The sequence below is a fragment of the Girardinichthys multiradiatus genome, chromosome 14 (assembly GCF_021462225.1).
Source record: "Girardinichthys multiradiatus isolate DD_20200921_A chromosome 14, DD_fGirMul_XY1, whole genome shotgun sequence".
In the NCBI taxonomy this organism is placed as follows: Eukaryota; Metazoa; Chordata; class Actinopteri; order Cyprinodontiformes; family Goodeidae; genus Girardinichthys; species Girardinichthys multiradiatus.
The window spans coordinates 9506671-9646606 of NC_061807.1; the positions used below are offsets into that span (position 1 = coordinate 9506671).

Below are 139936 nucleotides of genomic sequence, written 5' to 3' on the forward strand. Positions count from 1 at the left end.
TTCTAATAAAAACAGAAGAATTCATGGTTCTATTAATTACTGCAGGTTGTCAAAGTCCTGAAGCAGCAGAAGAACCCCAGACCATCTCACTACCACCACCGTGTTTATATTTTTGTCTAAAATGTTGTGTTAGGTTAACACCAGATGTAACGGGACGCAGATCTTCCAAAACGTTCCAGTGTTGTCTCATCAATCCACAGAATATTTTCCAAAAGTGTTGGACATCATCAAGATGTTGTTGGTTAAAGTGAGACTCTGTGTCAGCAGTGGTTCTTATTGTTGATTCATGACCTCTGACCTTAAGTAAGCAAAGTGAGGCCTCCAGGCCTTTAAATGTTGTTCTGGGTTCTTCTGTGACCTCCTGGATGAGTCTTTGATGGAGTATTTTTGGCTGATTGAGTTCTTTGGGTCAGTCTCTTTTATTCAAGGGTCGGCACATTAAATCAGTACTTCTAGCACACAGACAGTTTTACATCAGATACCCATCTTGACTCAACTGGGATTTGAACCCAGGTCCCTCCGGTACCAAACAGACTGACCCCTGACCACCATGAAGGGACTCTTGGTCAGTCACTCTATTTGTGGATATTAGTTCTCAGTGTTGTTCTCTGGACTCCCAACACCATAGAAACGGATCAGTAATGCTTCTTCAGACTTTTAGACGTTAAGGACTTTGTTTCTTTGCCATTCATGAATTTCTTTAGATCGAGGCATGGTGCGGCTTTTTGAGATCTTTTAACCTACTTCATGTTGAACGTCTTGAACTTATGGCGTTGAACAATCTCACTAAGCTTAAGGTTGAAGTGATCTTTAAACAGCATCATATACTCATCAAAGTCTTGTGACCTGGTTTAACTGGACAAGGTTCCTCATTAGGTTGTTGGTTTGAATTCCCCAGAGCTGAGTAAAAGAGCTTCTTGATGAGCTGCATCTGTTATCACATTAGCTTCCAAAACTGGTGAAGAACATCTCACTATTCTTCCCATGTCTGAGTCTGACTACCAAAAGGATCAGTTTACTTTGCACTTGGCAGGCTTGGAGCAGTTTGACCAGTCACAGCTGATGAGGCAGACTGATATGGCTGATTGAGTTTAGCAAAATGACTTTAACTTTGGTTGTAAACAACAAACTTCACTCTTGTGACGTTGTTTATAGTTAATATCTTCTAATATTTCATTGAAGCCTATGAATATAAAATGTTCTTTTAAACTGCTAAAATCAGCTAAAAGCTCTGAGGATTCTTCACTGTTCTACAAAGTCATGGTGATGTGAGATCTAACTTCACTGATCCCAACGTTAAAATATCCAGACTGTCCCTTTAAACACCAAGTTATTCAGTTTGAGCTCATAAATATAAATAAGGAAGTTTAGTACAGTTTTTCTAACTATAAATGTCTTCAATGTGATTTTCTATAGATAACAAGAAAATACATCATTACCATGAAACAAGATTCAGTTTCTCACGATGAGGAGATACCTGCTGGTAGAAACATGGTATCTGAGTTCATAAAGTGCTTCTTGTCTCCATTTATGTTTAATGATTCATAGTTAATCCTTCTCTGTATTTCTACAGAGCTTTCAGTGGTTACACTAGTTATCTTCTCACGCTGCACCAAAGAGCACTATAGATGGTTTTTCATGTGGTCCCAAACTGTGAGAAGGTAACTGAAGCCTCTTTTAGCTGCTACCAGCAGGCTGAAACTGGTCAGGCTGTGGTTTGGTCTTCATAGATGTTGATTCTGTTCAAACCTGAGAAACTGTTTGCTTCTTACTTTGATGTGAATGTGTCTCACTAAGCAACAAAGGTGAGAAGCTTTGTGGTTTCCACTGCTGAGCTTCAGATAAACTCTCCCTGACACTCCTGGTGAAGATGAGGAGAAGCTTGCTGCTGAAGCCCATCTGCTTCAAGGTTTCATGTGTCGTGCTCTCAGTGATGGTGTTCTGCAGACCTTGGTGGTAATGAGTGGTTATTTATGCTACTGTTGCATTTCTAGCATCTGGAACCAGTCTGTCTGTTCTCTTCTGACCACTGAAATCAACCAGACATTCTTCATCCAAACATCTATGGCTCACTTGAATTTTTCTCTTGTTTGGACCATTTTCAGGACTAGTCGGTGGAGCAGCAGGTAGCACTGTTGCCTTGCAGCTAGAAGGTCTTTGGTTTGAATCCTGCCCTGGGCTCTTTCTGTATGGAGTTTGCATGTTCTCCTTGTGTATGCATGGGTTCTCTCTGGGTACTCCAGCTTCCTCCAACAGTCTAAAAACATGACTGTTAGTCTGATTGGTGTCTCTAGTTCTCTTTAGGTTTGTTTGTCCAGTGTGTCTCTGTGTTGCCCTGTGATGGACTGACTATCTGTCCAGGTTGTCCCACTTCCTGCCCAATGACCACTGGAGATCAGATCAGGATGCATAATTATTTTAATGATAATATATTAATCATGTTTCTAGTGACAGGGTGCTTTTAAACTGAGTACTTTATGTTTTACACCTTCCACTGGCAGCAACAGTTAGCTTCAGTCAGTTAGCATTAGCAATGCTAACTCTGCTAATGCTGCAAAGAGGCTCTTGTTGAAGCGCTGGAGCTTCAGTTTTATGAAGCTGCAGTAAAATGATTATGCCTTCAGTAATTTGATCCTTTCTTCTTTGTTGGTCCACAGATCTCAAGCAGCTGTGCTTCACTACTGTTCTGTTCACTGAGATGAAAGAAGAAGAAGAAGAAAATCCTTTAATGATGTGACTCCTGGAGCCAGACAGTAAAATGTTGTTGTGAGTAAAACTAGATTCACTGACAAACATTTATTATTATGTTCAGATTTATGAAGCTGCTTCATTTTACACATTATAAACATTATGAAGGTTTGTATTCACAAGAGTCTGATTTCTGCTCCTATTTCTATTAATAAATTCATGTATTTGCTGTAAAAACATCAAAACTAAGTGTTCAGGTTGATAAAAGCAACCAACAAACAAAAGACTGAAAATAAAAATTTGTGTTAAAAAGAAACAGAAACAAATATGAAGCCAAGAGGATCAATAGTTTAGTTTATTAGTTTAAATATCATAAAAATTTAAATAAAACATTCAACTCCGGTCCGGAGGGTGTGTTCCAACTACAGGGGGATCACACTCCTCAGCCTCCCTGGTAAGGCCTACGCCAGGGTATTGGAGAGGAGAGTCCGACCGATAGTCGAACCCCGGCTTCAGGAGGAGCAGTGTGGTTTTCGTCCCGGCCGTAGAAAACTGGACCAGCTCTATACCCTCTACAGGGTGCTCGAGGGTTCATGGGAGTTTGCCCAACCGGTTCACATGTGTTTTGTGGACCTGGAGAAGGCATTCGACTGTGTCCCTCGTGATGCCCTGTGGGGGGTGCTCCAGGAGTATGGAATCGGGGGCCCTTTATTAGGGGCCATCCGATCTCTGTACGAGCGGAGCAGGAGTTTGGTCCGCATTGCCGGCACTAAGTCGGACCTGTTCCCAGTGCATGTTGGACTCCGGCAGGGCTGCCCTTTGTCGCCGGTCCTGTTCATAACTTTTATGGACAGGATTTCTAGACGCAGCCAAGGGCCGGAGGGGGTCGGGTTTGGGGACCAGTGGATTTCGTCTCTTCTTTTTGCAGATGACATGGTCCTGCTGGCCCCCTCTAGCCAAGACCTACACCATGCGCTGTGGCGGTTCGCAGCCTAGTGTGAAGCGGCTGGGATGAGGATCAGCTCCCCCAAGTCCGAGGCTATGGTACTCGACCGGAAAAGGGTGGCTTGTCCTCTTCAGGTTGGAGGGGAGTTCCTGCCTCAAGTGGAGGAGTTTAAGTATCTCGGGTCTTGTTCACGAGTGAGGGAAGAATGGAGCGGGAGATCGACAGACGGATCGGTGCGGCTGCCACAGTAATGGGGGCGCTGTGCCGGTCCGTTGTGGTGAAGAGAGAGCTGAGCCGAAAAGCAAAGCTCTCAATTTACCGGTCGGTCTACGTTCCTACCCTCACTTATGGCCATGAACTTTGGGTCATGACCGAAAGAATGAGATCCCGGATACAAGCGGCTGAAATGAGCTTCCTCCATAGGGTGGACGGGCACTCCCTTAGAGATAGGGTGAGGAGCTCGGCCATCCGGGAGGGGCTCGGAGTAGAGCCGCTGCTCCTCCACATCGAGAGGAGCCAGTTGAGATGGCTCGGGCATCTATACCGGATGCCTCCTGGACGCCTTCCTTGGGAGGTGTTCCAGGCACGTCCCACCGGGAGGAGGCCCAGGGGACGGCCCAGGACACGCTGGAGGGACTATGTCTCTCGGCTGGCCTGGGAACGCCTTGGGCTCCCCCTGGAGGAACTGGAGGAGGTGTCTGGAGAGAGGGACGTCTGGGCGTCTCTGTTGAGTCTGCTGCCCCCGCGACCCGGTCCCGGATAAGCGGAAGACGACGAGTACGAGTACATTAAAATGTTAAAATCATGTAATTAAGAAGATATACAGTATATTACAATATATAAATATGAAGTATAAATTAATTATTCACATAAAGAGCTTTGGTGAAAGAACTGAAAGAATATCAATCAGAGCAATCATAAATAATGGAAAAAAAGACCAGTGCAGCAAAAAATACTTAAAAAATATTTGTATTTTTCAGAACTTCCAGCAGAACCAGAAGTGGTCCATTCTTCACTGAGGTCCTCCAGTTCCAGCAGAAATGTCCAGCTGTCAGCTCATCTTCAGCCTGCAGATAAAGATCTACTTCTGCTGAAGATCTGCTTCTTTCTCTGGAAATGAGTTCAGCAAGATGGACACAAAGGTCTCCTGAATGTATTTCAATGTTTCATTATCAGTGTGGTGTTCAATGTTCTCAGTAACTTCAGTTATTTTCTGTTTTCAATGTTTGGTCTGAACTGTTCTAACCACAGCAGCATGATGGTTCCTCTGCAGCTTCAACATGTTTAACCTGCGGTTCTGTAGTTTGTTTCTAACATTTCAGACATGATGTTCCTGTTTGTTTGTGGCTGACCAATGGAAACGATTCTTCAGAGCAGCTTGGAAAGAAATGAAACCAAAACCACAGAATAAAACCTGCAGAAAACCCCTCAGTGTTAAACCAAAGCAGTTAGCTTTAGCTTGTTTTAATGTTTTATCTAGAAATGCTTTGAATGAACAAACCAACAAAATGTCAGAAACTGCAGGTTATGTTGATTAATTAAAATAAATTCAGTGTTTGTATATTTATAACAAATAGATCTACCTGATGGGTCCCAGCTCAGCCATCAGTGGGTTTTATCTCTGATCAATCGACCAACCTGGAGAAGATCTAAAGTTGATTTAAGGTCCTAAAGAGTTCCCAGTTTTACTCTGATTTAAATATTTAGGTTTTTACTCATAGATCCAAACAATAAAATTCTAGTTTAATCAGAACATCAGACATGAAGCTCTGACCCGGGCCTGTTTGACCCACTTTGGTACCACTGGAACATAATACTGGCCTCAGTCTGTAGTGTTGATAAGTTCTGTTAAATTATAATAAAACATTAATAATTAATCAGAATCAATAAATATTAATCAGTCTGAAGGAGGATTTTTATTTCCTGATCAGGAAGTTTTATTTTATCAAGAAGGATGTTTTCTATTTATAGCAAAGTTGCAAATTTATTCTAGTCAATTTAATTAAAGCATAAAAATAAAAGAAAATCATATAAAAACCAACGTTAGACTAACTACTTCTGACTGGGTCTGAATGTTCAGAATATCATCTCAGCTGAACCAGAAGAAGACTTTAGACAAACATACATGTTCTTCATGTTAATTAATGAGAAAATAATCAAATCTGTTCATTTTCCATCATCGTGTTTAAAGAGAACAAGAAAAACAAAAGAAAAGCTTAACTTCTGGAGCTTCTACTGACTGTTGCTCTGAACATCGTCACCATCAAGTGCACTAAGGCAGGAACAAACCATTTCATGCAGATACAGGGGGGTGATTACTTTTTGGTCTGGGAGACATTTAACTGTTACTGCCAAAGACAAGTAAAAACAAAGCCATCATTAACTTTATTTTTTATAAGCTTGATGATGGTTATTAATTATGTCCAATCCTAATGTTTCCCTCCTTTACGGCGCCACTGATGCAATCTGCTGGGTTTCCTTAGATGGAAAACTTTTTAACCAACTAGAATAATAAACTGAGTTTGACTGCATTGTTTGATAATTAGGATCAATTAAAATATATTTATTTAACTTGGAACATGTATGATTGATTGAATTGACTTTGTGCTTTAAAATAACATGTTGTGAAGTGGTGCTATATAATTAAACTGAATTATATATTAGTGTCAAAGGTCAGATCTGATGTGTTTGTATGCGCTACAGCTCTGATGTTCTCCTCTGGTGATCTGCTAATTTGTCCAAATGACATCAAGAAAATCTAATCAAATGAATCATAACTAAAGATGATTATAAACTATAAATATTTGTAAAAACGCCTCTCTGATCATCGCTGAATCTGACCCAACCCACACAGCAGGCAGCTGGTTCTTTCTGATCAGATCAAGACTAAATGAAACATGAAAGATGTTTCTTCTTCTTTCTTGTTTCTTTATGTTTTTACTCACTGTTCCATTTAAAAAGAGTCCAAAATGAAAGTTATTAAAGCAAAGCCACGATCAGTTCACCAGATGGGACAGCAGCGGGTCTGGACAGGAAGTGAGGTCATCAATCACGTGATCTCTGGTTGGAGCGAAGAAGCTTCATCTGAAGCTGGCTCTCCTGCTAACAGGAAGTCTCATGTGTCACGTTAGCAGCGATGCTAAGTTGGTGTAAAACGTGTCAGAAACAACAAGACTGAAGAAGACAAACTGAGCTATAAACATGTGATGAGCAGAAGAAGACTGAAGCAGAGCTGCTGAACGTTTCTTCTTCTGATGTTTGTTCCGACCACAGAAGAACCTGTGGTGAAGGCTGCTAGACGTGTGAAGCTGCAGAGGAAGAGACGTCTCGGTTTCTCTCGGTGTTTAGTTGGTGGAAGGTCACCCAGTCACATTAATGTTTCAAGCTAAACACATAAAAATCTGCATAATTATTCATATTTATTAATGATGCATAATTAATGTCACCCTATCATCTCCACAGCTGGTCTGACTGAGTCCCAGCAGGTCTGATGTTTCTAGGAGACTCCGCTGAAAGCTGGATGTAGAAAGGTCAAAGGTCAGTCAGATCCCAGGTATGACCTGCCGCTCCCAAATAGACAGGAAAACAAATATCCGAGCAGAACCACCAGAACCAAACCTGCTCCAAGCTTCCAACTGAACTGTTGAGATGTTTCTACAGGTTGATTTTAGATGTTAATTCTAACCAGGCCTTTTATTCCTGAGGGTTTCTGGACTCTTAGCACCTGGGAGGTTTTAGTCATCAGTAGACGAGAGATTTCATGGAACCGTTTGGACCGTATTAGCTCAAAGCTGAACACATGTTCACAGGTCATCTTTCAAAGTCTGTATCCAGTTGGTCCTCTTTGTGTTCTGGTCTTTGAAGGGTTAAACTCTGGGTTAACTTGGTCAGGTCACTCTTAATCCTACAAGTCCACTTACTGCTGGAGGTGTCCGACTACTGACTCCGGGTTTTTCAGAGACGACGCAGGCCGAACTTGATCAGTCCGTCGTAGAGTTGGACCTCGACAGCATGGCAGAGGAGGTGTCATGCTGTGTCCTAGTGAGGCAGGATGTGAAGGGAGCTGTGTTCTTCTCTCAGTGGGGCAGATGAGGAAAAGATGGAGGTGTGACTGCTTGAAAACGTCAAAATAAAAGACCATAAATCAAGTTTTTTTCTGTTTGTTTTTGCCCTCTGGGTCGGCAGACCCGGCTCCAGAGGAATCTAGCTGGGGGGGGGACAGTAAACAGTGATTTATGTAGCATTTTAAGTGAAATAACCGTGTTGTTTATTGATACACAATGAAGAATAATGACTTAAACAGCGACATGTAATTGTGTATCAGTCACAACAAAATGCTGAGTAATTATGCTCAGGTTATCATAAACTTTAACTCATGTGTTTCAGAGATCTTAGAAACTCATCATCACTGCATTATAATCATTGTGTTTAAAACACATTAACTCCAGAACCCTGAAGGCAACTGAAGAACTTCTCCTGCATCCTTTGAAGGATCCATCTACGTTGGCCTGGTGGCCGCAAAAACCTCGAAGGGAGGAAGTGATTGGCTGCGAGTTTGGACGGTCTAGCCTTCAGCAGGTGTTCCCACCCTTACCTCAGCATCACTTCTGTTACCTAGCAACCGTGAGAGCATGAAGCACAGAGCTGTGAAGCTGTAAAGATGGAGCCTGAAGGTTAACTCCGCTGTCTCCACTGTAACTAACTGGTTTTTATTTACCTCTTTATACATTCCTGATGGCGTATAAGCTAGTTTTCTTCAGAATATTCTTGTTTTATTATCTTTTAATTTTATTCTGGCTCAATATTCAGCCATTTAAAATGTTTAAAATAACTTTAATGTTCATGGATATGAAACAATAATAGTAAATAAAGTATACTGGTGACAAATACCACTTAATTATTTGGTAAAACTTTTACCAACTTAAACACAAACATAATAACTCTCTGAACCAAGTTTAAATCAATTTATTTATAGAATACAATAACAAATCAAACAAACATTGAATTATATCTGTCAGCTGACAGCTGGTGAGGGGAGCTCTGAACACATCCAGTACTTTTTGAAATTAGACTCTTGGTAAACCAAACATATATTTCAGCTTTACACATCTACATGCTCTGAAAACATAATATTTATAACTTTATTCACTGCTTCTCTCTCTCCTCTGCCATTACTAGTTCCCTTTGAACAATCCACTTTGACCTGCAATGAATCATGGGATAGGGTGGGCAACGAAGGATAGAACTGACCCATCCTGCAAATCTGGGGAAAAGAAGGACGTGTTAAGAGGAGCCTTCAAATTCAGACAGCCTTCGTCGCTTCGCTATGACGTAATCGATCTAAAATACAGCCTTTGAAGGATGCAGCCTCCTAACCCTCAGCCCATTTTGTCATACTACTTTGTCAAAGTGTCTTCTTTACCGGCTCCACAGTCCCATTTAATAGCCTACAGCTCCCTCTGCTGGTTGTCTTGGGTGAATACATTGCATGTTGGCAACTTAACTTACATGGGGGTTGTAATCCGTCTTGGGTGGACCCAGATACCTGAATAGATGGGCCCGGCCCCCCTACTCCTGCCCCTTGGCGCCGGCTCTGTGTATCGGTGTGGACAGGATTCAATGCAGCATGGAGACACGTGTAAATGTGGGCGTCCCTTTAAATGTCTGCAGCAGGTTTACAGTTTTCCTTTAATTCTCCTCAAACTGCAGCGTGTCTCCAGATGTTCTGACTTTATGGACCTCACCCCAGAACCTCCAGCCAGCTGGGTTTCTCAGGAAGAGAATCACCAGCAGAAATAAACACCCTGAGAGATTTAAAATGGTTCAATAAGGAGGAAAACTGGCTGAAAGCAAACCTGTGATCAGTCTTTACCAAACAGACGATGAGAAAACACACAACCAGAGATGTTGGAACCTGAGTCGATAGTTTTACTAATATTAATATGAATATTTCCAGATCTATTATTTTGATCAAGGCATTTCATAATGAAGTGTTATAACTGTTGTTGTGCTGCATTGTTCCTAACCAGGAAGAAGGATTACTAAACTGGCTAAAAACTCCTGGATGTTAAACTGAGCTGTTCTGACTGCAGCGTCTTCGTCTGAAAAATAAAACCAAGAAATAAAATGAAAATAAGCACAGATCAGTCAGATTACTGCCTGCAACAATGAGCCAATGTTACATTTATATTTCAGAAACCTAACTGTTTGTTAGTGAAAATGAAAATGTACGGCAGAGTTAAATATTGATACAAGAACTGGGTTTTCAACCAGTTTATTTGTTTGCTTGGAGAATGAGTTTGTGTGTGTGTGTGTGTGTGTGTGTGTGTGTGTGTGTGTGTGTGAAATGTCACTAGTATTAGTTTGTAAATAATGAATTGTTTGTTTGCTCCTAATTTAATGTAAATATTGTTGTAGTTTTTTCCATCTTCATTTGCAGCAGCCCTGCTGATGGTTTCTTCTCATTTAGATCCACTTGTATTTAAACAGTCTGTCATCCATTGCTCATGTTGGTGGTTCTGTTTGGTTTGTTGTCAAACTTTTGGCCCGAATATAAAAGAAGTTTTCCACTGACGTCCTTCTGGCCTTGTGTGTTTTGTTGCCGTTTGGGTCCCACCTCCATGGCCACTTGACCATTTTGACCAGCGTGTTACACGACCACAGAATGAGATTTAATAAAGAAACTTTTCTCTTCTATCTTGTAAACACAATGCAGCGCAGATCAAACCAGTTAAAGAAGAACTCAGCAGTTTCCTCTTTTCTTTCAGACATTTCCACTTTATTCTAAAGGTTTTGATTCTAATTTTGTCATGTGTTGTCTTTGCTTGCTGCTTACACTCACTCACCACTAGATGCCGCCAGGATTCCCCGATGTGGAGGTTAGCAGGTGTTCCTCATCTGCAGTCATCTGGAGGAGTATAAGAAGGTGGAGCCTTTGTGGTGACTTCATCTGGCCAAGCCTTTAGTATTGTGTTCTTGCTGAAGCTCACAGTTATTTATCCTTTTGTGTTTTCCTTTCTAGGTGACTTCAAGTCCTTGCCTCAGAGCGCTGGTAGCTTTCAGCCCTGGCTCAAAGTCTCTGCTTTGCATCTTGTCAAAGTTCCCAAGCTTCCAAGTAATTTACCTGGATCAAGTACTGGCTGACAGCTCTAAGCCTTCGTCCTCCTTCAAGCGAACCCTGCTCACCTATTCACAATCCACATCCAGCTTCTTGAAACCTCAACAGGTAACCAAGTTTTATAAATCAAACTGTCAAGAACTGACCTGAACCTTCTCCTGAGAAACTCACCACCTCCTCAGACTGACTCAGCAGCAGATTCATAAAACCAAACTCAGATTTTTCTCAACATTTTGAATTTATTCTTGAAATCTAATGGAAAAGACACAGATACTTTTTCATAGATTACCTCCCTAAAATAGTTGAAGGATTCGATCCACGAATCAACGGTAGAGAAGCTTTGATGCGACTCACATGTTGGTTAATTAGAGTCTGATTTACACCACAAAACATGGGAACCCCCCCACCCCACCCACTAACTAAGAGCTCGCTGCGACTAAAGATACGGAGGAGGGCGGAGCTGAAAGGTGGAGCCTCCAACCATAGAGTCACAACATTCGTAAAAAAACGTTTGAAATCATTTTGTACGAGATCCATTAAAAGCTTTTATTAGCCATCAGTGACCAACTTTCTGAAAGCCACCATCCTGTAACCATTTTTAAGATCTGTTAATTGTTTATAACCTTCATCAGTTTTAATAGTAAAAGCTGAAATATGTTTTAGTGTGTTTGATTTAATTTAGAGTTAATTATGACAGTCTGGTGTTTTCTACAGAATGCAGGATGAAGAGGAAACACAGGTCGTCTGTTCTCAGTGAGGAAGAATCATCAGAACGATGCAGGACCAAAACATGCAAAGATACCATCATGAAAACACTGCAGAGGAGAGGGTATGCTCCTGTCCTTTTAGCTCTCCATGAAAATCTGCTCAGCTTGTCTGAGGAAAGTGGAACCAGCAGAACCTCCCTACACCTGCTGCAGCATATTCTATGGAGGTGCCTGGTGTCTGTCTGGGGCCTCCTGGAGCCGAGGCTACCTGTGCCTTGCTGCCCCTGGGTGCCCCTTGAGTGCTGCAAGGTTGCTACCCTTCTTAATATTCTAACTACTTTGCCAATCCAGGTGACAAAATAAATGGTAAATGGACTGAAAGAACACGCATTGACAAAACTGTTGGTACCCCTCTGTTAATAAACAAAAAACCCACAATGGTCCCTGAAATAACTTGAAGCTGACAAAAGTAATAAGGAATAAAAGTGTACTGAAAATCACCCGATTAAAATCAGACATTGATTTTAAATTAAGGTTGAACAGAATCATTTTAAAAAAACAAACAAATGAAACAGACCTGGACAAAATCAATGTTACCCCTAGAAAAGATTGAAAATAATTTGACTATAGGGACGTGTTAAACTAAGGTATGTCCTCTAGTTAGCATTACAGGTGTCTTCAAGCTTTTAATCAGTCCGTCTGCTCATTTAAAGGGTGACTAGTAGACACTGTGCTGTTTGGTGACAAGGTGTGAACCACACTGAGCTTGGACCAGAGGAAGCTAAGGAGAGAGTTGTCCCAAGAGATTAGAAAGATTATTATAGATAATCATATTAAAGGTAAACGCTATAAGACTGGATGTTCCTGTGACCACAGCTGCACATATTATTCAGAGGTTTAAGGTCCACAGTCTGTAGCTGACCTCCCTGGACGTGGCCTCTGCAGGAAAATTGATAACAAATTGAAAAGAAGGATAATGCGACTGGTAACCAAAGAGCCCAGAACAACCTCCAAAGAAATGGAAGGAGAAGTCAAAGTTCAAGGTACATCAGTGTCAGATCACAGCATCCGTCGTTGTATGAGCCAAAATGGACGTCATGGGAGACGACCAAGAAGGAAACCACTGTTTGAATTAATCAAGAAATCAAGAAAATAATACTGTCGATCACTGTTGAAATGATCGCCTCAAAAAGTTAAGCAACAAAATATTAAGTTCCAGGTACCATCATTTATGTCCAGGTCTGTTTAATTAGTTTGTTTTTTAGAATGATTCTGTTGAACAACAATTCAAAACCAATGTCTGATTTTCATTGGTTGATTTTCAGTGAATTGTTATTTATTATCACCTTGGTCAGTTTCAAGTTATTTCAGTGACCATTGTGGGTTTTTTGTGCAACAGGGGTACCAACAAATGTGTCCACAGGTGTGTATGAATCACTTTTCCAGTCACACCAAAATATTAAAGCGCTTCACACTAGAGCCTCATTCACTCAGTTGCACTTACAAACAGGCACACATTAAGTGCCTTGCTCAGTGGCACATCGACATGTGGCAGGAGGAGGCTGGTTTCCACTAAGCCACAGTCGCCTAATTGACACACACACACACACACACACACACACACACACACATCCTTGTTTAACTATCTTATTAATATAGATAGATAGATAGATAGATAGATAGATAGATAGATAGATAGATAGATAGATAGATAGATAGATAGATAGATAGATAGATAGATATTTATATCAGAATCAACTTTATTGCCAAGTTCGTTCATACAAACAAGGAATTTGACTCCGGTACACTTTGTTATTTTGTTCTGTTTTTGTATTACAGAATAAACATATTTACAATGTACAATATACACATATATAATAAAAAGGTGCATTTGCAACATCTGTATGCTGTTGTTTTGTACTCTATTAAATGTTCATCAGAGAAACATCCTGGGGGAAGAAACTGTCTCTGTATTCGGTTTTAGTGAACAGGGCTCTGTAGCGCCACCTGAAGGTAAAACTCTAAACAGTTTATGTGCAGGGTGTGTGGGGTCTGCAGAGATTTTAGAAGCTCTTTTCTTGACCCTAGACCTGTATAAGTCCTGGATGGAGGGAAGGTCAGCTCTGATTATTCTCTCTGTAGTCCTGATTATTCGTTGCAGTCTGGACCTGTCCTGTTTTGTGGATGATCCAAACCACACTGAGATGGATGAAGACAGGACAGACTGAATGATGGCAGTGGAGAAGATGACCAGCAGCTCCTGTGGAAGGTTGAACTTCTTGAGTTGCCTCAGGAACTACAGTCTCTGCTGGGCCTTCTTTTGAACAGTGTCTATGTGTGAAGACCATCTCAGGTCCTTGGAGATGGTGGTTCCTAAGAACCTGAAGTGATACAGTGTTGTTGAGGATGGTGAGGGGGGTGTATGGGGGTGGTGTTCTCCAAAAGTCCACCACCATTTCCACAGTTTTATATCTATCATCTATCATCTAATATGTGAGACCTGCTCACCATGCAATGTAAAATTGTGTAATATAATATAAAACATAAATCAATTAAAATATAATCCCCTTTATTTAGTGAAGCAGCAGGGAATGTAACCTTCATGTGGAAACCCAGAAATAAATGAATAGATAAAGCTTAGTTATAAAAATGTGACAGAGACTAAATTATTGCTTTCACTGATACCTGTGGTTCTGTGGATTCTTCTTCTATTACTTGCCCAGTTTGTCAGACTGTAAAGCTTCTTATAAATGTCCAAGTCACAAAGATCTGGAGGCTCCAGTCTAAAAGCTCTGTTTTAAAATAAGATGTAACTAAACCTAAGATATTTCTGCCTGATAATGATAACATGAAACAGAACTAAACTACAATCTGATTCTGGGATCAAACCTCGGTGTTCTGGTATCCTGACAGGCAGCGACATGAACCTCTCTGCTGAGGAAGACAATCTGACTTCACTGAATGTTTGAGATCAACATCATGGGAACCTCTGCCATACGGTAACAGTGTGAGAGCAACATTAACGTTCCTGACAGCACAACAAACTTGGAATGATTTTCTGCATCACCTGTTATACAGACAAAACCAGAACGTAGAAGATTAACGGTAACGCTCAAAAATATAATCCAGGAAATGATAAGACATCTAATCGTGGTCTGATCACCCTCTCCTGAGATTTCTGAGGAGTATTTGGGCTCCAACATCTCCAGACTCCTCCAGAAAAGATCTCACAATTTCTGACACTTTCCTTGTTCCAGATCTGAGCTAGAAAGTAGACCAAACCCTGAGTTAGTTCAACAAACCCTGTTACTGAGCAGGGTTGGTTCATGGAGGACCTTGCAGGGGTAACCAGGGTAACGGCTACCAAAATCCCAGAGTTTTCACATACTTACTCCAGAACTTACTCACCAACCCTTTTCTACAGTGGGGCCCTGGACGGGTTGTTTATGAGGTCTTTTGGTGGGTCGGCCCTAGATGGGTCGTTTATGAGATCTTTTGGTGGGTCGGCCCTAGATGGGTCGTTTATGAGGTCTTTTGGTGGGTCGGCCCTAGATGGGTCGTTTATGAGATCTTTTGGTGGGTCGGCCCTAGACGGGTCGTTTATGAGGTCTTTTGGTGGGTCGGCCCTAGACGGGTCGTTTATGAGATCTTTTGGTGGGTCGGCCCTAGACGGGTCGTTTATGAGGTCTTTTGGTGGGTCGGCCCTAGACGGGTCGTTTATGAGGTCTTTTGGTGGGTCGGCCCTAGACGGGTCGTTTATGAGGTCTTTTGGTGGGTCGGCCCTAGACGGGTCGTTTATGAGGTCTTTTGGTGGGTCGGCCCTAGACGGGTCGTTTATGAGGTCTTTTGGTGGGTCGGCCCTAGATGGGTCGTTTATGAGATATTTTGGTGGGTCGGCCCTAGACGGGTCGTTTATGAGGTCTTTTGGTGGGTCGGCCCTAGAAGGGTCGTTTATGAGGTCTTTTGGTGGGTCGGCCCTAGATGGGTCGTTTATGAGATCTTTTGGTGGGTCGGCCCTAGACGGGTCGTTTATGAGGTCTTTTGGTGGGTCGGCCCTAGATGGGTCGTTTATGAGATCTTTTGGTGGGTCGGCCCTAGACGGGTAGTTTATGAGGTCTTTTGGTGGGTCGGCCCTAGATGGGTCGTTTATGAGATCTTTTGGTGGGTCGGCCCTAGATGGGTCGTTTATGAGGTCTTTTGGTGGGTCGGCCCTAGATGGGTCGTTTATGAGATCTTTTGGTGGGTCGGCCCTAGATGGGTCGTTTATGAGGTCTTTTGGTGGGTCGGCCCTAGACGGGTAGTTTATGAGGTCTTTTGGTGGGTCGGCCCTAGACGGGTCGTTTATGAGGTCTTTTGGTGGGTCGGCCCTAGATGGGTCGTTTATGAGATCTTTTGGTGGGTCGGCCCTAGACGGGTCATTTATGAGGTCTTTTGGTGGGTCGGCCATTGCTGGGAAGGTTCTCCTCTGTTTCATGTTCTTTTTCTGTAGATAAAGGTTCTCATTTTGGTAGAAATAACTTTGCAACCTTTTCAAGACTGATAGATGTCAGCGACTTTGTTTCTCATCTTCTCTAGAATTTCTTTAGATTGAAGCATTTTGTGGCTCCAGATCTTTAGCCTACTTCCTGTTGTCAGAGAGGTTCTACCTGAGTGATTCATGGATTGTACGAGTCTGGCAGTAATGAAGACCAGGTGAAGCTCCTGGAAATGTATAAAAATGTGTTCAATCACAGTTCATTCATGATTCAGCAATATTTACACATAAAATCAGGTTGGAGAGTTTATTTCCCTTAATAAATAAAATCCTGATTTAAAAACAGTTTTATTCTTGTATTTGTTCAGGTTATCTTTGTCTGATGTTCATATAAATCTGATGATCAGTGAGACCATAAAGCAAAGAGCTCCTTCACCAGTATACTGTCACAGATCCTAACGATGGAGAAGGTGATTATTTTGAATAATTAGAGCTGGACAGAACAGGACAACATGTCCACATCTGGTAAATATTACAAACTTAGAAGTCTTCTAGAGACAGAAATGTCTCCTAGATCCTTAATGGATCATCTGGAACTGTGTGAAGATGGGAATCATTTATTAAACATTTGATGAGTTTTATAAGAAGCTGAGAATCATTTAGAAATGATTTAAAATGGAAAATCAGATGTTTTTGGTGACTGAATCTGTCACAGATTAAATAGTTGAGACTGGATAAAGGTCTGGGTCTGAATCTGTCAGTTTGTTCCTCTTTGGTGGTCATTTGGTTATGTAAAACTAGTTTCTGTTTCATTTGTTTACTGGCTTTGGGTAAAAAACTCCCCAATAAAGTCATGGAGTTAGAGAGAGTTTAGCTTCTTGTTGGCTGGTTTCATTCAGACCAGATCTGAGATGATTCTGATGAGTTTGACTCTGTGAAGGAGAAGTTTTACAGGAAAGAAAGTGTTACAGTAAATGTTTGAAGGTAAACTCCAGAGCTGTGGGTTGATCTTGATGAGATCAGGTGATCTACCTGGAAATGAAGGACACACTGCACTGAACTGACTGGTTGTTTTCCTTCTTCAAACTGACTGCGGACAGTCTGACTGGTTCAGTCTCCGTCTTACACTAAATAATGATCTGTTGGCAGAACGCAGCAGTTTGAAAACTGGTGGACTGTTGAGTTTAGCAGCTCTCTGATACCAAAGCTTTGGTTTGATCAAGTTGAACTATTTTCCACTGAACAAAGTGTCAGATGTTACATGGTTTGATGGTTATGTAGTTTGATGATGTCATAGGTCAGAAGGTCGTTGGTGACTGATGGATCGGTCACCTGGTTGTTTGTTACGTTGGTTAATCTCAGTGTGGAGTTCTGGGATCATTTTAACGCTGCTGTCCTCTGAGGCCTCGGCTGGTTTCCATTTTACAGTCAGAGAAACTTTTCATTTCCTGCTTTTATTTAAATCTAAGCTCTCATTTGGTTTTCAGTTCAACCTTGATCTACCTGTTTCATTTAGTAAACTCTGAGTATTAAACAAGCTGAGAACAGCTCCTCATAATCTGTATTATTGACTTATTTTGTCGTATTTGAGTTACTTTATGGAAGCTTAGGGCAGCATCTAGCAAACTTCACTCCGACCGTAACAAACAGACCCGTCAGGAAGGTCTTAAGGCAGGTTTTCACAACCAAACTAATTTGTTTATAGAGTCCCACCTCCTCAGACTTCCAGATGTGGTAGACCTTCAAACAGCCCAGCTGATGTTCACAGCTGGAGACAATAAAGCAAAGAATCTACAAGCAGCAGCACTGTAAAACTCTTAGAGTATGAAGAGCTCCTGGGTAGAACCTGCTGTATGATGAACCAACCAGACTGGGTCCAACAAACTGGTTTTACACGATGCAAACAGAGGCAGCTGATCTGTCAGACTGTTTTAATGGGTCCAAACCAGTTTTCCCAGCTTCACTGCATGAATGCTGTCATAAAACAATGCAACAAAGTTGTGTCATCAGATAACCTGTGGGCAGGTCTACTGTAGGCTGGATCTTTATAAATTCAGATTACTGGTTTCACTCTTTAACTGTCAGCTGGGAGCTTCCTCTAACAAAGGTTAGTTTTATTTCTCTATTTTCTGACGACACGGAACAAAAAACTAGATTTATTTCATATTTAGTCTTTGATTATAGTGATTAAATCAGTATATTTAACATTTCATATTTGCATTTTAGCAACTAGTCACTAAACTTTCTTTTCTTTTTCATTTAACCCTGAGGTAGTTACAGTATAGGCCCATAATTATTCATACCCCTGGTAGATTTAGGTTGAAAGTAATATTTTATTTCTACCAACATGTTTCTTCTGACTGGAAGTCAGGTTAACATTTTAGACCCAAACTGAATCCTGACTTGAGTCTGATAGAAAATCTGTGGAGGAAGCTAAAGATTAGGGTGATGGCAAAGAAAGGGTGTGAATAATTTAAGGTCTATCTGTATTTACTTTAACAATAACTCAGACCATAAATCCTGAAGTGTTTACCAGGTTTAATGTTGGTTTGCTGCTCCAGACTTCCTCTTTCTGATGGAAATCAGTTTCATTGTGATGTTGCATGAACAGATTACAGAGTTAGGAGCAGATTTATTATTAGTTTTCAGGATAAAATGTTTCAGATTAAACCTGTTTAAACTGATCTAATGGAGATAAATTCAGCTTCATTTCTGTAGAAGAGCAGACCGACACCGATATTTGCAGATATTTGGACGTTGGTCGTCTTCTTGTTCTTATTGAAGGCTTTTAAAGGAGGTAGATGTTGGACCCGGTACCAGTTTGTTGGTTGGTGCAGATGTTGGACCAAGTGGACGCTGCCCCAACAGTCTGTTTTAAAGGAAAAGGTCTAAAGGATCCGCAAATTAAGCAACTTGAATTTATAGCGCCACCTTCCTACAGCAGAAGCAAATGAAAAGTAGTTAAAAAGTAACTAGATGTAATTTAGTAACTTTGAACTGTAATCAGTTACATTTTTAAAGTAACTCACCCAGACCTGAATAAGGTGAACAATGAGAATATCAGAGAGCAGTTTCAATACATTTCACAGCTGAATTAACTGTAATGTTTTCAGTGAAAATAAGCAGGAAGCAGGAAGTGTTATTAACCAGCAGGTATGTATCTCTATATGTAGGTGAAGAATAAAGTTATTCTAACTTTATGTTCAGTCAGCTGAAGGCTTTAAAACTGGAATAACTTAAAAAACAAACACAGAGAATATAGTGGTGTTAAGTAAATAGAGACGTTTCTATCTGCTGATGCAGGAGTCTGAGGATCCATCTGGGTTTGATCATGTGATCCAACAGCTGATTGAGGTAAACAAACAACAGCAGGGATTGTCTGTTCGTCTGGAAGCTGCAGTATCGTCCTGATCGTCACGGATCACAGTCAGCTGGGAGCTGCTCACAGCAAAGGTCAGTTTTATCTTAGTTTTAGTTTTTTCTTTATGTTTTTATGTTAATAGTTTCTGCTGAGACAAAACAGAGGAGACACATGAATACATCTGTGATTCTTTTTAAAACCATAATAAATTAAACTCCTTCACCAGTATACTGTCACAGATCCTAACGATGGAGAAGGTGATTATTTTGAATAATTAGAGCTGGACAGAACAGGACAACATGTCCACATCTGGTAAATATTACAAACTTAGAAGTCTTCTAGAGACAGAAATGTCTCCTAGATCCTTAATGGATCATCTGGAACTGTGTGAAGATGGGAATCATTTATTAAACATTTGATGAGTTTTATAAGAAGCTGAGAATCATTTAGAAATGATTTAAAATGGAAAATCAGATGTTTTTGGTGACTGAATCTGTCACAGATTAAATAGTTGAGACTGGATAAAGGTCTGGGTCTGAATCTGTCAGTTTGTTCCTGTTTGGTGGTCATTTGGTTATGTAAAACTAGTTTCTGTTTCATTTGTTTACTGGCTTTGGGTAAAAAACTCCCCAATAAAGTCATGGAGTTAGAGAGAGTTTAGCTTCTTGTTGGCTGGTTTCATTCTAAGTTTTCTACGTTAGTAAAATACTGGTTTAAAGATAATCTGATCATCTTTATGTTGGTCTGCAGGATGACAACAAGCAGCTCTGCTGTTCTACTGAACATTTAAACTCAACGTCATCAGCAGGTTGAACAGATTTCAAAGAACATAAACATGTTTTGTTGTCATGGTTTCAGATGTTTTGCTTGTAGTACCCCACTTCCTCCACAAGGTGTGGTTTTACCTTTTAGTAAATGTCTGCATCAAGACGTGATGAGGTAGAAGGTGACGTGGTCAGAAGGTCTGCAGGGCTTCAGTCTCTGTGGAAAGGTTTAATGTCTGGACCAGAATGATCCTGTTGATACCAACCGATCCAGTTTTCAGTCAATTTCAGCCCATCAGCAGCTTTAGAAGCAGCTCAGCCTCTCTGCCTTCCAGGCCCATTGTTTCTATGAGAAAGACTATAACTAGAATTATATAAAGCTAAATTATTATGTGTCTTTTAATAGTTTCTGCCTGGATTTAACAATTGTTCTGATCATTTTAGATTTTAAAAATATATTTAATTAACGTTACAGAACGACATGAATCAACATGTTTTTCTTACATCCATCTATAATCTTTCATTTCTAATTGGTAAATTTCCAGAAAAGAGGAAAATGCTTCTTTACAACTTATAGGCCTGATTCTTTACTCCATTAATTTTCCAAAATTGTAAAGAGACTATTTGTTAGAAGATTAAATAGATTTACAATTAAATGTTGTTCAGATGGTGTCCAGACAAATAATTTATTTATCTCAGATGTGGTAAACTTTTAAACAGCTCAGCTGATGTTCACAGCTGGAGACAAACAGCTGCCAGAAATATACAGAAACTTTTCTTTGACAGAGACAACCTTGTTGAGGAAATTATGAATTAAAGACGAGTCTTCATCAATTCATTGATCAAACTCCATCAGCTTTATTTAATCCTTGTAAGGAGGGAAACAGTTCAGTTACAGATGATCCAAACGGCTCTGAAACACAATCAGATCCTTATAGGCAGGACTGCTGCTGGACGTGGTTCCAACACAGCAGAAAACTCTGAGACGTGCTGCAGCTTCACTAAAACACTCCAACCTCCGTCATGGTGAAGCAGCCTGGAATCCAGCCTGGAATCCAGCCTGATTTTCCAGCCCTGTGTCTTTGTCTCTGGAATAAACTCAACAAAGAGCTGAAAGTTCAAGCAGGAGTCTGTTAAGAAAAACCTCCAACTAGTTATTATCCAAAGGTTGAAGGATGAAGAGAACGGTGCTGGTACCAGACTCTGCTGATGGGTGTGTGTGTGTGTGTGTGGGTATTTGGACCCTCTTCACTTCTTCTGGTCCTCCACACATAAACTGGTCTGATATGTATTTAGATTTATAAATGTATAAAGATAAACTGACAAGACAGGAGGATTATTCATGATTAGGATTAAATGACTTAAATAATAATGATTAAATAACCCTGATGGTTGTTGTCGGGCAGAAAACTTGATTCTCTATTTAAAGTCATTTTAGTTTCCTTGTATAAATCTGATCTATTTAGACCCTTTCATCTCGTTCTGGAGTTACATCGATATATTTCTACTGAAAAGTATCAAAAAGTACATTTAATGTTGACCAAATAGTAAGAATTTACATTTAGGAGCTAAATGAAGATCTGAGGTTTTAGTCAAACATGCATGTGAGGAACATCTGAAACATGTTTGGTCTCCCTGATCCGGTCCAGAGGCCAGAGGTACATTAGACCTGTTTAACTTCTCTGCTCTGTGTTGGTTCTTCTCCTGCAGATCAAACATCACAGCTGAACCTGGAGACAACATCACTCTGCCATGTGGACCTCCTGACACAAAGCTGCCTCAGCTGTAGAGTGGAGCAGAACCGACCTGGAGTCAGCATGTTCTGCTCTACAGAGATGAGCAGATTGATCCAGAAAACCAGCATCCATCGTTCAAGAACCAGGTGGAGCTGCAGGACAGACAGATGCAGGATGGAGAGGTGAATCTGGTTCTGAAGGACTGCTAATGGAGGAACATCTGAGTGTCGAGTCGTTCAGGGAGGAACAAGTCTGAGAAGAGAGTCCTTCTGAAGACTGGTCCCATCAGAACCATCCACCTGGATGCTCCTCCTCCTCCAGGTAGGTCTTTCAGTCCCTCAGTGGTTCTGTTTGCTATCAGCAGCTTGTTGGTGTTTCCCAGCCTCTTTTACTCACATTGTTCCAGTTTGAACTTGTTTATTACGTGTTTAATGATAAAATGTGTTACTGAGCCCCTGAAACCTCTACAGCTGACAGCTTCAAGGCTGGTTCAACCAATCAGCTCTCTGCAGAGACAGATCCCCCAACCTGCTGTTCAATAGAGTTTGTTAAAGCAGTCTTGTTGTTCTACTTTAAGACAGCAAGAACCCCAATGTCAACAAAAAGAAGATGTAATTTTAATATTAATAAATGATCTTAATACACAGATTTCTTATCTTGGTCAGAAACTACTTCATTAAATTCTATATACATAAACCAATGTATTTAAGTCAGTTTCACTCACTCTGATAATAATTTTAGTTTGTAACAGGCTTCATCTTCTGGTTTTTTATTGGACAAAGAAAACAAACAGCTGATAGGAATCAACATGCAGTTCCTCTTTCTAACAGCAGAGGGCAGTCAAGGTTCCAGAACCTCCAAAGCTGTTCGGTTCTGTTCATCATTCTAACAGTTTACTGAACATCAAGTTTAAGACTGAGAGACTGTTACTGGGTCCATGTAGGAAGTGTTTTAATCTATCTATCTATCTATCTATCTATCTATCTATCTATCTATCTATCTATCTATCTATCTATCTATCTATCTATCTATCTATCTATCTATCTATCTATCTATCTATCTATCTATCTATCTATCTATCTATCTATCTATCTATCTATCTATCTATCTATCTATCTATCTATCTATCTATCTATCATGTATTTAATTAGCTCAGTTTTATAGATCCAGGGGGATAATTTCTCCTCTGACAGCCAAGCCGGGTCAGAACCTTTTATTCGGTGGTGACTGGACTTTATCTGCGTGTCCGGGTCATGAAACACTTGGACTATGTTGTGTACTTGTACCTTCTCCATATCTACCAGGAATAGGAGAGTTTGTCCTGCTTCTACTCGCAGGACAGGAAGTGTTGCCGTTAAAATCTGCCTTTTAAAACCCACAGATAATGAACTAAATGGCTTTCCATACCAGCGAGGCTACGTAACTCAGCGTCAGCGTCGGTGACGCAGAGAATGAGGAGAGAGTTTTCGTACAGTTTTTGTCAAATTTAGCCATAAAAAGTAGAGAAGCGACGCAGCAAAGACAGAAATCAGTCACGACGATCCAATAAAATGAATAAATGAAGAACATTAACTGTGAAAAAGTATTAATACTACCTTGTTGGAGGGGCGGGGCGGTAATGGTAGATGACCATGTAAGGACTTCCTTTGGATCAGCGCGGAGCTCTGGCAAACATTTGTTGTTTTTTTTTTGGTTTTTTTAATTTATTTATTTATTTCAGACAATGATTTCAGACAATGACAAACAACAGTAAATAAATAAATCAATTTCAGAAATGCTTATAACAAACAAACAAATATCCAAATACCATACAAAGAAGTGTTTGGTAAACATTAAATTAAATTTCCAGTTCCAAATAAATTAAATTAACTTAAACACAAATAGAAACCAGTAAAATAAACATTTTCCAACAAGCAAACTTGTCAGTATATTTAACCTGAGATCTGACATGGATTATTAATTAATATAAATTGTCTGAAAAGGGGTATGAAGAAGTAAAACTTATTTTTCATACCCCTTCTCCCCCTAATTGCACTTAAATTAACTTTGAGTAACCTTCCTAATTAACATCTATGTTTTTGATCCAGAATTCACAAACCAAAAACTAATAAATAAAAATATATACACAATTATTTATATATATACATATATATACATATACACATATATATATCCACACATACAGACAAACATGTACCTCCACATATGTACATGTAACTGCACACATGCATACCTACACACACAGAAACACACACACATTAGGCCTAAATCCACATTCACATTCTTGTATATCGGCACTTAGAGACCCCCCCCCCCCCCCAAATCATCAGAGCAACAATCCAACACCACAGCTCCACCACCACCAGCTCCCCCCACCAATCCCAACCCCCCACCCCACAGCGCAAAGAGGCGGACAAGATCCCCAGGACCCCCCTGAACTACCAAGCCGTCCACAAGAGTCCCCTGAACCCCGACCTGCCCCCCACCACCACGAGGCACAGAGCGAGGAGCAGCGAGAGAAGCCAGGCTGCAACAACTGCAGCGTCAGGCTGCAGCTACAGAGGACCAGAAGCAGAGAAGAGGGCCCAGCACCCCCCATGCACCCCATGCAAACACACAGCAGAAACACAGACACACACACACACACACACACACACACACACATACACACACATACATACCGTGCTCAGATGAGATACCATTCACCTCCCCTCTTCATCCCAGTACATGTTGAAAAACATCAGTTTTAGTCTTTTTTTAAACAGACTCATGCTTGGACATTGCTTCAGCTCTTTTTGGAGTTTATTCCAGACCTTCACACCACAACATTGATCCACAGAAGAGGCTTTCTCCAACAGAAATGATCCATTTGAAGCCGGTAAGTTTGTGTTTTATTATTATTATATTTTTATACACAGGAATGAGTGTAAATGTATTTAATGCTTGCAGTGTCGAGCATCATCTGCGCTAATTTCTGCTCCCACATAGAACATGTAGAGTTGATTATCTGATATGTTGCCATAAAACTGTAATTATTAAGCAACTTATTACAACAGAGCTTAAAGCAATGACACTGAAAACAGACGACTCATCATGTAGCTACAGTCTAGTCTGGTCAAAGTTGTTGTTGTGAGATTAAGAAAATGATTTTCAGTTATTAAATTATAAATAATAATAATAATAAATGTCATTTATTTTTCTAGATGATTCAGAGCTGCTCCTAGAAAGCAGAAACCTGCCTGCAGCAAGAATAACAAGAGATGCTGATAATAAGTCAATAATTCAGATATCAAATGTAAACACTTTGTGTTTTTGTTTTTTAATAAATGTTTAGTTTGGAATAAATCCTGTTATTGAGTTTTTATTTTAGTTTATGTAAAACTGGGTGAAAACAGAAAGAGACACAATGTACAATATTACTATATCTATAGTATTTTCATTACTTTACTGAAGTTGAGACTTAGTCAAACCAGTTTAAGCCTCAAAATAATTCATTCAAATGATTAAAGATGGTATAAAGAAATAAGACGTCTTTGATAAACAGAAATCAGTTTATTCAGGCTTTGGTCCACATCAGTTTTTCCTCTTTGCTTGAATCCAAAAATAACCTCTGATTACAAGAAGTTCAGAGTCTGCTGAAACACACACACACCTAAGGGTTATTTTAGAGAGACCAGTTAACCCAACAGTCACAGCATGTGTTGTATTTCCATGTCTGCTGTCGGCATCTCAGGCGGACCAGATGGAGGATCTGGTTGGTCGGTTTTGTTCTACAAAAAGAAATCTGACATAACTTTATAAATCAAGACTGGATCCAGCATCAAAGTAGGCAGGTCACATTCATGTAGTAGTAACCTGTGTTTGTATGAACAACCATTTGGATTATCTGTGTGTGTGTGTGTGTGTGTGTGTGTGTGTGTGAAAGAGTCACCTGGAGGTGCACAGCTGTTAGAAAGGTGAGAACGGTAGAAAGCAGCAAAGGGCAGGTAGACATGGTTCCTGAAGGCAGCAGCAGCTCCAGGCACAGACACTAGGTGGCACCACAGAGCAGTCAGACGCTCCACTCAGAAGTAAGGCAGGTTTATTCTTACAGCACATTTCAGCAACAGCACAGTTCAAAGTTTACATGATAAAACATAAAAAAGTCCACAGCTTGGCATGATAAAGAAAAACAAAGAAAAACTGGACTACAGACTTAATTTAATGATGTTTTTAGTTAATAGTTTAAATAGAAGAATTAAAAGCAGCTCTAAACTAATTGGTTTTAACCTTGATTTAAAAGCCATCAGCATCAGAGAGGCTAATGTCTAGCATGTCTAGGCTGGTCAACCACTATAATACATGCATACTTTTTTTAAATAGAAAACTTTATCATGAAATATGACGTTTTTATTCTCTTTTTTAACGGTAGATGGCGCAGTTTCATAATAACAATATCTGACTCAGGGATCCAACATCTCTGCAGTTTTCTGGAAGTTTGTTCCAGTTTAGTGGAGCAGAAGAACGGAATTCTGGTTCTGCATGTTTGGTTCTGGTTCTGGGGATGCAGAGTAGACTGGAACCAGAAGACCTGAGAAGGTTGGTCTGGAAGGTTGATCCAACAGCAATAGATCTTTAATGTATTTTGGTGCTAAGCCATTCAGTGATTTATAAACTAACAGAAGGATTTTAAAGTCTGTTCTCTGAGGTCCAGGGAACCAGTAGAAGGACGTTAGAACTGGGCTGATGTTCTTTTGCTTCTAGGTTCTAGTGAGAACCAGGCAGCAGCGTTCTGGATCAGCTGCAGCTGTCTGATGGACTTTTTAGGCAGACCCGTGAAGAACCTGTTGCAGTAAATCCTAACACAGGAGCAGCAGCCCCCCAGGGCAGGGGGCGACGTAGGGTAGCGAACCCCCCGACCCTGCACAACCGACACCTCCAGCCACACAGGGCACACCTGGAACCCACACAAACCCCAGGTAGCAAGAAAGCCCAGTATCAAGCAGGAGAACAGGCAGGCACTAGACTGCCAAGGCTCCTGGAACTCAGAGGGACCAAGGGAGGTAGGGCACATTACATCCCACCAGGTGAGCTACCCTCAGGGAGGTTAAGAGGGGGGGATTCCTACCAGAGACCAGCCTGGTCGCTGAGGCCCACAGCTGGCCTGACACATCCCAAGACCCTGGTCTGAACTCCCACAAAAACACCACACCAAGGGGGAGAGGCCCCACCATTGGGCCCTCCCTGTGACCCCGTCAGAGACCCCCACACCTCCAGGTCCCACTGAAACACCACCCACCCGGGCGCAGGAACCCAAGAAGACCAAGCCAGGCGCCCTGCAGCAAACCCACCTCCATCTTATTTAGACCAATGATATTTAAACTCTTTTCATTCTTCCAGTTCCTAAATATTGTTTTTGTTTTGATGTTAAAATTTAGCATCAAAAACTGAAATAAGTTGGAGTATAAACACTCAAGATCAGGGTCACCCCGTTGTAACCAAGGAAGAATCTCATCAAAGCGCCCCCCAGAGGATGAAGTCCTTACAGCAGCAGGTTGGACTCCAACCAGCAGCTACTGCCTTGCTTTCAGGGAAGCGCAGCTTTTATGCAGAAGAGATGCTAGACCCAAACCTTCAGGGGTCCTCAGGGGGAGAAGGTCTGAACAGAGTCAGATTTATCATAAGGGAATAAAAGGAAGCTCATATGACAGCTGAAGAAGGTTCTGAGAACGGAAATAAATGGTTTTAGATGTTTGTTCCAACATCTGGGAATTAAAGACATGATTACAGTTAAAACATGAATCAAAAACCTTCAAAGTAAAAAGGTACGAACGTTACAGAAAAAGAAGAGGAAAACATTTTCTGATGTGAATAAAGATGAAGTTTAGCGTTCAGACTCAACTCTGTCTCCACGCTGTAAAAACATCATCATCAGCTCAGCCATCTTCTAATTAAAGGACATATTTTACATTCTGAGGCTGCTTCTGTAAGCTATTTATTTTAGCTTGAAATTAAAGCTGTAGAATCAAACATTTAACCAATTAAAATATTTAAACAAGTGAAATGTGATAAATCTGAGTGACTGTAAGGTCAGCTGGCTGAAAGTTAGAGACGTTGTTGAGGTTCGTTCTGCAGAAATATCAGCTAATAAATGAAATGATTTAGATGATTTCAGGCTGCTGGAACATTTAACAAACTGAATGAAATGTTTCTGCTAGAAAGGAACATTAAACAGTAAATAATGCAGTCATGATGAAGAGGAACCGAGCAGATCAGCACCAGGAGACACTGAAACCTGATGTTTGACTCAACATGAGGTCGGATCATAACGTGTGACCTGCTGCTGAGAAACACTGATGGTTTATGGTGCTGCACATTGTTCTGGACGGATTCTGCAGAGGGAAGAAGCATCTATCAGGCTGCTCTGGTCAGTGGTGATGAAGATGAAATGAAGACACGTTTGAAGGTTTAAACACAAAGAAAACATCTAAAAGTCTGAAGCTGTCAGAAGCTCCTGACCTTCATTAAGTTGAACCTGAAACTCTGCAGCTCAGCTTGATTCAGGTTTAGTGAAGAATGTAGTAACGGGTCTCCACTGTTCAGGTCCAGCTTGGAACGGGTTCTAGAACAAATCTGTAACAGGTTGGTTTGGTTCTGCTGGAAGACAGAAACTGTTGGTACCAGTGTTTGGGTTCCTCTCAGCTGGTTGGTGATGGAGATGATGAGGTTGGTCCTCATGAGGAGGAAATAGACGACTAACCACTGAGATGTTTCTCATCAGCAGCAAGTTCTTTAGGAAGGTTTGTCTCCTCTGGTTCTACAGATCTTCCATCATCCAGCAGGTCAACATGGACTCACAGGTCAGCTGCTCCGTTGTGAGACATTAAAGTCCTGTGAGGTCCAGCTGGTTCTTCAGGAGGCTGGTTTGGTTTAAAACATGAAGTTTTTTTATAGATCAACCAACCAGCAGCAACAGCAATAATTATACCAACTGACAGACCGACCCCCAGTCCAACACATCCATCTTTGTTGCCTCCATCCGGGTCACCTGCAGAACAGAACCAGGTGTTAGTATAATCTGTCAGGTAGGAGATGTCTGAAGAACATCATCTCCTGCTCTCAGACCAGCTGCTTTCTACAGAGTCTCATCATCAACATCTTGAGGAAACATCTGACCAGTGGGGCGCTCTAGAAAACTGGTGATGTGAAAACTCTGAGTTTGGGAAAATTCTGGATTTCATGTTTAAAAAAGGAAAGTTGAACTCTGAGTTTATCACCATGGTAACAACATCTGAGTAGAGTTTCTACTGGCCCACATGAAGTTCTGTCCCACATGGATTTATATTCCTAAAGTCGGGTTCAGGTCAGAGCAGAATTATTCTGTAATATCTGGAGGAACATTTCCTGACCTAAACTGGACGTAACGTCATTCCCACATATTTTTATTTGTTGCCAAAGCTTTCAAATTGTTCTCTGTTGTGCAGCAGTGATGTTGTTCTACCATCAATAATTATTAATAAGTGCCAAGGGCATTTATTAATAATTATTGATCTTCAATGATAGATGGAGTGAATTCATGCTCTGGTGTTCTCTAACAACAAGCACTGCTCACATATAGAGAATAAACACAAACAACGTCTTTTTAAAACACACCAGAATTTATTAACGCAATACTTCAGCTTTACAGTTAAAATACATGAGCTGATTATAACAAAGCTAGCAACAGTCAACTAAACTAGCAGGAAGGAGAAAAACAAGGAAAGATCAAATTAATTAATTCTAAATGCAGTAATGTTACAGTCCAGCATAGGTGTGTGTGTGTGTGTGTGTGTGTGCGTGTGTGTGTGTGTGTGTGTGTCAGAACAAGGGTGTGTTACCTGGGATTAACAGACGGGATGAGGACAAATTAGCACTAAGCTAAATAAATTTGTGTCCCAACAGGTACAGGAATAAAGGTGTGGATGTATGAGTGTGGCGCTATGGCGGCTAACTGGCTAACAGCTAAGCTAGCAGAGAGAGATGTGAAATAAACAAGCTGGCAGTTAGCTGTAGCATCCAGGAAAAGAAGACATAATTCAGCATGTCCCTGGAAGCTATACCTCTGTTTGTGAAAAGACAAGAGGAAAGGGAACCCGGACCAAGCCTGGATAAGCTCACGGTACCGGGCCCAGTGGCGATGGTTCTCAACTCTAATAATCTAATGCAGAGGAAAAACTGAAACAGCTTGGAGCATCAGGCTCAGCGGTCTGCTGACAAGCTGGAAGAGTTTAAACACAAGCAAAGGAAACAGGATGAAATAACAGCTATTCTGTTCTATCCTGAACTAATTATCTCTGACCAGGGTCAAAATAAGGACAGATCCATCCATATTCCCATGCTGGTAGAACGAGCTCAGGCTGGAAAGGATGGATAGATAGTGCAGGTGGTTGCTTATAAAGCAGGAAGTGCTTATAAAGCTGTTTTATGATCATGCATTAATCCTTTCTAACAGTTTTAATTATGCCAGGTGACCGATGATCATTCCAGTAATCTATTGTCTCTGAAATGAGTGAAAAGGAGCTGAAGGTTAAAGGACTGGAGTATAATGATTGACAGCTGGAACCAGTAATGTGTTTATCAGATGATTGAGAAAGTAATAATCAATGTTATTATAATCAACAAGGAGCAATGAAGAGAAATACAAAGTAATGAGCTGATTTTCAATCATTTTTGAACTGATTTTAGAAACAATTCATAAACTAAATGTTTTATTGAATTGGTCGTGTACTTATTAAACTAAGTGTAAGTAACAAATGCATGGACTAGTTTTTCAGTGTCACTCCTGGACAGGATATTTCTAATTTTGGCAATGTTCTGGAGATGAAAGAAGGAAATCCTAGAAACCTGTATAAGTAAGTATGTGTTTTACCGTGCTTCTGTATTAGAACAAATAAGAGATATCACAGTAGAGAGAAATCAGATCAACCGAGAGAGCCTTCACACACCAAACAATTCGCCGAGTGCAACAGCGAAAACAGAAAGTGACAAAGACGCCTTACCACGCCTGTCCAGCAGAGGCAATCTCACAACCACACGGAGGAGGCCAGATGTCAGTCAAAGGGCGTAGCGGTGACAACTTTCAATGTAGCGGCCCGCTATGCACTACCGAGAACCCTGTAGCTTGAATGCTAACAGACCTTTACATGTAGCGTCAATTTGTAGTTTAAACATCAATCTAACTGAGGAAGAGGAGGGAGGAAGAGGATTCTTCTTTCATTGGATGTAATGTAGGTTTGGCGATTAGAACAGCGTTCAACCTTACGCTTCATCGGTCGATTGCTTTTATGTGCAGTTATTCTCTGTATTCACACCGCTAGCCCTGCGCCTACATGCGTATATAGGAGGCGTGGCTTCCAGCTCCTTCAGGAGAGGAGGGGGAGCATGGGCGGAGCTAAAGCAGTTAGATTTCAAAATGTCCTCTCTCTACCATCATTTAAGAGACGTTATGGACTACAGCCTTAATGTTTTCACTGTAATCCCAGGAGGACTCCACAGGACCCCACTGGAGGACAGAAGATGTTCTGTTAGTCCCTTCCTGTTGACCCTTTATCCTGACCCTATAGTTGGGTGTTTTAATGTGGCCCACAGCATTACTACATCCCTGGTTCTGATGACTCTCCCTGTTCCAGTCCTGGTGGAAACTCAGGATCATCACAGAGAGGTCATAGGACATCATTGTTTGATGTGTTGTCCTCCATATTATTCCTCATATTAGAGGAGAACAGCAGCCTGAGAACAGACTGGTGACCATCATGTTCTCCCAGCAGGGATCTTGTTCAGAGATAATTTCCTTTCCATCTTGGACATGTGTAGAGAGGTTACCATGGTCACAAAGTGCCGATGAACGCATGGCGATGAACTAATGGTGTTTCAGTTCAGAGGCTTTCCTCACAGCTCCAACACTGTTGCTTTGAAAACTATCCAGCATCACAGATATTATAAAGAAACAATGATCTGCATTAAAACTCTGAACAATCCACAAAATAGTTCCTGAGGCTCCAGTCTGTCCTGTGTGATAATCTGCTGCCTGAGAAGGTTAGAGAGAAGGTTAGAGATAAATGAGAGGATCTGATGAAACCAATGAAGCTCCAACAAATAAGTAAATATCTGGTAGTAACAACACATCCAGTCCAGGTCAGAAGATGCTCCCTTAGAGTCAGACGTCTCAGTAAAACTCCTGATTTCACGTCATTTAGAGTTTATAAGAGAAACTAATGACTAATGCAGCTGATTCAGTGGGCAGCGACTGCTAGGTTTATTTTCTTTCACAGAATCTGTTACCATGGTGATATACTTAAACTTAGCCTTATTTCTTTCTGGAAACCCAGAGTTTTTCCAAACTCAGGGTTAACATTCTCAGAGTTTCTCAGATGTTTCCATCTGACTTGAACAACCAGGGATAAGCTGAAAACTGTGACCAACTCACCTGGAGGAGGAAGTACATCCAGGTTTATGATGAGAATGGTCTCCTTGCTGGTGCTAGTTGCTTTCTGGAAGAATCGACATTCATATGTTCCTCTCTCATCAGTCGTCACGTTCTTCAGAACCAAGGACACATCTCCATCCTTCATCTGTGTCTCCTTCAGATCCACCCGGTTCTTATAAGATAGAAGCTGGTTTTCCAAATTAATCTGGTCATTTCTGTACAGAAAAACATATTCTGACCCCAGATCAGTTCTGGTCCATTTTACAGCTATAACAGGTTTACTGTCAGGAGCTCTACATGGCAGAATGATGTCCTGTCCAGCTTTAACTGTGATGTTACACTGATCTGCAGGAGAGGAAGAGGAGCAGGGAGGTTAAAGGTCATTTATTAAACTGCTGTTTACTAACTAAAGAAAGCTAACATGAACAAGATGCTGGCTTTTACATATAGTTAGTGATGCTTTAAATACCTCACATCAGTCTGAAGGTTACTGGACCACAACATGCTGGTATCAACAAACAGTATAGAAAGGACTACAAATCCCATGATGCACTCTTTAAGCCAGTGAGGACATGACAGTTTTACAAGGGGAGGTTTCCTAAGGGGACTCGAGGGCCTTTCCTGTGACCTGGCTGAAGACTGAAAGATTGAGACATCATACGAGTAAATTTTTTAATTTTGAAGGTGGATTTTTAGCATAATCTGGACTGAGAGTGGACCAGGACGGCTAGTAGTAGTGGTGGGCTTTCAGAGGATGAAGGTATGGATGTAGTGTGGACTATAGTGGAGAATAAGAAAGGAGGAAGGAAGCAAAAGTTCAATAAAGGAACAACTAGCGTCTGGGAAATGGGTTCTTGAGAATGAGGAGGAAAAAACTGAAATAAGAAAGAAAATAATGATGGAAGATTTTAAAGTCAGTCTGAAATTTAAAGCAGGACAGGAAATGGTTGGAAAAAATCCTATTAGTCTGACAAATGAATTAAAGAAAGCGCCAAAGTTTTACGTGACAGAAGTTTGCTCATTATTTGTAAAAACACAGAACAAAAGAACAAGGCTCTAAAGATACAAGTTTGTGGAAAGGGTGTGAGGCTCCACAGATAATGTTGGGGTCACTGTTATAAAAACCAAACAGTCTGATACTTAAACAGACATTTCTCAATGGTTCATAGTCCTTCTCTTTGGTTTTATCTGTTCATCCATCTTAAAGTCTTGTTAAACTGCGACTGACGTATTTACCAGCATTGCTGCCGTCATCAAACAGCGACTAAGATCACTGATTTAAACATAGATGTTTTCATGAACAATCAGTGTAACAAGCTAGCTCCGGATCTCAGATCAAAATCACTTTAAAACTGTAATGTTTGCTGCAGAACCTCACCTGTAGAGACAGGTGAGATGAAGATGATCAGAACCGACACCAGGGAGAACGTCGCTAAAGAATCCATTTCCTGGTTCTGATCCACCGCCCGACAGTTCCACGTATTTAGCTTAGATCGATATTCTGATTTTAAGAAACAACCAGGGACCAAGAGTTTTAACTTAAAACACTAAAACTTCTTAGATTAGCTGTTTGTTAAACCATTTATTAATAAAATATCCACCGTTCAGAAACACTGATAACTTACAGCTCGCTGCGACTATAGATACGGAAGAAGGCGGAGCTGAAAGTGTGTATGGCAAGCCCGCCTAGCACATTATATCTGTTTGGGGATCAGTACAATAAATAAAAGCTGCAAGCAGCAATAGGCGACCCTCGCAGTTTAGCGCCTCTCCGGCTCTTGTTGCGACTCCGGGCATCCTGCACCTCCTCCTCCATGATGAAGCACATATTGATGCGGATCCGATGATGTAACAGGGACATATATCCATTTGAAATATTCTAGAGGGCACAGTAGATTAAAATTCAAATTTAATCCAATAGAGCTGTTTGGTGGTTGACTAGGATATTCATCTCTGGTTTAGAGCAGCATGCTTGTGATTTAGAGCTAATTGTATGTAAACGGCCAGATATGGAAGTCCGCCACTCTGCCAAGGTTCAGCCAACAATCACTGTTCACAGCAAGACGTAACATCATGTTCTGTGTTATCAGAAACAGGTTGAAACGTATGTATGTGAATCAGTGTAAATAGAGGACATCCACAATTAAAACGTGACTTCCTGTTCTAAGTGGGCGGGGCCAAAGTGATCATAGCAAATGAGCATGTGAAAGTGGTGGTTGCTGGTCTGAGATGAAACCCAGAAAGTCTGGTGACACATTTGTATCTTTTATGGCGAGATTTCAGATTTTGATTCTTGGCCCCGCCCACATGCTTTAATGAAGCAAACAGCTTTTGAAAACTTTGGATGTCTGAGCCATTTTGAAGTCAGTAAGTGAAAAGCTGTGTGAGAAGTTCGCTCAGATAAAATGTGTGTAAAAGAGACAAAATGGATTGATCCAAAATTGTAGACTTCCTGTGGGGTTCGAACCATGTTTCCAAGGGTCTTTTTGTAGGTCCTAAGAAGTTTCACATGTGTACCAGATTTCATATTATTGCTTTTGGTGCAGATCAGATGTTAAATGTTGAAATTAGGGCCAAACATGTGGCCATTGCCTGACATCAGCTTTCGCCATGCTGCTGCAGCCACAACCTCAGGACAAAGGTCCCAGTAGACCAGGTTAGACCAGCTTGTTATCTGTCACTGGGCTCAGTTTCATGTTTAAAGGTGTCAAATATGGACCTTCTAAAGTAAAACATTAACCTTCGTGTTTTTAGGGGGCAGCATGTTGATGATATAAGCCTTTGACCATTGAGTTTTGTTGGGCACTAGATGATTAATGACAGAAGGCTTCACGTCTCTGTGACTTTCTTTTCTTGAGAAGTCAAACTTTGACGTCTGGCCACGCCCCTTCAACATGCACGAAATCTCAGGATTTTGATAACTTTAGATCCTCATCACTTCTGTTCAGCCAATTGTTTAAAACCTCTAAGAGGAGTTTGTTCAAATGTAGAGGCTAGAAACGACCAACTCGGGCTCAAAATCGCAAATTCAATACCAGATGGCCGAATTCCTGCTTGTCGTAGAGTATGGATGAAGTTTTGTGAAGGTCTTAAGGAGATCTACAAATGTACCAAATTTCATACCTCGACGATAAAGTAAGGCAACTGAGGAGGGTGTTCAGAAACTTTCAGGGGGCATTTTTGAGTTATTTCTTTTGCTAATTTTTAAAAACCCTTAAAATATGGACCTTTTACACACGACTGACGCATATGCAAAATTTGGTGAGTTTTCTTAAATGTTTAGCCCTCCAAAAAGCCAATTAATTGTCAGGAAACAAATCATAATAACCATTTGACTCACAATAGCTCTTTGCAGCTGCTCAGGCCTTTAAACACTGTAATGCAGATAGTGCCACAATTCTGCATTTTTCTAAACCGTGTTGTAAGGAAATCACATAAAATTTGCTGTATTTAAAGCCAGAGTGCAATAAAATGGTACTGAATGGACAACAGTGACTACTGCATGACACGCACCCGCCATTGCTATACAGTTAGTCAGGATTGCTGCTGAAGCTTTTTAAAGGCCAATAAAGTTTGAGGAGTAGAATGACATGTTGCTTTGACAAATTGAGCTGAATGTAATCTAGATATAGTTATAATGAAATGTAATTTGCAAAACATGTTTGAAAAATATGCGATGTGCGCAGGTATGCCATGAAAAGTAGTACAGTGTTTAAAATAGTAAAACAAAATTCAATTCAGTTTATTTATATAGCACCACTTCACAACACATGTCGTCTTAAGGCTCTTCACAACAGTCAAGTTCAAACATTCCAATTAATCGTAACCATTGAACAGTTCAGTCAGATTCAGTTATTTATTCAAATTGGATAAAAAGTTTTTCTATATAAGGAAACCCAGCAGATTGCATCCAGTCAGTGACTTGCAGCATTCACTCCTCCTGGATGAGCATGTAGAGACAGTGGACAGTCACTGGCGTTGACTTTGCAGCAATCCCTCATACTGAGCATGCATGTAGCGACAGTGGAGAGGAAAAACTCCCTTTTAACAGGAAGAAACCTCCAGCAGAACCAGAACCAGGCTCAGTGTGAGCGGCCATCTGCCACGACCGACTGGAGGTTTGAGAGAACAGAGCAGAGACACAAAGATAACAAAGAAGCACTGATCCAGGAGTACTTTCTATGGGAAGGAAAGTAAATGTTAATGGATGTAGCTCCTTTAGTCGTTTCACCTAGAAAGAAAGAACAGATAAACTCTGAGCCAGTTTTCAAGGTTAGAGTCTGAAAGAGAGCACATAGAGAACTGTACCTGCCACTTGAGTTGCGGCCTCAAATGGAGGAGTTCAAGTATCTCGGGGTCTTGTTCACAAGTGAGGGAAGAATGGAGCGGGAGATCGACAGACGGATCTGACTGATCCCAACGTTAAAATATCCAGACTGTCCCTTTAAACTCCAAGTTATTCAGTTTGAGCTCATAAATATTAATATAGAATTAATCCTTTGTACCTCATAGATGGTAAAAAACCGTGAGAAGGTAACTGAAGCCTCTTTTAGCTGCTACCAGTAGGCTGAGACTGGTTGAGCTGTGGTTTGGTCTTTGTAGATGTTGATTCCGTTCAAACCTGAGAAACTGTTTGCTTCTTACTTTGATGTGAATGTGTCTCAATGAGCAACAAAGGTGAGAAGCTTTGTGGTTTCCACTGCTGAGCTTCAGACATATTCTTGTGACTTACCATCGCCCCACAAAAACTGACACTGACTGACTGGGGTCTTGAGAGAACAGAGCAGAGTCTGAAAGTAAGCACATATAATTAGTTACAGTAAAAGCTCAGCCAGTAGCCATGTCTAGGAGAGAGAAAGGGACAGGGCCATGTGGATCATCGATAGAGGGTGAGCATTAAGTTGTTGCCAGCAGAAGCTTGAACGATGCCCCTCTCCAGAAAGGTGACACAGGTAGACACAGTCAGGCCAGGTGTAGCTTCTAGGAAGAGAAAAGAGAGAGAACAAGAAATTAACGGCGCTTATTTACAACAATGTCGTCTCAAGGAACCCCACAAAGGGTCCCATTGATGGTCATTGTTATACTAAAAACCACAATGATTGAGATACCTCTCTCTGTCAAACTGATTATAACCATTGGAAAAGAGAAGGGGTCATACAGGTAGCAGAAATGGAGGGTGTGTTTGCACATCAACCATAACTGAGCCGGTTTAGGCTAAACCTGACTCCCCCTTACTCCATCCAACAGGGAGGGAGGAAGGCTGATAACCTAAGCCACTCTAACTATAAGCTTTATCAAAAAGGAAAGTTTTAAGCCTAGCCTTAAAAGTAGACAGGGTGTCTGCCTCACGGACTAAAACTGGGAGCTGTGTTGAAGCACATGTTTGCTGAATATTGGACCATTTGCACGTTGCTGGACGCCACTATGCCTTTCCAACGTCATCGGCCATTTTGTACCGCAGGATAGTCTGCTCCTACAAATCCCAGCGGCCACCACGGCTGATAGGACGGGGGCGTCGCAGCTCTGAGGCCACAGTCAATTATATAACAGAGGTTGAGACGGCCCACCATTGCTTTCACGCTAGAAACCGGACCAGCAACTGAAGCGCATCCCTCTGGAGAAGAAGTCCCATGTGGATTTTATTCATTCTCCTTCGTTGGCCAACGAGAAAACTAAGCGAATTAAGCTTACGGGAATAAGAAGGCTTATAAGTTTTCACTTTGCCGATCGAAGACGTGAGTTTAACACATAACCAAAATACCATGGAGTTTCAAGGAGACGGATTGCTGCCCTTGTTTTTGTTCCAGTCGACTGCTGACAGTCAGATCATATTTTCCCCTTTCGCCAAGGAGGCCAGAGGACGAAGATTGACTGCTCTTTTTGGGTTAACTGCGGACGCGTGGTAACTCCCCCCTCCCTTTCTCACTCTCGCCCCAGAAGGAAGACTCCACCAAGTAACTCCGTTCTGTTTTATTATTTTATTTCTGATAAAGTAGTCTGGGCAGGGTAGAAATAGGTTTTTAGCGCGATTAGATTCGCAACTTATAGTTTAATGTGTTCTAAACTGTATCTGCTTGCAACCTTTTTTTTAAATTTGACTGCTGTTGAATTTCGGAGACCGCCGAGTCTCGCAAGTTGTGTTTTTACTGTGTGAACACCTGAACGCAGGTGCACTGTGAAACTGGACGGCTATAATAACCTTATGGTGAAAATCAACCATTTTATTTGTCTTCAACTTCATATTTTACTGGTTTGCCGCCAAAAAGGTTTATGATCCTTTGTGTGCCCTGAGTTTACAACTTTGCTTGGGGGTTTTATGACCGCCCGTATCTCACTGAGCTACAGTTTCTGGCGGGCCGCTTCCCAAAGGTGAAGATTATTGAATCGGAATAGCAAGGTGTATTAGGCTGTTGATTTAATAAATATTCACATAGATAAAGAGAAGGCGTTTTTGTTTATTTTTTGCAAGAGTAATTTGTCAGTCAAAATAAGGTTAAAGTTCCCCCCCTTTCGGCAGAAACGGTTGATTAAACAGTGACATCTCTGGTAATAGTTATCAATTATTACTGGGTATTTAACGGTTGTAATTATCAGAGGCATTGGACCACAATTACAATACCAGAAGACATCTCTGGTTTTGATTAATAAATGAGGATTTTTGGTTAAGAAATTGATTTTCTCAAACTATGATTTTTAATTATAATTCTTGATAAATATTAATTAATCTAGAATCATAATCCTAACAGTTTGGCGTTCCTTGACGGGCCTTAAAAGGACCGACTTCACATCACTGTTGCACAGAATTGAACGATTGCGATATCCATTGAACCTAGAAGTTTTATTGTGAGATTTTCGAGTTTTGCAGAAAGCGTTTGTTAGAGGATCTTGACTAGAATTTGCTCAGTTCTGCTGCAGAGGATAAAATAATCTTTCAGAGGTGTTTTTGTGGATGCAAGGTGAAAGTTGGTATAGCTGTGGTAAATTTAAAGTTAATTTCCAGCTGGCCAGCCTGGCTACATCAGCTGCAGAAAACCAGCGCTGATAGGGAGCAGGTCTGCCTCCAGCATCCACTGGGTGTAACTGCAAGTTGTGACCAACACTCTCCCAGTCAGGCAGAGAACAACACCTACATCTGGTGGCCATTGAGTAAAATTGCAGTTGCAGCTGGATTTTCCCAAATTGCAGACCTGCACTCGGTACCACCTGGTGGTCACTAGAGAGAATTATATCTCCTACTTTGATTTTAATCACTTGAGTTCATTAACAGATAGACAGATAATCCCACCACCCATGATCAAAGGCCATAACTTAAGTTGAAAGTTGAAGTTATTGATCATTAATTTCCACTTTTGGATAAAATTTAAGCATTTTTGCTGGGTTTTATTGTGTGAAGCATGTTTGATCTGACTCATAAAACTAACTTAGTCGTCTAACAAGAAGGTAGGTGATTCATATTAGAGAACACTAACATTTATTTGAAGCTAAGAACAGCATTGAATGTTTTAGTTTCGTTTTCCCATTTTTAAAATTGTATTTTGAAGTTGGTTTTTGTTTGTTTTTCTCTTTCCTCCCTTGTGTTTGCTTGATTTCCAGTAAAGCATACAGTAAGCCACAGTGAATACTCAACCCTGTGCACCCATTTTAAATACATCATTTAATCACTGAACAGCTTAGTCTGTTTGTGTTGCTGCTAAATAATTTAGCCATAATTTAATCACTGAACAGCTTAGATTGTTTGTATCACTGCTAATTGATTTGAGCAATTATACATAACTGAGCAGTCCAATTTGTTTGTACTACGTCTAATTGTTTAGCGGTCATCAGTGCTGAACAGCTTTATTATTGTGCATTTTAGCCAAAGATGGAGGAAACATCCCAGACTGCAGCTGGAGATGTGTGTATGTTAGAGGACCCCATAGGAATGCAGGCACAAGAGGCGATTGGGTCATTGATTCTGTTGTCCCCAGAGGAGCGTAAAGGTCTCAATGGTTATGGCATTGAGCAATGTGAAGCCAGGATTCAGGTGTTGCTCCAAGTCATTAAAAACCTGCCAAAAGACAGACTGGTCTCAGATGTGTTAGGACAGCTCACTCTGTTGTACGAGACGGCCCACCATTGCTTTCACGCTGGAAACTGGACCAGCAACTGAAGCGCATCAAACTGGAGAAGAAGTCCCATGTGGATTTTATTCATTCTCCTTCGTTGGCCAACGAGAAAACTAAGCGAATTAAGCTTACAGGAATGAGAAGGCTTGTAAGTTTTCACTTTGCCGATCGAAGACGTGAGTTTAACACGTAACCAAAAACCACGGAGTTTCAAGGAGACGGATTGCCGCTCTTGCTTTTGTTCCAGTCGACTGCAGTAATTTGGCCTATTGGAAGCATATATATAGTAAAAAGAATTGTCCCAAGTACTGAACCCTGTGGTACTCCACAATTAACCCTGGAGTTTAAAGATGATTTATCATTTACATGAACAAACTGGAATCTGTCAGACAAATAAGATTTAAACCAGGCTAGCGCTGTTCCCCTGACTCCTACAGCATATTCCAGCCTTTTTAAGAGAATATTATGGTCAACTTTCAAAGCAGCACTGAGATCTAACAGAACCAGTACAGACACAAGTCCATTATCTAAGGCTATAAGAATATCGTTAGTGACTTTAAGCAGAGCTGTTTCAGTGCTATGATGAGCTCTGAAGCCTGACTGAAACTCTTCAAACAGATCATTGCTGTGTAAATGCTCACACATTTGATTAGCAACTATTTTCTCAAGAATTTTAGATAAGAATGGAAGATTGGATATAGGTCTGTAATTTTTCAAGTCATTTCAATCAAGCAAAGGTTTCTTAAGCACCCTTTGCTATTAACCAAGTTTCTGGCTTGGAGGGGCCCAAGGAACATCTAGCGAAGTTCATGCCTTTGACAGAGGCTGTCTTGCACCCGTGGGGAACAAATGCACCCAACCACCCAGGGAACTGCCCTTCGCAGTCATGACTCATTTCTTTGCTCTCAAAAGTGAACGGGTGAAACCTTACAACCCCAAAATAGTGCAAGGTGTGCACCTGGAGAACACCTTTGCACCTGAAGTGATCTTAGCACTTTGATTGGAGAAGTCCACAATCAGCAGGGAGCTACAGGGGTTGGACAATGAAACTGAAACACCTGTCAATTTAGTGTGGGAGGTTTCATGGCTAAATTGGACCAGCCTGGTAGCCAGTCTTCATTGATTGCACATTGCACCAGTAAGAACAGAATGTGAAGGTTCAATTAGCAGGGTAAGAGCACAGTTTTGCTCAAAATATTGAAACGCACACAACATTATGGGTTACATACCAGAGTTCAAAAGAGGACAAATTGTTGGTGCACGTCTTGCTGGCGCATCTGTGACCAAGACAGCAAGTCTTTGTGATGTATCAAGAGCCATGGTATCCAGGGTAATGTCAGCATACCACCAAGAAGGACGAACCACATCCAACAGGATTAACTGTGGATGCAAGAGGAAGCTGTCTGAAAGGGATGTTCGGGTGGTAACCCAGATTGTATCCAAAAAACATAAAATCGTGGCTGCCCAAATCATGGCAGAATTAAATGTGCACCTCAACTCTCCTGTTTCCACCAGAACTGTCCGTCGGGAGCTCCACAGGGTCAATATACACGACGGGGCTGCTATAGCCAAACCTTTGGTCACTCATGCCAATGCCAAACGTTGGTTTCAATGGTGCAAGGAGCGCAAATCTTGGGCTGTGGACAATGTGAAACATGTATTGTTCTCTGATGAGTCCACCTTTACTATTTTCCCCACATCCGAGAGGGTTACGGTGTGGATAATCCCCAAAGAAGTGTACCACCCAGACTGTTGCATGCCCAGAGTGAAGCATGGGGGTGGATCAGTGATGGTTTGGGCTGCCATATCATGGCATTCCCTTGGCCCAATACTTGTGCTAGATGGGCGCGTCACTGCCAAGGACTACCGAACCATTCTTGAGGACCATGTGCATCCGATGGTTCAAACATTGTATCCTGAAGGCGGTGCCGTGTATCAGGATGACAATGCACCAATACACACAGCAAGAGTGGTGAAAGATTGGTTTGATGAACATGAAAGTGAAATTGAACATCTCCCATGGCCTTCACAGTCACCAGATCTAAATATTATTGAGCCACTTTGGGGTGTTTTGGAGGAGCAAGTCAGGAAACGTTTTCCTCCACCAGTATCACGTAGTGACCTGGCCACTATCCTGCAAGAAGAATGGCTTAAAATCCCTCTGCCCACTGTGCAGGATTTGTATATGTCATTCCCAAGACGAATTGACGCTGTATTGGCCGCAAAAGGAGGTCCTACATCATACTAATAAATGATTGCGGTCTAAAACCAGGTGTTTCAGTTTCATTGTCCATCCCCTGTATATGGCCGTTTGTCCCGGGAAAACCCACGTCTAATTGAGGCGTGATGCAGCCACAATCTACTTTCAGCAGGCTGGCCACACCTCCAGTGTGCAAATTGGCATCAAACAGCTCTCCCATGCTTTGAAAATTGTTCCAACAGACCAAAGGGGGGTCACATTATCCTACGCCATTACTCTCCGGTAGGGGGCCATAGGAGCTACAAAGCCACACTCCACACCCTCCAACAGATGGCGTACTGGCCTCCAATGTCTCATGACACTCAGGTATACATCCAAGGATGCTTTACCTGCTCCCAGTTTCAGCCATCCCAGCCAATCAGTCAACCTCCGCTTCAGCGGAGGTTGATTACATTGCCTTGGTTCCACCTTCAGACCAACTGGGTCGAACCAGCTCCAAAATTAGCAGGAGGTAACAAATTCCTCCTAACTGTGACAAGCACCTTCATTAAGTGGGTTGGATGCTTGTCAGAAAGATTGACCGTCATCCCAGCTGCTACTGTTTTGCTGAACCAGATGAAGTTCTACATCGAACTCTCCTCCCCAAGAACAGAGCTTGTCTCCATGTCCGGGAAAGGAGACCAGTGCGTAGGACTAGTTAAATAGGTGCATGTTTCATAAACTCATACTAACATGCACTAACCAGTAACAACTTTCTTCAACAGAAACAGTTAAAAATATAAGTACCTTCTAGGACACAGTGTTAAACTGTAAGTTGGCACGATATTTTTCCATTAACACTCTGCATGCACTGCAGACCCTCACAGAAGTGATTAAGAATGATTTAATGGACACACATGCTGCTAGAGATTTCATGCAAAATCTTATTAAAGGAGGTTGGTTCATCTGTAGACAGTCTAACCGAGGCATGGATACCTACTGGACTAGTTCTGCGGAACTTAGTAGAGAAAATCCTAGGTCCACCACAGCAGACACCTTGCAACCTCCACAAACACACCTGGCTTATAGCCTAAGTACTGCAATTCAATTATTCTTTTTCTCTCTCTTTTCGCATCTAGATAGTTTAGAGACATATTAAAACCCATCATCATTTGGAAGAGCTAATGGTTTAAGCCTAAACCTGTTTGTGGTATATTGTGGCCAAAGTGGCTGAAGAAGGGCAGCAGACTGATGTTCTCCAGTGTAGCAGGTGGTTTATTTACAAAAAGAGCAACCACAAATATGTACAAAAATGACTTAAACTTGAAAGTGACAAAATAAACATAACTATACTCAAACCAACCAAAATTAACGTCACGTGCACACAGCTACACTGACCTGGTCCTCCCTCCTTAACTTCTTTCCTGATCTGCTTAAATACCTTCATGCCTTTCCAAACACAATTAACTGAAATGGAATCTTCCATCTTACAGGTATATTCCAACATGAGAAATAATGTCAAATCACTGAAGCTACTTCTATCTAGCAACAACCCTGTGTTTACGGTTTAACAATTATATCCTAACTCTAACACATCAAAACTAATAAACAAAACCCCAAAGTTAACTTAACACTTTAACAGTTTCTTCTCCCCTCTTCACCTGGTACCTCCTGTGACATCACTTCCCTGAAACCTCCAAATACAGGAGGTTAGGCCGCACCTCCTCCTTTAGTTCCTTGAACACAGGTAAGTGGTAAAATCACTAGCTGGAACTAGGTAAATGGAGTTCATCCATTTTACCACACTCCCCCACTCTTAAGACCGTTACTCCTCTGAGTCACGGGACAGGAAGTCGGCAATTACATTCTTGTGTCCTGGCCTATACTGGACCTGAAAACGAAAAGGCTGGAGAGACAAATACCATCTTGTTATTCTGGCATTAGTGTTTTTCATATTGTGGATCCATTGCAAAGCTCGATGATCAGTCTCAAGAATAAACTCTTTTCCAATTAGGTAATATCTTAAGGTATCTAGGGCCCATTTAATAGCCAATGCCTCCTTTTCAACCGTCGAATACCTCATTTCTCTTGGAAAAAGCTTCCGACTGATGTACTGAATGGGAAACTGCTGTCCTTCCTCACCCTGCAGTAAATCAGCTCCCAGTCCCACCTCAGATGCATCTGTTTGCACTGTAAAAGGAAGATTAAAATCTGGACACTGCAAAACAGTTTTCTGACACAAACAGTTCTTTAAATCATTGAATGCATCCTCAGTCTCTTTAGTCCACTTGATCTTTGTAGGACTGGATTTTCTTGTCATGTCAGTCAGTATAGCAGCTCTTGATGAAAAGTTGGGAATGAGTCTATGGTACCAACCCAGCAAACCCAAGAATGATCTCAATCTTTTCTTAGTGTTTGGCAATGGTGCTGCTGCAACTGCATCCACTTTTCCCATCTGGGGGCGAATACCTCCACCTCCGATTACATAACCCAGGTACTGCACCTCAGGCTTAGCAATGTGGCATTTTTTGGCATTCATGACAAGTCCAGCATTCTTAATTTGTTGAAACACATCTGCAAGATGTTTCAGATGATCCTTCCATGTTTGACTGAAGACAACAATATCATCAATGTATGCAGCTGCATATTGATCAGCACCCCTCAGAACTTGATCCACCAACCTTTGAAACGTTGCTGGTGCTCCATGCAACCCAAACGGCATTACACTGGATCTGAACAATCCACTTGGTACTCTGAATGTTGTTAAATCCTTTGAAGATTCTGTCAAAGGGACTTGCCAATATCCTTTACAGAGGTCAAGGGTTGTTAAAAAGTTTGCATTCCCCAAGTGATCAATCAGTTCATCAACTCTCGGCATGGGATAAGGATCAAAAGCAGACACAGAATTCAACTTAGAAAAGTTTACACAAAATCTAAGTTTAGAATCATCTTTATTTGGGACAAGCACAACAGAACTGCACCACTCACTGTGTGACGGCTCAATGATTCCTGCAGCCAACATCTCCTCAAGCTCATTTTTCAGCTCAGGTAACAGCTTAGCTGGAATCCAGCAAGTGGTATCTCTGATTGGCCGTTGATTTAGAGAATACAGACTGATCTTATGTTCAACTAAGTTTGTCCAGCCTGGCTTCAGACTGAAGAGTTCCTCCGTCATAAGAGACTGCACCTCCTGACGCCTTTCCAATGGCAAATGATGAAGGTGTGGAAGCACAGTTCCAGCAGCTGAAGATGGAAAATACTGCTCCTGATGTTCTTCTTCATGCCCACATTGATGTTGAGTTCTGTGGCTGGTCAATCCACTCCTTCAAAAGATTAACATGGAACACTTGATGGTTCTTCCGACGATCTGGTAAATAAAGCTCATATGTGACTGGGCCCGTTTTCTTTGTGACCTCATATGGTCCTTGCCACTTTGCCAGAAGACTGCTCTCAGAGGTTGGCAGCAGTAGAAGAACTTTCTGCCCTTCACAAAAAACTCTTCTTCTTGAAGCTTTGTCATATCTCTGCTTCTGCTGTTGTTGTGCCTGAGCTAGATTATCATTAGCAAGTTCCTGCATCTGTTCCAATTTCTCTCTCATTTTGAGAACATAAGAAAGTTCACTAAACCTCTGCTCTGACACAAAACCCTCCCAAGCCTCTTTCAGAACATCCATTGGGCCTCTGACAGGATGCCCATACAGCAGCTGGAATGGTGAAAACCCAGTAGAGGTTTGTGGAACTTTTCTGTATGCAAATAAGAGAAATGGAAGCTATTGGTCCCAATCTGACCCCACATCATTCACAAACTTCCTAAGCATGGATTTCAAGGTCTTATTAAATCTCTCCACAAGCCCATCAGTCTGTGGATGATAGGGGCTGGTCTTGACCCCTTGAATTCCTAACAAGCTGTACATGTCTTTAAGTAACTTAGATGTACAATTGGTGCCCTGATCAGTGATGATTTCTTTTGGAATTCCCACTCTAGAAAATAACTGAATAAGACAGTTAACAATCTGGCGAGCCTTTATCTTCTTTAGGGGGAAAGCTTCAGGATATTTTGTGGCATAGTCACAAACTACAAGTATGTACTGTCAGGTTTAATCAACCTACAATACTTAAACAACACAGAAAAGAAGAGAGAGACAAAGTATTAGTTATTAACTCATACGAGGAGAACGGCCAGAGATATGTTCAGTTACAAGTCTCCCAACCATTCTGAACAACATCCCTCCGAATCCCCTTTTTATTTAGGGTGGTCCCTAGTTACATTGAACATTAATCTCTAAAGGATGGGAAAACAACAGCTGCATCGTAAACAGGTCATAAACTCCTTTATCTTTTAACAACACATTTCCCACAGTCTCCTCCAACTTTGCAGGGTCAACTCTGGCCTCTTGTTCAGTGCAATCAGCCCCTCTTTATGACCTCCTCAACTGGACTGCTTCCTTTCTCACAAGCTCAGCTCCATTTTATGACCTTTGCCTGCAGACAAAATTACTCACACACATCTTGAATGATTATAAGATAAAATAGTTAAAATAACACAAAAGGAACAGAAAATAAGATAATAGAAAAAACTATATACAATTATTCCAACATTTCCCCCCTGTTTATCTTATATCTGCTCATATCACTTAAACAGCCACTTCATTTGAATTTTTTAACTGTAAGATCATTTTCATGAGTACAAAGACAATTATACTCGGAGGCACTTACTGACATTTAAATCACAGAATCATATAGAGATGGATCTGGGTACAGGTCAGAAAAGTGGTCAGTCGCATCCTCATCATCTTCATCATCCTGATGTTTAAGTAACGGATACATTTGGGTTATTTTGTCTTCCATAGGAGAAATAGCTGTGGTGATAAGACGATTAAACAGAGAACGGAGGCAGGGAATACAACAACATCCACACAATGTCAAAATTGCAGCAAACACTGCAAAGAAAATTATTACTGATGATACTAAAACTTTATACTTCCCAAACACATCCAGCCAGGAGTCCCACATCAAGGTGTCTACTCCATAATGCTCCTTCATTTTGCCATTTAGAGATCTCAAACCTTCTATGGCTTTAATTAGGCTGCCATCAGCAGCAGTGTTGTTAGGTATGAATGTGCAACATTTTTCTCCAAAAATAGCACAAACTTCTCCTTTTTCAGCTAACAACATGTCCAAAGCAATTCTATTCTGGAATGACATCAGGGAAGTTGAAGCCAATTAGTCATGGACAGTTCAAACCCGCTTTGTGTCCAATTTCCTAGTTTTTGTACATTGTAGTGAATATAGTTGATCCTGTCTACGTTATGTTCAACGTACACCACCAACAGATACTTGATTCAAATCCTGCAGCTACTTGATCAGTTAATTTATATTCATCTATAGCATCTATGTATGTAGAGTCTCCCTCAGTCTGCCAAGCTGCTTCTCTGCACTTCCTATCACACCAATCATGTGGATTTAACACTAGATAGTCCATCTGTTACTTCATCTACTGACATAGGATATACTGAAACTGGTAACAATAAAGTAATTAGAGCACAGAGTCCTGTTACTTTTGAAGGTAATTGATCAAACAACCTGTCGTTCATCACACCACCACAGAATGTCTCCTCTAGAGACTGGTTTAAAATACTTATTTACTTTTACAATTGTAATACACCATACTGCAGTGAGATTCCCCAATTTATTGCCTCTCTCTGTCATATTTATACATGTGTAGTTTCCAGTGGTGACCCGTTTATGGAATACTGATTTATCCTTATCTGCTCTAATTACAGGAAAAACAGAATCCCAGTGTTGACACATTTCATTAAAATTAGTTTGATTCATTACTTCCATCACACAGAGTTGTGGTATCAAAGCTGGAATTATTTATAATAAAAGCCTTGAACCCAAACACACAACACAATCTCTTTTAGTCATGTTAGCCGCTTGCTCTACCATCAATAACCAGTTATTATTTGTTCCTGATACTCCAGTAATAACCTGGAACTTAATAATCTGTGGTTAAGTTTCCTAACATAATTTTTACTCTCTTCGCTGTAGTCTTAGGGGAGAGAGCTGTTTCAGTTTTTACTTACCCACAGGAGAAAACCCCAACATTTTCCTCCTGATGTAACGTAGTCGGGAGGACATAGAGAGTTATGTGTGAGGTTAATTGTTACCTGGATTACATTATCAGCTTTATGGAGCTTAAACAACTTCTTTTGATGACTATCAACTCTGGTGTCTAATTGTTTCCTTCATCATCTACCATCATGGACCATGAGGTGTCTCTTCTATCATTAGTTAAGTACCATTTATAACTTCTATAATCCTGTCCTTTCCTTCCTCGTTTGGTCAAACTAATGAGTGGGATCAGCACCACAGCTGTGGTTTTAGATTTCATGCACACTTGAATGCCATAAGTATAAGAAGTTTGTTTAGTGCACATAGTTAGGTTATCTTGCCTACCTTGATTTAGCGCTACTTGTTTCATATGACTCATAACAGATGTTGTTACATTCTGATTCATCTTGACTGGTTCCCAGAAATACCAGAAAAATAAAAAATCAATATGAGAAAAAATATAAATACCCATCAACAGAAAGCATTGTTCATCCATCTAAAAGTCATTTTGGCTGATATTGTTACTCCTCTAAATGGTTCCAGTGTCTTAATTTTCTTCACTGACTTTCGGGTCTCTCCAGACTCTAAATGTCTGGGTCCACCCTATTAACAGTCTGTAAATCACTTCCCCTGACGGAGCTTTCTACCAAAATGATCTTTTTACAATGTATAAGGTGAATCCAGGTTGATCTCTCAGTTATTTTTACTGCTGTAGGAGTGGTTAATAATAACTAATATGGATCCTCTCACTTAGGTGAAATAACAATGCTTCTTCTTTACACTCCTTATTAACACCCAGTCTCCTGGTTTCACTAGTTGGTTTTCCTGCTGGGAAATAAAACATTCCTCATTAGTTTGAATTTGTTTCTGTTGTTTTTCTAACATACTCCTCATATAATCAACTAGGTTAGTTTTTTCATCTAACTCCCACTGATGTTTGAACTGTGGTAATCTGTATGGTCTTCCAAATAACGTTTCATAGGGTGTTAGCCCTGAGGTGCTTGTAATGTTTATATATAGTTTTACTAGATCTAGACACTGTGTCCATGGTCTTCCTGTCTCTTCAATACACTTTTTTAGGCGGTTCTTTATAGTCCCATTCATTCTTTCTACTAATCCAGCGCTTTGAGGATGGTAAACGCAACGGTTTCTCAGATTTATGTGAAACATAATTCCTATTTTCTTTATTATTTGATTTACAAAATGAGCTCCATTATCACTATATATTTTCTCTGGAATCCCATATCTGGGAATGATATCTTTGCACAGTGCTTTTGCTACAGTTAAGACATCTTGATGTTTATTTGGAAATAGTTCTATCCATTTAGAAAATGCCCCTCCTTGAACCGTCACCTTAACGTGGTGGAGGGGTTTGAGTGCTCAAATGATCCTAGAGGCTATGTTGTCTGGGGCCTAAATGCCCCTGGTAGGGTCTCCCATGGCAAACAGGTTCTAGGTGATGGGTCAGACAAAGAATGGTTCAAGAACCCCTCATGAAGAACACAATATCGAGGCACGTGACGTCGCCCGGTACGGCGGAGCCGGGGTCCCACCCTGGAGCCAGGCCTGGGGTTGGGACTCGTCGGAGAGCGCCTGGTGGGCGGGTTGCTCCTCGCGGGACCCGGCCGGGCCAAGCCCGAACGAGAGACGCGAGGCCATCCTCCAGTGGGCCCACCACCTGCAGGGGGAACCGTGAGGGACCGGTGCAAAGAGGATTGGGTGGCGGACGAAGGTGGAGACCTCAACGGCCCGATCCCCGGATGCTTAGGCTGGCTCTAGGGACGTGGAATGTCACCTCGCTGGGGGGGAAGGAGTCTGAGCTTGTGCGGGAGGTCGAGAGATATCGACTAGAAATAGTCGGGCTCTCCTCCACGCACAGCATGGGCTCTGGAACCCATCTCCTTGAGAGGGGTTGGACTCTCTTCTACTCTGGAGTGGCCCACGGGGAGAGGCGGCGGGCTGGTGTGGGTTAGCTTGTTGCCCCCCAGCTCAGCCGTCTCGCGTTGGGGTTTACCCCAGTGGATGAGAGGGTTGTATCCCTGCGCCTTCGGGTTGGGGAGAGGTCTCTGACTATCATTTCAGCCTACGGGCCGAGTGGTAGTGCAGAGTACCCTGCCTTCTTGGCGTCCCTGTCGGGGGTGCTGGATAGTGCCCCTCCCGGGGACTCCATTATTCTGCTGGGGGACTTCAACGCCCACGTGGGGAACGACAGTGACACCTGGAGAGGCGTGATCGGGAGGAATGGCCTCCCCGATCTGAATCCGAGTGGTGTTTTGTTATTGGACTTCTGTGCTAGTCACGGATTGTCCATAACGAACACCATGTTCAAACATAAGGGTGTCCATCAGTGCACTTGGCACCAGGACACCCTAGGCAGGAGGTCGATGATCGACTTTGTTGTCGTATCATCAGACCTTCGGCCGCATGTTTTGGACACTCGGGTGAAGAGAGGGGCTGAGCTGTCCACTGATCATCACCTGGTGGTGAGTTGGATCTGCTGGAGGAGGAGAAAGCCGGACAGACTCGGCAGGCCCAAGCTCATAGTGAGGGTCTGCTGGGAACGCCTGGCGGAGCCCTCGGCCAGGGATGTATTCAACTCCCACCTCCGGGAGAGCTTCGACCAGATCCCGGGGGATGTTGGAGACATAGAGTCCGAGTGGACCATGTTCTCTGCATCTATTGTCGATGCTGCTGCCCATAGCTGCGGCTCTAAGGTCTGCGGTGCCTGTCGTGGCGGCAATCCCAGAACCCGGTGGTGGACACCGGCAGTAAGGGATGCTGTTAAGCTGAAGAAGGAGTCCTATCGGCTGTGGTTGGCTTGTGGGACTCCTGAGGCGGCTGACGGGTACCGTGAGGCCAAGCGTGCTGTGGCCCGGGCTGTGGCAGAGGCAAAAACTCGGGCCTGGGAAGAGTTCGGTGAGGCCATGGAGAAGGACTACCGGTTGGCCTCGAAGCGATTCTGGCAAACCGTCCGACGCCTCAGGAGGGGGAAGCAGTGCTTTGCCAACACTGTTTATAGTGGGGGCGGGAGACTGCTGACCTCGACTGAGGACATTATCGGGCGGTGGAAGGAGTACTTCGAGGATCTCCTCAATCCTGCCATCACGCATTCCGTGGTGGAAACAGAGGCTGGGGACTCGGGGTTGGACTCTTTCATCACCCAGGCTGAAGTCACCGAGGTGGTTAAAAAGCTCCGTGGTGGCAAGGCTTCGGGGGTGGATGAGATCCGCCCTGAGTACCTCAAGTCTCTGGATGTTGTAGGGCTGTCATGGTTGACACGCCTCTTCAACATTGCGTGGCGGTCGGGGACAGTGCCTCTGGACTGGCAGACTGGGGTGGTGGTCCCCCTTTATAAGAAGGGGGACCGGAGGGTGTGTTCCAACTACAGGGGGATCACACTCCTCAGCCTCCCTGGTAAGGCCTACGCCAGGGTATTGGAGAGGAGAGTCCGACCGATAGTCGAACCTCGGCTTCAGGAGGAGCAGTGTGGTTTTCGTCCCAGCCGTGGAACACTAGACCAGCTCTATACCCTCTACAGGGTGCTCGAGGGTTCATGGGAGTTTGCCCAACCGGTTCACATGTGTTTTGTGGACCTGGAGAAGGCATTCAACTGTGTCCCTCGTGATGCCCTGTGGGGGGTGCTCCAGGAGTATGGAATCGGGGGCCCTTTATGAGGGGCCATCCGGTCCCTGTACAAGCGGAGCAGGAGTTTGGTCCGCATTGCCGGCACTAAGTCGGACCTGTTCCCAGTGCATGTTGGACTCCGGCAGGGCTGCCCTTTGTCGCCGGTGCTGTTCATAACTTTTATGGACAGGATTTCTAGACGCAGCCAAGGGCCGGAGGGGGTCTGGTTTGGGGACCAGTGGATTTCGTCTCTTCTTTTTGCGGATGACGTGGTCCTGCTGGCCCCCTCTAGCCAAGACCTACAGCATGCGCTGGGGCGGTTCGCAGCCGAGTGTGAAGCGGCTGGGATGAGGATCAGCTCCTCCAAGTCCGAGGCCATGGTACTCGACCGGAAAAGGGTGGCTTGTCCTCTTCAGGTTGGAGGGGAGTTCCTGCCTCAAGTGGAGGAGTTTAAGTATCTCGGGGTCTTGTTCACGAGTGAGGGAAGAATGGAGCGGGAGATCGACAGACGGATCGGTGTGGCTGCCACAGTAATGGGGGCGCTGTGCCGGTCCATTGTGGTGAAGAGAGAGCTGAGCCGAAAAGCAAAGCTCTCAATTTACTGGTCGGTCTACGTTCCTACCCTCACCTATGGCCATGAACTTTGGGTCATGACCGAAAGAACGAGATCCCGGATACAAGCGGCTGAAATGAGCTTCCTCCGTAGGGTGGCCGGGCACTCCCTTAGAGATAGGGTGAGGAGCTCGGAGTAGAGCAGCTGCTCCTCCACATCGAGAGGAGCCAGTTGAGGTGGCTCGGGCATCTATACCGGATGCCTCCTGGACGCCTTCCTCGGGAGGTGTTCCAGGCACGTCCCACCGGGAGGAGGCCCAGGGGACGGCCCAGGACACACTGGAGGGACTATGTCTCTCGGCTGGCCTGGGAATGCCTTGGGCTCCCCCTGGAGGAACTGGAGGAGGTGTCTGGAGAGAGGGACGTCTGGGCGTCTCTGCTGAGTCTGCTGCCCCCGCGACCCGGTCCTGGATAAGCGGAAGACGACGAACGAACGAACATTTAGAAAATGCATCTATAACGACTAAACAGAACTTTTTCCCTTCACTGTGATTTAACTCAATAAAATCCATATGAATTGTTTGGAAAGGGTATTTTGGTTTTGGAAATTGTCCCCTTCGTGGTCTTAAATTCCCTTGTGGATTATGTTTTACACATGTTAAACATGTTCTACAAACATTTTATGAATAAGAGTTAAATCCATATGTTATATAATATTAATATATCTGTCCTACCATTCCTCTCTGCAATACTGCTGCCCATTTATAGGTTCTTTGGTAGGACAGGTTTATTATCTGGTCACATATAGTTTTTGTCTTTTAATGCAGCTCCATGTTTTTTCCACATTTCTATCTCCTGTGGTGGACTTTGTTGTTGCATCTCTTTTAACACAATATTATCTATATTATGTTGTTTTTCCATTACTAATATTTTGATTTGTTCAGCTGCAGCCGCTTTTACTGTCCTGTCTGCAACTGCATTCCCTTTTATGACATCACTCGTGCCAGAAGTGTGAGCTGCACACTTACAGACTACTATTTTTCTAGGGAGGTGTACTGATTTTAACTAGTTTTTTAACAAATCAGCATGTGTTACTGGTTTCCCAGTAGATGTTATCATGCCCCTATTTTTCCAATATTGAGCAAATGTATGCACTGTACCAAATGCATATTGACTATCAGTATAAATAGTTACTTCTTCATCTGCAAATAGTTTGCAGGCCTCGGTTAGCGCAATTAGCTCTGCAGCTTGTGCAGAATAATGTGAAGGTAATTGCTCTGCTTTTAACACTGTATCTTTTGTCACTACTGCATATCCTGTTTGTGTCTTCCCTCTCTCATCTTTTCTAGAGGAACCATCTACATAAACTATTTTGCCGTGCAAAAGAGGTAAATCCTGCAAATCACTTCTAGTTTTTGCTTCTTTTTCTGCTAATTCTTGACAATCATGTTGAATCCATCTTCAGGTGTGGGTAACAGTGTTGCTGAGTTTAAAGTGGTGCACCTTTCTATAGTTAAGTGTCGTTGTCACAGTAAGGTTGACATGCAGGACAGATGTCTAGCAGGTGATAGAAAGGTCATATTTGTCTGCAGTAATAATGCCGAAACTGCATGGGAAACTCTTAAAGTTAAAAGATGAAACAACACTATTGTAGCATTAACTTCAACCACCATGGAGGCAGCAATTACAGCTCTCATACAATATGGTTGCACACACGCAACACTATCTAGTTTTGAAGAGAAATAGGCTATTGGTTTCATTTTATCTCCATGTTGTTGAACCAGAACTGAAGTCATAAAATGTCCCTTACAATCTACCATCTGAACAAACGGTTTACTATAATCTGGTAATGCTAAAGCAGTACTGGAAACTAGAACTTGTTTTATGTTGGTAAATGTTTCTTCAGCTTCTACACTTCATTTCAGTTCAGACGTCATTTTCAGCTCTTCCTCATACATTAGTTTGTTTAATGGAGTTACTATTTCTGCATAATTTGGCACCCAGTTTCTACAATAATTAGTTAGTCCAAGGAAAGAAATCATTTGCTTTTTTGTTACTGGTTTTAGAACTTGTAATATTGCAGTCTTTCTTTCTTCTACTATTGTGCGTCCCCCTGCGCTAAAATTATGACCTAAGTATTTAACCTCATTTTTAAACAACTGAAGTTTCTTTTTACTTTGTGTCCTTCTGCTAAATGTTTTAATAATGCTATTGTATCATTTTTACAGGTTTCCTCATCAGGAGAGGCTAATAGCACATCATCAACATATAGTAAAACCTGACTACCTCCTGGAGGGTCAAACTTGGCCATACTTGCACTCATTACCTGAGAGTATATAGTTGGACTTTCACAGTAGCCTTGAGGTAGTCTGGTATAAGTATATCTTTGTCCCTCAAAGGTGAATGCAAACCAGAACTGACTATTTTTATCTATAGGTACAGAGAAAAATGCATTGCTTATATCAACTACAGTAAATATTCTAGCATCTGGTCTTAGGGAATTTAATAATGTATAAGGATCAGGAACACACGGTGCTCTCTGAACAACTGCATTATTAACTGCCTGTAAGTCTTGTACCATGCGCCATCCTGTTGATGGAGCTTGTTTTTTAACTGGAAAAATGGGGGTGTTACCTGGTGAGTCCTCACATTTTATTATCACCCCTGCAGTTATTAAATCCTTTATTACTGGTTTTATTCCTTCACGTGCATCATGTTTCAAAGGGTATTGTTTTACATTGGGCCTGTATTCTGTTTTTGCTCTAATTTAGACAGGTAATGCTCCTTTTACTAAACCCACATCAGTAGGGTCTTTTGACCATAATTTATCAGGGACTTCATTCAAGAACTGTTCCTCCTGTTCAGTAAGGAATATTTCTCATTGTTGCTTTGTATGCAAATGTATCCCTTCCTGTACTGTCACTGTCCAGAATAATGGCTTCCTAGTTAATCCTGTGGATGCACTAGTTTCTGTATTCATTGTTGTTGCAAACCAGTCTGTGACATCTTTTCCCCTCTGCACTATTCTTCTCATATCATGCCACTTGAGTTCTTTATCCTTGAATAAAGATATGTGTGGAGGTGTCCACATTTTGCAGAGCTTCCTAATGTCTTCCACTAACACAACTTCAGCAACTGACGTACTCTTCCCATCTGTATAAACATAAGTTACCATGACTTTTTTAGGGGTTACTTTAGTTAATGCTTCTTCATAAGTTTTATCTGGTCCAGGAGTATTTTTATACCACATGGTAATATGTAGATCATCTGGTGTCATCTGATCTTGTAGTCGAGTTATGACATTTCTTCCTTCTGTTAATAAAGCTGTCCCTATGTCTAGGTGTGGCTTATTTGGAACATCCAGTGAATAGTGGTAATAAAGTGGTCCTACTCCTTTTAACACAAAACAATCTCCTTGGCTGAGTTCTGCTTTTCTCTTTACTACAATATGTCCTTCTGAGGTTGGAATTAATGCTAACCCCAGATGTAGTAATCCATCTCGTCCCAATAGATTCACCGGACACTCAGGGAACATTAGAATAGATAGCTGACATGACTGTCCATTGGGATCTCTTATCCAAACTGGTTCAGACTCACAGACTTGTGTCAATTTCCCACTAGCTGACCTTACTGTTATTTGCTGATCACTAAGTCTGGAATTTGGGATTGTTTCTCTACAGGTGGTCCTCCATGCTCCGGTATCACAAAGAAAAGTAATTGATTTTCCATTCAACAGTAAGGTAACTTCAGGTTTTATGCTATCTAGGGAGAGAAGGTCCTAGATATTTTAGGAGGACATCCTGCCACTGTGTTTTTGTTTTTTTGTTTTCATCAGTGTCTGAGGTACTAGGAACAATTTCACTTATTTTCTGTCCTAGTCATGCTGAATCATTATTTCTCCTCTCAGGACAGTCTCTGATCAGATGTCCTTCTTTCCCACAAACCCAGCATCCTGAGGTGTATTGTCTGTAATTTCCTCTGCTCACTCCTCCTCTCTGACCCCTGCGGTTTTGTCCCCTGTATCTAAATTTCCCTCTTCCTCTATTGCTTTGATAATAAATCTGCTCATTTTTTCCTTCTTCTTGCTGAAAAAGGGTGTTGACTATCTTTTTTTGTGTTTCTTATACTTCATTACTCTTTCTGCATGGAGGGCATGATTTACATAGTCTTCTAGATTTGCTGTGGGGAACCCTATAAAATGTTTCCTTACCCAGGTATTAATTGCATCCCTGGAACCAGCATGTAGTGCATCTTTTAACTGCTGTCGATAAGCTCCTTGCTCGTCTTCATCTTCTTGTAGACCACTATGTATTTTAAACACTTGTCAGTCTAATCCTATATTCTTCAAAAGGCTCTTCCTCTTTTTGTTTCACTCTGGCTATTTCTGCGTAGTCAGCTCTGCGTCTGAACCTGACTGTAAGCCTATTGATTTATCCCGTCACTCTGTTTGTTAGCTCCTGGTCATTATGTGCAAGTACTGCGTTATTGTGTATAGGGTTCCAATTTCTCCTAACGTGATGCCAGTCAGTTCCTGTGACTGTCATCCATACTTGTTGAACTTCCTCACCATTCAAATGATAAGATCTCCTAAGACTCTCTAAATCTTCTACACACTGAATGGGATCCTCTCTGGGGGAGGTTACTCCCTCCACAGCCTTTTTAACATCCTCCATTGTCCATGTTCTATATACCAAAATGGCAGGAGGTTGATTATTTCCAATGTTTGGATTGGCCACCTGTATCATGGGATATGCTTCTGCTAGACTAGGGTCCTCGTCATAAATTAATTTAGGAGCTGTTGGAACTATTCTTGGGGAGTGAGTTAAAGTTGGAGAAAAAGTTCTCCCAAAATGTCTAGACCCTTTTAAGGAGATCTTATTTGATCTAGTCTGCGGTGGAGTGGGGTATTCAGGTGGTGGATCCTGTGGGGACAAGCCTGGATACATAGATGAGTTTACAGCTGTTGCATGTGCCTGTGGTTGTTCATCTATCTGTGCTTCCTGCTGTTGTGCTCCTTGTGGTGGTATAGCTACATTTCCTGGTTGTCTCCGTCGAGCCCCAACACACCCAGTCTCATTATCTTCTGCTCTATGAAACATTAATTGTTTCCTACGATTTCCTTCTTCCTTTTCTTTCTCTTCCTCCTTACGCTTCTTTACTCCTTCCTCTCTCCTTTTACTTACTTTTAACCAATAATCTACATCCTTCTTCATAACCTTCTTTTTCCATTTTTCTTGGGTCATGTTTTGTTTTTTTAATTATTGCATCCTGTAGATTAACTAATTTCTGAGAGTTTAGTCAACCATAATAATTATATGTGGTTATCCATTTATCAAAAATATTTTAGTTTACTCGGATCCTGTGTTTCTATGAACTTCCAATCTTTGCATTGTAATTCATTTTTTAGTTTATTCTTACTAGCCCCTTTTCCCATGTTTTTATTTTTATTTTTTTATTTAGTCCAGTATCTTAATACCTAGGGTATTCTAAATACTGGATTATTCTGCTCAGTAGGGTGACAGAAAAATCTCCTTTTGTGGTAATTCTCACTTCAACTCTTCAGAGTGGAGAATTCTTGCCTTTGCTTCCACAAAAGTTAGTCACTTTCAATCCTACTGCTTTGGTATGAGGCAAAACCTAGTGGTTTAAATCCTCCATTTATTTCTCACATGCACACATTTAAAACGCGGATTTTTCTTAGTATTTTCTGTTGTTTTTAAAAAAAAATACTTCTTAACACTCAAAGGACTCCGCCGTCCTGGATCACGGAATTTTCAGTATTTTTACTAATACTTTAAGCAGAACTCCGGCGCACTGCTGTTACCTGTTACCTGTGCCTAGGATTTACAAGGTTTGTTTACTTCACGCAATGACCCCCAGTCATTCGTCACACTTTTTAAATCTAGATTCAACTCACCACTTTGTCCTCTCCTCTCTCTCTCAGAGTTCCGTCAGCCGTCAGACTCCAGCGGGCGGGCCGAGATCCAGTCCCTCAAAGGGTCTGTGTGTCTTCCTGATGAAGACAGCCGTGCGCACGGTCTTTCCTGGAATCTACCGACCCGCTGGAATCATCAGACATAGTTGGAATCCAGCTCGAAAGGACCAAATTAATGTCAGGTTTAATCAACCTACAATAGTTAAACAACACAGAAAAGAAGAGAGAGACAAAGTATTAGTTATTAACTCATACGAGGAGAACGGTCAGAGATATGTTCAGTTACAAGTCTCCCAACCATTCTGAACAACATCCCTCCGAATCCCCTTTTTATTTAGGGTGGTCCCTAGTTACAATGAACATTAATCTCTAAAGGATGGGAAAACAACAGTTGCATCGTAAACAGGTCATAAACTCCTTTATCTTTTAACAACACATTTCCCACAGTCTCCTCCAACTTGCAGGGTCTGCCCTCTTGTTCAGTGCAATCAGACCCTCTTTATGACCTCCTCAACTGGACTGCTTCCTTTCTCGCAAGCTCAGCTCCATTTTATGACCTTTGCCTGCAGACAAAATTACTCACACACATCTTGAATGATTATAAGATAAAATAGTTAAAATAACACAAAAGGAACAGAATATAAGATAATAGAAAAAACTATATACAATTTTTCCAACATGTACTTATGACCTGCTTTACTTCGTTCTAAAGGGCCAACTATGTCCATTGCAATGCGTGAAAAGGGTATATTAATGATGGGCATAGTGATAAGTGGGGCCCGATCTGCCTTTTTACCTGGGGCCGTTAACTGACACTGTAGACATGCTTTACAGTATTGTACTGTATCACTGAACTGTTGGGGCCAATAAAACCTGGGGGCCATTCTAGAAAATGTTTTAGATTGCCCCAAATGTCCTGCCCAGGGAATAGAATGACTCATTTTCAGGACTGTAGATCTTAAACTCTGAGGGATCACCAACTGATCACCAATCTGGCTGCGGCGATACAACAAATCCCCCTTAACCACAAACACTTCCCTTCTTCCTTCCACTTGAGTTGACTCAGGAACACTCTTAGAAAACAATGGTTCAAGTGTAGGATCTTCTTTCTGTAGCTTAGCAACCTCACTGGAATTAGGAAGAGCCTCAGCCTTTAATGGATCTAATGTGTGCTCAGCCATTTTTGTTCCTCTCACCTTTCCATATCTTCTCTGTCTCTTAGTCTTTTTTGTTTTAACAAAAGTGCTAGAGTCATCTATAGGAACATCCGCATCTAAAAGGCAATTCATCCCAGCTCAAAGCATTAGCCAGTTCCTCCTTAGCTTTTGACCTTGTGACCACCAGTACACTCTCATCATCTTTAGCCTGACCGGAAAGCTTAGCTATTAGCTCTGCCAGTATAGGAATATCTCGGCCCAACACCACTTGATACGGCAATGTTTGAAGTACTCCTACTGAAAGCGTATAAACCTGACCTCTCACTTCAATTGCAACCTCAGCAATGGGGTAAGATACTTTGTCCCCATGAATACAGCAAATATCAACAGTTGTTCCAGAAAAAATTACATCCTTCGGAAGACTATCTTGTCTAACCAGAGAACGATTGCTTCCTGAATCTAATAGAGCTACACAGGGTTTATCTTCAATAACCACTCCTAATGAAGGTTCATGTGGCAGACTGTCAAATACATTTTTATCATCCTGCCTGACTCGAGTTTGTGTCTCCAAACACATATAGTTTTTACTAATCGACCTCTTTGTACACTGCGCTTTAAGATGACCTACTTGACCACACAAATGACATGATTTACTGGCTTTATGTCTTGCCCCAGATCTGGCAGGATCAGTATTAGACCAGCTTTGTCTTGAGTACTTAACTTTAGAGTCAGTGTCAGAAAATGACATGGTTGATGGCATATAAGATGGGGACTTAACTTGACTGAAATCTGTCAACGGTCGACGAGCTGCTAAGAAAGCTTCGGCCAGTTCTGCTGCTTCCTTGGATGTCTTCGGGTTGTGCTCCTTAACTCATGTCCGAAGATCCGGAGTCAGAACCTTCAAAAACTGTTCCAGGACAATGGCATCTCCAATTTGTTCCTTTGTCTTTGTTTCAGGATTCATCCATTTGAGGTATAACTCCTTGATGCGGACTTGCAGTTCTCTTGGGGTTTCCTTCTCTCCAAAAGTACTGGAACGGAACCTCATCCGATAAAAGTCCACACTTATTTCAAACTTCTGCAAGACAGCACATTTCACTTTTGCATAGTTCATAGTATCATCCATATCCATGGCTACATATGTAGAACGAGCTCTGCCAGTTAGCAGTGGGGCTAGATGAAGAGCCCACTCATCCTGAGGCCATTGACAGGCATGAGCAATTCTTTCAAAGGTAATTAGATAATGTTCAATGTCCTCACCTTCATTGTAGGGATGCATTTTTGGCCCTTTCCAGCCTGGATTTCTCACCAGAGATGAATACTGTGCTCCACTAGATCGAGGAACCGGATCAGAATCAAGCCTGTCTGGATCTTGTGGACTGTGAGATGGTTCAGAATCAGGTCCCCTCCCTGCTGATGTAGATACTGGAACTTCCGACGACTGCTGATGGGTCCCCTGCTGCACCTGCTGTTGAAGTTGAGCAAACTGATGTCGGATGTGCCTCCATCTGTCCTCCTGGTGTTTGTACTCCTGCTCCAGTTTAGCATCACGTTCCGCTTGTTGTTGCATTAAAGATTGCAAAACTCTTGTCAGTTCAGCCACATTCCCTTGTCCATCATCCGAACCACTTACTGCCCCTTGTTGGTCACCGGCATCATGCGATTTTTTCTATGTCACATTCTGCAACTGGCCCCCTCTTTGGTTGGGTAGACATCCTATCCACTCCCTCTTACTTGGCCTGGAATCCCATCACTGCCACCAAATGTGGTATATTGTGGCCAAAGTGGCTGAAGAAGGGCAGCAGACTGATGTTCTCCAGTGTAGCAGGTGGTTTATTTACAAAAAGAGCAACCACAAATATGTACAAAAATGACTTAAACTTGAAAGTGACAAAATAAACATAACTATACTCAAACCAACCAAAATTAACGTCACGTGCACACAGCTACACTGACCTGGTCCTCCCTCCTTAACTTCTTTCCTGATCTGCTTAAATACCTTCATGCCCTTCCAAACACAATTAACTGAAATGGAATCTTCCATCTTACAGGTATATTCCAACATGAGAAATAATGTCAAATCACTGAAGCTACTTCTATCTAGCAACAACCCTGTGTTTACGGTTTAACAATTATATCCTAACTCTAACACTTCAAAACTAACAAACAAAACCCCAAAGTTAACTTAACACTTTAACAGTTTCTTCTCCCCTCTTCACCTGGTACCTCCTGTGACATCACTTCCCTGAAACCTCCAAATACAGGAGGTTAGGCCGCACCTCCTCCTTTAGTTCCTTGAACACAGGTAAGTGGTAAAATCACTAGCTGGAACTAGGTAAATGGAGTTCATCCATTTTACCACACTGTTTTAAACGTTTTGTTAAAGATAACACACCGCATACAGGCAGTTTAAATGTTTACAAGTCAGGATTGATTCCCTCACACTTATTTCACCTTTGCCAATGACACAGGCGGGTTCCAGTGGCTAATGGGAGTTGGATGAATAAGCTATGAACCATGATTTTGCTTTTTGTTTAGATATATATACATATATATGGACAGTATCTTTTATTGTTGTTTCACTTTGTCTCAGGGTTACCAAAGCTGATGACCAATGAAAGTAATGATAGTAAGAATGCATTGTTTTGTATTTGTCATTGAACAACATAGAAAGGTATGAGTTAGTCAGAGTTTAGCCCTGCCCAGGCTAACTTCTACCCTGCCCAATCATAGGCTTTTGAGGAACGAACTGAGTTGTGAACCTCCATTCCTGCCAACAGGAACACAGAGACAGTGCTGTTTTGTTTGGTTTCGCCACGGATGACTGATTGTTCAGCTAAGGACAGAATGGTCCCAGTAGCTTCAAAGACTGCGATTCATCTCACCCTTTGAAACTAGGGCGGAATGTTGGACCACTTCTTTGCTGAATATTGGACCATTTGCACGTTGCTGGATGCCACTATGCCTTTCCAACGTCATCGGCCATTTTGTACCGCAGGATAGTCTGCTCCTACAAATCCCAGCGGCCACCACGGCTGATAGGACGGGGGCGTCGCAGCTCTGAGGTCACAGTCAACTATATAACAGAGGACAAGACAGCCCACCATTGCTTTCACGCTGGAAACCAGACCAGCAACTGAAGCGCATCAAACTGGAGAAGAAGTCCCATGTGGATTTTATTCATTCTCCTTCGTTGGCCAACGAGAAAACTAAGCGAATTAAGCTTACAGGAATGAGAAGGCTTGTAAGTGTTCACTTTGCCGATCGAAGACGTGAGTTTAACACGTAACCAAAAAACCACGGAGTTTCAACGAGACGGATTGCCGTTCTTGCATCTGTTCCGGTCGACTGCAGTAATTTGGCCTATTGGAAGCATATATATAGTAAAGAGAATTGTCCCAAGTACTGAACCCTGTGGTACTCCACAATTAACCCTGGAGTTTAAAGATGATTTATCATTTACATGAACAAGCTGGAATCTGTCAGACAAATAAGATTTAAACCAGTCTAGCGCTGTTCCCCTGATCCCTACAGCATATTCCAGCCTTTCTAAGAGAATATTATGGTCAACTTTCAAATGCAGCACTGAGATCTAACAGAACCAGTACAGACACAAGTCCATTATCTGAGGCCATAAGAATATCGTTAGTGACTTTAAGCAGAGCTGTTTCAGTGCTATGATGAGCTCTGAAGCCTGACTGAAACTCTTCAAACAGGTCATTGCTGTATAAATGCTCACACATTTGATTAGCAACTACAGGTCCTTCTCAAAATATTAGCATATTGTGATAAATTTCATTATTTTCCATAATGTCATGATGAAAATTTAACATTCATATATTTTAGATTCATTGCACACTAACTGAAATATTTCAGGTCTTTCATTGTCTTAATACGGATGATTTTGGCATACAGCTCATGAAAACCCAAAATTCCTATCTCACAAAATTAGCATATTTCATCCGACCAATAAAAGAAAAGTGTTTTTAATACAAAAAACGTCAACCTCCAAATAATAATGTACAGTTATGCACTCAATACTTGGTCGGGAATCCTTTTGCAGAAATGACTGCTTCAATGCGGCGTGGCATGGAGGCAATCAGCCTGTGGCACTGCTGAGGTCTTATGGAGGCCCAGGATGCTTCGATAGCGGCCTTTAGCTCATCCAGAGAGTTGGGTCTTGAGTCTCTCAACGTTCTCTTCACAATATCCCACAGATTCTCTATGGGGTTCAGGTCAGGAGAGTTGGCAGGCCAATTGAGCACAGTGATACCATGGTCAGTAAACCATTTACCAGTGGTTTTGGCACTGTGAGCAGGTGCCAGGTCGTGCTGAAAAATGAAATCTTCATCTCCATAAAGCTTTTCAGCAGATGGAAGCATGAAGTGCTCCAAAATCTCCTGATAGCTAGCTGCATTGACCCTGCCCTTGATAAAACACAGTGGACCAACACCAGCAGCAGACCATCACTGACTGTGGGTACTTGACACTGGACTTCTGGCATTTTGGCATTTCCTTCTCCCCAGTCTTCCTCCAGACTCTGGCACCTTGATTTCCGAATGACATGCAGAATTTGCTTTCATCCGAAAAAAGTACTTTGGACCACTGAGCAACAGTCCAGTGCTGCTTCTCTGTAGCCCAGGTCAGGCGCTTCTGCAGCTGTTTCTGGTTCAAAAGTGGCTTGACCTGGGGAATGCGGCACCTGTAGCCCATTTCCTGCACACGCCTGTGCACGGTGGCTCTGGATGTTTCTACTCCAGACTCAGTCCACTGCTTCCGCAGGTCCCCCAAGGTCTGGAATCGGCTCTTCTCCACAATCTTCCTCAGGGTCCGGTCACCTCTTCTCGTTGTGCAGCGTTTTCTGCCACACTTTTTCCTTCCCACAGACTTCTCACTGAGGTGCCTTGATACAGCACTCTGGCAACAGCCTATTCGTTCAGAAATGTATTTCTGTGTCTTACCCTCTTGCTTGAGGGTGTCAATAGTGGCCTTCTGGACAGCAGTCAGGTCGGCAGTCTTACCCATGATTGGGGTTTTGAGTGATGAACCAGGCTGGGAGTTTTAAAGGCCTCAGGAATCTTTTGCAGGTGTTTAGAGTTAACTCGTTGATTCAGATGATTAGGTTCATAGCTCGTTTAGAGACCCTTTTAATGATATGCTAATTTTGTGTGATAGGAATTTTGGGTTTTCATGAGCTGTATGCCAAAATCATCCGTATTAAGACAATAAAAGACCTGAAATATTTGAATATGAATGTTAAATTTTCATCATGACATTATGGAAAATAATGAACTTTATCACAATATGCTAATATTTTGAGAAGGACCTGTATTTTATCAATAATTTTAGATAAGAATGGAAGATTGGATATAGGTCTGTAATTTTTCAAGTCATCTCAATCAAGTGAACGTTTCTTAAGTAAAGGTTTAATAGCAGCTACCTGAAAAGCCTGTGGTACATATCCATTAACTAAAGATAGATTAATCTATCTAAAATGGGGCTGGTAATCAGAGGGAACACTTCCTTAAATAATTTGGTTGGGATTGGGTCTAACATACAAGTTGAAGGTTTAGATGAAGCTAATATTTTTGATCAACTTTGTTGTTGTGTCTTCAGACCTTCGGCCACATGTTTTTGAGACTCGGTTGAAGAGAGGGTCTGAGCTGTCCACTGATCACCACGTGGTGGTGAATTGGATCCGCTGGAAGGGAAGAAAGCCGGACAGACTTGGCAGGCCCAAGCGTATAATGAGGGTCTGCTGGGAAAATCTGGCAGAGCCCTCAGCCAGGGATGTATTCAATTCCCACCTCCGGGAGAGCTTTGACCAGATTCCAGGGGATGTTGGAGACATATAGTCCTAGTGGACCATGTTATCCGTATCTGTTGTCGATGCTGCTGCCTGTAGCTGCGGCCATAAGGTCTGCGGTGCCTGTCTAGGTGGCAATTCCCAAACCCGGTGGTGGACACCAGCAGTAAGGGATGCTGTCAAGCTGAAGGAGCAGTCCTATCGGCTGTGGTGTGCTTGTGGGACTCCTGAGGCAGCTGACGGGTACCATAAGGCCAAGAGTGCTGCGACCCAGGCTGTGGCAAAAACTTGGGCCTGGGAGGAGTTTGGTGAGGCCATGAAGAAGGACTACCAGTTGGCCTCGAAGCGATTCTGGCAAACCATCCTGTGCCTCAAGAGGGGGAAGCAGTGCTTCTCCATCACTGTTTACAGTGGGTGTGAGGAGCTGCTGACCTTGACTGGGGATTGCATCACGCATTGCCTGGTGAAAGCAGAGGCTGGGGACTTGGGGTTGGTCACTTTCATAACCCAAGCTGAAGTCACCGAGGTGGTTAAAAAGCTCCATGGAGGCAGGACTTTGGGGGTGGATGAGATCTGCCCTGAGTACCTCAAGTGTCTGGATATTGTGGGGCTGTTATGGTTGACATGCCTCTTCAACATTGTGTGGCGGTCAGGGACAGGGAGTTCCTTCCTCAAGTAGAGGAGTTCAAGTATCTTGGGGTCTTGTTCACAAGTGAGCGGCAAATGGAGCAGAAGATTGACAGACGGATCGGTGCAGCTGCCGCAGTAATAGGGATGCTGTGCCAGTCCGTTGTGGTGAAGAGAGAGTTGAAACGAAAAGCGAAGCTTTCGATTTACAGGTTGGTCTACGTTCCTACCCTCAACTACGGCCATGAACTGGGTCATAACTGAAAATAACGAGATCCCGGATACAAGGGGCTGAAATAAGCTTCCTCCGTAGGGTGGCTGGGCACTCCCTTAGAGATAGGGTAGAGCTGCTGCTCCTCCACATCAAGAGGGGCCAGTTGAGGTGACTTGGGCATCTACAGGTCCTTCTCAAAAAATTAGCATATTGTGATAAAGTTCATTATTTTCCATAATGTCATGATGAAAATTTAACATTCATATATTTTAGATTCATTGCACACTAACTGAAATATTTCAGGTCTTTTATTGTCTTAATACGGATGATTTTGGCATACAGCTCATGAAAACCCAAAATTCCTATCTCACAAAATTAGCATATTATTAAAAGGGTCTCTAAACGAGCTATGAACCTAATCATCTGAATCAACGAGTTAACTCTAAACACCTGCAAAAGATTCCTGAGGCCTTTAAAACTCCCAGCCTGGTTCATCACTCAAAACCCCAATCATGGGTAAGACTGCCGACCTGACTGCTGTCCAGAAGGCCACTATTGACACCTTCAAGCAAGAGGGTAAGACACAGAAAGAAATTTCTGAATGAATAGTCTGTTCCCAGAGTGCTGTATCAAGGCACCTCAGTGGGAAGTCTGTGGGAAGGAAAAAGTGTGGCAGAAAACGCTGCACAACGAGAAGAGGTGACCGGACCCTGAGGAAGATTGTGGAGAAGGGCCGATTCCAGACCTTGGGGAACCTGCGGAAGCATTGGACTGAGTCTGGAGTAGAAACATCCAGAGCCACCATGCACAGACGTGTGCAGGAAATGGGCTACAGGTGCCGCATTCCCCAGACCTGGGCTACAGAGAAGCAGCACTGGACTGTTGCTCAGTGGTCCAAAGTACTATTTTCGGATGAAAGCAAATTCTGCATGTCATTCGGAAATCAAGGTGCCAGAGTCTGGGGGAAGACTGGAGAGAAGGAAATACCAAAATGCCAGAAGTCCAGTGTCAAGTACCCACAGTCAGTGATGGTCTGGGGTGCCGTGTCAGCTGCTGGTGTTGGTCCACTGTGTTTTATCAAGGGCAGGGTCAATGCAGCTAGCTATCAGGAGATTTTGGAGCACTTCATGCTTCCATCTGCTGAAAAGCTTTATGGAGATGAAGATTTCATTTTTCAGCACGACCTGGCACCTGCTCACAGTGCCAAAACCACTGGTAAATGGTTTACTGACCATGGTATCACTGTGCTCAATTGGCCTGCCAACTCTCCTGACCTGAACCCCATAGAGAATCTGTGGGATATTGTGAAGAGAACGTTGAGAGACTCAAGACCCAACACTCTGGATGAGCTAAAGGCCGCTATTGAAGCATCCTGGGCCTCCATAAGACCTCAGCAGTGCCACAGGCTGATTGCCTCCATGCCACGCTGCATTGAAGCAGTCATTTCTGCAAAAGGATTCCCGACCAAGTATTGAGTGCATAACTGTACATGATTATTTGAAGGTTGACGTTTTTTGTATTAAAAACACTTTTCTTTTATTGGTCGGATGAAATATGCTAATTTTGTGAGATAGGAATTTTGGGTTTTCATGAGCTGTATGCCACAATCATCCGTATTAAGACAATAAAGGACCTGAAATATTTCAGTTAATGTGCAATGAATCTAAAATATATGAATATTAAATTTTCATCATTACATTATAGAAAATAATGAACTTTATTACAATATGTTAATTTTTTGAGAAGGACCTGTATACCGGATGCCTCCTGGACGCCTCCCTCTGGAGGATTTCCAGGCACGCCCCATCAGAGGAGGCCTAGGGGACGGCCCAGGACACGCTGGAGGGACTATGTCTCTCGGCTGGCCTGGGAGCACCCGTAAAAGCTGGAGGAGGTGTCTGTACTAAGGTTGTTGCCCCCGCAACCCGGTCAAGGATGAAGTGGAAGAGGACGAGTCTGAATACGGGTATTAGTGGAGTTTATCAAAGTTTACAAACAATCTGAATTCCTGAACAATTAACATTAAACTAAACTAGATTATGTTAGTGTTTATGTCTTACATGCTCCTTTAAGAACAAATATTAATTTACAGCACTTTGCTGCATTGGTGACAAGAGATTTCTTCTTTTTTATCCTCTCTGCTCCTCCTTTTCTCTTTGGCTGTCTCTTGCACTAAATTTTTATGAGAAATAAGGATGGGCACGTAACCTGGTGGACCTACAGTACATGCTGTAAAATGGTAAATGGCTTGTACTTGTATAGCGCTTTATACAGTCCCCGGAGACCCCAAAGCTCTTCACACTACATTCAGTAATCCACCCATTCATACACACATTCACTCACTGATAGTGGTGAGCTACATTGTAGCCACAGCTGCCCTGGGGCAGACTGACAGAGGTAAGGCCGTCATATACATCTGCCACCGAGCCCTCTGACCACCATTAGTAGCTGCCCTAGGGGGAAGACTGATATCTTGTAACCGGTAACCCACCGGTTACAAGACGAATCCCTGTCATCATCGCCACAGTGGCCCCTGTAGGTCTTTGCTGGAGGGACCCAGCAGAACCACATTGTCAGCAAAAAGCAGAGGTGAAATCTGTTGGTCCACACGCCGGACCCCCTCTGGCGATTGGCTGCACCTAGAAATCCTGTCCATAAAAATTATAAACAGGACCAGTGAGAAAGAGAAAACTCCCATTAACCCTCGAGAACCTGCTAAGGGTGTATAGCTGGTGCAGTGTTCCACGGCCAGGACAAAAACCACACTACTTCTCCTGAAATCGAGTTTCCACTATCGACCATGCTCTCCTCTCCAACACCCTAGCATAGACCTTCCCAGGGAGGCACAGGAGTGTGCTGCCGCCTGTAGACGGAACACACCTTCCAGTCCCTGTTCTCATAAAGGGGACCACCACCCTGGTCCACCAAGTATCTATCTCCAAAGGGTACTCAGAAATACTGTACTGTATCTAGTGGAAAAAGTGGAGACTGAGTCAAAAGAAGAAAGCAAATTAAGCAGCGAATGCTTTAAAGAGGAAATATCATCCTTTTAAAACCTTCCTTTTCACCTTAAATCATTCAGTTGTGGTCTATATAAAGTGGAACTGCAATGCTTTGGTCTGAACTCCTTGTTCATTTAGCTCCACAGGCTCCTCTTTTACCTGTTCTGGGGTGCGTCTGAGAGCAACTCGTTTTGGTGCTGTCTCTTTAAATGCTGTTGAGACCAAATATGGCCCACACTAAGTGAAACATGACATTCCTGTTCTGAGGGGGCGGGGCTTCGATGATGTCAGCATCTGATCAGTGAATATTGTTCAGGGACAGAGGTAGATTAATCCCAGAAGGTTTCATGTCTCTGTGATTTTCTTTGTAGAAACTATAAGAGTTTCGTGTTTCATGGCGAGAGGTCAGATTTTGAGGCTTAGCCACGCCCACATACTTTCATGTAGCAAAAAGCTTTTGATAACTTTTGATCCCCAGTGCCTTAAGACCATACTGATTGATTTCGATTTCTGTAAGTAAAAAGCTGTAGGAGGAGTTCGTTCAGATTCGATGTGTGTAAATGAGACAAAATGGCGGCTTTGATCCAAAATGGCCGACTTCCTGTGGGGTTTGGACAATGGGTCCCAGAGACTTTTTTGTAGGTCCTGAGAAAGTAAATAAGTTTACTGAATTTCATACACCTCGGACACAGCATGGCTTGGGGCTGGTTGTTTTAGTGCTCCTAGAGGGCGCTGTTGAGCAATTAGGCCACGCCCACCAATTATTTCATTGGAAATCTTTAGGGGGCTGGACCAGTATCAATCATATTGAGTTTGGTGGCTATCGGCTAAGAAATGTGGAAATAACAGGCAAACGTAAGGCCATGGCGTGATGCCTGTCATCGCCACGCCGCCATGGCCACACCCTCCCGCCTAAAGTCTCTGTGTTCCAAACCAACTTAGACCATGTTGTTATCTGTCACTAGGGACAGTTTCGTGTTGATTAGGTTACAGGGGTGAAATTTGGACCTTTCACAGTAAAACATGACACTTCCTGTTCTGAGGGGGCGGGGCTTAGATGATGGCAGGATGTGACCATTGAATATTGTTTGGGGCCAGATGTGGATCAATACCAGAATGTTTTGTGTGTCTGCGACTTTCCTAGTAAGAGCTGTAACAATTTCAATTTTTTTGGCGAGTCGTCAAACTTTGATGCCTGGCTCCGCCCCTTCAGCATGCTCAAAAAGTCACAATTTTGATAACTTTAGATCCCCCATCCTTTCTGAGCAAACTGACCCAATTTCAAGGCGATCATTCAAAATCTCTAGGAGGAGTTTGATCAAATACGGATACAAGAAACGGCAAAAATGGGGTCAAATTCCAAAACTCAATCCAAGATGTCCGACTTCCTGTTTATTGTAGGACGTGGGTGCAAGAGAGTTTTAGCTAAGTCTTGGGGAGTTCTACAAGTGTTCCAAATTTCAAAATTGTACGATATACTAAGGTCAATGCGGAGGGTTTTTTGAAAATTTCAGGGGTCGCTGTTGAGCCATTTTTACTGCAACTTTTGTGAAATCCTTAAAATACTTAAATTTCACACACAACTGATAGCTCCGCCAAATTTTCTGACTTTTTGTATATGTTAAAGCCGCGAAAAAGGCGATTCATTTGTCGCCAGAATAATAATAATAAACATTCGAAATAGAAACCTGCAAGCAGCTTTGAAGGCCCTCGCACCCCTCAGCGCAACTCGGGCTGTTGAGTGACCGCAGGAGCCTGGCATCGCCTCCTACACGCCACCGACGATGACACCGCTTCACTTCAACACGTCGCCAGTAAGTGGTACTGTGAGCAACATGTCATATGATCTTCGGTCATGCAGAGTTTCAGTTTGGCAAAAAGCATTCAAAATTTTGAGTAAATCTGACCTTCCAGAAGGACACTGTAGTCGCTTGTTTGTTTGTGGGCGGGGCTAAAACCACATCATAAATTGACTGTGTCAAAATGTCCATCATTAACTCATGATCATGTATACTACATTTCAAGTGGATCCGATGATGTATGAGGGAGCTATAGCCCTTGAAGTGTCCTAGTGGGCGGTATTGATCCAAATTTAAATGTAATCCAATAGAGCTGTTTGGGGGCTGACAAAGATCAAGAATATTCAGTTTGGAGTGAATCGGACCTTCCATATGGAAGCTACAGTCATTTGTTTATTAGTGGGCGGGGCTAGAGTGATGTAATGTATTGACTGTGTCAACATGTCCAGCATTGATACATGGTGATGTATAGGAAGTTTGAAGTGGATCCGATCAGGCATGAGGGAGCTAGAGCACTTGAAGTGTAATAGGGGGCGCCGTTGAGGTAAATTCACATGTTATCTAATAGAGCTGTTTAGGGGCTGACAAGGATCAACCATATTGAGTTTGGAGTAAATCGGACCATGCATGTGTATTTTAGAGGCAAACGTATGGCTGTGGCGTGACATCAGAATTCGCCACGCCATCATAGCCACACCCTCCAGCTAAATCAGGCGACTGTGTAAGACCATCATGTTATCTGTTAATTGGGACAGTTTCACATTGATTAGGTGAAGAACATCAAACACTGATTCTGTAAAGGAAAACGGGACACTTTCTGTTCTCAGGAGGCGGGGCTTCGATGATGTCAGCATCTGACAAGTGAATATTGTTGAGGCCTAGAGGCAGATAAATCTCAGAAGGTTTCACTTGTCTGTGACTTTCCTTGTAGGAGCTATATCAATGTAGTGTTTTATGGCGAGAAGTCATATTTTGAGGCGTGGCCACGCCCACACGCTTTCATGTATCAAAAAGCTTTTGATAACTTTTAATCCCCAATCCCTTAAGAGTAAACTGAGTGATTTTCAAGTCTCGAAGTCAAAAGCTGTAGGAGGAGTTCGCTCAGATATGCGGGCTAAAAAAGCCCAAAAGAGGGTCAAAATGGCAACTTCAATCCAAAATGGCCGACTTCCTGTTGGGTTTGGACCAATGCTCCAATAGAATTTTTTGTAGGTCGTGAGAAGGTACATATGTGTACCAAATTTCAGAATCCTCGGTCAAAGCATGGCTTGGGGCTGATTTTTTTAAGTTTTCTAGGGGGCGATGTGGACACATTTGGCCACGCCCACCAAATATGGCATCAGATCTCTGTTGGGGACTGGACAAGGATCAATTACATTGAATTTGGTGTAGATCAGATGATCTATGTGGAAATTAGAGGCAAACGTATGGCCATGGCGTGACGTCTGACTTCGCCGTGCCGCCATGGCCACGCCCTTTTATGAAAAGTCACTGTGCCTCAAACGAAGTTAGACCCACTAGTTATCTGTCTTCTGAAACACTTTCAAGTTGATTGGGTCAAGAGGGTCAGAGAGGCACCTTTCCAAGTGAAAAAAGTGACTTCCGGTTCTGAGGGGGCGTGGCTTTGATGATGTCACAATATGACCCCATAGGATTGTCGGGAACCCGAATGTCCTCCTTCATGCCAACTTTGGTGTGATTTGGCATTTATTTGGGAAAGTTATTGCATTTTTTCACTTTGGGCACAAACGCCATTTTCGTGTCCCGGCCACGCCCCCGAAACATAGCCAAAAACTCAGGATTTTGATAACTTTTAATCCCCCATGCCGTAACTGCATGTAGACCAAATATGAAGGCGATAGCTCAAAATGCCTGGGAGGAGTTCGTTAAAGTTCAAGGTGAGTAAAAGTGAAAAACGGGCAAAAATCGGCCTTTGACCCAAAATGGCGGACTTCCTGTGCATTTTAGGGCATACCCCCGAGATACTTTTTTTCTTGGTTTGAGGAGTTCTAGCATTGTGCCAAATTTCAGATCTCTACGACTTACGGTTCGGCCTATCTCACGTTTGGGGGGCGTGGCTAAGCGATTTGGCCACGCCCACTGACGACGACATTAAAGAACGAAAATTTCACGCGGGGGACAATTTTGGGTAAAATTTGGTAAGTTTTGGGGCATGGCAAAGTCCCCATATTGCCCCGCCAAAAGTCCCCGGAAAAAAGAATAAAGAATAAGAATTCGAGCGATTACAATAGGCCCTTGCAGTTTTCCTGCTCGGGCCTAATTACAATAGGCCTAATAACATGCAGTACAAAGCAGCACACAGCACTAACATCAGCAGAAGACACGATGCTACTGCTATCAGAACCATGGCCAGGACATCGTATGAACGCACAATAAATTCATGTCTAAAATAAAGTTTGCTGTCACTTCAGCGTTATTTGCATCTTACTGCTTTGTTGCGTTTGTCGTTTCCATAGAGAGAAGGAACTGACCCCTTAATCAGATGAAGTCTTTCAGCAAATGCTTCTGTATACTGGAGGAGGTTGATGAAGAACTCATCCAGAGCTTAATGCAGACAATAAGGAACTTCTCCACTGATGTAGGAACATTTAACCAGACACTCTGAAGAGTTCTTCATGCTGGGAGACAATGCCATGAATTGGGTTGGTTGATACACCCAACAAACCAACATTGAAGCTTCTCCACTTGCTGCATCAGCATACTCGAGCTTGGACTACAAAATCGCAGCAAGAAATAAAAATGTGGGATATGCTAAATTGGTGGCTGGAAGTCCATGACCTTATTTAGCTGTTCAGCTGCAAATACTGAGACGTAACAGTTTAAAAAACGTAACAGAGATTAGAGAAAACTGAATGGATTGAAAAATATGTCCCAAACAGGTTCATATTTCATTATTTATTATTATTCATTATATATCCATATATAAAGATATCTACGCAGCTCCTGAAAAGACTAAATTCAACAAAATTTCTCCTCTCTAACACCTTTATGTTCAACATCCTTTGTCCAAGTTTACAGACTCCAAGTATGAAATAAAATGTATTTAAGGGCTAAAAAGCTTAGAGGCAGAACAAAACAGGGAGATAACCCCGATGTTGGCTAAGTTGGATTTAGATGATCTTTCTTTATTTACGTTCCAAGTGGTTCCTCTTTTCTTTGTTCTTCTCTCGGCACCAACCCTCTGGGGTCACTTACAGGGCACCCAGCATGTAGCTCATAGATACATGGCTAAGTAAGCACAGATTTTACCATCAAAGAGAATACATCAAAGTAAGTGCATATTTATACACATGCATACAGAACTTGGGTAGAAAATTCAGGTTCCCAAGTTTCAAGGGAAATACCCTCTACACTATAATACTTCATATGTACTAAATATTTTCATTCAATCTACTTTGAAAAGCTTTCTTCCTGAACATCTCCTTTCAACAGCTTCCACTAGGGGGCACCACAGCAGATCCTCCATCCTCTCCTATCTACCATCCTCCTCTGTCTGTATCTCCTCATTCTCTACATCCATGAACCTTCTCTGTGGTCTTCCTCTGTTCCTCCTCCCTAACTCCTCCATGTTCAACATCCTTTGTCCAAAGTTACTTCATATGTAGGAAATAATTATTATCAGATATTTCAACACATTTAAATTTAGTGATGCTGAATATAAACAGTTTCCTGTCTGCCATCATTATTCTGAACTCAGTTTGTCAGTTAAATATCGTTCTTCATCTGAAAGGTTTTCATGCTGCTCACAAAATGAGGCCCATGATGTAGAGGAAGGAGGCGGGATCAGCTCGGTGTGATCATCTGAGCTGAAGAACGGTCAGATCCCTCTGAGCTACAATGAGAGGCGCATCTCTACGACGTCTGTTCTGTAAGTAGAAACATTTTATCGTCTGTTTGGGTCAAAGTTCTGCTGTGTTTATTATTTCTGGCGGATTTATTTAGGATCACAGTTCAGAAATCAGAGCATAAAATAAAATAAGAAGGTTTTTACACCAAGAGAAATTCTGTTTGACTTCCAAGTTCTTCAGAGTTTCTGTTACTGATCTGAAAATATACATTTTTCTTTAGTTCTGATCTTCTTGCTGTGCTTAACAACAGTTAAAGGTTAGTAAACTTCTGTTATATTAAAACCTTTTAAATATTCAAAGTTATTATTTTGGAAAAATGCCTCAGAAAGAGAAAATCATGAGAACATTTGATTTGAATAATTAATTAAAATGCCTTAATCTCCGTTTTATTACTTTTCACAACTGAAATCTTGATTATTTTGTCATTCCAGTCCTCCCAGCTGGTCTGACTGTGAGTCCCAGTAGATCTCAGTTCTTTGAAGGAGACTCTGTGTCTCTGAGCTGTGAGGAGGACAACATCTCTGCTGGATGGACTGTGAGGAGAAACACAACCAAAGGACTGTCTGAGTGTAAAGATGGATGGGGGAAACCAGATGGATCCTCCTGTACCATCAGCATCCTCTTCATAGAGGACACTGGAGTGTACTGGTGTGAGTCCAGAGAGGGAGCAGCCAGCAGCAGCATCCAGTTCACTGTCTCTGGTAAGATCAGACTGTGGAGTTAGTGTTGATGAAGCTGTGTGGAAATGGATGAAATGCTGTAGTTTGTCTCTGTGTTGAGGTGGATCAGTGATCCTGCAGAGTCCTGTCCTCCCTGTGATGGAGGGAGATGACGTCACTCTGAGCTGTCAAACAAAGACTCCCTCCAACCTCCCAGCTGCTTTCATTAAAGATGGCTCCCTCATCAGGACTGAGTCTGCTGGTCACATGACCCTCCACCATGTGACCAGCTCTGATGAAGGTCTCTACAAGTGTAACATCAGGGGTCATGGAGAGTCTCCATCCAGCTGGATCTCTATCTCAGGTCAGCAGGTTGAAATAAATCACTGAACTTTGAGTGTTAATATCAACTCTTCATCACTTAATAAATCTTTATTTTAGAGAAATCCTCCACATCGTCTCCAACAACCACTCCTTCTCCTACATCAGCCTCTCCACCCTCTTCCCAGTTTCTTCCCTATGGGCTCCTGTCTCTAACTGGTGTCGTTGTTGTGGTTTTACTGCTGGTTCTACTGGTGAAACATCAGGTTAACAGGAAATCTAGAGGTGAGATCACATCTGTCATGCATGTCAATTATTTTAGGTGTGAGTTTTCTGGGTTTCTTCTCATGATCTTTCAGCTGAAATTCTAACAATGTTTGTATGTCAGAAAAAAGATGAACTGGTGAATTAGATCAGTGTTTGTTGGTTTCCAGGTAATCAGGAAGTTGGAGAGGAAAGTATCATTTACAGCGATGTTAAAATATCCCAGCATAAACAACGGAGAAACAAACCAAACAAAGGTAAAATTCTTTGTCTTGTATTTGGTTCGGTTGTCTGGCGCCACCTACAGTTAGTCTGGAAGAAACTAAAGAACTGAGCTTCACTGAGTTTTACTGGGACCAGTTAGAATATGTGCAGTGGATTATGACCAACACAATGTCCTGCTGTGTTTGTTCGTGCACACAAGACCAATAAAGGTTGATAGTTTTACAGTTTTAAATATTTAGAACTTGAGGAATATCAAAACAAGGAAGGAACTTATTTATGTCATAATTATGAATGGATTAATGGGAAAAGTAATGTACAGGTGATGCTCTTCATAATAAAATAGTGGTAGATGACGTGTTTTTCCTTAATTTACTAAAATGAGCCACGTTCAGCTTTTTGTCAATTAATGAGGGAACAAATTTGCTTTTAAATGCATTTAGAAAGCTGGTGTTGTGTCAACCAGACATTAATGTTTTAATGACTGTTATCATCAACATAATTAAAATGATGTCTATCACCTAAATATGACCTTGTAATGAATCAGAGTTGAAGTGAAAGAGGTCTGACGTGGCATCCCTACAGTACATGTTATATGTACAGATCACCAAATCTTAAACTATATCTCACTACAACAAATATTGAAATCAACTGTTGGACCTAAATGAGATTCCTGTTCCTCATGGATTCTGTTTTCAGACTGAGGATGTGAGACATTGTGTGATTTTTCTCATTTAGATCCTGATTTACAGTATGTTTGTGTTTATGTACAGATAAAGTTGCTCCCTCTGTGCTGCAGGTTGTGGGTTTTCTGCTAACTGACTCTAAGAGACTCTGCGGGCGTCCAGTTTCCTGTTTCTGTGTTTCAGCTACAGGTTCTCATGCCAACGCTGTAAACTCAGCAGCTTCACTGCAGGGCTGATATAACTAGACTTAGCTCAGTTACTAAAACACAGTTAAAGAAGATGAGTTTTATTAAATATTTCAGTGTTTAATTAGTGTCTTTAATGTGATGATTACTTGTCATATTTCAGCACCATCTATAACACATCATCTAACACTTTCATTTAATAAAGGAACATCTATCCAACCTATTTTAAAATATAATTACCCCCTAAACCCAAACCCTGCTGGTTCCACCCTTGGCAGCAACAGCTGCCATCCAGTCTTTGTGTTAACTGGTAATGAGTCTTTTCCTTCACTGTGTAGGAATCTTGACCTACTCTTCTTTGTAGAATTGTTTTAAGTCAGGCACATTGAGAGTTTGTTTGAGCCTATTAAAGGTCACATCTAGCATTTCTGTTGTCTTTGACTAGGCCACTCCAAAACCTTTATTGTTCTTATATTTGAGCCAGTCAGTGGTGGACTTGCTGGTTTGTTTTAGATGTTTATTCTGGCATAAAGTCCCAGTTATCTTGACCGGGCTTCCTCCTTCAGAATCTTCTAATAAAAACAGAAGAATTCATGGTTCTATTAATTACTGCAGGTTGTCAAAGTCCTGAAGCAGCAGAAGAACCCCAGACCATCTCACTACCACCGTGTTTATATTTTTGTCTAAAATGTTGTGTTAGGTTAACACCAGATGTAACGGGACGCAGATCTTCCAAAATGTTCCACTGTTGTCTCATCAATCCACAGAATATTTTCCAAAAGTGTTGGACATCATCAAGATGTTTTTGGTTAAAGTGAGACTCTGTGTCAGCAGTGGTTCTGGCCCTCTTTCTCATTGTTGATTCATGACCTCTGACCTCAAATGAGCAAAGTGAGGCCTGCAAGCCTTTAAATGTGGTTCTTCTGTGACCTCCTGGATGAGTCTTTGATGGAGTATTTTTGGCTGATTGAGTTCTTTGGGTCAGTCTCTTGTATTCAAGGGTCGGCACATTAAATCAGTACTTCTAGCACACAAACAGTTTTACATCAGATACCCATCTTGACTCAACTGGGATTTGAACCCAGGTCCCTCCGGTACCAAACAGACTGACCCCTGACCACCATGAAGGGACTCTTGGTCAGTCACTCTATTTGTGGATATTAGTTCTCAGTGTTGTTCTCTGGACTCCCAACGCCATAGAAACGGATCAGTAATGCTTCTTCAGACTTTTAGACGTTAAGGACTTTGTTTCTTTGCCATTCATGAATTTCTTTAGATCGAGGCATGGTGCGGCTTTTTGAGATCTTTTAACCTACTTCATGTTGAACGTCTTGAACTTATGGCGTTGAACAATCTCACTAAGCTTAAGGTTGAAGTGATCTTTAAACAGCATCATATACTCATCAAAGTCTTGTGACCTGGTTTAACTGGACAAGGTTCCTCATTAGGTTGTTGGTTTGAATTCCCCAGAGCTGAGTAAAAGAGCTTCTTGATGAGCTGCATCTGTTATCACATTAGCTTCCAAAACTGGTGAAGAACATCTCACTATTCTTCCCATGTCTGAGTCTGACTACCAAAAGGATCAGTTTACTTTGCACTTGGCAGGCTTGGAGCAGTTTGACCAGTCACAGCTGATGAGGCAGACTGATATGGCTGATTGAGTTTAGCAAAATGACTTTAACTTTGGTTGTAAACAACGAACTTCACTCTTGTGACATTGTTTAATCCTTTGTACCTCATAGACCAGTTAAACTGTGAGAAGGTAACTGGAGCCTCTTTTAGCTGCTACCAGCAGGCTGAAACTGGTCAGGCTGTGGTTTGGTCTTCATAGATGTTGATTCCGTTCAAACCTGAGAAACTGTTTGCTTCTTACTTTGATGTGAATGTGTCTCACTGAGCAACAAAGGTGAGAAGCTTTGTGGTTTCCACTGCTGAGCTTCAGACATATTCTCATGACTTACCATCCCATCCACAAAAACTGACACTGACTGACTGGGGGCTTGAGAGAACAGAGCAGAAGATGAAAGAGAGCAGATACAGTTAGTCACAGTAGAAGCTCAGCCAGTAACTATGTCTAGGAGACATAGCTCTATGATCCACTTCATATTCTATGCTGTTCACTTATCTAACCTTATTTAAGTTACTGTGTGGAAGCATAAGGCGACACCTACAAAAACCTTTCAATTGATTTCAATTCAGTTTTTATTTCTATAGCGCCTATTCACAACACATGTTGTCTCAAGGCTCTTAACAAAGTCAACTAAATTGAATCATGCAGATTTCAAGTCAGGTTCATACATTCCAATTAATCGTAACCATTGAACAGTTCAGTCAGATTCAGTTATTTATTCAAATTGGATAAAAAGTTTTTCTATCTAAGGAAACCCAGCAGATTGCATCCAGTCAGTGACTTGCAGCATTCACTCCTCCTGGATGAGCATGTAGAGACAGTGGACAGTCACTGGCGTTGACTTTGCAGCAATCCCTCATACTGAGCATGCATGTAGCGACAGTGGAGAGGAAAAACTCCCTTTTAACAGGAAGAAACCTCCAGCAGAACCAGAACCAGGCTCAGTGTGAGCAGCCATCTGCCACGACCCACTGGAGGTTTGAGAGAACAGAGCAGAGACACAAAGAGAACAAAGAAGCACTGATCCAGGAGTACTTTCTATGGGAAGGAAAAGTAAATGTTAATGGATGTAGCTCCTTTAGTTGTTTCATCTAGGAGAGAAAGAACAGATAAACTCTGAGGCAGGAGGAACATCTATGGGATGATGGAGAACCTTTAGCAGAGTGGAGAAGGCTGCGGCTTAGTTATTTGTTTACTAAATTAACAATTGTTCTTATTTTTCTTTGTTTGAGTTTACTTTTGTTTAAAATTTATGTTTGTGTTTTTCGGAACTTCCAGCAGAACCAGAAGTGGTCTATTCTTCACTGAGGTAGTCCTCCAGTTCCAGCAGAAATGTCCAGCTGTCAGCTCATCTTCAGCCTGCAGATAAAGATCTACTTCTGCTGAAGATCTGCTTCTTTCTCTGGAAATGAGTTCAGCAAGATGGACACAAAGGTCTCCTGAATGTATTTCAATGTTTCATTATCAGTGTGGTGTTCAATGTTCTCAGTAACTTCAGTTATTTTCTGTTTTCAATGTTTGGTCTGAACTGTTCTAACCACAGCAGCACGATGGTTCCTCTGCAGCTTCAACATGTTTAACCTGCGGTTCTGTAGTTTGTTTCTAACATTTCAGACATGATGTTCCTGTTTGTTTGTGGCTGACCAATGGAAACGATTCTTCAGAGCAGCTTGGAAAGAAATGAAACCAAAACCGCAGAATAAAACCTGCAGAAAACCCCTCAGTGTTAAACCAAAGCAGTTAGCTTTAGCTTGTTTTAATGTTTTATCTAGAAATGCTTTGAATGAACAAACCAACAAAATGTCATAAACTGCAGGTTATGTTGATTAATTAAAATAAATTCAGTGTTTGTATATTTATAACAAATAGATCTACCTGATGGGTCCCAGCTCAGCCATCAGTGGGTTTTATCTCTGATCAATCGACCAACCTGGAGAAGATCTAAAGTTGATTTAAGGTCATAAAGAGTTCCCAGTTTTACTCTGATTTAAATATTTAGGTTTTTACTCATAGATCCAAACAATAAAATTCTAGTTTAATCAGAACATCAGACATGAAGCTCTGACCCGGGCCTGTTGGACCCACTTTGGTACCACTGGAACATAATACTGGCCTCAACCTGTAGTGTTGATAAGTTCTGTTAAACTATAATAAAACATTAATAATTAATCAGACTCAGTAAATATTAATCAGTCTGAAGGAGGATTTTTATTTCCTAATTAGGAAGTTTTCTTTTATCAAGAAGGATGTTTTCTATTTATAGCAAAGTTGCAAATTTATTCTAGTCAATTTAATTAAAGCATAAAAATAAAAGAAAATCATAGAAAAACCAACGTTAGACTAACTACTTCTGACTGGGTCTGAATGTTCAGAATATCATCTCAGCTGAACCAGAAGAAGACTTTAGACAAACATACATGTTCTTCATGTTAATTAATGAGAAAATAATCAAATCTGTTCATTTTCCATCATCGTGTTTAAAGAGAACAAGGAAAACAAAAGAAAAGCTTAACTTCTGGAGCTTCTACTGACTGTTGCTCTGAACATCGTCACCATCAAGTGCACTAAGGCAGGAACAAACCATTTCATGCAGATACAGGGGGGTGATTACTTTTTGGTCTGGGAGACATTTAACTGTTACTGCCAAAGACAAGTAAAAACAAAGCCATCATTAACTTTATTTTTTATAAGCTTGATGATGGTTATTAATTATGTCCAATCCTAATGTTTCCCTCCTTTACGGCGCCACTGATGCAATCTGCTGGGTTTCCTTAGATGGAAAACTTTTTAACCAACTAGAATAATAAACTGAGTTTGACTGCATTGTTTGATAATTAGGATAAATTAAAATATATTTATTTAACTTGGAACATGTATGATTGATTGAATTGACTTTGTGCTTTAAAATAACATGTTGTGAAGTGGTGCTATATAATTAAACTGAATTATATATTAGTGTCAAAGGTCAGATCTGATGTGTTTGTATGCGCTACAGCTCTGATGTTCTCCTCTGGTGATCTGCTAATTTGTCCAAATGACATCAAGAAAATCTAATCAAATGAATCATAACTAAAGATGATTATAAACTATAAATATTTGTAAAAACGTCTCTCTGATCATCGCTGAATCTGACCCAACCCACACAGCAGGCAGCTGGTTCTTTCTGATCAGATCAAGACTAAATGAAATATGAAAGATGTTTCTTCTTCTTTCTTGTTTCTTTATGTTTTTACTCACTGTTCCATTTAAAAAGAGTCCAAAATGAAAGTTATTAAAGCAAAGCCACGATCAGTTCACCAGATGGGACAGCAGCGGGTCTGGACAGGAAGTGAGGTCATCTGTCACGTGATCTCTGGTTGGAGGGAAGAAGCTTCATCTGAAGCTGGCTCTCCTGCTAACAGGAAGTCTCATGTGTCACGTTAGCAGCGATGCTAAGTTGGTGTAAAACGTGTCAGAAACAACAAGACTGAAGAAGACAAACTGAGCTATAAACATGTGATGAGCAGAAGAAGACTGAAGCAGAGCTGCTGAACGTTTCTTCTTCTGATGTTTGTTCCGACCACAGAAGAACCTGTGGTGAAGGCTGCTAGACGTGTGAAGCTGCAGAGGAAGAGATGTCTCGTTTTCTCTCGGTGTTTAGTTGGTGGAAGGTCACCCAGTCACATTAATGTTTCAAGCTAAACACATAAAAATCTGCATAATTATTCATATTTATTAATGATGCATAATTAATGTCACCCTATCGTCTCCACAACTGGTCTGACTGATTCCCAGCAGGTCTGATGTTTCTAGAAGACTCTAGCTGTAAGCTAGATGTAGAAAGGGTCAAAGGTCAGTGAGATCCCAGGTATGACCCGGCCCTCCCAAATAAACAGGAAAACAAATATCCAAGCAGAACCACCAGAACCAAACCTGCTCCAAGCTTCCAACTGAACTGTTAATGAGATGTTTCTACAGGTTGATTTTTGATGTTAATTCTAACCAGGCAGCCATGCCTTGTTTAAATTGAATAAATAGTTTCTCTTTTAGCGTTTAAACACAATATGCTGATTTCATCTTTTTACCATCAGAGATTACTGAGTTAAAGGCCACCATGTCTCTGATGGTGGTTTTACTTTGACTAAGCCAGTGTATTAAAGGTGTTCTACCAATAAACCTGCCTGGTTGATCTTCAGCCTAACTGCATTTTCTTATAATCACAACATTTCTAACATTTAGATGTCAAAACTTTCACAACTTCCTGATGTTACACTGAAAGACTGAAGAGATTATGGGATGTAAGGCTAAAATGTCTTTAATCTAATCTATAGAAACTCAACTCTGCTGCCACCAAGTGGCCAAATACTGCTAGTGACCACTCATCCTTTAAATCATTGAAACTAAAGAAAATCTGTTTTGTTGATTTTTATTTCTTGTAGAAATCACTAAAATGCTAAAAAAACATGAAATAAAGGTTTTCAAACCCTTCAGACACAGATTCACTTCCTTCAGTTTGACTCATTTGTACATAGACTGATGCTGCTGCTGCTGCTGATGATGATGATGATGATGATGATGATGATGATGCTGCTGCTGCTGCTGCTGCTGCTGCTGCTGCTGCTGCTGCTGCTGCTGCTGCTGCTGATGATGATGATGATGATGATGATGATGATGATGATGATGATGATGCTGCTGCTGCTGCTGCTGCTGCAGATGATGATGATGATGATGATGATGATGATGCTGATGATGTTGAGTCTCAGCTCAGCTGTTCAGAGATTTAAACACTGTGGGGTAAAACAGCAGGTAAATAAATTATTCAGGTAACTAAAAACAGCCTCCATGGCTGAACAGAAACAGGAGGGGGCAGCACCCAAAAAAACAACATGAAGGAAACAGAATGACAACGTAGCTCCATGAGGTCAGCTGATCTCTGAGTAGTGAAGAAACGGTACCAGAACCTCTCAGCAACAACAATGGAGACTAAAGAAACTGAGACTAAAGACATCTGAACCAACTGGACCTCTCATCATCAATGATTTCTCAGTTTAATGAACTCAGCAGAGCTTCCAAAGGTTCTGAGCCCAACTCCAACATCTAGCTGCTGAGTGATGGTAGAGGAGAGTCAAGGTTTCAGAGATGCTGCAGAAAGCCAGAACACCTGCTCTGTGGTCCAGATACACTCCTATTCTGGAGGAAACAGGACCTGATACTGGGATTCTGATTCTGTTCTGATAAGACTTGATACCATCTTCTGGGTCAAAGGTAAGTTGCCAAGAGTTGCTGTTGCACCCAATCAAACAGTCATATTTATTTTCTGTTCTGCTCATATTCTTGTATGAGATGGACCAGATGGTGACCCAGTCCACTCCACCTCCCAGTACCAAGGTCCAATAAGAGCCTCTCTGATCAGAACTTCAAGATAATAGCTACCATATGTCTGGATGAGGCTGTTCTTGTTCTACCATCATTGATCTTCTGCTTCCTTTGGACCAGAACAAAAGTCTCTGAGCTGTGTTTGGATCCAGAGTGATCCAGTTCTGGTCATTGGTTCTGGTTCTGTATGCACCCCAGCATTCATCAGTGAGATGTCTGTCCATGTGTTTTTCAGGATGTGTTTCAGGTTGTCTCTGAGTCTGGAAGCTCAGAGCAAATCATCTCCATGACGATTTACTTACCTGAAGAAATTAATCCAGAAAATCTAGAAAAGACTTTTGGCTGATCTCAGATTCTGTAAACAAGGACGTTGTAACTGTTAATATCCCTCTTTACAGAACATAAAGTTATTGAATTAATTATTAAATTTCTAGATAATAAATATTCCTCCAACTCTCCATCACACAGGAAAATGAACTCTCTTTATAACATTATGAGGAGGTCACTGCAGGAACTACAACCCTTATTAAAGTTTTCTCAAATGAAGCTAAAATTGATCATTTGGCCAAAATTGGAAACTTTTTAACTCTGAATCTGGTACATTTCTGAGAATATTTAGCTGTAACAAAACCAAAGCTAGTAGAGCAGTTGAAACCAAAGTCATATCTGAGCTTCTCAATCTGATCCTTGTACTTGTACTCGTACTCGTATTCGTACTCGTCGTCTTCCGCTTTATCCAGGACCGGGTCGTGGGGGCAGCAGACTCAGCAGAGACAGCCAGACGTCACTCTCCCTAGACACCTCCTCCAGCTCCTCCGGGGGGAGCCCAAGGCATTCCCAGGCCAGCCGATAGACATAGTCCCTCTAGCGTGTCCCGGAAGTGAGAGTTGAATACATCCCTGGCCGAGGGCTCCGCGAGACGTTCCCAGCAGACCCTCACTATGCGCTTGGGCCAGCCAAGTCTGTAAGGCTTTCTCCTCTTCCAGCGGATCCAACTCACCACCAGGTGGTGATCAAAGGACAGCTCAGCCCCTCTCTTCACCCGAGTGTCCAAAACATGCAGCCGAAGGTCTGACGATAAGACAACAAAGTCGATCATTGACCTCCTGCCTAGGGTGTCCTGGTGCAAAGTGCAGTGATGGACACCCTTATGCTTGAACATGGTGTTCATTATGAACAATCCGTTACTAGCACAGAAGTCCAATAATGAAACACCACTCAGATTCAGATTAGGGAGGCCATTCTTCCCAATCACACCTCTCCAGGTGTCACTGTTGTTTTCCATGTGTGTGTTGAAGTTCCCCAGCAGAATATTGGAGTCTCCTGGAGGGGTACTATCCAGCACCCCCGACAGGGACGCCAAGAAGGCCGGGTACTCCGCTCTAGCGCTCGCCCGTAGGCCGAAACGACAGTAAGAGACCTGGACCCAACCCGAAGGCACAGGGATGCGACCCTCTCATCCACTGAGGTAAACCCCAGCACGAGACAGCTGAGCTGGGGGTCAACAAGAAAACCCACCCCAGCCCGCCGCCACTCCCCGTGGGCCACTCCAGAGAAGAAGAGAGTCCAGCATTGCTCAAGGAGATGAGTACCAGTGTGCGTTGAGGCGAGCCCGACTATTTCTAGTCGATAACTCTTGACCTCCCGCACAAGATCAAGCTTCTTCCCCCCCAACGGGGTGACATTCCACGTTTCTAGAGCCAGCCTAAGCATCGGGCCGCGAGGTCTCTGCCTTTCTCCGTTTTAGCAGACTAAAAATGAACGCCTCTATTACAGATGACCCTGACTCTGTATTTTAGTTCCTTTTATGAAAACCGATGAACTCTGACCGCTGCCAAGCTTCCATGGGCGCCCTGTTGAACAACATCTCTAACATGGAGCAGAAACGCTGGGATGGGCCAATCACCATGCAGCAAATTATTGATGCTCTCGCATCTCAAACTCAATAAATCTCCTTGGATCGATGGACTAGCTGTTGAGTTTATGAATATGACCTCTAATAACTTTTCACCTTTTCTATCACAGGTTTTATTTGAGATTTATTTGCTCACCGAACACAGATGGACAGGTGTTCAGCAGCGGGGATATAGCGGGGATATAGCCCTGGTAGTTGGTGTCCCAGAGGCCGATTCGTCTCCCAACGCGGGGCAGCAGATCTTCGAACTGGGTCCTGGATAGATGGAAGTACCGCTGAAATCGACCGTCATCCAGACGCAGCTCCTGGAGTAGGTGGTTGTACTCTCCGAACTGTTCCCGTCCCTAAAGAATCTGGTGAACCCAGGGATGTTGACGTCGGCGGCATTTTTTGCCTCTCCACAGGTAAATCACCGTAATTATCCGTGAAATCCAATTCCACCATGTTCAGTCGAAACCAGCAAGCAGCAGATAGAAGCTCCTCCTATTTGATGACGCGGCGAAGCGTTGCCTTTGTTAACATTTGGCCACGTGGATTGCATGCGAAATGTCAAGCGAGCAACACCACACAAATGACGCAACAAGTTTGCAGAATCCGCGTTTGGTGTGAAAGCACCATTGGGTACGTCTGTCATTGGCAAAGAAATTAATTGAACACAACTGGCAGATGATACCACCTTGTCCTTAAAGGAGGGTCAGATCCCATTAGCCACCAAAGAAATAATTACTTTTTCCAAAGCCTCCGGACTCCATCTAAACCTTAAGAAATGTGATATTATGGCTGTAAAGGACTGCTCCAGAACTGCTCCAGAACCTCAGCTGAAGGCACACCAGTTAAAAATGAGGTAATCTATTTAGGCATAACCATGTCAAAGGATCAGAGAAGAAGAAGATCTCTCTACTTCAAAAGACTAAAAACAACTGAACCAATGAGATCTTTCACTGCGAGGTCATATTCAGCTCCTAAAGGCATTTCCAGGCTTCTCCGTGCTGCACATGCGTTAGACTTGGACAATGAGAGTGGGAAAGAAACTGATGTTGGGACCACAGCCATGGGTTTCAACACTAAAACTCCAGTATATACTTTCCTGGAACTTTTCAAAATAAAGTGCATTAACCTTCTTCCAGCACAGCCAGGAAAGGGGGTAACTGCGGACTTCCTGTGGCGCCATTACCCAAACAAAAGCCCCCACCTTTCCACAAGTCTTTCTCTTCCACGCGGCCTTCCATAGGAACCGGATAGGAGAGGAAAGCGCGCTGATGTCTTTTGCTGGCAAAAAGACATAAATTCAACTGGATCCAAAGCCATACGATCATCGATCATATGCAAAGTTAAGTAGAATGAAATACTGTCTGTGTATCCGGTATTTTCATTCATGAACGGGGAAATTAAGGTGTAAGAGTTGCTTACATTTTCTCTTCGAGGCCCCACAGAAGCAAAACTGTATCGAGGAGAGATTCCGGTGGAGAAGCTGTTTCTACAAGCCCAGCCGCAAGGACTGACTACGGCTTGCACCACCGTGTTACAGTAATGAACAGCCGCCCAGCCCTCCGGAGCTAACACTATTGCTTACAGAGCGAACGCAGAGGTTAGCTGAAAACCAACCGCTTGTTGACTGGACATTTATTCGAACTTCATCGCCTTGGACAACGTTTACTCACCATGGTCAGAGGTTAGGTTTGGGCAGATTAACAGATAGGTTTAGCATGAAATGATCTAAACGTTTTCATGTTATGAAGTTTGTTTTGTGGAACCTGGCGATCTTTAGTGCTAGTAGGCTAGCTACGGCACGCGCCAGTTCCGTGTTCTTTGTATGTTTTAAAGTTAAGATAAACTTTATTTAAAGGGTGGTTTCAACCAGAACATTGCTCATAACGCGCCGTCCGCGCTTATGCATTGTAACCCTGGTATATTAAAGGTATGTGTTGATTCTGGTGCTAAGCTATCTTCTAGCTTAGCACTTTAGCTAGCTTCTTTGTTAGCCCAACGGCCAGCCGGTAAGAACACGTGTGCTAGCATTAAGGCTAGTCAACAGAAAGGTTGTTAGTTTTCAAGCTAGTGAATAATAGTCCCTGAACATCATTTGCTAGAGTTGATAATTAAGTAAACACCATTAAGCCCCATTTCTCCAGAAAGATTTGGCTCTTTTCCAAAATACTCAATAATATTTCTTCAAATATTATTTTAATAAATGAAGGCAGTTAATTAGACACCGTTGAGAATTACTCATCCAGGAGGTTGGTTTTATTCAGCAGATCATTATTTAAAACAGTCAGTCAGTCATTTTCTACCGCTTATTCCATAGTGGGTCGCGGGGGAGCTGGTGCCTATCTCCAGCAGTATATTTCAGATCAATCATAACATTAATCTGGTAGATCAACTACTGACAACGCTGACATCTTACTGACATATGAGGAACTTCACTCTAATATTCCTGTTTCTACAGAAATGTTTATGTTTATTCAGAAAGAGGTCAAGGGTCAATCATTGTCAGTCTCCTCCTATTACTCCCATACATTCTCCTGTTGGTAAAATATGTCCTAACTCTCTTCTTTGCAGCAATAATAAACTATCAGATCCCTCTTTCAGAAGAAGGTGACCTCTTTCCTGCTGTCACACCGTTTTCTGGTTGATGTGTCTTGGAAATACAGGTCCTCAAAATATTAGCATATTGTGATAAAGTTCAATATTTTCCATAATGTAATGATGAAAATTTAACATTCATATATTTTAGATTCATTGCACACTAACTGAAATATTTCAGGTCTTTTATTGTCTTAATACGGATGATTTTGGCATACAGCTCATGAAAACCTAAAATTCCTATCTCACAAAATTAGCATATTTCATCCGACCAATAAAAGAAAAGTGTTTTTAATACAAAAAACGTCAACCTTCAAATAATCATATACAGTTATGCACTCAATACTTGGTCGGGAATCCTTTGGCAGAAATGACTGCTTCAATGCGGCGTGGCATGGAGGCAATCAGCCTGTGGCACTGCTGAGGTCTTATGGAGGCCCAGGATGCTTCGATAGCGGCCTTTAGCTCATCCAGAGTGTTGGGTCTTGAGTCTCTCAACGTTCTCTTCACAATATCCCACAGATTCTCTATGGGGTTCAGGTCAGGAGAGTTGGCAGGCCAATTGAGCACAGTGATACCATGGTCAGTAAACCATTTACCAGTGGTTTTGGCACTGTGAGCAGGTGCCAGGTCGTGCTGAAAAAAGAAATCTTCATCTCCATAAAGCTTTTCAGCAGATGGAAGCATGAAGTGCTCCAAAATCTCCTGATAGCTAGCTGCATTGACCCTGCCCTTGATAAAACACAGTGGACCAACACCAGCAGCTGACACGGCACCCCAAACCATCACTGACTGTGGGTACTTGACACTGGACTTCTGGCATTTTGGCATTTCCTTCTCCCCAGTCTTCCTCCAGACTCTGGCACCTTGATTTCCGAATGACATGCAGAATTTGCTTTCATCCGAAAAAAGTACTTTGGACCACTGAGCAACTGTCCAGTGCTGCTTCTCCGTAGCCCAGGTCAGGCGCTTCTGCCGCTGTTTCTGGTTCAAAAGTGGCTTTACCTGGGGAATGTAGCACCTGTAGCCCATTTCCTGCACACGCCTGTGCACGGTGGCTCTGGATGTTTCTACTCCAGACTCAGTCCACTGCTTCCGCAGGTCCCCCAAGGTCTGGAATCGGCCCTTCTCCACAATCTTCCTCAGGGTCCGGTCACCTCTTCTCGTTGTGCAGCGTTTTCTGCCACACTTTTTCCTTCCCACAGACTTCCCACTGAGGTGCCTTGATACAGCACTCTGGGAACAGCCTATTCGTTCAGAAATTTCTTTCTGTGTCTTACCCTCTTGCTTGAGGGTGTCAATAGTGGCCTTCTGGACAGCAGTCAGGTCGGCAGTCTTACCCATGATTGGGGTTTTGAGTGATGAACCAGGCTGGGAGTTTTAAAGGCCTCAGGAATCTTTTGCAGGTGTTTAGAGTTAACTTGTTGATTCAGATGATTAGGTTCATAGCTCGTTTAGAGACCCTTTTAATGATATGCTAATTTTGTGAGATAGGAATTTTGGGTTTTCATGAGCTGTATGCCAAAATCATCCGTATTAAGACAATAAAAGACCTGAAATATTTCAGTTAGTGTGCAATGAATCTAAAATATATGAATGTTAAATTTTCATCATGACATTATGGAAAATAATGAACTTTATCACAATATGCTAATATTTTGAGAAGGACCTGTATACTCGGCTGCTGCCAGATCACTTTCTCCTCACTGAGAAGGTCGAAGAGGTGTCCTCTAAACTCAAACCCAGGAGTTACCCTGCTGAAGACCACCTAAAGAAGCTCATCTCTGACATTGCCGTAGACCGTACTGTCTGGGATCTTTCTCCAGAACCTGTCTCCTTTGGTTTAGAAGTGTCCTCCTTCCAAAGAATTTTGGCAACATTTTTGTAAATATGTTGATTTGAAAACATCAGCAAACTTTCAGTTGTACTGGAAAAATTTTCTGTTTGGGTTTCAGCAAAGTGACAAAATGAATCCAAATGATTTCCTTATTAATTTATTACTCATCCAAGCTACGTTTCACATACATGTTAATGTTTGAAGAGAATGACAGATTTCATGCTAACAATCTGATTTTCACCTAATTAAAGGACAAAAATAACCATATGGAATTGTTCCCAACTTAAAATTACAATTTATTATTTTTTTTACATGTGGTTCTTTGAAACAAAGGATATTTTATGTACAAGTTTCTGTCATGTTTCAAAGTGTTGCTCTCTGACCTTTTCTTTTTCATTAGTACAAATAAAGATTATTTAAGATAATCCCCCCCCCCCCCCCCCCCCCCCCACAGCTAGATATGTCTGTAGATAACATTAGACGCCCCACTGAATCTCCACTGAATGAACTTAGGAAACAGTACTGAAAGTAATTATTTCCATACCTAATTATAAAGTCGTACTAAATTACATCCTGTTAAATGGTAATAATATAATATTGGTTTTAATATGATTATTAAAATAAAAAATAAACTATAAAACAATGAAAGACGCATTCATTTTGTGATACAAATCTGGGATTTTCTTCATTATAAAACAAGCAAATACAAAACAGAACGGGTTAATTTCAAATAAAAAGGCTTAATGCAAGAATGATAATAGAGGATAAAGCGCAAAAAGGGTACAATCAAAGAAATGCTAAAAATATCACAGTAACATAAAGAAAGCACCCAGAAGGCCCAAATTCAACCTGAAAAGACTCACTAATGAGAGAAACACAGAGATTCAAATTCAAAGATACTTTATTGATCCCCGAGGGGAAATTAGAATTCATTCCATCCAAACATACATACAAGACAATGGGGGAGACGGGTCACCGAGGCTTTGCTGCCCACTCACAGGCGCTGCCCTTGCTAGATGAGAAAAGAGGCCACATTAGGTAAGTAGAGGGAAATAAATCATATTTCACACTTTATCCTTAGCAGGATACAGTTTGAGATTGCAAAAAACCTCAGCACAAAGAAGCAACAAGTTGACAAAACAACATCATGCCGGTATTTCATGATGGTATTTAGATAAGTTTTTTATCTGATGTTTGTTTTCTCTTGGCGCTCGGACCACGGTGGAAGACGTGAGCCTGAATGTATGGAAGCAAATCGTTACCATATTTGAAATGAAAAAGCATTTTCAGAGATTTATTTTTCATTTTAAGAATGTGACTGCATTATTTGACCCATAAATGAAATTAGTAATCAATAATCCTATTTGCATTTTCTTCTTCAAGACTACTCATTCCTTCACTAAATTAAAATGAAAAAGACATTTGAGATTTATTTTTCAAAATGTACTCCAGCAAATAGATACCAAAATTCAATTTGAAATGTAAAATTTGAAAATGAAAAAGCATTTCCAGAAATGCTTTTTCATTTTAAGAATGTGGCTGCATTATTTGACCCATAAATAAAATTAGTAATCAATCATCCTATTTGCATTTGCATTTTCTTCTCCATGACTGCACATTTTATACCATAATCAAAAAGAAAACAAAGCAGACATTGCTTTTTCGTTTTCGTGGTCTGCCCGCAAAGTTCTGCCCAGAACTCGAAAACGAAAAAGCATTCCGAGCGGCGGGCGCAGCAGAGTGACGTCAGCAGCCGCTCTTCCTCAGCTCCCTGCTGACCGAGCTACCCATCTTGTTCAGTGCATTACATTGCAAACGTGCCGCGAAATTGATTGAATTGCCGGTGTGGGTCTGACTATCGGGACGCGGAGTAAGCAACCACAATGACCAAAACAGTGGCAGAGCTACTGAGGGAGGCCACTGCTGCTTTAGAACAAGTTCCTTCTTCCAACGCACCTGTGGCAACGCTGAATGCTCCTGAGCGCCGTAACAATGCTCCAGGTAAGGTTTTAGCAAGAAAAGCTAGCAAAATAACATGCACGTGTGAGATCGTTTTTTTTTTAACATGTCATGTCAACGAGATACACTGTTGTTGAGTGTTAGGGCCCGCCAGACAAGTATCAGTGATTTTTTAATTTTTTTGTTAACTGAAGTTACAGTTACAGTAGATTATAATTAAGCAACCATTTGTTTCAACAACTAACTAAAGTGTCAACAACAGCAAGTCTGACATCAGTGTGTATGCCTGGAGCCATTAGGCTACTAACAAGCTGCAGTCATAGAAATTAAATTACATCATGCAATCTTACTATTCTGCATTAAAATGTTAAGCAAAAAATATCAATTGATCAAAAAAATGTTGGACTATGTTTATCTCACCATTTATGTTTGTATGTTTATGTATAACTACACTATATCCTTATTTTATTTTTAATTCTGTTTCTTCTTTTTAACATATTCAAAATAAAGTTAAATTCAGTTGAATTTATGTTCTGCTTTCCAACCCATATTTCTTCCAGCAGAGGTTTTGAGGTTGTTTAGTCCTTACCTTGCACGAGGTGTACAACGGAAGTCAACCTCACCAGCCACCATCACCAAAAAATGTAAAAAGACCACATACACTCACGCTTTCTTCTGCCTGGCTAAAAGAAAGGACAGTGATATCCCAACCCCAGCAGCAAAAAGAACGCTTGAAAGGGCAGGTTTAGGGGAAAGGAAAATCACATTCCCAGGTATGCCTACAAGTATGTATTGAATAATATCTGACTGAAAAAAGGGGTTTTATTTACCCAAAAGAGGTTAGGGTTAGCAGAACCCAACACAAGAAATACAAACTTAATATAAAGTGAGTTTACTGAACAAACTAATGATGTAACTGCCCAACAAAAGACAAAACAGACCTACTGAACTGGACACAAAAGGACATAAAACAAAACCCATGTGTATTGCTTTCTGTCTGTAATGTGCCATGTGCTTGAAACAAAGTAAACTAAATTAAGACATAATTAACTAAAAGTAGAAAGAAATTAAAGTATAAGTGCAGGGGGTTATTGACATTTAGACCAATTGTGAGGCCATCAGTCAGTAAGACCAATGCCTTACCTGTGATACTTTAAATGTCAAAAATTGGTCAGCTATCTAATTTTAGGACACCATGATTTTGTAATAAAGTTAAATGTTTACATTTTACCCCTAAACTGGTTACAATACCTTTTTTTTTTTCCTCAGATAAATACTGTGGTGCATCTGACTTTTCTGATCACCTAGAGTTGAACTTTCCACAACTGAAGTACTGTGGTGGGTTTCAACTCCTGCGGAGCCCGAGCTCTACAAGGTCCAAGGTCTTGGAAATCATTCCTTACCCACAGAATGGGTATACTCCAGAGGCCTGTGTAGCAAAGAACTTGGAGTGTGGGCAGCTGTGATTTACATAAGGCCACTCCAAAAAGATATTGACATGCAGGTAGTATTATGTATTTCTAGTACTATGTAGTATTTGATTCTCTGGAGTATGAAATCCCTGGCAAGGAAATCTCCAGACAATAACCCTCACAACTGAAATATGTCTGTACAAAGTCCACTAAGCTCTAATGTGAAGAAAGATGTTTCATTATGTGATGCATATTTACTTGTTACTATTGTCTCATTTATGCCAGGATCCTCCCAGTTTCACCCTCACTCCTCAAACAACTGGACCACTGGTGGAATGTGTCTACTGTGCAGAGATATTTAGCTTTACTGAGATTCAAGGCCACAATGACTGTTGTGAAAAGTGAGACATATTTCTTGTTTATACATGAATTTGTATAGTGTAAATTGTGAAGTCCTACAGATATTTTATGTTCCTAAAACATCAGTTGACCCAAACAATTTTTTATTTTATTAGTGTCTCACACACTGAACTATTATTGATGTTTTAGATTCCTTTAGTGTATTAACAATGTCCTGCTATCACTCCAAGGAAAAATAACTCAGATTCAACTGGTGAAGAAACCCAGGCACAAATTGAGCTCGGCCCTGCTGCAATTCAATCAATTTCGCGGCACGTTTGCAATGTAATGCAGCATCCAGCCGTTCCAGGACTGAACGGAGGTTTAGTTTAGCAACCTCATTAATGTTCAAATCTATCACGGCAGAGTATGCAGCCATGACTTGTTCTACTCAGTCACGGGCATCAGACTCGGATATACTACTGAATTCTACCTGCTCAGCTAATTCTAAAAGTGTTTGAACCATTTGAGGGAGCGCCATGACCTGAGATGCTAAAGACCCGGCAATTCAATCAATTTTCCTGCACGTTTGCAATGTAATGCAATGCAGACGTGCACAGCGCCCCCTACCGAACAAGATGGGTAGCTCGGTCAGCAGGGCTGCTGACGTCACTCTGCTGCACCCGAAGCTCGGAATGCTTTTTCGTTTTCGAGTTCTGGGCAGTACTCTGCGGGCAGACCACGAAAACGAAAAAGCAATGTCTTTTTCTTTTTCATTTAAATTTAGTGAAGGAATGAGTAGTCTTGAAGAAGAAAATGCAAATAGGATGATTGATTAGTAATTTTATTTATGGGTCAAATAATGCAGTCACATTCTTAAAATGAAAAAGCATTTCTGAAAATGCTTTTTCATTTGAAATATGGTAACGATCTGCTTCCATATGAATGAACATCTTAGTGTTAGAATTAGAAAAGTCTTCCCCCTCGGAAGGAGCTTGAAGCCTGATAGTGGAGATGGGGTGGAGGAGGGTTGAAACTCAGCTGAAGAGCAGCAGATTCTGCGTATGAAGGTCTTTTAAAGCCAAGCCTGGAGGGATGATTGGCTGAAGAGGAATGTGGATCAGGAGCTGATTGGTTGGAGCAGAGAACGTGGTGCAATAATTAGACGCAGCCAGAAGTGGAGGTGAGTCTTCCAAGTTGAATTTCTGTCAAAACTCCATTTAAACAGTTTATCTGCAAAAAAAGTAATTTTAAGTCACATTCTTCAATTAAAGAAGTTTGAGGGCATATTTATTACTCCTTATTACTAAGAGCTCTACAGTAAAACAGAAAGTCATCGTAAAACATCTATCTTGTTTGGATAATAATTATAACTTTATGGATGAAACATTTCCCAGGAAAATCACTTTGTTTATGCGAAATCACTCCGGTCATCGTCCATAATAAGACCATAAATTATGTCTATCAGATTAAATTATGTCTCTATCAGATTAAATTATGTCTCTATCAGATTAAATTATGTCTATCAGATTAATTAAATTATGTCTCTATCAGATTAAATTATGTCTCTATCATTTGAAGAGATTAAGTTTTGGAGAATAACCAATCAGAGAGATTAGCCCACAGAGCCTCAACATATGCAATGAAAACATGGATGATTGGTTATTTCAACAGCATCAACAATATTTTTGATTTTAAACCAAATCATTTGTGAATAAAGTTGCTGGATGGATAAAAGTTTTAAAGTGGATCTCTTTGGCTTTTGGAGCAATTGGAAATTTAAGGTATTTGGTGCATAATTCAGGAATGTGTTGGTAGAAATGATTTATGATATTTTTAAATGGAATAGTGGGATATAAATTATTATAAATATGTGTCTAATACTCTTTAAACAACAGTTACCAACCAAACCTTGTAGTAAACAGGGAATGATAGTTGAAGGAGCCAGAGCATCTGCAATCGACCATAATGCAGCTTTAGGAATGGTGATAATAGTGAGTTTAAACATATTTTGATATGTTAGTTAACTGTATTTATGACTGAAGGCTTCGTATGATAAAAGTCGCCACACCAGTCAACTAAATGGTAAACTAACCATCCGTCTAACCAGTCCTTATTAAACCACTATTGTTATTTTACTGGGATAAAACAATTATTCCATGTTGGTGAATTATGTGGAGCAAAACTATGATTGAACAGAATTTTCCAATAAAATAACAGTTGCTGGTGAAACTGAAAGTAGCATTTAAGTAGTACATCATAGTACATTGTTCTGTAACAGCTGTTAGATTATTGCTAAGAATCTGGTTATATGAGCCCTTTTTAATACGTTGTGGTCTCTGCAAGGCCATGCTGTGATGTTCGCTCCAAGCTGGAGTCCAACCTGAGAACAGGTTATTTTTATCTTCCTGCTGGTCAAGACCCTGAAATAATTGATCAGTGTCAACATGAACAGATGTAGATCATTGTTGAACCACTGCTTCTCTTGGTGGGACCTGGTAGGTCTCACAGACATGCTGACTTTGCCACCATGGTCTTATGTTGATGTATATGATGCTAAGAATATACAGAACCTCGTCAAAAACCTGTTAAAAATCTGACTGAGACAGTTGCAGCTGCTGAGATGCTCTAACAACTTTTAAAAAGATCCGTTTCAGTTTTCGTTTCCTCAGAATAACAGAATAACAGGACAGGAAAGCAGATAAACATTTGATTTTCAGTTCCAGGAAGAAAAACTTGTCTATTAATCCAGTCAACAACGCTGTAATATCAATGCTGCCCCAGTAGGAGGCGATGATGTTGACATTTACAGCAACAACCTTCAGAAGACCATCATGGTTAAAGCAGCATTAAACTAAACATTGGAAAGATCCTACCAGAACTTTTCCTGACAGTGTTTCCTGGACCTTCTGTCACAGAAACATCTCAGCTTAATTTTAAAGTTCAGAGAGCAAGTTGATTTAGAAAATACCCACAAATACCAGCTTTGTTGTTCTGGTTTCCAGCACAGGAATCAGTCGTGAACATGCACAAAGTGGGCCTTTACCCGACAAGTATACAATATATTCAACCAATGAGAATATTATTGAAAAGTTTATTTCAGTGATTCAGTTCACCAAGTGAATCTCATTAAATATATTAATTACTCACAGACTGATGTTTTCAAGCCTTTATTTCTGTTAATTATGATGATTTTCTGCTTCCTGCCAATGAAAACAAGACATTTAAGATCAGAATATTACATCGGACCACTAAAAACATTTTAGTACAGGAATGTGGTTTAATGAAAAGTACTAATAATAATAATCTTTGTCATTGCAATTGTACATTTCAACGAACTTTGTCCTGTGCATTTTAACCCATCCCTGAGGGAGCCCATTGTGTGGAGCCCAGGGAGCATTCAGGGGGTAAGGGTCATGCTCAGGGGCCCAGAGGGGCAGCATGTGGGATTCTAACCAGGGTCCTTGTGGCCTCTCTGGAATACAAACACCCAGCTCTCTATCCACTAGGCACCACTCCCCTAAAAAAGTATGTTTAATACCTGCTTAAAGGTTATTTTTACAAGTTACTTTTAATCTGACAAATGAGCCTCATCAGAACATATATTCTAATTTATTTAACATGACTGTGTGTATTACAATATAAATCTGCCTCCAGGTGGCGCTGATGAAATCAGTTGAACAAAGTGAGTTCTGTCCTTGTTTTGATTGCAGCTGAGCTGTTCTGTCAGTTAAAGGATTTCAGGGTTTGCTGAGACCTGGAAACAGACTTGGAGCAGATGTTTCTCCTCTCAGACTCCTCAGTCTGAGGTAGAACCTGTCTGGTCTCTTTCACATCTTCTGCTCCATGAAGCTTTCAGGTCCATCATTAGCAGCTCAGTACATTCACACAGAATTTCATCCAACGTTCTCTCCTCTGTTTTTAGACTGTAAATACTTTAATCCTTTATTTATTGAATTGAAATCATCAGAAAGATCAGACTCCAGATCATGAGTTTGATTTATTTGTATTCCAGTTCTGTCTTTTTGAGAAAACCAAAGTTCTTCCATTTATATCAACGAGCTAAATGAACTTCATGGGAACGTTTAGGTTTAGTTGGACTTGGTAACTTAAAAGATTAAGACATTAAGCTTCATTATCTGGACTCTGATCTTGAACAGAACCTAAACTGGTCATGACAAACCTTTGGCCATTTATCCTTGTAATGTGTGTCGATGAGCATTCTTATCCTATTCTAACAAAAGGGAAACATTAGAACTTATGCTTTATATCACTATGGTATGAATGGGAAAAACAGCTATGAGTCATATTAATAAAGGTTATTCCTAACATTCTGATAGCAGTAGCAGTGTGCTGCTTTCGGCTCCTTTAGGACAGAAGTTTTATTATTACATTAACAGTTTTAATTGTTTTTGACATTTTTGTCTTGTTTCTGCGGCTAGATAATTATTATACTACAAAAATGCCTGTAAGGGTCAAAGTGGAGCGCTCTTTGACCTGGAGGAGGGCGGGATGCGAAGTGCCTCACTAGCATTTAAAGAGACATCATCAAAACAAGTTGCTCTCAGCACCTCAGAACACGTAAAAGAGGAGCCTGCGGAGCTACAAGAACAAGGAGTTCAGACCAAAGCATTGAGGTTCCACTTTATATAGACCACAACTGGATAATTTAAGGTGAAAGAAAGAATTTAAAAGCATGATATGTGCCCTTTAAGGAGCTTAGTTTAGAATATGAATATTTTTACATGTCAGCTGCCAGTGGGTTTAATTTAAACTAAAAATTACAGGAAATTCAAAATTTTCCACTGCAAACTGATGTGAAAATAAAAGTTTTTATTTTCTTTAAAAAATTCAATATTTTACATTACAGAAAAAACTTCAACATTCCTCTGATTTATATACATTCATACGATTTGTTCTTATTTATGTTGGGGCCATCCATTTTGGTTGCACATTTTGACATGCGCAGCTCAACAGACGTCGCAGCTCTGACGTCACCGGAAGTATAAACCAGCTGAGATGCAGAGTTTCGGGGCCATTTTCCACCTGTCTAACAGGACAGCGTATAGGGGGCGCATACCTGGAGAAACAAGCTCGCAGGCGAACTTTTGCTCCACAAGGCCATTCCCGGAAGAGCTTGAAAGCTGGAAATCTGTCTGATACGAGAAGATCAGAGGATTTATTTGCCGATTGAAGACCACGCCACACTCGGCGCAGGTAAAAACCCTACAGAGGTTCTATGTCCAAGGAGATGAGTTTCCTCCTTGTGTATGCAGTCGACTAAACGGTTCGTCATCTTTTCCCCTCCTGGACCGTTTTTTTTTTTTTCCTCTTTAATTCGATCACGGACGCGTGATCCCCTCCTCTCCTTTTCTTCAGACCTGATCCCTCAACCAGTGGAGATAAGAAATCAACTTCAAAGTAATTTCGTTATTTTTATATTAAACCGGATAGGTGCATTTAGAGGTCTGGGCAGGATGAGGCAGTTAAGGTGAGGTAGGATCACCAGTAGCTAATTGTTGCAGTACTGATTGAAGTGTTTTATGCTGAGCTGTATTTTGATTTGCTGCGGAATCGTGGTTAATGTTTGTCCGGCTGATCCCAAATCAGCCAGGAGTTAGAAGTTGGACATTTAAAAGTTTTTCATTCAAGGCAACTGCGATCTGGGCCTCGTCCGACCACTCTTTGTTCCAGTTTTATTACTGGAGATTTTCCACTGGGTTCCCGCCTCAAGAGTTTTATGACCCTTTGTCAAGATTTGGGGCGATCAGCTGGTTGTGGCTAACGGGGCGTGGCGATTGAGACATCAACACGACAGGAGGATTTCTTTCCATTTAACTCAAATTACACATTTTGTCCATAAACTGCTGGTTTGATCTTCATAGACACTAAATGCATATATATATTTTTCTTTTATTATAATTGTTAGGTAGTCATTTTTATTCCCTTTGTGTAGAACAGTGCTTGTTAGTTAGGTGAAGGTTTTGGACCAGAATAATGGTATATCAGGATTATTTGGCTTCAATAAATCTTCATATATATAATTAAGAGAAGCGTTTGTGTTTATTTCGTGCAAGAGTGATTTATCTGTCAAAACAAGGTCGAAGTTCCCCCACCTTCGGTGAAGTGGTTGAATAAACAGTGACAGTTTGTGGTTTTGGTTAATAATTTGTAATTATTAAAGAGCTTTGAGTCCATAATCACAACACCAGAGGACATCTCTGATTTCTATTCGTAAGTGATGATTTTTGGTTAAGAAATTAATATTTTTCTAATTATTATTTTAAATTATGATTCTTGATGAATATTAATTAATCAATAATCATATTCCTTACATTTATAAACATTAGACACAAATATAATGCCATAAAATACAAATCATTAAATTAATGTAACATTGTGTTGAACAACAAAACTTGCATCCCTGAAAATGTTCTCGTTCTCCCAGCAGGAGAGAAAAAATAAAGAATCTACCTGAAATAGATGAGAACCTTCATTTAAACTAAACATATCTGACAGAAAGCATTTACTGCTGCTGGGAACACAAAGTGAAGAACCATCCAGCCAATATGTATATTTAGGGCCCCATATGGGTAGGAAATGTGCTGAAGGATGGAAACCAAATGTGGGATTTCCATGAGTTATATAAGGGTCTTAATAATGATAGCCTAGGAAGGTGTGATGCAGGACAACTTTGGGTAAAAAGTGGGACCCATGTGGGCCCTAAATGAGTTGCTGTTTTTCATATGATTGTCCTGATATCATTTGAGACCAACAAACAGCTCCCAACTCTGAAGTTTGTTATATTTAGTCAACCCAATTGGGCCCCATACTATAAACTCATTGTGAGTCCAGGCCCATGTAGAACCCATCCAGCCTAATCCAACCCTTTTGGGCCCCACATTCACATGCTGGCTGGAAACAAGCTTCATTCAACTGGGTAAACGTTCCTCATCATGGAGGACTCTGGGAAATGTTTTCTGGTGTATCTCATTAGTCTAGTGTCACAATTGTTTATTCTGTGCAACAGTGATTTGATGTATGTCTTTTCCAGGCCCACCCAGGGACGCCATATGTAGGAATTATGATTATTGATTGATTAATCTTGATCAATAATTATAATTAAAAATCATAATTTTGACAAAATCAACTTCTTAACCCAAAATCCTCATTTATGAATCGAGACCAGAGATGTTTCTGGTGTTGTAATTGTGGCTCAACGCCTTTGACAATTGTAATTGAATCAACCAGCAGTTATGGCAAGAATGAGAACATGAAAAAAAAAAATGGGGGGGGGGGGAGGGGTTGTGGTGAGTGGAAAGTCTCCGCTCCAACTGTAACTTATGCTCAGCTCATAAAACCTCCCCCAACTCCTGAGCCGAGAAAGAATCATAAACCTTTTGGCGGCAAGCTAGCAACAGTGAGGTTGAGGACAAAGAAAATATGGGGGATTTCACCATGAGGTTATCTCACAGTGCACCTGTGCTTCCTTTCAGGTGGTAAATCCCCATAAAACACGCACAGCGCTGGAGCGCAGCTGTTTCAAGGCAACACGCAGCACATCAAAGTTCAATAACAGAGTTACATGCACATATCATTCAGAACACATCACATTAGATTCTAACAAGCGAATCTCATCGCACTAAACCTCTGGCCCTGCCCAGACTTCTAATAAAGAAAATAAAATAAAGGCTTGGTTTTACTTGGTGTCGTCTTCCTTCTGAGCGGGGGTCGTCCACAGTTAACTTCAGGAAAAGCGGTCAGTCTTCGTCTTCTGGCCTTCTTGGCGAAAAGGAAAAATAAGATCTGACCATCAAAGTCGACTTGGGATGAAACACGGTAGCGGTTCGACTCCTCGAAACTCCGTGTTCTTAGTTACGTGTTAAGCTCACGTCTTCAATCAGCAAAGTGAAATTTCTGGCCTTCTCATTCCAGAAACCTCAGTTAGGGATTGTTCGTTGGCCAACGAGAGAGAATAAATGAGATCCACTCAGGACTCTTCTCCAGGTGATGCTTCAGATGTTGGTGATTGTGTCACAATCTACAGCTGAAGGCGCATGTTCACGCTGGGTGCCTTCATATATAGTGCCCTGTGACGTCAGACTTGGGGCGTCCCGTCATATCAGTCGCAATGCTCGACGGGATATGTAGGAGCGGGCTGTCCTGGATACAAAATGGCCGATGCCGTTGGAAAGGCATAGTGACGTCCAACAACATGCAGATAGTCCAATATTCAGCAAACAAGTGGTCCAACATTCAGCAACAAGTGGTCCAACAGTTGTTTTTCTACTCGTACCTGTGAGGTGTGGGCGGTTTCCTCTCTACCTGGACTCAGACATCCAGCACCTCTTACTACAGTTTGTGAACTTTGGATTATTCACTAGACTCCCAAGCTCCTTCCTCTGTGTGGACTCAGACCTGCTGTGGACTGTTCTTGTTGGACAAGCATTCTGGATTTCCTGACTCCCAAGCCCTGTGGTGTGATTCCCCCAGTGTATTTCTGCCCTGTGATCAAAGTAAGCTAAACTCTTTGGACCTTGTGGATTTACTTCCTTGTGGCCAGAACTAACCAGTACTTTTCTCTTCAGAGAACCCGTGAAGTCTGGAGAACCTGCCGACCATTACATACTACTTTTCCGGTGGAACTGTAAGCATTGTTTGTAAATAAACCTTTGAACCTTTTCTGGTCTCCTGAGTGAGTTTGAATGTGGGTCAAACAAATTCCTAAAGTGATGACACAAAGGTAAGAAAGATCACGAAGAATGCAAAAAGAGAATATTGGGGAAACTTTTGTAATACCGTAGGGAGAGAAACAAAAATTGACCAAATTTGGAAAACAAAAGAATGAATGGTATTAGAAAAGAATATGGGTATCCTATATTAAAAATAGATAATACAACTATAACAGAAGTTAAAATGCTGAAATATTAGCTAAAACATTTAGTAAAATTCATAGTTCAAGTAATATTAGTGAAGAAGGAAAGAAAGGTAGGGAAATCACAAAGGTGAAATTTAAAGACTTAACGTGAAATAACGTAGATAACAATTTAATAAATGAGCCATTTACAAAAGGAGAGTTGAACTTTGTAACCAGGAAAACAAAACACACATCACCTGGAAAAGATCTAATTTACTATACAATGATAGAACATCTTAATGACAAAGCAAAAGACAAAATATTAGAATCATACAATAAAGTCTGGGAGGAGGGAGAGCTGCCACAGAGCTGGAAGGAAGCAATAATTATTCCAATAAACCAGGAAAAGATGAAAACCAGAAAATTATAGACAGATAGCATTAACATCAAATATTTGTAAAATAATGGAAAGAATGATTAGTAATTAATATATTCTTTAAATATTAATAGGTATATATCTAGATATCAAAATGGTTTTTGAAAAGGAAAAAGCAGAAATGACTCGGCATTATGCTTAGAAAATGAAATTAGGAGAACACAAATAAACAAAGAAAATGTAGCAGCTTTATTTTTTGACATAGAAAAGGCATATGACATGATGTGGGTTGAAGGATTATTAAGTAAAATGAGTATTAATGGAAAAATGTTTAAGTGGATCAAATAATGATAAATGTATTTAAAAATATTGGTAAAGAAGTTGGATGCTCATTATTTGCAGATGATGGAGCTCTATGGAAAAGGGGTCATACTATCAAAGATATTGAAAATAAAATACAGGATGAGATTATTAGAATAGAAAAATGGGCATATCGAAGGGGATTTAAATTCTCAGTGGAAAAAACAAAAGTTATGGTGTTTACACAGAAAAGGAATAAAGAAAATATTAAAATAAAATCATACAATCAAGTTATAGAACAAGTAAAATGTTTCAAGTTTTCAGGTATATGGTTTGATGAAAACAATATGTGGTCAGTACATATATTAAAAATCATTGATAAGTGCAAAAAAACATGAGATGTATGGCTGGTATTCATTGGGGAGCAGATCGAACAGCATTAAAAAGAATTTATACAGGATTAATTAAATCAAATATTGATTATGGAAGTATAATTTATGGATCAGCAGCAAACACACATCTTATAAAATTAGACAATATACAACATCAAGCTTTACGAATTTGTACAGGAGCAATCAGAACCAGTCCAATAGCAGAACTTCAGGCAGAGATGGGAGAGATGCCATTAGATCTACGAAGGAAACAGTTAGCAATAAATTACTGGATAAACTTACAAAGAAAAAGAAACAAACTAAGAGTTTTGGTTGGATTATCAATAACATACCAGAAGATTTTCAAATATATCATAAAGAAATAAGTTCAATGTTGCGTTTGCCAGTAGTACCACTGTGGCTATAGCCAGAGGTAGTGGTGGATATGACATTGATGGAAAAGAAAAAGGATCCAAAATGTACTTCAGATTCAAGTTTAATACAAGTAAATAGAAACAATTACTATCAATATGTTCAGATTTACACAGACGCATCAAAAACAGGTGAAAAAACAGGAGTAGCATTTATAATACCAGAATTTAAAATAAACGTAGGAAAAAGAATCAAAAATGGATTATCAGTATATTCAGGAGAATTATTAACAATATTTTTAGCAGTGCAGTGGGTGGAGGATATAAAACCATTAAAAACAATAATTTGTTCAGACTCAAGTTCAGCATTATTAAGTTTAAAACATAATCAATCAGATAGTAGACCAGAAATTTTGTTGGAAAAAAATACACTTTATTTAGAATACAAAGGATGGGATTAATATTAGTGTTTTTATGGGTACCAGCACATGTAGGAGTTGGAGGGAATGAGATGGCGGACAGGATGGCAAAGAAAGCAACACAGAACCACATTAATACAGGTCCTTCTCAAAATATTAGCATATTGTGATAAAGTTCATTATTTTCCATAATGTCATGATGAAAATTTAACATTCATATATTTTAGATTCATTGCACACTAACTGAAATATTTCAGGTCTTTTATTGTCTTAATACGGATGATTTTGGCATACAGCTCATGAAAACCCAAAATTCCTATCTCACAAAATTAGCATATCATTAAAAGGGTCTCTAAACGAGCTATGAACCTAATCATCTGAATCAACGAGTTAACTCTAAACACCTGCAAAAGATTCCTGAGGCCTTTAAAACTCCCAGCCTGGTTCATCACTCAAAACACCAATCATGGGTAAGACTGCCGACCTGACTGCTGTCCAGAAGGCCACTATTGACACCCTCAAGCAAGAGAGTAAGACACAGAAAGAAATTTCTGAACGAATAGGCTGTTCCCAGAGTGCTGTATCAAGGCACCTCAGTGGGAAGTCTGGTGGAAGGAAAACGTGTGGCAGAAAACGCTGCACAACGACAAGAGGTGACCGGACCCTGAGGAAGATTGTGGAGAAGGGCCGATTCCAGACCTTGGGGGACCTGCGGAAGCAGTGGACTGAGTCTGGAGTAGAAACATCCAGAGCCACCGTGCACAGGCGTGTGCAGGAAATGGGCTACAGGTGCCGCATTCCCCAGGTCAAGCCACTTTTGAACCAGAAACAGCGGCAGAAGCGCCTGACCTGGGCTACAGAGAAGCAGCACTGGACTGTTGCTCAGTGGTCCAAAGTACTTTTTTCGGATGAAAGCAAATTCTGCATGTCATTCAGAAATCAAGGTGCCAGAGTCTGGAGGAAGACTGGGGAGAAGGAAATGCCAAAATGCCAGAAGTCCAGTGTCAAGTACCCACAGTCAGTGATGGTCTGGGGTGCCGTGTCAGCTGCTGGTGTTGGTCCACTGTGTTTTATCAAGGGCAGGGTCAATGCAGCTAGCTATCAGGAGATTTTGGAGCAGTTCATGCTTCCATATGCTGAAAAGCTTTATGGAGATGAAGATTTCATTTTTCAGCACGACCTGGCACCTGCTCACAGTGCCAAAACCACTGGTAAATGGTTTACTGACATGGTATCACTGTGCTCAATTGGCCTGCTAACTCTCCTGACCTGAACCCCATAGAGAATCTGTGGGATATTGTGAAGAGAACGTTGAGAGACTCAAGACCCAACACTCTGGATGAGCTAAAGGCCGCTATCGAAGCATCCTGGACCTCCATAAGACCTCAGCAGTGCCACAGGCTGATTGCCTCCATGCCACGCTGCATTGAAGCAGTAATTTCTGCAAAAGGATTCCCGACCAAGTATTGAGTGCATAACTGTACATGATTATTTGAAGGTTGATGTTTTTTGTATTAAAAACACTTTTCTTTTATTGGTCGGATGAAATATGCTAATTTTGTGAGATAGGAATTTTGGGTTTTCATGAGCTGTATGCCAAAATCATCCGTATTAAGACAATAAAAGACCTGAAATATTTCAGTTAGTGTGCAATGAATCTAAAATATATGAATGTTAAATTTTCATCATGACATTATGGAAAATAATTAACTTTATCACAATATGCTAATATTTTGAGAAGGACCTGTATTAGTAGGTCAGAAGCGAGAAATATCATTAAGCAGAAAATCAAGAAAGAGTGGCAGAAAAGGTGGGATGAAGAAAGGAAAGGAAGATGGTTTTACAGAATCAACAAGATAGTAGAAGAAGTAAGAACATGAAGAAGGAGCAGAAAAGAGGAAAGATGAATTACAAGATTAAGATTTGGACATACAGGACTTAATTCTACATTGTTTAAGATAAAGAAACATAATACAGGAAAATGTGATCATTGTGGAGAAGAGGAAACAATAGAACATGTAATATTGAAGTGTCAAATATGAACAAGAACAATTTTGAGGAGAGAATTTGTAGGTATTAAAGACCATTTTAATTTGATAGAAATTGTAAAATAACCTAAAATATGTTTTCAATTCAGTTTATTTATATAGCGCCAATTCAAAACACGTGTTGTCTCAAGGCACTTCACAAAGTCAGGTTCATACATTCCAATTAATCCTAATCATTGAACAGTTCAGTCAGATTCAGTTATTTATTTAAATTGGATAAAAAGTTTTTCTGTCTAAGGAAACCCAGCAGATTGCATCCAGTCAGTGACTTGCAGCATTCACTCCTCCTGGATGAGCATGTAGAGACAGTGGACAGTCACTGGCGTTTTTATGTGTTCCTTCAAAGTTTTGTTGCCTTTAGTGAGAATCTACAATGTAAATAGTCATGAAAATAAAGAGACCAATTAAGTGAGAAAATGTATCTAAAACTTTTGACTGGTAGTGTGATATATATAAACTTTATTGAATATATCAAAACAACATCCAGCCGTTTGTATTGTAACATCTCAGATATTTCAAACATTTCTTCAACATGAAAACCCTTAACTACGCAGTTTTAGTTTCTTAATGAGGCACAAATTTAACGCACAAATTGCATCCATTAGCAGGCGTGTTAACGGTGCTGAATGCAGGAGTTGTAGCCAAATATCTGAGGCTGACCAAAATTGTGCAAATTGTCCATTGGCCTTGCACTTCACATCACAAATTTTACAGCGACCGTAATCTGTTTGAGCCTTCAAACCTTAGTCATTTTCCTCTCTAGTGTGGATTCTCATGTGTTTGTTTAAACTTGATTTATGGCTAAATCTTTGTCCACATAGATCACAACAGAAAGGTTTCTGACCAGTGTGAATTCTCATGTGTTTGTTTAAACTTGATTTATGGCTAAATCTTTGTCCACATAGATCACAACAGAAAGGTTTCTGTCCAGTGTGGATTCTCATGTGTATGTTTAAATTTCCTTTTTCAGTAAATCTGTGTCCACATAGATCACAACAGAAAGGTTTCTGTCCAGTGTGGATTCTCATGTGTTTGTTTAAACTTCCTTTTTCAGTAAATCTTTGTCCACATAGATCACAACAGAAAGGTTTCTGTCCAGTGTGGATTCTCATGTGTGTGTTTAAATCTCCTTTTTCAGTAAATCTTTGTCCACATAGATCACAACAGAAAGGCTTCTGTCCAGTGTGGATGCTCATGTGTGTGTTTAAATGTCCTTTTCGGCTAAATCTTTGTCCACATAGATCACAACAGAAAGGTTTCTGACCAGTGTGGATTCTCATGTGTGTGTTTAAACTTGATTTATGGCTAAATCTTTGTCCACATAGATCACAACAAAAAGGTTTCTGTCCAGTGTGGATTCTCATGTGTGAGTTTAAACCTCCTATTTGGTTAAATCTTTGTCCACATAGATCACAACAGAAAGGTTTCTGACCAGTGTGGATTCTCATGTGTTTGTTTAAACTTCCTTTTTCAGTAAATCTGTGTCCACATAGATCACAACAGAAAGGTTTCTGTCCAGTGTGGATTCTCATGTGTGTGTTTAAATTTCCTTTTCGGCTAAATCTTTGTTCACATAGATCACAACAGAAAGGTTTCTGCCCAGTGTGGATTCTCAGGTGTGTGTTTAAAGTGCCTTTCCCAATAAAGGTTTTACCACAGTCTTCACAGCTAAACTTCACTCCTGTCTGGACTTTCTTTGGCGATTCCACATTTTTCTTCTTTGTGAAACAGTTCTTCAAATCCAGCGAGCTTAAAGATCCTATTTCTGAATTTTTCATGTCTTTCTGAAGAAAGCCACGGTGAACAAATTGTTCAGCAAACTCAGGGAAGCTAAAAGGTTTGTTAATGTCGGCCTTTTCATCCTTCTCAGTGTCTTCAGTTTCTGAGGAAATGGAACCATCTCCATGATCTTGTATCCTGATGGATTCTTCTCCTCCATCGATGTCTTCTGGAAGCGCTCTGCCTTTAATTTGGTCTTGATAAAGCTGTGAGAGCAGAGGGGACTGTTCATCATCCTCACTCTTTATGGGAGTAGCAATGACTGGAAACCTGATGGCATCAATCTCCTCCTTCCCATTGAGCTGCTCTCCCCCCAGACTGGTGTAGACCTCCTCCTGTTCCTTCTTTATGTGGTGGGGCTTTGGGTCATGTAGGCCAGCACAAGGTCTGTGCTTTACAGGAGCTGCTTCTTTAACCATCTGCTTAACATCTGCAGGAAACACTGAAAGACATCATGCATATTAGAAAGTTTTTTGACTTCAGGCTGGACTGAGTGACTTTTTAATAAAGATATATTTAGGTACTTTGGTTACATTAAATTCTTTGATTTAATTATCATTTATTCTTATCCTTTTATTTTGCATTGTTGCTTCTTATGTCTGTTGATTTATGTCATGATCTGTTCACTTATTCTCAACAACCATATACTGAAACCATTTTAGTCTTTTTTGTCTCCATCTCGCTTGTCTACAATTGTTTACAGTGTGCCGCATAATTAATCTTTTTAACTAGTTTCTATGTGGAATAATCAGGTTTTAAAGCAGGTATAATAAGCAATGAACATGTCAACTTTTTCTCAGTTTAAATATACATTTTAAAAACAATGACATAGAATTCACACCAGATGTTGGCAACTATCAAATACTCCTCATATAATAAGAAATTAAAGCCAATTATTCCACAAAGAAAGTTATGGGTAAAAACTTGGAATGACACAGAGAATAAGGATTTAACCCATGAAGAAATGGATGTCTGAAGGTGTATAAAAAGCCAAACAACCATATTAAATCTGTCAGCATTTAGAAAGCATCTTTTATACGATCAAATCAATATCAGCTGCTTTAATATTTATTGATACCCTATAAGAAGGTTTCTTATTACTAAAGTATTGCACAGAGGGATAAAACTGGCAAAAGCAAAGAGACCTTCACAAAAAGGTCTTACTATTGCAAAACATACTAATGGCAAACATTACAGCTGCATTTCTAAGCTTCTGACTGTTCCAGTGAGCGCTGCTGCAACCACAATCCTGAAGTGGAAAGGACAATTTCACCGTAGACCAGTCAAAGTCAGGTGGCCCTAGAAAGACGTCTGGTCTTCTGGTTTAAGGTAGCTACAGGTCCTTCTCAAAATATTAGCATATTGTGATAAAGTTCATTATTTTCCATAATGTCATGATGAAAATTTAACATTCATATATTTTAGATTCATTGCACACTAACTGAAATATTTCAGGTCTTTTATTGTCTTAATACGGATGATTTTGGCATACAGCTCATGAAAACCCAAAATTCCTATCTCACAAAATTAGCATATTTCATCCGACCAATAAAAGAAAAGTGTTTTTAATACAAAAAACGTCAACCTTCAAATAATCATGTACAGTTATGCACTCAATACTTGGTCGGGAATCCTTTGGCAGAAATGACTGCTTCAATGCGGCGTGGCATGGAGGCAATCAGCCTGTGGCACTGCTGAGGTCTTATGGAGGCCCAGGATGCTTCGATAGCGGCCTTTAGCTCATCCAGAGTGTTGGGTCTTGAGTCTCTCAACGTTCTCTTCACAATATCCCACAGATTCTCTATGGGGTTCAGGTCAGGAGAGTTGGCAGGCCAATTGAGCACAGTGATACCATGGTCAGTAAACCATTTACCAGTGGTTTTGGCACTGTGAGCAGGTGCCAGGTCATGCTGAAAAATGAAATCTTCATCTCCATAAAGCTTTTCAGCAGATGGAAGCATGAAGTGCTCCAAAATCTCCTGATAGCTAGCTGCATTGACCCTGCCCTTGATAAAACACAGTGGACCAACACCAGCAGCAGACCATCACTGACTGTGGGTACTTGACACGGGACTTCTGGCATTTTGGCATTTCCTTCTCCCCAGTCTTCCTCCAGACTCTGGCACCTTGATTTCCGGATGACATGCAGAATTTGATTTCATCCAAAAAAAGTACTTTGGACCACTGAGCAACAGTCCAGTGCTGCTTCTCTGTAGCCCATTTCAGGCGCTTCTGCCGCTGTTTCTGGTTCAAAAGTGGCTTGACCTGGGGAATGCGGCACCTGTAGCCCATTTCCTGTGCACGGTGGCTCTGGATGTTTCTACTCCAGACTCAGTCCACTGCTTCCGCAGGTCCCCCAAGGTCTGGAATCGGCCCTTCTCCACCATCTTCCTCAGGGTCCGGTCACCTCTTCTCGTTGTGCAGCGTTTTCTGCCACACTTTTTCCTTCTCACAGACTTCCCACTGAGTTGCCTTGAAACAGCACTCTGGGAACAGCCTATTCGTTCAGAAATTTCTTTCTGTGTCTTACCCTCTTGCTTGAGGGTGTCAATAGTGGCCTTCTGGACAGCAGTCAGGTCGGCAGTCTTACCCATGATTGGGGTTTTGAGTGATGAACCATGCTGGGAGTTTTACATTTATACAGCAATGACCTGTTTGAAGAGTTTCAGTCAGGTTTCAGAGCTCATCATAGCACTGAAACAGCTCTGCTGAAACTCACTAATGATATTCGTATGGCCTCAGATAATGGACTTGTGTCTGTTCTGGTTCTGTTAGATCTCAGTGCTGCATTTGATCCAGTCGACCATAATATTCTATAAGAAAGGCTGGAATATGCTGTAGGGATCAGGGGAACAGCGCTAGGCTGGTTTAAATCTTATCTGTCTGACAGATTCCAGTTTGTTAATGTAAATGATAAATCATCTTTAAACTCCAGGGTTAATTGTAGAGTACCACAGGGTTCAGTACTTGGGCCAATTCTCTTTACTATATATATGCTTCCAATAGGTCAAATTATCAGGCAGCATAGGATACATTTCCCTGTTACGCTGATGATACTCAGCTTTACTTATCCATAAATCCTGATGAGCCCAACCAGTTAGATAGACTACAAGCATGTCTTGAAGATATAAAAACTTGGATGACTTTGCATTTTCTGCTTCTAAATCTAGACAAGATGGATGTTGTCGTCTTTGGACCCGAATCTTTAAAAAAGAAACTGCTTAGTCAATCACTTAACCTGGATGGCATTAAAATGGCCTCCGGTAATAAAGTAAAAAACCATGGTGTTATTTTCGACCAGGACATGTCATTTAAATCCCATATTTAACAGGTTTCTAGGACTTCCTTCTTTCATTGCCAAAATTAGAAATATCCTACTCATGAGTGACACTGAAAAATTAGTCCATGCATTTGTTACTTCAAGGTTGGAGTATTGTAAACCTTCAGCTAATCCAAAACATCAGGAATGACAGGATTAATTGAAATGTATGTACCTGACTTGAAATCTGTATGATTTGATTTAATTGACTTTGTAAAGTGCCTTAAGATGACATGTGTTATGGATTGGCGCTATATAAATAAAACTGAATTCTGACAAAGGAGTCAAAAGAATAATCAAACAAGTTGTCCAAGAGTCAAGGAGCACTCACAGAAAGCCTAAGAAAGACCTGGAAAAAGCAGCTACAGTTTTTCCCCAATTTGTAATGTTTTCAACTGCAATGGTCTTCAGAATAGGTTCATAAACAGAGGAGGCAGAGAATAAGTCTACTTAGAAGACATGAGGCAAGATGAAGAGGTACGAACAGGCAGGCAAAAGAGCATACATGGAAGGCTTGGTCCAACAAGTGTTTAGCAAGAATCATAGATGTAGCATCGGAAACTGGGTCATACACAATAAGTTTATCATGAACACTGCGGCAAGGCAAAGAAATGTTCTGGCATCAGAGGAGAAACGGGTAGAAATACTGGCGAAACAGGTGAGTGAAATGATCAGACAGGTGTGCTAAGCTGAGCAACATGGCCGATTACAAATCATGACACTAAGTCCTACTACGGTTTTCTGAAAACATATCGTTGATTGTTTTAATTTGATAATGAAACCTTTGGATGTCAGATGTTTGATTTTAACCAAACATAAATACCAACATCCTCTGTGAAACGATGCACTTCATTACTTGAGAAACTTTAATGTTTAGGAAAAAAATAAAAGCCAATATTGCCTTTATGGTCTGGCTGCTGGCTCCCGTGGTTGCCATGGCAGAAATCTGTGCTATGTTCCTGTCTCCCAGACTCGTTGTTCCTTCCCTTGAATGTTACTCACTGCTTCATAATGCCGGTAGAAAAACCTGTTTCCAATGGAACGCTGTGAAAAGAGCATACTCCTAGAATATGAATAACACGTTGATCCTGGTTCATAACAAAGTCATTGAAATCTATGCGTCTGGAAAAAAGGTTTGGGAATCCAGATAACCACCGTGAGAGCCATCCTCCATAAAAAGAGACAATGTGGAACAACAGGGAACCTTTCCAGGAGTAACCTGCCTACCAAAGATAGTCAAGTTTTTTTACTTTTCATTTTCCTGCAACAAGGCACTCAAAGTGCTGTACATGAGGAAAAGCATTACAATGATACAGAAAATCAAACACAGAAAAACAAATCAAATGACTAATAATACTTGGGAGTTTACTGGTAAGAGCTGGATCTAATCCAATCTTTCTAATAGAGGTAATTAGCTCTTTAAGTCCTCTGTGGTAAGGAATTTATCTGGTGCTAGAAGAAAAATGATAAGTACTCCAAAAATACTAATCTAATAGGTCACAAAAAAACCCAGGACAACATCTAAACCACTGAAGGCATGACATTCCTTATTTAAAGTCAGTGTTCTAGACTGAACAATAAGAAAGACCCTGGTTTAAAATGGCATCAATGGAAAGATTATATGGCAAAGAAAAGTACGAAAGTGTCATCTCCCATTGACTAAGTTAAACATGATGGAGATAAACCACCATGTACACAACCACACCTAAGGGCAATTTAACCCAGTCAGGGTCAGAATTGTGAAATTCGTAGGGCGGCTTCTCTAAAGATAGCAAAAACATGCTTAGACATAGAAAGCTTAGCAGCTTATGTACAGCTTTTTAAATGGTTGGCTCAAATATTTACGATTATGATTTACATAAATTCTTCTTAAAGTAACACGCTTTGTCAATCACATGAAAGCTTGGAGTATTTGACCAATCAAATGCTGTGTTTGGCTATTCCGATGGATCTCTTTACATTAGATGCCAGCCCCCTATGTAGACGCGAGTGGATAGCAAAGAACTAAGCAGTTTTAGTGAGAGTTTCAATGGCTGAGAGCAAGAAGAGTGAGGAAACTGTAACGAAGTAAAAAAAAAAACTGCACGTTTCTTTACAAACTGAGGTACTCTGCAAGGCATGCTGAATGCATGTAACAACTATGTGAGGAAACACGATGAATCTTCATTGTCACCTCCAATACAACCACAAAGACCTGTATGAGGAGTTTCAAAAAGCAAGCGCTAGCAAAGTAAAAGTTGCAAACTTTACGATAAGTCAGAGTACAACAGTCCAGCTGACGTCCACGTATCACTACTTATGAGAAAACATCGAAGCGATACACAGACATAACTGAGGCCATTGCACGTTATTTGACTAAGGACATGATGCCCATGAATACAGTGAGCAGGGAAGGTTTTGTCAGTCTGATAAACACATTGGACCGAAGATGCCACATCCCGTCACGGAATTACTTTTCCAATTTCGCCATTCCGCAAATGTACGAAATATGCCATAACACAACAAAATCCAAACTGAGCCAAGCTGAATACTACGCAAGTACTACAGACCTTTGGTCAAGTCGCACAACAGAATCATACATGAGTTTTACTGTGCACTTCCTCACCGAAGGCTTTGAACTAACAACACAGTGTCTAGAGCCTGTGTATTTTCCAGAGTCACACACCAGTGAAAATATATCCCTTGGATTACGTGAGGTGTTGTCCAGCTGGGATCTTCAAGAAGACCAACAAGTATGTATCACCTTGGACCATGGTGCCAACATTGTGAAAGCTACAGAACTAAACAACTGGGTAAATTATTAATTCATATATATATATGAATTAATAATTTACCCAGTACACATATATACACACATATACATATATATAGTCAGTCAGTCAGTCAGTCATTTTCTACCGCTTATTCCATAGTGGGTCACGGGGAAGCTGGTGCCTATCTCCAGCAGTCTATGGGCGAGAGGCAGGGTACATCCTGGACAGGTCGCCAGTCCATCGCAGGGCAACACACAAACAACCATGCACACCTAAGGGCAATTTAGAGTGCATTTGTGCATTTCAATATTTTGATTGAACCTTCACACTCTGCTCTTACTGGTGCAATGTGCAATCAATGAAGACTGGCTACCAGGCTGGTCCAATTTAGCCATGAAACCTCCCACACTAAAATGACAGGTGTTTCAGTTTCATTGTCCAAAGGTCTGTAGTACTTGCGTAGTATTCAGCTTGGCTCAGTTTGGATTTTACTGTCTTACGTCATATTTCGTACATTTGCGGAATGGCGAAATTGGAAAAGTAATTCCGTGACGGGATGTGGCATCTTCGGTCCAATGTGTTTATCAGACTGACTAAACCTTCCCAGCTCACTGTATTCATGGGCATCATGTCCTTAGCCAAATAACGTGCAATGACCTCAGTTATGTCTGTGTATCGCTTTGATGTTTTCTCATAAGTAGTGATACGTGGACGTCAGCTGGACTGTTGTACTCTGACTTTTCGTAAAGTTTGCAACTTTTACTTTACTAGCGCTTGCTTTTTGAAACTCATCATACAGGTCTTTGTGGTTGTATTGGAGGTGACAATGAAGATTCATCGTGTTTCCTCTCGTAGTTGTTACATGTTTTCAGCATGCCTTGCAGAGTACCTCAGTTTGTAAAGAAACGTGCAGTTTTTTTTAACTATGAGTTCTTCGTTACTTACAGTTTCCTCACTTGTCTTGCTCTGTGTGTGTGTGTGTGTGTGTGTGTGTGTGTGTATATATATATACACACACACACACACACACACATATATACATACATATATATATATATGAATTAAAACAAATGATGTGATATATATATATCATTATAATTAAAGTGTGTTTATTTCCCCTATATTATTTTCTCCACCCAGTACCACCATGAAGGAGGCAAAGAAATCACTGGGCAGTTTCTTCAAGACAGCACCACTTCCTGCCTCATCTTTTGTGCAACTTTCACAAGCTGTAGAAGCTGAGTTTAACAGTTACTTGCTGTCCCCTGCCATAGACAGTGAGGGAGACCCCTTGGTATGGCGGAAACTCCACCAAATTACTTTCCCACAGCTGAGAAAGCTAGCAAGAAAGTATCTCTGCATACCTGCAAGTAGTTCACCTTCAGAGAGACTTTTTGGTACATCAGGAAATACAGGTCCTTCTCAAAAAATTAGCATATTGTGATAAAGTTCATTATTTTCTATAATGTAATGATGAAAATTTAATATTCATATATTTTAGATTCATTGCACACTAACTGAAATATTTCAGGTCCTTTATTGTCTTAATACGGATGATTTTGGCATACAGCTCATGAAAACCCAAAATTCCTATCTCACAAAATTAGCATATTTCATCCGACCAATAAAAGAAAAGTGTTTTTAATACAAAAAACGTCAACCTTCAAATAATCATGTACAGTTATGCACTCAATACTTGGTCGGGAATCCTTTTGCAGAAATGACTGCTTCAATGCGGCGTGGCATGGAGGCAATCAGCCTGTGGCACTGCTGAGGTCTTATGGAGGCCCAGGATGCTTCGATAGCGGCCTTTAGCTCATCCAGAGTGTTGGGTCTTGAGTCTCTCAATGTTCTCTTCACAATATCCCACAGATTCTCTATGGGGTTCAGGTCAGGAGAGTTGGCAGGCCAATTGAGCACAGTGATACCATGGTCAGTAAACCATTTACCAGTGGTTTTGGCACTGTGAGCAGGTGCCAGGTCGTGCTGAAAAATGAAATCTTCATCTCCATAAAGCTTTTCAGCAGATGGAAGCATGAAGTGCTCCAAAATCTCCTGATAGCTAGTTGCATTGACCCTGCCCTTGATAAAACACAGTGGACCAACACAAGCAGCTGACACGGCACCCCAGACCATCACTGACTGTGGGTACTTGACACTGGACTTCTGGCATTTTGGCATTTCCTTCTCCCCAGTCTTCCTCCAGACTCTGGCACCTTGATTTCCGAATGACATGCAGAATTTGCTTTCATCTGAAAAAAGTACTTTGGACCACTGAGCAACAGTCCAGTGCAGCTTCTCTGTAGCCCAGGTCTGGGGAATGCGGCACCTGTAGCCCATTTCCTGCACACGCCTGTGCACGGTGGCTCTGGATGTTTCTACTCCAGACTCAGTCCACTGCTTCCGCAGGTCCCCCAAGGTCTGGAATCGGCCCTTCTCCACAATCTTCCTCAGGGTCCGGTCACTTCTTCTCGTTGTGCAGCGTTTTCTGCCACACTTTTTCCTTCCCACAGACTTCCCACTGAGGTGCCTTGATACAGCACTCTGGGAACAGCCTATTCGTTCAGAAATTTCTTTCTGTGTCTTACCCTCTTGCTTGAGGGTGTCAATAGTGGCCTTCTGGACAGCAGTCAGGTCGGCAGTCTTACCCATGATTGGGGTTTTGAGTGATGAACCAGGCTGGGAGTTTTAAAGGCCTCAGGAATCTTTTGCAGGTGTTTAGAGTTAACTCGTTGATTCAGATGATTAGGTTCATAGCTCGTTTAGAGACCCTTTTAATGATATGCTAATTTTGTGAGATAGGAATTTTGGGTTTTCATGAGCTGTATGCCAAAATCATCCGTATTAAGACAATAAAAGACCTGAAATATTTCAGTTAGTGTGCAATGAATCTAAAATATATGAATGTTAAATTTTCATCATGACATTATGGAAAATAATGAACTTTATCACAATATGCTAATTTTTTGAGAAGGACCTGTATAACAATATGTCAGCACACATGTATAAAACCTTGCAAAGTGAACACGTTGGGTTTTTCTTTTTAACCAAGAACCTGCCCTAATAAAACATTCACTCAGGATGAGAGACAGAGAAACACCATAAATAAAACTATAATTTAGTTCACCACACACTTAAGACTTTAAAAAGAGTTTATTGAGTTTACCTACATTGTTGCTCATACCGTTGTTGACCAGTACCTTACCCTTCTCCTAGTTTGACTGAGCAAAGTCCTTCCTCCAGTAATACAACAGCCTTATAACCACTTGGGGAGTAGAGAAAATATGGAACAACTGCAATGGGACGATTTGCAGTTGAATTTAAGTTTTGTTAACTTTTATTTAAAGTTCTTCAACGTATTTTAAGTTTTTATTTAGTTATTTCAAAAAAACTGATATTAAGTGGTGTTTTTCTGTATTTAGAACATCAGAAAATGTTTATGGGGACGATGTTTTGAAGTCATTAAGAAACTATATCATGCAGTCTGTTGTTTCAATGCTAATACAGCCGCTATGTCTAGTTGCATTTTCTTGTAAGGATAACCTTTATTAATATGACTCATAGCTGTTTCTCACACTTATACTATAATAATATAAAGCTTAAGTTCTAATGTTTCCCTTTTATTAGAGTCGGATAAGGAAGCTCATCAACACATTACAAGGAAAAATGGCCTAAGGTTTTTAAATAAAACTGACGTGTTGGAATGGAAATTATGTATTTAATTGTTATATTTCTATGAACCCAGAGCAGAAAGACAAACACTGAACCCAGAAACGGAACCCATTTTGTTATGTTACAGCCTCATTCAAAATTGTAATGTATTTCCTCAAATTTCTACAAACAAATACGGAGCACCACAGGGGACGGTACTCTCACCATTCCTTTTTACTCTGTACACCTCAGACTTTCAGTACAAGACAGACTCCTGTCATCTGCAGAAATACTCGGATGATTCTGCAGTTGTGGGGTGGATCAGAGATGGACAAGAAGATGAGTACAGGAAGGTGGCATGGTGTGGAAACATGGTGTGGTGTGGAGATGCAACTGTGAAGCCATCTACAAGAAGGGACAGAGCAGAATGTACTTTTTGAGGAAGTTTTGGTCCTTTGGCGTTTGCAGCAAGATGCTGCATATCTTCTATAAGTCTGTTGTGGAGAGTCTGATCTCTTCTGCCATCATCTGCTGGAGAAGCAGCATCAGAACCAGGGACCTGAACAAGTTCAACAAGCTAAGAAAGAAGGCTGGCTCTGTTCTGGGGACTCCTCTGGAGATCATGGTGGAAAGAAGGATTCTTCATAAAATGAAGAACATTATGGAGAACCCTGAGCATCCTCTTCATGAGACTGTCCTACAACAACAGAGTGTCTTCAGTCAGAGGCTTCTTCAGATCTGCTGTAAGACGGACCTACAGGAGATCCTTCCTGCCCACAACCATCAGCATCTACAATATTAACAGATCCAGTGTGATGACTGATAGATGGCTCCAGGTCTAGTGCCTCAACACAAACAGCACAGAAAATGACAAAGAAAGGATGGAAATGTCCATCATGTAAGTGAGGTGCAAAGTGTGAAGTTTGTCCAATAATGTTAGAAATAAATAATGTTGGAAATAAAACTGTAGATCTGTTAGATTGCTTTAAGACTGTGTCTCATCTGTCATGTTTAGTAGAATGATTTAACATTAGTTTTGTGAAAGTCATGTTACCTCACAAAAAATGGAAAATGCAATTAAATCAGATAAAAAGAAATGTGTCTCATTTATTCAGTCTAATATAATTATTTAACAGTAGTTCTGTACCACTGGGTCACATGACCTAAAAACTATTGGAAAAAAAAAACATGATTTGTGATGAAAGAAATGTATATAAAATATAAAAATGCTTAAAATGGAATAAAAAAGGGTGTGTCTCATCTATCCAGACTAGTAGAACAATTTCAGACAGATTATGTGTCAGTGGGTCACATGACCTGGAAGCTATTGAAGAAAAATGCTAATTTTGAACTAAAAATAATCCTAAAAAATATAAAAATCCTTAAAATGGAATAAAAATGAGTGTGACTCATTGATGTAATCTAGTAGCATGATTTACTATTGTTTTCGTTTCAATTGGTCCCAAGACAAGGAATTTATTTATTTTTATTTTCCACGATTGTTTGGTTCGGAAACTTATTGACGGTCCCTAAGTGAACCACCGCGGGTCAGAAGAGGGAGCAACAGAGAGCAGCTAGCCGAAATCTGAGTGCCTGAATCGGATCAACCGTCAGCTAGATGCCGCTAACTCCGCGGAGCTTGAATATCCAATGTCCAACTTTAAACTAACTTCACCGCGGTATATCATGCAGCCCTATTAATTAGTTTCTAAACAAACTTGTATCGGTGTCGAAGGACAACAAACCACTCAAAATGGCGGACGTGGGTCGTTCCCACCGAGTGACGAAGCGTTTACCGTTTTAAGTCTATGGTGAACATTTGGTCTTTAAGAAGCTAATCCATTAGTCACCTAAAATGTTCCTAAACTGTAACTGACATGAAAACATACAAACCTAATCTGTGCAGCAGAACTTTAGGGTTGAAATCAGCCTCCAGGATGTTGAGACGCTGCTGATCTTCTTTGTCCTCTTTAGCTGTTTGGGAAATCTCTCCCACTGCTGCACTCTGCCACCGTTTGAGCTGCTGTCTCCACATCTTTGTTGTTAGCTTCTCTTCAAAAGATCCTTTAACAGTTACTGAGTAGTTATAACTCGGCTTCGATCCAAACTCTAGAGATGGAACATTTGAAGCAAAGCTTCGAGGAGTTTACAGAGTAAAAAGGTTCAATGCTTGTAAATGCGGTAAACCACGTGACCGATGACAAACGATGCCTCTTCTTCTTCTTCTTCTTATAATGGCGGTTGGCAAACAACTGAAGGAGGCATTACCGCCACCAACTGGTAAGGAGTGTGAACCACATGACATCTATACATACTTATACAAACCCCTTCATACACTAAATCCTATTATACAACTAACACTGTTTAAAAAAATTAAATATAGCCTGATATCCTCTGTGTTCTGAATCTTTTGCAATAAATAAACAATGTCTAATTTCATTTTCATATTACTAAGATTCCTAACCAACTTCTTCCTCTGGACCTGATATTTCCTACAATGTATAATAATATGTTCTATTGTCTTATCTTCCTCGCACTCACATTTCCCTGTTTGATCTTTTCCTTTTATAAATAAGGTTCTATTCTAAGACGTGATATAATTGTCTCTTCTCTCCTATTTCTTTCTGTTTTTCTCATTTCTCCAATTCTCCTTTGTATTTTATAAAACCAGCATCCTTTCCTTTCTTCTTCCTATAACCTCTGCCACCTCTCTTCCATTTTTTGTTTTATTATACCCTTTACTTCTTTTACACTAAACCTAACATTAATGTCAACCATTATTCTATTGCCGCTCTTCTTAGCCATATTATCCACCATTTCATTCCCCTTAACCCCGTGACGTGCTGGAAGCCATATAAAATAAACTGTAAGCCCCATCATAATGATTCTATAAAGTGTTTGTTGTATTTCAATTAATATATCTGGTCAACTATCTGATTGACTATGTTGCAAACTGGCCAATGATGAACTAGAGTCTGAGCAAATGATTGATTTTAATAGTCTAACCTCTTCCACCCACTGAACTGCAAGAATTAAAGCAAGCATTTCTCCTGTATAAACCAATCCTCCATCACTTACCCTTTTTCCTACTTTAATATTAAATTGTGGTGCAAAAAAGCTATTCTTATCCTATTTGGAGTATTTTTGATGTATCAGTATATATATATATATGTACATAGTTATAATACCGGTTTATGTATTCTTGTAAAATATATTTATTCATAATAAACTTATTTTTGTTCTTCTTTTCTAATAATGAAAAATCTATTTTTGCATCAGGAAGTATCCAAGGTGGTATTGTAGGTAAAGGAACTCTGACCTATATCTAATTTATTTAAATTAAAGTCATTAGCTTTAGAATTTATTATCCATCCAAAGCTTTTTCTTTTTTCCTTTTCCCAATCTGTTGTAAGCACTTTTAATGTTGGATGGTCAGTCCTTTGTCCTTGTAAATTTGCCCAATAATTCAAAGATAACTGGTCCCTTCTAAATTTAAGAGGCATTTCTCCCATTTCAACTTGTAATGCTGCTATTGAAGATGTTTTAAAAGCACCTGTACATATTCTTAAAGCTTGATATTCAATATAATTTAGCTTTTGGAGATTTGGATCTGCTGCTGAATTATAAACTATGCACCCATAATCCAAGACTGACCTAATTAATCCAGTATAAATGGCTTTCAATGCCTTTCTATCAGCTCCCCCACTCGGCTACAACACCTCATTATATTTAATACCTTCCTACATTTATCTAATATTTTCTTAATGTGTACACCCCATGTCATTCTTTCATCAACCAACAACCAAAGAAACGTAAATTGTTTAACTCTTTCCAACTCCTGATCATATAATTTCAACTTGATTTTTTCATCAACTCTTTTCCGTGTAAAAAACATTATTTTAGTTTTTTCCACAGAAAACTTAACACATAATTAATTATAACAGAAAATAATAACGGGCTTACTATGCTTCCCTGTGGTGTCCCATTTTCTATATTCAATCTCTCAGAATACTCCTTCCCTATCCGCACTTGTATTTGTCTTCCTTCTATAAAATTATCAAGCCATTTAAACATATGATCATTTATACCCATTCTTCTAATTTCCATTAATAACCCTTTTCTCCACATCATATCATATGCTCTTTCAATATCAAAAAATACCGCCTCAACACTCTCTTTATGCACTTGAGCCTTTCTAATCTTGTTATGGGAAAATTCTTTTAATGCTCTGACCTTCTTTTTACCTCTCTCACCTGTGACCTCTGTGTTTGGTTACTTAAGAGCAGATGGGCTCTAAATTCATTATCAGGAGTTTTATGGTTAACACTCCCTGAAGTGTTGTATCTCAAGGGATGGTAGATGGGTGCCCTCATAAATAACTTTGTTACCTCTGACCCAGGGAGGGTCTAGGGGCTATATTTCCAAACTCTTTTTAAGTTGAGGTAACACCCATCATATTGGTATAAATACTGTCTGTAAATTCTATTGGGGCTCTTCTTCACTGACTAAGCTCAGTGACAGGGTCTTCAAACGCTGAATGCCTTTGAATAAACTTATAAAGACAAAGTCCGGTCTTTCTCTTGTTAATGAGTTGACGTCTCTCCCACTTTGATAAGAAAAATCCACAACAATTTTGGCGTCACCAATAAGATCTAACGTGCCAGAGGAATCCACAGGAGGGTATAAGGACGCCTGGCCAGCCTTGAGACTAAGTTGTCCTCAGTCCACCTCCATTTAACAGAGGGGAGTCCTGGTGTCTATGGAAGACCGATCCTGACAAAATTAAAAATAAAAGCAGAAATATATATACTTTGTTTTTCCTTTGTATTACACATGCGTTTTCATCAAGAAATGTATAAATATTTTGTTTTTCCTTTTCCTTACACATGCCTTTGTTCTTTTTACATTTCCTTGTCTCTCTTTTTCCTTTACCGTATGCATTTCTGCTTCATTATGCAAATGAGGAGGGCTGCCTTCCTCTCTCCAGCTCCTCTCCTATTGGTCAATAAACAGGAAGGAGGAGGATCCATGTGCAGGCTGAGGGTGTGTCCCAATTCAGGGGCTGGATCCTTCCAACTGCGTACTTGTGGGGTGATTACGTCACAGCGTGGCGCGGAAGGTCTGTCAAATGTGGCCGACAAATGTGTCCTTCTTTTGCCCGATTTGAAGAATGAGTTGTGAGTGTCCATCTTTTCCCATGATTAATTCCGGGTCGAAGCGGTTTGGTCAAACAGGGGCAGCCATGGTGGACCACAGTGGCAAAAGCTGTGAGTAAACTGTGAAAAATTACACTTTCTGTGACACAAATGAACTTTTACAATGTTTTTAGTGCGGGAATAAAACTGTGTAGACGTGAAAAATCTGCTTGATTTATCAAGACATCACTTAATTTCAAACGTGCTCCGACATGTTCGGAGTTTTCCGCTCCCACCGTAGTAACTGCCGGCTTGCTTCGCCAGCCCTACCGGCGGTGGGGCGAGCTAGCCCGGTAGAGATCTGACCGGACTATCGGCACTGAGCTCCCGCTGCCAGTCATCACAGTGATCGTTAACCACAAGTGATTTCTAACAATTTATGTTAGTATTATTTTAATGTATTGTGTCATTTGTTCATGTAAGTCGATTTGGCATTACAGGTGATATTAAAGTTAACCTGAATAAATGGACGATTTTATGTAATCTTACCGTATTGCTGGAGAGTGTGATTGAGAATAAATAAGCTTTTAAATATTCATTTTTGATGAAGAAATATGCTATATGTGTTTTTAAAAGTATATTTATAATTCAGCTAGAATTATAATTTGTGATTCCAGGTACAGCTGAAGAGAAATACACTTTCAAATGCAAGCAAATCTCAGTAAAGACGTTAAACGTTTGAAAGAGCTTGTTTTACGCATTTGAATAGAAATATTTTAATATGTTCTGCAAATTAAGACAAATGGAAAATTTTTAAAAATACTTTTTTTACACTGATATTAAGCAAGATGGGTTTTTTGTTTTTATTGTTTAGGGACAAAGGAGCAGACGGGCCAGTTTATTAAGCTCAGGGGTGAGAACCACCACCTTTTTACTGGAGCTAAAAACTCAGCCACCATGGCTTGGAGGTACAATAACAACATTCTTTACAGTCAATTTCTGTCCAGTTTCAAAAACTCCCATCTTTCTAACTTTCATAAATATCCATCCAGTAATTAACATACTTCTTTTGGTTTTCCCTCTTTCCTTTTGTTTGTTTAGGACAATTCTGGAGAAGATTGCCAACAGGGGAAGGTCACCCCCTTGCAGGCCAAAAAGAAAAGTCGGACAATATGAATAAGAAATATAAAGTATGTTCAGAAGTTCTCATGTCACACACAAATAAAAAATATTTCTAAAGGTCTTGTTGGTTTCTCTATTTAGTCAACTCTTTTTATATATATATACACACATATACATATACACACACACATATATATATATATATATATATATATATATATATATATATATATGTGTGTGTATATACACACCACCAGAACATAACTACTGTATGCAGGCAAGAATAATATTATAGATGTGATTAATGTTTGAGGGGTATAACTAATTGTCATATTTTGTGAGCACCATCTTCTAATTCTGCATATTCCTGATTACATCTTAGTGATGTGGTCCAGCCAGCCCTTTAAACGTGATGGATGAAAGAGGCATCACAAACATCTGTGACCACACATACGTACAGGGGTTGGACAATGAAACTGAAACACCTGTCATTTTAGTGTGGGAGGTTTCATGGCTAAATTGGACCAGCCTGGTAGCCAGTCTTCATTGATTGCACATTGCACCGGTAAGAGCAGAGTGTGAAGGTTCAATTAGCAGGGTAAGAGCACAGTTTTGCTCAAAATAGTGAAATGCACACAACATTATGGGTGACATTATGGCATACAGCTCATGAAAACCCAAAATTCCTATCTCACAAAATTAGCATATTTCATCCAACCAATAAAAGAAAAGTGTTTTTAATACAAAAAACATCAACCTTCAAATAATCATGTACAGTTATGCACTCAATACTTGGTCGGGAATCCTTTGGCAGAAATGACTGCTTCAATGCGGCGTGGCATGGAGGCTCAAAAGTGGCTTGACCTGGGGAATGCAGCACCTGTAGCCCATTTCCTGCACACGCCTGTGCACGGTGGCTCTGGATGTTTCTACTCCAGACTCAGTCCACTGCTTCCGCAGGTCCCCCAAGGTCTGGAATCGGCCCTTCTCCACAATCTTCCTCAGGGTCCGGTCACCTCTTGTCGTTGTGCAGCGTTTTCTGCCACACGTTTTCCTTCCACCAGACTTCCCACTGAGGTGCCTTGATACAGCACTCTGGGAACGGCCTATTCGTTCAGAAATTTCTTTCTGTGTCTTACTCTCTTGCTTGAGGGTGTCAATAGTGGCCTTCTGGACAGCAGTCAGGTCGGCAGTCTTACCCATGATTGGGGTTTTGAGTGATGAACCAGGCTGGGAGTTTTAAAGGCCTCAGGAATCTTTTGCAGGTGTTTATAGTTAACTCGTTGATTCAGATGATTAGGTTCATAGCTGGTTTAGAGACCCTTTTAATTATATGCTAATTTTGTGAGATAGGAATTTTGGGTTTTCATGAGCTGTATGCCAAAATCATCCGTATTAAGACAATAAAAGACCTGAAATATTTCAGTTAGTGTGCAATGAATCTAAAATATATGAATGTTAAATTTTCATCATGACATTATGGAAAATAATGAACTTTATCACAATATGCTAATATTTTGAGAAGGACCTGTATATGTCATTCCGAAGACGAATTGATGCTGTATTGGCTGCAAAAGGAGGCCCTACACCATACTAATAAATTATTGTGGTCTAAAACCAGGTGTTTCAGTTTCATTGTCCAACCCCTGTACATTCCAATTAATCCTTACCATTGAACAGTTCAGTCAGATTCAGTTATTTATTCAAATTGGATAAAAAGTTTTTCTGTCTAAGGAAACCCAGCAGATTACATCCAGTCAGTGACTTGCAGCATTCACTCCTCCTGGATGAACATGTAGAGACGGTGGACAGTCACTGGCGTTTTTATGTGTTCCTTCAAAGTCTTGTTGCCTTTAGTGAGAATCTACAATGTAAATAGTCATGAAAATAAAGAGACCCATTAAGTGAGAAAGTTATCTAAAACTTTTGACTGGTAGTGTGATATATATAAACTTTATTGAATATATCAAAACAACATCCAGCCGTTTGTATTGTAACATCTCAGATATTTCAAACATTTCTTCAATATGAAAACAATTAACTACGGCGTTTTAGTTTCTTAATGAGGCACAAATTTAACGCATAAATTGCATCCATTAGCAGGCGTGTTAACGGTGCTGAATGCAGGAGTTGTAGCCAAATATCTGAGGCTGACCAAAATTGTGCAAATTGTCCACTGGCCTTGCACTTCACATCACAAATTTTACAGCGACCGTGATCTGTTTGAGCCTTCAAACCTTAGTCATTTTCCTCTCTAGTGTGGATTCTCATGTGTTTGTTTAAATGTCCTTTTTGGTTAAATCTTCGTCCACATAGATCACAACAGAAAGGTTTCTGACCAGTGTGGATTCTCATGTGTTTGTTTAAACCTCCTTTTTCAGTAAATCTATGTCCACATAGATCACAACAGAAAGGTTTTTGTCCAGTGTGGATGCTCATGTGTGTGTTTAAATGTCCTTTTTGGCTAAATCTTTGTCCACATAGATCACAACAGAAAGGTTTCTGTCCAGTGTGGACTCTCATGTGTTTCAATAAACTTCCTTTTTGGCTAAATCTTTGTCCACATAGATCACAACAGAAAGGTTTCTGTCCAGTGTGGATTCTCATGTGTGTGTTTAAACTTCCTCTTTGGCTAAATCTTTTTCCACATAGATCACAACAGAAAGGTTTCTGTCCAGTGTGGATTCTCATGTGTTTGTTTAAATGTCCTTTTTCAGTAAATCTGTGTCCACATAGATCACAACAGAAAGGTTTCTGTCCAGTGTGGATGCTCATGTGTGTGTTTAAACCTCCTTTTAGGCTAAATCTTTGTCCACATAGATCACAAGAGAAAGGTTTCTGTCCAGTGTGGATTCTCATGTGTTTGTTTAAACTTCCTTTTTGGTTAAATCTTTTTCCACATAGATCACAACAAAACAGTTTCTGACCAGTGTGGATTCTCATGTGTCTGTTTAAATCTACTTTTTGGGTAAATCGTTTTCCACATAGATCACAACAGAAAGGTTTCTGACCAGTGTGGATTCTCATGTGTTTGTTTAAACATACTTTTTGGGTAAATCTTTTTCCACATAGATCACAACAGAAAGGTTTCTGACCAGTGTGGATTCTCATGTGTCTGTTTAAATGTCCTTTTTCAGTAAATCTGTGTCCACATACATCACAACAGAAGGGTTTCTGTCCAGTGTGGATTCTCATGTGTTTGTTTAAAGGTCCTTTTCCAATAAAGGTTTTACCACAGTCTTCACAGCTAAACTTCACTCCTGTCTGGACTTTCTTTGGCGATTCCACATTTTTCTTCTCAGTGAAACAGTTCTTCCTATCCAGTGAGCTTAAAGATCCTATTTCTGAATTTTTCATGTCTTTCTGAAGAAAGCCACGGTGAACAAATTGTTCAGCAAACTCAGGGAAGCTAAAAGGTTTGTCAATGTTTCCATCATCGGCCTTTTCATCCTTCTCAGTGTCAATTTCTGAGGAAATGGAACCATCTCCATGATCTTGTATCCTGATGGATTCTTGTCCTCCATCGATGTCTTCTGGAAGCGCTCTGCCTTTAATTTGGTCTTGATAAAGCTGTGAGAGCAGAGGGGACTGTTCATCATCCTCACTCTTCATGGGAGTAGCAGTGACTGGAAACCTGATGGCATCAATCTCCTCCTTCCCATTGAGCTGCTCTCCCCCCAGACTGGTGTAGACCTCCTCCTGTTCCTTCTTTATGTGGTGGGGCTTTGGGTCATGTAGGCCAGCACAAGGTCTGTGCTTTACAGGAGCTGCTTCTTTAACCATCAGCATCAGCTTAACATCTGCAGGAAACACTGAAAGACAACATGCATATTAGAAAGTTTTTTGACTTCAGCCTGGACTGAGTGACTTTTTAATAAAGATATACAGGTCCTTCTCAAAATATTAGCATATTGTGATAAAGTTAATTATTTTCCATAATGTAATGATGAAAATTTAACATTCATATATTTTAGATTCATTGCACACTAACTGAAATATTTCAGGTCTTTTATTGTCTTAATATAGATGATTGTGGCATACAGCTCATGAAAACCCAAAATTCCTATCTCACAAAATTAGCATATTTCATCCGACCAATAAAAGAAAAGTGTTTTTAATACAAAAAACGTCAACCTTCAAATAATCATGTACAGTTATGCACTCAATACTTGGTCGGGAATCCTTTGGCAGAAATGACTGCTTCAATGCGGCGTGGCATGGAGGCAATCAGCCTGTGGCACTGCTGAGGTCTTATGGAGGCCCAGGATGCTTCGATAGCGGCCTTTAGCTCATCCAGAGTGTTGGGTCTTGAGTCTCTCAACGTTCTCTTCACAATATCCCACAGATTCTCTATGGGGTTCAGGTCAGGAGAGTTGGCAGGCCAATTGAGCACAGTGATACCATGGTCAGTAAACCATTTACCAGTGGTTTTGGCACTGTGAGCAGGTGCCAGGTCGTGCTGAAAAATGAAATCTTCATCTCCATAAAGCTTTTCAGCAGATGGAAGCATGAAGTGCTCCAAAATCTCCTGATAGCTAGCTGCATTGACCCTGCCCTTGATAAAACACAGTGGACCAACACCAGCAGCTGACACGGCACCCCAGACCATCACTGACTGTGGGTACTTGACACCGGACTTCTGGCATTTTGGCATTTCCTTCTCCCCAGTCTTCCTCCAGACTCTGGCACCTTGATTTCCGAATGACATGCAGAATTTGCTTTCATCCGAAAAAAGTACTTTGGACCACTGAGCAACAGTCCAGTGCTGCTTCTCTGTAGCCCAGGTCAGGCGCTTCTGCCGCTGTTTCTGGTTCAAAAGTGGCTTGACCTGGGGAATGCGGCACCTGTAGCCCATTTCCTGCACACGCCTGTGCACGGTGGCTCTGGATGTTTCTACTCCAGACTCAGTCCACTGCTTCCGCAGGTCCCCCAAGGTCTGGAATCAGCCCTTCTCCACAATCTTCCTCAGGGTCTGGTCACCTCTTCTCGTTGTGCAGCGTTTTCTGCCACACTTTTTCCTTCCCACAGACTTCCCACTGAGGTGCCTTGATACAGCACTCTGGGAACAGCCTATTCGTTCAGAAATTTCTTTCTGTGTCTTACCCTCTTGCTTGAGGGTGTCAATAGTGGCCTTCTGGACAGCAGTCAGGTCGGCAGTCTTACCCATGATTGGGGTTTTGAGTGATGAACCAGGCTGGGAGTTTTAAAGGCCTCAGGAATCTTTTGCAGGTGTTTAGAGTTAACTCGTTGATTCAGATGATTAGGTTCATAGCTCGTTTAGAGACCCTTTTAATGATATGCTAATTTTGTGAGATAGGAATTTTGGGTTTTCATGAGCTGTATGCCAAAATCATCCGTATTAAGACAATAAAAGACCTGAAATATTTCAGTTAGTGTGCAATGAATCTAAAATATATGAATGTTAAATTTTCATCATGACATTATGGAAAATAATTAACTTTATCACAATATGCTAATTTTTTGAGAAGGACCTGTATAACAATATGTCAGCACACATGTATAAAACCTTGCAAAGTGAACACGTTGGGTTTTTCTTTTTAACCAAGAACCTGCCCTAATAAAACATTCACTCAGGATGAGAGACAGAGAAACACAATAAATAAAACTATAATTTAGTTCACCACACACTTAAGACTTTAAAAAGAGTTTATTGAGTTTACCTACATTGTTGCTCATACCGTTGTTGACCAGTACCTTACCCTTCTCCTAGTTTGACTGAGCAAAGTCCTTCCTCCAGTAATACAACAGCCTTATAACCACTTGGGGAGTAGAGAAAATATGGAACAACTGCAATGGGACGATTTGCAGTTGAATTTAAGTTTTGTTAACTTTTATTTAAAGTTCTTCAACGTATTTTAAGTTTTTATTTAGTTATTTCAAAAAAACTGATATTAAGTGGTGTTTTTCTGTATTTAGAACATCAGAAAATGTTTATGGGGACGATGTTTTGAAGTCATTAAGAAACTATATCATGCAGTCTGTTGTTTCAATGCTAATACAGCCGCTATGTCTAGTTGCATTTTCTTGTAAGGATAACCTTTATTAATATGACTCATAGCTGTTTCTCACACTTATACTATAATAATATAAAGCTTAAGTTCTAATGTTTCCCTTTTATTAGAGTCGGATAAGGAAGCTCATCAACACATTACAAGGAAAAATGGCCTAAGGTTTTTAAATAAAACTGACGTGTTGGAATGGAAATTATGTATTTAATTGTTATATTTCTATGAACCCAGAGCAGAAAGACAAACACTGAACCCAGAAACGGAACCCATTTTGTTATGTTACAGCCTCATTCAAAATTGTAATGTATTTCCTCAAATTTCTACAAACAAATACGGAGCACCACAGGGGACGGTACTCTCACCATTCCTTTTTACTCTGTACACCTCAGACTTTCAGTACAAGACAGACTCTTGTCATCTGCAGAAATACTCGGATGATTCTGCAGTTGTGGGGTGGATCAGAGATGGACAAGAAGATGAGTACAGGAAGGTGGCATGGTGTGGAAACATGGTGTGGTGTGGAGATGCAACTGTGAAGCCATCTACAAGAAGGGACAGAGCAGAATGTACTTCTTGAGGAAGTTTTGGTCCTTTGGTGTTTGCAGCAAGATGCTGCATATCTTCTATAAGTCTGTTGTGGAGAGTCTGATCTCTTCTGCCATCATCTGCTGGAGAAGCAGCATCAGAACCAGGGACCTGAACAAGTTCAACCAGCTAAGAAAGAAGGCTGGCTCTGTTCTGGGGACTCCTCTGGAGATCATGGTGGAAAGAAGGATTCTTCATAAAATGAAGAACATTATGGAGAACCCTGAGCATCCTCTTCATGAGACTATCCTACAACAACAGAGTGTCTTCAGTCAGAGGCTTCTTCAGATCTGCTGTAAGACGGACCTACAGGAGATCCTTCCTGCCCACAACCATCAGCATCTACAATATTAACAGATCCAGTGTGATGACTGATAGATGGCTCCAAGTCCAGTGCCTCAACACAAACAGCACAGAAAATGACAAAGAAAGGATGGAAATGTCCATCATGTAAGTGAGGTGCAAAGTGTGAAGTTTGTCCAATAATGTTAGAAATAAATAATGTTGGAAATAAAACTGTAGATCTGTTAGATTGCTTTAAGACTGTGTCTCATCTGTCATGTTTAGTAGAATGATTTAACATTAGTTTTGTGAAAGTCATGTTACCTCACAAAAAATAGAAAATGCAATTAAATCAGATAAAAAGAAATGTGTCTCATTTATTCAGTCTAATAGAATTATTTAACAGTAGTTCTGTACCACTGGGTCACATGACCTAAAAACTATTGGAAAAAAAAAACATGATTTGTGATGAAAGAAATGTATATAAAATATAAAAATGCTTAAAATGGAATAAAAAAGGGTGTGTCTCATCTATCCAGACTAGTAGAACAATTTCAGACAGATTATGTGTCAGTGGGTCACATGACCTGGAAGCTATTGAAGAAAAATGCTAATTTTGAACTAAAAATAATCCTAAAAAATATAAAAATCCTTAAAATGGAATAAAAATGAGTGTGACTCATTGATGTAATCTAGTAGCATGATTTACTATTGTTTTTGTTTCAATTGGTCCCAAGACAAGGAATTTATTTATTTTTATTTTCCACGATTGTTTGGTTCGGAAACTTATTGACGGTCCCTAAGTGAACCACCGCGGGTCAGAAGAGGGAGCAACAGAGAGCAGCTAGCCGAAATCTGAGTGCCTGAATCGGATCAACCGTCAGCTAGATGCCGCTAACTCCGCGGAGCTTGAATATCCAATGTCCAACTTTAAACTAACTTCACCGCGGTATATCATGCAGCCCTATTAATTAGTTTCTAAACAAACTTGTATCGGTGTCGAAGGACAACAAACCACTCAAAATGGCGGACGTGGGTCGTTCCCACCGAGTAACGAAGCGTTTACCGTTTTAAGTCTATGGTGAACATTTGGTCTTTAAGAAGCTAATCCATTAGTCACCTAAAATGTTCCTAAACTGTAACTGACATGAAAACATACAAACCTAATCTGTGCAGCAGAACTTTAGGGTTGAAATCAGCCTCCAGGATGTTGAGACGCTGCTGATCTTCTTTGTCCTCTTTAGCTGTTTGGGAAATCTCTCCCACTGCTGCACTCTGCCACCGTTTGAGCTGCTGTCTCCACATCTTTGTTGTTAGCTTCTCTTCAAAAGATCCTTTAACAGTTACTGAGTAGTTATAACTCGGCTTCGATCCAAACTCTAGAGATGGAACATTTGAAGCAAAGCTTCGAGGAGTTTACAGAGTAAAAAGGTTCAATGCTTGTAAATGCAGTAAACCACGTGACCGATGACAAACGATGCCTCTTCTTCTTCTTCTTCTGTGTTGTTTTTTGGCAGTTGGCAAATAACTTGAAGATGTGCATTACCGCCACCGACTGGTATGGAGTGTGGTTCTTCATGGTTTTAAATCTTATTTACTATTACAACAATCAAATTCTATTTATTAATTTAGTGCTTTTGAAAAATCTAATTATAATTTGAATATGTTTGCTACCTAAACTTCTTTGCAAAGTATCTCTCAATATAAAATTTTCTTTAATACCTACAAATTCTCTCCTTAAAATTGTTCTTTCTTGTTCATATTTCTGACACTTCAATATTACATGTTCTATTGTTTCCTCCTCTCCACAATAATCACATTTTCCTGTATTATGTTTATTTATCTTGAACAATGTAGAATTAAGTCCTGTATGTCCTAGTCTTAATCTTGTAATTAATCTTTCCTCTTTTCTACTCCTTCTTCCTGTTCTTACTTCTCCTACTATCTTGTTGATTCTGTAAAACCATCTTCCTTTCTTTTCTTCATCCCACCTTTTTTGCCACTCTTTCCTGATTCTCTGTTTAATTATATTTCTTGCCTCTGACCTACTAATATTTATTATAAAGCTAATGTTGTTTTGTGTTGCCTTCTTTGCCATCCTGTCCGCCTTCTCATTCCCTCCAACTCCTACATGTGCTGGTACCCATAAAAACACTAATATTAATCCCATTCTTTGTATTCTAAATAAAGTAAGTTTTATTTCCAACAAAATGTCTGGTCTACCCTCTGAATGATTATGTTTTAAACTTAATAATGCTGAACTTGAGTCTGAACAAATGATTGTTTTTAATGGTTTTATATCCTCCACCCACTGCACTGCTAACAATATGGCTAATAATTCTCCTGAATATACTGATAATCCATCTGTAATTCTTTTTCCTACTTTTATTTTAAATTCTGGTATTACAAATGCTACTCCTATTTTTTCATCTGTTTTTGATGCATCTGTGTAAATCTGGACATAATGATAGTAATTGTTTACATATTCTTGTATTATACTTGAATCTAATCTACATTTTGGATCCTTTTTCTTTTTCATCAATGCCATATCCACCACTGCTTCTGGTAACAGCCACGGTGGCACTACTGGCAAAGGCAACATTAAACTTATTTCTTTTTCATATATTTGAAATTTTTCTGCTATATTATTGATAATCCAACCAAAACTCTTAACTTGTTTTTTTTCTTTTTCCCAGCATGGTTTTAAAATATCACGTGTGGGATGATCCGGATTATTGCTTTGTAAGTTTATCCAGTAATTTATAGCTAACTGTTTCCTTCTTAGATCTAATGGCATCTCTCCCATCTCTACCTGAAGTGCTGCTATTGGACTGGTTCTGATTGCTCCTGTACAAATTCTTAAAGCTTGATGTTGTATATTGTCTAATTTTATAAGATGAGTGTTTGCTGCTGATCCATAAATTATACTTCCATAATCAATATTTGATCTAATTAATCCTGTATAAATTCTTTTTAATGATGTTCGATCTGCTCCCCAATCAATACCAGCCATACATCTCATAATGTTTAATATTCTTTTGCATTTATCTATGATTTTTTCTATATGTACTTTCCATATAATTTTTTCATCAAACCATATACCTAAAAATTTTATATTTTTTACTTGTTCTAAAACTTGATTGTATAATTTTAGTTTTATATTTTCTCTTTTCCTTTTCTGTGTGAACACCATTAGTTTTGTTTTTTCCACTGAGAATTTAAATCCCCATTGATTTGCCCATTGTTCTATTCTAATAATCTCATCCTGTATTTTCTTTTCAATAAATTTGATATTACGACCCCTTTTCCATATAGCTCCATCATCTGCAAATAGTGAGCAACCGACGTCCTTACCAATATTTTTAAATACATCATTTATCATTATAGAAAACAATAACGGACTTATAATACTTCCTTGAGGAGTACCATTATCTATTATATATTTATCTGACAATTCTTGACCAATTCTTACTTGTATTGTTCTATTTGATAAAAAATCTTTAATCCAGTTAAACATTTTTCCAGTAATACCCATTTTATTTAATTTAATTAATAATCCTTCAACCCACATCATGTCATATGCTTTTTCTATATCAAAAAATACAGCTACTACATTTTCTTTGTTTATTTGTGCTCTCCTAATTTCATATTCTAAACATAATGCAGAGTCATTTGTGCTTCTCCCTTTTCTAAACCCATTTTGATTTCTAGATATATATCCATTAATATTTAAATAATATGTTAATCTATTATTAATCATTTTTTCCATTATTTTACAAATATTTGATGTTAATGCGATTGGTCTATAATTTTCTGGTTTTGTGTTATCTTTTCCTGGTTTAGCTATTGGAATAATTATTGCTTCCTTCCAGCTCTGTGGCAGCTCTCCCTCCTCCCAGACTTTATTGTATAATTCTAATATTTTGTCTTTTGCTTTGTCATTAAGATGTTCTATCATCGTATAGTAAATTTGATCTTTTCCAGGTGATGTATTTTTTGTTTTCCTGGTTACAAAGTTCAATTCTCCTTGTGTAAATGGTTCATTTATTAATTTATTTGTATCTACATTATTTTGCATTAATTCTTTATATTTCATCTTTGTGATTTCCCTACCTTTCTTTCCCTCTTCACTAATATTATTTGAACTATGAATTTTACTAAATGTTTTAGCTAATATTTCTGCTTTTTCTTTATCTTCCATTATAGTTATATTATCTATTTTTAATATAGGATATCCATATTCTTTTCTAATACCCTTCATTCTTTTAATCGTTTTCCAAATTTGATCAATTTTTGTTTCTCTCCCTACGGTATTACAAAAGTTTCTCCAATATTCTCTTTTTGTATGTTTAATGATCTTTCTTACCTTTGCCTGCTTTCTTTTGTACTCAATTAAATTCTGATAAATTGGGTTACTTTTTAACATTTTAAATGCTTTATTTCTTAATTTTATTACTTCACTACAATCTTTTGTCCACCATGGCACAATTTTTTTATCGTTCTTTCTTCCTCCTTTTTTTATTGATTCTTCTGCAGCCTGTAATATTTTTTTACAGATATTTATATTTAAACTATTTATATCAATTGACTCATCTATTTCTTCCAATTTCTTTTGACTTAAATATTTAAATTTTTCCCAATCAGCCTTATTAAAGTTCCATCTTTTATATAATCCTGTATTCCTGTTATTTATTAATATTCCTGTTATGATTTTAATGGGGTAATGATCACTACCTACTGTTGTATCTTTGTCAATGTCCCACTCACAGTTATTAGCTAAACAATTTGATACTATTGTTAAATCAATCACAGATTCTGTACCTGTTTTTACATTAATTCTTGTTCCTTTTCCATCATTTATACATACCAAATTTTTTATTTCCATTATTTCTTCAATAACTTGTCCATTTTTATCATTACATTTTCCCCATAATGTGCTGTTAGCATTAAAATCTCCACACCAGATTACTTTTCCTTCTAAGTATCCCATTAATTCATCCATCAACTCAAATGATAATATTTTACATGGATTATAAAAATTTATTATTTTACACTTTTCCTTTTTATTGTAAATTTCAACTACTATATATTCTAACTCTTTGCCTTTTCCTAATATCTGATATTGTATCCCTTCTTTTATAAATATTCCACATCCTCCTCCACTTCCTTCTATTCTATCCCTTCTGATACTATTATACCCTTTAAACACAAAATCTAGGTTTGGCTTTAACCATGTCTCCTGTATACATATAATTTCTGGTTTTTCTTCAATTCCATCTATATACCCTTTAAATTCCTGTCCATTAGCGATTAAACTTCTTGCATTCCACTGTAATATTATCATATATTTCTATCAGCTGGGGTTCCTCCTTGCCTTCCATCTGTTTCCAACTTTTTATTAATGTTTTCCCAAGATCCTTCTTTAAACCCTAAGAACTTTTCTGCTCCTCTGACTATTATTTTAATCTTTTCTGTTTTGTGTTTAGCCTGTTCAGTGCAGTTAATGACATAAGCTATGAATAATATCAGTTTTTCCACAGACATTGTAACATTTTCCTCTGATTCTACTTTTCTTTGTTGATAATCTTGAATCCTAATTTGACCTTCATCCCTTGATCTTTCTTTCTGTACATTTTTGACTGCTTCGGCATAGCTTATGTTTTTAGTCATTTTAATTTGTTGGATTTCTTTTGCTTTCTTCCTTACCTCACATCCCCCGAATGTAACTCTATGTTGCCCTCCACAATTGCAACATTTTTCCTGCACTTCTTCCCCACAATCTTCAATTCTGTGATCTTCTCCACACTTTGGACATCTTTGTTTTCCTTTACAGACAGCTGCTATATGACCATATCTCTGACATTTAAAACATCTTAGTGGTGGAGGAATGAAAGGCCTCACAGAAAAACTCAGATATCCTATTTTAACATTTTGTGGCAACACCTTTTCTTCAAAATCTATTAAAATTGACAGGCTTCCTACTCTTTCACCATTTACATTTTTTGTCAGTCTTTTGAGATTTTTTACCTTTGCACCAACAATGCTTTTTTTTAACTTGTCTATATCTTCCTCCATAGGAATGCCATAAATTACCCCCCGAATGATTTTATCTTCTCCTATAATCTTCCTCTCTGTCACTGTTTTCTTGCAAATGTTTTCAACTTGTAAAGCCTTTCTTCTTTGTTCTTCAGTTTTACACACCACCAGTATATTTCCATCTCTCAAGACCTTCACCATTTCAACATCTCCTATCTTTTTTTTAATTTCTCTAGAAAGTGAAATAGGACTCAGGTTCTCTTTTTCTTCTTCATTTTTTATCTTTAATATTATTTTACATTCTTCCCTTCCGATTTTCCTCCTAACTACTCTCTCTTCTTCAGAACTGTTTTCTTCCAACTCTCTTTTATTCCTTTGGCTGTCTAACATTTTCCCTTCTTCTGCTTTACCTCTTCCGCGTCCTCTCCCTCTACTTACTGGCGTCCATTCATCAAAGTCCATATTATCCTCCTGTGTGTCCATTCTGAACCATTCACATACCAGTTTATGCCTTTTACTGCCACTTCCAAAAGTAAATAATTTCTACCACTGTGGGGTTCTTAGTAGACCAACGTTTTCAGATCGAAGTTTCGCGCCAAGATCCTGCCTCCAACCAATCCTTTTCCGGGTTCAACCAACAACACCGCCGACCGCACACACACTCGACCCGCTCACCACCGTCTCGGCATCAGCGATCCCAGCCTTTTCACACCCAAACAATGCCTCTTCTTCTTCTTCTTCTTATAATGGCGGTTGGCAAACAACTGAAGGAGGCCTTACCGCCACCAACTGGTAAGGTGTGTGAACCACATGACATCTATACACAGATCCTTCTCAAAATATTAGCATATTGTGATAAAGTTCATTATTTTCCATAATGTAATGATGAAAATTTAACATTCATATATTTTAGATTCATTGCACACTAACTGAAATATTTCAGGTCTTTTATTGTCTTAATACGGATTATTTTGGCATACAGCTCATGAAAACCCAAAATTCCTATCTCACAAAATTAGCATATTATTAAAAGGGTCTCTAAACGAGCTATGAACCTAATCATCTGAATCAACGAGTTAACTCTAAACACCTGCAAAAGATTCCTGAGGCCTTTAAAACTCCCAGCCTGGTTCATCACTCAAAACCCCAATCATGGGTAAGACTGCCGACCTGACTGCTGTCCAGAAGGCCACTATTGACACCCTCAAGCAAGAGGGTAAGACACAGAAATAAATTTCTGAACGAATAGGCTGTTCCCAGAGTGCTGTATCAAGGCACCTCAGTGGGAAGTCTGTGGGAAGGAAAAAGTGTGGCAGAAAACGCTGCACAACGAGAAGAAGTGACCGGACCCTGAGGAAGATTGTGGAGAAGGGCCGATTCCAGACCTTGGGGGACCTGCGGAAGCAGTGGACTGAGTCTGGAGTAGAAACATCCAGAGCCACCGTGCACAGGCGTGTGCAGGAAATGGGCTACAGGTGCCGCATTCCCCAGGTCAAGCCACTTTTGAACCAGAAACAGCGGCAGAAGCGCCTGACCTGGGCTACAGAGAAGCAGCACTGGACTGTTGCTCAGTGGTCCAAAGTACTTTTTTCGGATGAAAGCAAATTCTGCATGTCATTCGGAAATCAAGGTGCCAGAGTCTGGAGGAAGACTGGGGAGAAGGAAATGCCAAAATGCCAGAAGTCCGGTGTCAAGTACCCACAGTCAGTGATGGTCTGGGGTGCCGTGTCAGCTGCTGGTGTTGGTCCACTGTGTTTTATCAAGGGCAGGGTCAATGCAGCTAGCTATCAGGAGATTTTGGAGCACTTCATGCTTCCATCTGCTGAAAAGCTTTATGGAGATGAAGATTTCATTTTTCAGCACGACCTGGCACCTGCTCACAGTGCCAAAACCACTGGTAAATGGTTTACTGACCA

At 40.6% G+C, this 139936-nt stretch overlaps 3 protein-coding genes and 3 long non-coding RNA genes across 6 annotated transcripts; 4 read left to right on the forward strand and 2 right to left on the reverse strand.

Annotated features, from left to right (window-relative positions):
- Positions 1–10599: 10599 nt before the first annotated feature.
- LOC124880641 lies at positions 10600–11893 on the forward strand. The gene is made up of 2 exons (XR_007041398.1): positions 10600–10859; positions 11466–11893. It is a non-coding gene; the product is annotated as an uncharacterized LOC124880641 (long non-coding RNA).
- Positions 11894–18017: 6124 nt separating this feature from the next.
- On the forward strand, positions 18018–76269 carry LOC124881020 (Fc receptor-like protein 5). Its single transcript, XM_047386504.1, has 7 exons — positions 18018–18039; positions 19236–19385; positions 21768–22114; positions 75103–75240; positions 75441–75476; positions 75652–75921; positions 76001–76269. The coding sequence occupies exons 4-7, from the start codon at positions 75210–75212 to the stop codon at positions 76267–76269; spliced, it is 606 nt and encodes a 201-aa protein (XP_047242460.1). The 5' UTR covers positions 18018–18039; positions 19236–19385; positions 21768–22114; positions 75103–75209.
- Positions 27815–33867, reverse strand: LOC124880613 (ICOS ligand-like). The gene is made up of 3 exons (XM_047385888.1): positions 33616–33867; positions 32238–32582; positions 27815–28820 (listed from the first exon to the last, which is right to left on the reverse strand). The coding sequence occupies exons 1-3, from the start codon at positions 33680–33682 to the stop codon at positions 28627–28629; spliced, it is 606 nt and encodes a 201-aa protein (XP_047241844.1). The 5' UTR covers positions 33683–33867; the 3' UTR covers positions 27815–28626.
- Positions 76270–76324: 55 nt separating the features above from the next.
- Positions 76325–82139, forward strand: LOC124880640. Its single transcript, XR_007041397.1, has 3 exons — positions 76325–76485; positions 76635–76721; positions 80469–82139. It is a non-coding gene; the product is annotated as an uncharacterized LOC124880640 (long non-coding RNA).
- A 42733-nt stretch (positions 82140–124872) lies between these two features.
- Positions 124873–125208, forward strand: LOC124880655. Its single transcript, XR_007041415.1, has 2 exons — positions 124873–124934; positions 125068–125208. It is a non-coding gene; the product is annotated as an uncharacterized LOC124880655 (long non-coding RNA).
- A 1814-nt stretch (positions 125209–127022) lies between these two features.
- On the reverse strand, positions 127023–128653 carry LOC124880581 (gastrula zinc finger protein XlCGF8.2DB-like). The gene is made up of 2 exons (XM_047385846.1): positions 128130–128653; positions 127023–128045 (listed from the first exon to the last, which is right to left on the reverse strand). Exons 1-2 carry the CDS (start codon positions 128443–128445, stop codon positions 127327–127329), a joined length of 1035 nt encoding a protein of 344 aa, XP_047241802.1. The 5' UTR covers positions 128446–128653; the 3' UTR covers positions 127023–127326.
- Between the last annotated feature and the right edge of the window lie 11283 nt (positions 128654–139936).

What these genes read in the sequence shown, in the direction of transcription:
- LOC124881020 (XM_047386504.1), top strand. Translation starts at nt 75,210, where the DNA reads ATGAGAGGCGCATCTCTACGACGTCTGTTCT. An exon ending in ATCTCTACGACGTCTGTTCT is followed by an intron (nt 75,241 to 75,440) that starts GTAAGTAGAAAC and finishes ATTTTTCTTTAG; the next exon opens with TTCTGATCTTCTTGCTGTGC. An exon ending in CATCCAGTTCACTGTCTCTG is followed by an intron (nt 75,922 to 76,000) that starts GTAAGATCAGAC and finishes CTCTGTGTTGAG; the next exon opens with GTGGATCAGTGATCCTGCAG.
- LOC124880581 (XM_047385846.1), bottom strand. Translation starts at nt 128,445, where the DNA reads ATGAAAAATTCAGAAATAGGATCTTTAAGCTCACTGGATAGGAAGAAC. An exon ending in AAGATTTACCCAAAAAGTAT is followed by an intron (nt 128,046 to 128,129) that starts GTTTAAACAAAC and finishes CCCAAAAAGTAG; the next exon opens with ATTTAAACAGACACATGAGA.
- LOC124880613 (XM_047385888.1), bottom strand. Translation starts at nt 33,682, where the DNA reads ATGGATTCTTTAGCGACGTTCTCCCTGGTGTCGGTTCTGATCATCTTC. An exon ending in CATCTCACCTGTCTCTACAG is followed by an intron (nt 32,583 to 33,615) that starts GTGAGGTTCTGC and finishes CCTCTCCTGCAG; the next exon opens with ATCAGTGTAACATCACAGTT. An exon ending in GGATGTACTTCCTCCTCCAG is followed by an intron (nt 28,821 to 32,237) that starts GTGAGTTGGTCA and finishes TCTGTTCTGCAG; the next exon opens with GTGACCCGGATGGAGGCAAC.